Raw genomic sequence first — 112,017 nt, forward strand, 5'->3', positions numbered from 1 at the left:
AATGCAGCCATTTCCGAAGAGCGGTACACAGGGTCCGAAGAGACCACATTGGTCGACGGCGCCACACCTCCCCGTGGGTGAAAACCATAAGTTAGCTCAAATGGCGTATGCTGACTAGACGTGTGCACCGCATTGTTGTAAGCAAATTCCGCCACCGGTAACCACTTTACCCAAGCCGTGGGTTGATCTAAACAAAAACAACGCAGATACTGCTCTAAGAGCCCATTAACCCGTTCCGACTGTCCATCCGTTTGCGGATGGAAAGCTGAAGACACGTTTAACTTAGTCCCCAAACACTCATGGAAGTGTTTCCAAAAGCGTGACACAAATTGCGGAGCCCTATCTGAAATAATCACCTCGGGTGCTCCGTGCAAACGATAGATGTGCTTTGTAAATAGTAAGGCCAACGTAGGGGCCGCCGGAATGGTTGAACAAGGAATAAAATGAGCCAGTTTACTAAATAAATCCACCACCACCCAAATACAAGTATAACCCCCAGACTTAGGCAAATCTGAAATAAAATCCATGGAAATGATTTGCCATGGCCTCTCCGGAACAGGTAAAGACGATAACAACCCTCTAGGGCGCCCAACAGGCGTCTTACTCTGCTGACAAACGGCGCAGCTGTCACAAAAGCGCAGAATGTCTTGCCGCATCTTTGGCCACCAGTAGCTCCTGGTGATAAGCTGTACGGTCTTGAACCTGCCAAAGTGCCCAGCCATGGGTTCGTCATGGTGGGCTCTAATCACCTCCAACCTGAGGGTCCCTACTGGTACGTAAACCTGCCCCCTACGCACCAATACCCCGTCTTGATCCTGGAGATGCGGCAGTATGGTACGGTTACCTGCAGAGAGCAGCATCAGTTGCTCCTGAGTCCACACATCATCCTTCTGAGCCTCAAGGATCTGGTCATGTAACCCAAGCTCATTATCTACAACACACAGAGAGGCAGTAGGCAAGATGGTCTGACATACTACCTGCTCATTGGTCTTAAATTCCGGCTTGCGGGATAAAGCATCGGCCCGCAAGTTTGCCTTCCCCTCCACGAACTGCACCTTGAAGTTAAACCTGGAGAAAAACAAAGCCCAGCGGATTTGACGCTGGTTTAACTTCTTTGCTGTTTGCAAGTGCTCTAAGTTCTTGTGATCAGATCTGACCACGATCTGGTGCCGTGCCCCTTCAAGCCAGTGCCGCCACACCTCAAACGCCACCTTAATCGCCAACAACTCCTTCTCCCATATGGTATAGTTCTGCTCGAAGGGTGTTAGTTGCCGCGAGTAAAATCCACAGGGACGCAAGGTCCCTGAGGAATCCTTCTGAGACAATACAGCCCCCAACGCGTAGCTAGAAGCGTCCGCTTCTACCACGAACGGTCTGTCAACATCAGGATGGGTTAGTATGTTGTCCGATTGAAAACTAGACTTTAGTTGTAGAAACGCCTCGTGAGCTTCCCGCCCCCACACAAATGGCTGTTTCTTGCGCAGAAGCTGCGTCAAAGGTACCGTGAGCTTTGCAAAATTCGGAATAAACTCCCGGTAGTAATTAGCGAAACCCAAGAACCTTTGTACATCCTTCTTAGTCTTCAGCTCCTGCCATGAGTTGACGGCGTCAACCTTATGTGGGTCCATTTTAAGTTCCCTACCTGACACTACATGACCTAGGAACTCCACTTCAGGCACATGAAAGACGCACTTGGAAGCCTTGGCGAAAAGCCCATTAGCCCGCAGTCGGTGCAGAACCTGCTTGACATGTTGACGATGTTCTTTCTCGTCCTTAGAAAAAATCAAGATATCATCCAAATAAATCACTAAAAATTGGTCAATTAGGTCCCTGAACACATCGTTCATGAACCTCTGGAATACCGCAGGAGCATTACAAAGCCCAAAAGGCATGACTCGGAACTCGTGGCATCCGAAACACGTGTTAAATGCCGTCTTCCATTCATCCCCTTCCCGTATACGGATTAAGTTATAGGCCCCCCGCAGGTCAAGCTTGGTAAAGACCTTAGCCCCTTGCACCCTTGATAACAGTTCCGAGATTAAAGGGAGCGGGTACCTATCCCGAATGGTGTATTTGTTTAGGATCCGATAGTCACAGACCAGCCTAAGTTCCCCAGTCTTTTTGGCTACAAAGAATACTGGTGCCGCAGTTGGAGAACTAGATGGGCGAATAAACCCCTTGGCTAAATTTTCATCTAGAAACTCCCGCAAAGCTTGCCTTTCCGGTACAGTCAAGGCATACAGCCTCCCTGCTGGCAGTTTCGCACCTTCTGCCAACTTGATGGCGCAATCATATGGCCTGTGCGGTGGTAATTTGTCCGCTTCTCTTTTACAAAATACATCAGAGAACTCCCCATACTCAGCAGGCACTCCCTCCATATCAGAATGAGTAACATTTAGAGTGCAACAGTCCTGCCTCTTTAAGATCACTTTACGTGTTGCCCAATCTACTTGTGGGTTTACTACAGCTAGCCAATCCATCCCCAGGATCACATCATATCTAGGCAAGCTCGTAATATCCCACACAAACGTTCCCGTTACTCCCTGCACCTCCCACGTTACTGCTGAGGTTTCATGGTTAACCACCCCAGTCTCCAGCAGTCTCCCATCTGCTCCTTCCACCCACACGTCGCATGCCTTGCGCACTCTAGGAATGCCATGCTTCTTAGCAAACTCAATATCTACATAGGAGACCGTAGCCCCTGAGTCCAGCAGTGCCAAAGTAGAAACAAGTTCCCTTCCCCCAACAGATAATGTAATGGGTACGAAAACATGCTTCCTCCCCTCAGTTGACTGCTTGAGGAGCCCTAGTGCGTTGGACTCACGTCGCACTAGGGCTGGCCTTTTCCCGAAAGCTGGGAAGGTTTCACATTACAATTTTTGGCAAAATGCCCAGCCTTCCCACAGTACAAACACAAGCCCAGCTGCCTCCTACGGCTCTTTTCCTCTGTAGACAGCTTTTTAAAGACCCCAAGCTCCATGGGCTCTTCCCCCATCACCACAGGTGCCCTGGTTACATGCATGGGTGGCGCACACATTACTTTTGAGTGTTTACGAGCCTCGAACCTTGCGTCTAAACGCAGCACCTTAGCTACTAAGGCGTCCCAGCTTTCAGCCGGCTCCAAGCGTGCTAATTCATCCTGGAGCATATCACTTAACCCGGCAGTAAATAAAAGCATGAATGCATTTTCCCCCCAATCCAGCTGGTGGCGATACAGGTTAAACTTATTTAAGTAATCCAAAACAGTCCCCTTTCCCTGTTTCAACCGATACAGAGCCCACCCAGCGTTCTCCGTGCGGAGAGGATCCCCAAAAGTATCAGTTAACAACTTTTTGAAATTATTCAAATTGTCCTTGACTGGGTCATTTCCCAAAATTAAATTAGTGGCCCATTGTCCTGCGGGACCGGTCAACAAACTCAAAATAAAGGCCACCTTGCTAGTGTCTGTAGGAAAAGCATGAGCACTGAGCTGAGAAAAATAAAGCTCCACTTGTGCCAAAAAGGTTGGCAACTTGCACCTGGTTCCGTCAAAGCGTTCAGGAGTCAAAACATGTCCTTTCACAGCCTGAGCTGTTTGGCTAACGGTAAAAGCCGTTTGCAATTGGTCTACTTTGGCCCTTAACTCATCCATCGTCTTCCTGACGGGTTTATTGCTGCAATAAACTTTTTATGGGCGTTGGGCAATCTGTCAAGGACAGAACGCCACAAGATTCAAAGTAACAGAGTTTATTAGATTACAGAACTCAAAAATGCCCGTAAAACACAAGGGCCAGGCAGTTTTTGCCTTTAGGAGCAAAAAGGGGCAAAAGTAAATGTTCAAAAGATAAACCGGATTAAACCGGAGTTTAATCCGGGTAAAAACAAACTGCTTGCTTCAGCCTGGGTATAAACGAAACGAAAGCCAAGGAACAAAAGATACAAAGAATGCAACTAATTGGCAGCAGATTCCTCTCTGCTGCCAACACTGTGCTTAGAGTAACTTGCGTCGCTCCCCCACACACACAGCAGACAGGATCTCCAACACGAGTAAATCAGCCAAGGATTGTAGCAGTTGAGTAGACCAGTTCCGTTCCGTAGATCAAAGCCAGAAGCAGACGTTTGTAGTTTTTCCAAGTCCAAGAAGGGGGGAAGACAAGCCGTGGTCAGTTCAGTCCGAGTTCTCAAAGCAGGAGATGGCGTCCGTCAAGAAGACGACGGAAGGTCAAGCTAATAAGAGTAAGCACAGGTTTGCACAAACAAATGCCCACACAATCCCTCCCGCCGTCTGACCCTGGATTCCAATCAACTTACGTCACAGCACAGGAAAGCACACAAGTCTTCAGGGAAGCGTCCCACACACACACGGATCCCAAGCGTTTGCCCAGATTACCTTGCCCAACGCAATTTGCAATTGCTCCCAAGCCCCATTTTATGCCAGTTACAAATCTTCATCACTGTCAGCTGTCCTCCTTAACCCGGGCGTTTCCTCATCACTTTCCTCGTCAGAGCTGGAACACCTCTGACTACGCCCAACAGCATCTCCAGCTGTGGATCCCGTCCCATCCCTCCAGCTAAACCATGGGTCTAATCCTGAAGGTCCCCATTCATCTTCTGTCCCATCATGGCCAGTGGCACCCACTTCCTCCCTTACCCGAGTCCAATCCATCTCATCCTCCTCTGAGCTAACCAGCCCCTCCTCCATTCTCTCCGTAAACCCTTCGAAAGACTCCTCGTCAGATGGTGCTGCAAATATGTCTCGCAGTCTTTTTCTCTCTCGCTCCTCGAGAGTATCTGACTCTCGAGGAGTCTTACGCCCACGTCTGTCAGTAACAGAGCCATGAGGCTCAATCATAACACTATCCCCTCTCACAAAGGCCTCCTCCCCCGATGGCGGAGAAGTGGCAGTGATACCCTCCGCTATAGCACCACGACGACTAGAGGTATCAAGTTTCAACAGCGAACGATGAAAGACTGGATGGACCTTTAAACTAGACGGTAAACGCAAACGAAACGCAACAGAAGAAATCTTTTTAACGATAGGAAAGGGACCCAAATACCGAGGCGCAAACTTTCCCCCAGCCTGTTTAATATGTTTGGAAGATAACCACACCAAATCCCCTTCTTCCAACTCCTCCCCTGCCTGCCTGTGGCGGTCAGCCTGAGTCTTCTGCGTTGCCTTAGCTTCCAACAGTAAGCGACGGGCAACATCATGCAATGCAGCCATTTCCGAAGAGCGGTACACAGGGTCCGAAGAGACCACATTGGTCGACGGCGCCACACCTCCCCGTGGGTGAAAACCATAAGTTAGCTCAAATGGCGTATGCTGACTAGACGTGTGCACCGCATTGTTGTAAGCAAATTCCGCCACCGGTAACCACTTTACCCAAGCCGTGGGTTGATCTAAACAAAAACAACGCAGATACTGCTCTAAGAGCCCATTAACCCGTTCCGACTGTCCATCCGTTTGCGGATGGAAAGCTGAAGACACGTTTAACTTAGTCCCCAAACACTCATGGAAGTGTTTCCAAAAGCGTGACACAAATTGCGGAGCCCTATCTGAAATAATCACCTCGGGTGCTCCGTGCAAACGATAGATGTGCTTTGTAAATAGTAAGGCCAACGTAGGGGCCGCCGGAATGGTTGAACAAGGAATAAAATGAGCCAGTTTACTAAATAAATCCACCACCACCCAAATACAAGTATAACCCCCAGACTTAGGCAAATCTGAAATAAAATCCATGGAAATGATTTGCCATGGCCTCTCCGGAACAGGTAAAGACGATAACAACCCTCTAGGGCGCCCAACAGGCGTCTTACTCTGCTGACAAACGGCGCAGCTGTCACAAAAGCGCAGAATGTCTTGCCGCATCTTTGGCCACCAGTAGCTCCTGGTGATAAGCTGTACGGTCTTGAACCTGCCAAAGTGCCCAGCCATGGGTTCGTCATGGTGGGCTCTAATCACCTCCAACCTGAGGGTCCCTACTGGTACGTAAACCTGCCCCCTACGCACCAATACCCCGTCTTGATCCTGGAGATGCGGCAGTATGGTACGGTTACCTGCAGAGAGCAGCATCAGTTGCTCCTGAGTCCACACATCATCCTTCTGAGCCTCAAGGATCTGGTCATGTAACCCAAGCTCATTATCTACAACACACAGAGAGGCAGTAGGCAAGATGGTCTGACATACTACCTGCTCATTGGTCTTAAATTCCGGCTTGCGGGATAAAGCATCGGCCCGCAAGTTTGCCTTCCCCTCCACGAACTGCACCTTGAAGTTAAACCTGGAGAAAAACAAAGCCCAGCGGATTTGACGCTGGTTTAACTTCTTTGCTGTTTGCAAGTGCTCTAAGTTCTTGTGATCAGATCTGACCACGATCTGGTGCCGTGCCCCTTCAAGCCAGTGCCGCCACACCTCAAACGCCACCTTAATCGCCAACAACTCCTTCTCCCATATGGTATAGTTCTGCTCGAAGGGTGTTAGTTGCCGCGAGTAAAATCCACAGGGACGCAAGGTCCCTGAGGAATCCTTCTGAGACAATACAGCCCCCAACGCGTAGTTAGAAGCGTCCGCTTCTACCACGAACGGTCTGTCAACATCAGGATGGGTTAGTATGTTGTCCGATTGAAAACTAGACTTTAGTTGTAGAAACGCCTCGTGAGCTTCCCGCCCCCACACAAATGGCTGTTTCTTGCGCAGAAGCTGCGTCAAAGGTACCGTGAGCTTTGCAAAATTCGGAATAAACTCCCGGTAGTAATTAGCGAAACCCAAGAACCTTTGTACATCCTTCTTAGTCTTCAGCTCCTGCCATGAGTTGACGGCGTCAACCTTATGTGGGTCCATTTTAAGTTCCCTACCTGACACTACATGACCTAGGAACTCCACTTCAGGCACATGAAAGACGCACTTGGAAGCCTTGGCGAAAAGCCCATTAGCCCGCAGTCGGTGCAGAACCTGCTTGACATGTTGACGATGTTCTTTCTCGTCCTTAGAAAAAATCAAGATATCATCCAAATAAATCACTAAAAATTGGTCAATTAGGTCCCTGAACACATCGTTCATGAACCTCTGGAATACCGCAGGAGCATTACAAAGCCCAAAAGGCATGACTCGGAACTCGTGGCATCCGAAACACGTGTTAAATGCCGTCTTCCATTCATCCCCTTCCCGTATACGGATTAAGTTATAGGCCCCCCGCAGGTCAAGCTTGGTAAAGACCTTAGCCCCTTGCACCCTTGATAACAGTTCCGAGATTAAAGGCAGCGGGTACCTATCCCGAATGGTGTATTTGTTTAGGATCCGATAATCGCAGACCAACCTAAGTTCCCCAGTCTTTTTGGCTACAAAGAATACCGGTGCCGCAGTTGGAGAACTAGATGGGCGAATAAACCCCTTGGCTAAATTTTCATCTAGAAACTCCCGCAAAGCTTGCCTTTCCGGTACAGTCAAGGCATACAGCCTCCCTGCTGGCAGTTTCGCACCTTCTGCCAACTTGATGGCGCAATCATATGGCCTGTGCGGTGGTAATTTGTCCGCTTCTCTTTTACAAAATACATCAGAGAACTCCCCATACTCAGCAGGCACTCCCTCCATATCAGAATGAGTAACATTTAGAGTGCAACAATCCTGCCTCTTTAAGATCACTTTACGTGTTGCCCAATCTACATGTGGGTTTACTACAGCTAGCCAATCCATCCCCAGGATCACATCATATCTAGGCAAGCTCGTAATATCCCACACAAACGTTCCCGTTACTCCCTGCACCTCCCACGTTACTGCTGAGGTTTCATGGTTAACCACCCCAGTCTCCAGCAGTCTCCCATCTGCTCCTTCCACCCACACGTCGCATGCCTTGCGCACTCTAGGAATGCCATGCTTCTTAGCAAACTCAATATCTACATAGGAGACCGTAGCCCCTGAGTCCAGCAGTGCCAAAGTAGAAACAAGTTCCCTTCCCCCAACAGATAATGTAATGGGTACGAAAACATGCTTCCTCCCCTCAGTTGACTGCTTGAGGAGCCCTAGTGCGTTGGACTCACGTCGCACTAGGGCTGGCCTTTTCCCGAAAGCTGGGAAGGTTTCACATTACAATTTTTGGCAAAATGCCCAGCATTCCCACAGTACAAACACAAGCCCAGCTGCCTCCTACGGCTCTTTTCCTCTGTAGACAGCTTTTTAAAGACCCCAAGCTCCATGGGCTCTTCCCCCATCACCACAGGTGCCCTGGTTACATGCATGGGTGGCGCACACATTGCTTTTGAGTGTTTACGAGCCTCGAACCTTGCATCTAAACGCAGCACCTTAGCTACTAAGGCGTCCCAGCTTTCAGCCGGCTCCAAGCGTGCTAATTCATCCTGGAGCATATCACTTAACCCGGCAGTAAATAAAAGCATGAATGCATTTTCCCCCCAATCCAGCTGGTGGCGATACAGGTTAAACTTATTTAAGTAATCCAAAACAGTCCCCTTTCCCTGTTTCAACCGATACAGAGCCCACCCAGCGTTCTCCGTGCGGAGAGGATCCCCAAAAGTATCAGTTAACAACTTTTTGAAATTATTCAAATTGTCCTTGACTGGGTCATTTCCCAAAATTAAATTAGTGGCCCATTGTCCTGCGGGACCGGTCAACAAACTCAAAATAAAGGCCACCTTGCTAGTGTCTGTAGGAAAAGCATGAGCACTGAGCTGAGAAAAATAAAGCTCCACTTGTGCCAAAAAGGTTGGCAACTTGCACCTGGTTCCGTCAAAGCGTTCAGGAGTCAAAACATGTCCTTTCACAGCCTGAGCTGTTTGGATAACGGTAAAAGCCGTTTGCAATTGGTCTACTTTGGCCCTTAACTCATCCATCGTCTTCCTGACGGGTTTATTGCTGCAATAAACTTTTTATGGGCGTTGGGCAATCTGTCAAGGACAGAACGCCACAAGATTCAAAGTAACAGAGTTTATTAGATTACAGAACTCAAAAATGCCCGTAAAACACAAGGGCCAGGCAGTTTTTGCCTTTAGGAGCAAAAAGGGGCAAAAGTAAATGTTCAAAAGATAAACCGGATTAAACCGGAGTTTAATCCGGGTAAAAACAAACTGCTTGCTTCAGCCTGGGTATAAACGAAACGAAAGCCAAGGAACAAAAGATACAAAGAATGCAACTAATTGGCAGCAGATTCCTCTCTGCTGCCAACACTGTGCTTAGAGTAACTTGCGTCGCTCCCCCACACACACAGCAGACAGGATCTCCAACACGAGTAAATCAGCCAAGGATTGTAGCAGTTGAGTAGACCAGTTCCGTTCCGTAGATCAAAGCCAGAAGCAGACGTTTGTAGTTTTTCCAAGTCCAAGAAGGGGGGAAGACAAGCCGTGGTCAGTTCAGTCCGAGTTCTCAAAGCAGGAGATGGCGTCCGTCAAGAAGACGACGGAGGGTCAAGCTAATAAGAGTAAGCACAGGTTTGCACAAACAAATGCCCACACAATCCCTCCCGCCGTCTGACCCTGGATTCCAATCAACTTACGTCACAGCACAGGAAAGCACACAAGTCTTCAGGGAAGCGTCCCACACACACACGGATCCCAAGCGTTTGCCCAGATTACCTTGCCCAACGCAATTTGCAATTGTTCCCAAGCCCCATTTTATGCCAGTTACAAATCTTCATCACTGTCAGCTGTCCTCCTTAACCCGGGCGTTTCCTCATCACTTTCCTCGTCAGAGCTGGAACACCTCTGACTACGCCCAACAGCATCTCCAGCTGTGGATCCCGTCCCATCCCTCCAGCTAAACCATGGGTCTAATCCTGAAAGTCCCCATTCATCTTCTGTCCCATCATGGCCAGTGGCACCCACTTCCTCCCTTACCCGAGTCCAATCCATCTCATCCTCCTCTGAGCTAACCAGCCCCTCCTCCATTCTCTCCGTAAACCCTTCGAAAGACTCCTCGTCAGATGGTGCTGCAAATATGTCTCGCAGTCTTTTTCTCTCTCGCTCCTCGAGAGTATCTGACTCTCGAGGAGTCTTACGCCCACGTCTGTCAGTAACAGAGCCATGAGGCTCAATCATAACAAGTGAGACTACTGTATTATCAATATTATATGTATATACAATATATTATATATTTATAAATTATAGTAATATATAATATATATAGTGATATTATATTTAATATATAATTAATATTATATTGTATTATTAGCATAATATTGTATTCCATTATAAATTATATATATATATATATGTATGTATATGTGTGTGTGTATGTATGTATATATATATATATATATAAATATATATATATATAAATAAAATTAAGGAGCCTCCGGTGGCTCAGTGTGTTAAAGCACTGAGCTGCTGAACTTGCAGACCAAAAGGTCCTAGGTTCAAATCTACTTTTACAACCTCTCCATTTTAATCCATGTTTTTATTAGCTCTTGTCATTTGTTTTTACTGGCTAATGTTTAAATTTTTATAATTGTGCATGTTTTTTGTCTATTGTTGTGTTTTATATTGCTATTGTTTTTATTCGGGCTTGGCCCCATGTAAGCCGCCCTGAGTTCCCTTTGGGGAGATAGAGGCGGGGTATAAAAATAAAGTTGTTGTTATTATTATTATTATTATTAAATCCCGGGAGCGGAATGAGTGCCAGCTGTTAGCCCCAGCTCCTGCCAACCTAGCAGTTCGAAAACATGCTAATGTGAGTAGATCAATAGGTACCGCTCTGGCGGGAAGGTGACGGCGCTCCATGCAGTCATGCCAATAGCCACATGATCTTGGAGGTGACTATGGACAACGCCGTCTCTTCGGCTTAGAAATGGAGATGAGCACCAACCCCCAGAGTGTGAGTAGATCAATAGGTACCGCTCCGCCGGGAAGGTAATGTTGCTCCATGCAGTCATGCCTATGGCCACATGACCTTGGAGGTGACTATGGACAACGCCGGCTCTTCGGCTTAGAAATGGAGATGAGCACCAACCCCCAGCCAGCGTTGTCCATAGACACCTCCAAGGTCATGTGGCCGGCATGACTGCATGGAGCACTGTTACCTTCCCGCCGGAGCGGTACCTATTGATCTACTCACATTTGCATGTTTTCGAACGGCTAGGTTGGCATGAGCTGGGGCTAACAGCGGGCACTCATTCCGCTCCCGGGATTTAAACCTGGCACCTTTCGGTCCGCAAGTTCAGCTGCTCAGTGCTTTAACACTTCCAAGAATTTGCAGCACTTTATCAGTCACCTCGTGTTTACAATATTTATATGGTGCACCTTACCCAGTCTACTTTTACAATCTCTCCGTTTTAATCCATGTTTTTATTAGTTCTTGTTTTTTATTGGCTAATGTTTAATTTTTTTTAATTGTGCATGTTTTTGTCTATTGCTGTGTTTTATATTGCTATTGTTTTTATTCGGGCTTGGCCCCATGCAAGCCGCCCTGAGTCCCCTTTGGGGAGATAGAGGCAGGGTATAAAAATAAAGTTATTATTATTATTATTATTATTATTATTATTATTATTATTATTATTAACACACTGTGCCACCAGGGCTCCTCTGTCTCTAGGGCAGGAGAAAACAACAAGCATGATCCCTCCTCCCTATGACTTCCCCCCACATCTTGATCCATGGCCCTCATAATGTCTCCTCTCAGTCTTCTCTTCTACAGGCTAAACATGCCCAGCTCTTTGAGCCCCTCATCATAGGGCTGGTTCACCTGATCAATGTATTTGCCCCCAAGGAACTGGGAAGGCTTCTGTAATTTGCAATGCGGACTTAGAGAAGTTAACCCTCTTGATACGTCTGTTTGGTCTGTCCTGGCATAGGCTGTTATTAACTCTTCCCTTACTCCTCTGCTCAGCTGTCGCTGCCATGGTGAAGCTCTTCATCGGCAACCTTCCCCGGGAGGCCACCGAGCAGGAGATCCGCTCGCTCTTTGAGCAGTATGGGCGGGTCCTGGAATGCGACATCATCAAGAACTATGGCTTCGTGCACATCGAGGACAAGACGGCAGCGGAGGACGCCATCCGCAACCTGCACCACTACAAGCTGCACGGGGTCTGCATCAACGTGGAGGCCAGCAAGAACAAGAGCAAGGCCTCCACCAAGCTGCACGTGGGCAACATCAGCACCGGCTGCACCAACCTCGAGCTGCGGTTCAAGTTTGAGGAGTATGGGCCTGTCCTCGAGTGCGACATTGTGAAGGATTATGCCTTTGTGCACATGGAGCGAGCGGAGGATGCCGTCGAGGCCATTCGGGGCCTTGACAACACAGAATTCCAAGGTGGGGAAGGGAGATGATGGTTCTGAGTGAGAAACAAGAAAGCCTTGAGCTGCTTTCCTCTCTCTGAGAGGCATTTGCCTCCAGCAAGGAATCCAGATTTGGTCAGTTACAGTCAGCAGCTTAGTAGAGCTAGCGTCTGGCTAAACATGAATCTTGATATGAGAGACTGGCTTTAAACCCATGGATGTGAGTCAGTGGTTCAGCAAAGATAGTGTTGTTTTCAAGACCTCAGTTTATGTGAGTCATCTTTTAATATCCAAATCATTCTTATGACTGATTTTTAAAAGGTATTTTTTTGTGTCAGGAGCTTCTTGAGAAACTGCAAGTCGCTTCTGGTGTGAAAGAACTGGCCGTCTGCAAGGACGTTGCCCAGATGTTTGATGTGTTATCATACTGTGGGGGGCTTCTCTCATGTTTCCATATGGGAAGCTGGAGCTGCAGATGGGAGCTCACCCAGTTCCCCAGATTCGAACCACCGACCTTTCGGTCAGCAGTCGTGCCGGCACAAGGGTTTAACCCATTGTGCTATTGAGAGCTGCTTTTAAAAGGTAGGGCTCCTGAATTCATTTTTATCAAAGTTTGAGTGTGTAGTGGTTCCCTCTAAAAATATTATCAAGTCAAAATACTTTCGAATATGAGCCTGAATCACATAAGGTTAGTGTAAAGAGACTTTAAAGCTGTCTATTAAACATAGATTTCATCCAGGAACTGAAATGGATTAGAAAAGCACTTTCTTAAAAGTAGAAATACTGGTTTATAGTAATGTTTCGACCTGTCAAAAAGCCTTTGTTTCTCTCACAATTTGGTATGATGAGAAGAAAATAAAGGTATTCCTGTCCCCTAGTGAGCCCTAGATCTTTGGTTGTTTTAGCCTGACTAGTGAAATAACATTTGTATTTGCTGTTGGATTACTGAATAAATCTACAGTGTCATGGAGTGCTAGAATTAGAAATGGGCAACCAAAGATTAATTCAGAATGTAGTGTTGACTAACTAGTCAAATGTTTAGGTCTTGTTTAACTTAAAGCAGAATCTTGATCACAACTCTGGCTACTACTCACTTTGCCTTCTTGTTGTTCAGTCCTTTGTTAAGAGGAAGATATTACTTTGAAAACATATATAAACTTCTAACCTTTTATCCCTGCAATTCTACTAGTCAGCCTTCAAGTTTTGCCGACCTTTCTTGCCTTGTATTTCTTTAGACAACATGCTTCTGGTTCCCCTTGTCGTCATCTATTTCTATAAATTTTCCTAGTCTTGTGCAATTTTTTCCTGTCTCCTTCCCATTGCCATTAATGAAATAATCTTTTATTTTATATTTCTGAAGGCCCTGCATGATTTTTTAAAAATCAGTTAAACTGAGTTTCTTATTCTTATTTCAAGGTGTGATTTTTACCAACTCTTTTTGTAAATAATACTTTTGAGTGGTTGAAACATCATTGTAAATTTAAGATATCACAGCCATAGGAAGCAGTGAGTAGCAGATTTGCAGCTTTTAACTATTTTACATTCTAGTAAGCTTTTCCTTGTTTGGGTTGCTGTGAGTTTTCTGGACTGTATGGCCATGATTTTCTGGACTGTATGACCAGACAGTCCGAAAAACTCACAGCAGCCCAGTAATTCCAACCATGAAAGCTTCGACAACGTATTTTCCTTTTTTGTAGGTTTTGAATATTGGAAAGGCTGAGCACCTTGGTTGATGTGTGGGTGGAAATGAGTTAAGAAAGCAAAGAGTTGCCTGGGTTTTGTTTTTTTTGTGGGAAGGGGGTGAATCCCAAATATATCCCCTGATCAGTGTTTACTTTGCATCTTCCATGTGCAAAGTGCATTACAGTTCCTGTTTTCCGTGACAAATTAGTTGAATATAATTATGCCAAGTTTCTTTTTCTTCTTTTCCTTTTTAGCTTGTCTGGAAAGAGGTTTAGAATCTAGTTAAGTCATGATGGTAGGTAAGAACCGCTCTGTAAAAAATAATAATCAATTTTCTCTCGAGGGGGTCAAGAGATGCAATTCTGCATTGCTTGGAAGGTCAAGGAAATGAAATTATCAATGGTTTTGCGTGAAAGTCAATACATTTGGGTGGAGATGGATAGGGAAAGAGATGGTGGGTTTGTAATGGGTTGGCAGGGAACATATATAGATACATAAAGACTAGCTGTTCCCAGCCACGCGTTGCTGTGGCGTAAGCCTAAGTGGGGTTCTCCTGGTGGTACAGTGTTCCCTCACTACTTAGCGGTTCACTTTTTGAGGATTCGCTGTTTCGCGGTTTTTCAATAAACTCTAAAAGACTATTATAAATAATAAAAAATTACAATTTACAGCCTAAGGAAGGGAGGAAGGAGAAGCTGAAGGGAGAGAAAAGGAGCCCAAGTGGCAACGGGATTTATCAACACATGTTTGGTTGATAAAGACTTAAAATAGTGTATAACTGCTAAAATAATGTATAAATATTAAAATAAATATAGTGTCCCTACTTTGCGGATAAGTGAGGGAACACAGTATTCAAGGTGGCCTAGAAAGGATTCCCCTAGGTATGAGGCAGCCAGGCTTTGAAGCTGCAAGATCTTTCCTTGGAAAGTGATGAGTATTGTGGCCAAATTTGGTGTGATTTGGTCCAGTGGTTTTGTTGTTAACTCGGTCCTAATTATGCACATTACATTTATATATGAGATAACATTAGAAGCATTACAGTCCACTTCTGCATATCTCCCTCTCCTTCCCCCCCCCTTTCTCTACACACACACACACACACACACAAATATATATATATATATATATATATATATAGAGAGAGAGAGAGAGAGAGAGAGAGAGAGAGAGAAATGTACGCAGAAGTGGACCGTAATGCTTCTCATATATTAACCAACTGGATAAGTAAGGCATTTTTTCACCTTTCCAGTATGTTCAACATCTTAGACCAGGGGTCCTCATACTTTTTAATTGGAGGGCCGGTTCATGGTCCCTCAGGCTGTTGGGGGGCCGAACTATGATTAACTGGTCCAGGGAGGCCGGACTATGATGAACTGGTCCAAAATTAGGATTGTTGTTGTTGTGTGCCCTCAAGTTGTTTCAGACTTAGGTCAACCCTAAATCTAAAGTTTAGGACGGGCCAGGTAAATGATCTTGGAGGGCCATATCTGGCCCACGGGCCTTTGTTCGGGGACCCATGTCTGTAAGTTTATTTGAAAAACGTAGGGAGAGAAAAATAGAAACTTTTGGCTATATTAAGTGATATTTTGGGGTGGGAACATTCCTGTTGGTCCTCCTTCTGGGGTGTACACAGTCTACCCCATTGTTCAATATAGCACCTTGATATACAGACTATGATTCCATGCAAAAAATGCCATTACGGCTAGATCCACCTGAAGCCAGTGCACAGGTCAGTGTGTTTCTGTGCTGCGTGTTTGTGTCTGAAGGCAGGTTGCTGCCAGGGAGCATAAGTGGCTTTAGAGCTATGCTTAGAAATGTTGAAGACAGTGTGGCTGACTGGACTTCTGGAAGGCAGAAAGTTGAAAGGGAGCAGACGTCTTGGGGAAGAGCATCACCAGGGGGTTTTAAGCATTTGATGTAGGTCTACTGTGAGGATGACCCTTCTCTCTGCATAAACGGCAAGCAGTGTTCCAACGTGGTGGCGGCAATTTTTAAAAAAGGTTAAAATGTCAGGTGAGCAGCACCTGTCTTAATGGAGCCGGTGATGATGCTGTTAGTTCCTGAAAATGGCAAAGCAAGGCGCATGGCCAGTAGTAACTGGGAATGAATCTGACCTTGTGCTGTGTTGGACTGGCTATCAGCCAGAAGTTTAAAATTCATCTACAGGCTTCATGATGCGTGTCAATAGTGCTCCTTTTGTTGAGCTGCAGGCTATATGTTTCTGTAGGCCCAGAATATACCACCTTCCTGTGTTTGTTCAGGAAGGAATTCTGAGCTGACTGAGCCTGAGTCTTCATACCTCTCGGACCCAAAAAGGCCAATCCTGTGAGATCTCCTACATGGAGCCCATCTGACCTCTCATCAGGGGAAAACAACACATTCAAAACAGCAGCCCCTCTCCCAAGATTGATGAGCTGTGGGTGTCATGGTCACTATCAGAGACCATTTCCCCAAACCTCCAATAATTGTTCACATTGGTTTCCAAGCCTCTGTAAGCATTTCTTTAGCTTCTTTCAACACAGTTGTGGCAGCTGATTTAATTGGGGTGTTCCAGAGAGCACTTTGTCTATGCAGCTGCCAGCTTCCAAAGAGAATATTGTTGGGATCTAGGAGTATCATTCTATAGGCCTGCTGGTGTATTTCTAGTTCTTGCTGCCAATGCTGTACAATCAGGAAACATCTGCTGCCGCCAAGCATTTTGCTTCCCAAGCTGCTGGCTTGGCTGATTGGCATTAAGATAGAGGGTTGACCCCACCTTTTTTGTGGTGAAAAATAATATGGCACAAGGAAGCGTTTGTTCATCTCCTGCACTATGAGTTGTGGCGGACTGATCCAGCTGGTCGTTCCCTGGCTTGTTTCCATTCCCACTTAAAAAGTCTGACCTGCTGTGCTTTTGCTGTGAACTGTTCTTAACAAACCTTTATAGCTGCCCTTCTTGCGTCTGTTTCTTCAAGGCAAACGAATGCGCGTGCAGTTGTCCACCAGCCGGCTCAGGACCGCGCCCGGGATGGGAGACAAGAGTGGCTGCTACCGGTGTGGGAAGGAGGGTCACTGGTCTAAAGAGTGCCCGGTCGATCGCACGGGGCAAGTGCCCGAGTTGACCGAAACCTATAGCGAGCAATACGGAGTGGTGCGCACCCCCTACCCTACGGGCTATGGGGACCCCGTGTATTACGATGACCCTTACGGAATGGTGGATTACTATAAACGGTACCGCGCGAGGTCGGCCGCGGCGTACGGGGCTTCTGCATACGACGCTTATGCAGAGCAAACCATGGCCCAGTATTCCCAGTATGCCCAGTATTCGCAAGCCACGGCTATGGCCAGCCGCCTCACTACCGCCTTAGACCCCTACGAGAGGGCCTTGCTTCCAGCCTCGGGAACTGCGGTGGCGGTTGCTGCCGCCGCCGCTGCGGCCGCGACCTCTTCCTTTTACACCCGGGATAGAAGCCCTCTGCGTCGCTCGGCCGCCGTGGCTTCCACCACCGGAGACGTGTACGGATACGAGCGGGTTCAGCTATCTCCCGTCCCGCGATCCTCCCTCTACGATGTCCAGCGGTTCGGGCGGGATGCAGGCGCGGACAGGTTGCGGTACTCCGCGTTTTGAGTCTGGAGGTGAGCGCGTTTTTTCATGAATCGCTTGGAGGAGGAGGAGGGAGGGTGGCCCATTGGTGCAGCTGCCAATGAAACCTGGGAAGGTGGCTGGCCCTGTACGTCTCAGGCGGATATCAGCTGGTATCTGTGGAGTTCTGGATCCTGCTGCAGGTAGTAGCTGCATACTAGTGATTAGCAAAATTGGAGTAAGCTGTGCTGCTGGCATGCATGGTGTTGTCCAGACCTTGAGGGAAAGGGAGGACCTTGTTCATTTGCTATGGAATTGTACACCCAGGATTTGTTTCCTTGTGAAGAAAAGGCTCTCTTCTGTTAGCTCTAAGGACCTAACTAGCTCTTGTCAGTTTTTCCTATTTCTTCCAAGCCCCTCTGCTCCTTCCTTATGGGTCCACAGCCTTGCCTTCTGTTCACAGGGCTGCCAGCTCTCTGTCCCACTCTCCTTGCATGTGTACATTGATGCAGCGGTGTCCACAATGATATTTATTTTTATGTTCAACAGAATATTTTCATCCCTTTCCTAGCATTTTCCCTAGATTGATCCTTATCCCTACTGATTGCCACTCTTTTCCTCACCCAGGAGTGGGTGTAGATATTATTATTATTTATTTACCCTATTCATACACTGCCTTTCCCTACCCCGAAGGGGACTCAAGGCGGCTTGCATATGGCAGTTATTCAATGCCTTAATAGGAAAGCCATCATCGGAGCATGTCATTCCTATGGAACTTAGCATGTTGCTTGAAATTAGTAAGGCCTTTTAGGCCACACGGCGTACATTAGAGAGATGCCTAAGGCCCTGTTGGTGTCTCTTGTCTGCAACAAGATTGAAGCCGTTCCTTGAATGTCAGGTTTGCAGTATTCCCCCTACAGAGCAGGAGTGCCCATGACCCCTCCATATTTGCTAGAATAGGTTTTGCCTGGGAGTCAAAGCAGAGTGATCTGAAGGGGTCTGATTGTAGGGAAAGACCACACAGAAGGGCTCAGGGCTGATCTCTAGTTTTTTAAAACAACGGGAAAGATGCTCCATGGCCTGTGACTTTAAAGAGCCACTAGCAATCAGAGCAGAAGATAACGCAATTTAGTTTCCTTTCTTCCAGAGAAAATTGAGTAGTGGCACAGTCCCAGCTTCAATTCCCTACATCTCCAGTTTCAAAACAATCTTGGATGATGGGGCTGGGAAAGGGCATATGCCTGGTCATGTTGGTTAAGGGTTTCTGAGAAGTGTAAACAAAGCAGTAACTTCCAAACTGTGCAATCACTGGTCACAATTGGGTAAAGGCCAGCCAATGTGAGAAACATCCTTTGTAATTATTGCAGGAATGTGTTGGCAGTGCCCTTTCTGCCCTAGAACCATCTGCGAAGTAGTGGTTACAAATCTTTTTTTCCCTTCCTCTCACATCTCTTCCTTCCACAACTACATGCAGAGATGTAGTTGGGACATCATTCCTAGAAGCAAAGGCCGGCGTGTCGGACTCCTGCCCCGTCCATTGGTGGGTTTTCCTCTCGGCGCAGAGACCGTATCCCTGGGCCTTCAAATGAACTGTGTCTTTTATTTTTCAGGGAAGCTATTTGAGGGCTGGACGTCGGGTTCCTGTGGTACACGCCCGCGGCAAATACTGTGCCAGGCTTCACGATGTGTGTCGATTTGTGTTTAGCATGGCCTCACTTAGTGGACATTTTGTGCGTCTTTGAAACTTAGTGACAGCTAACTTCATTTTTTAAATAAAAATCTTTCCCGGGAATTGCTTTCGGGGGTCGGAAAGAGGGGCGAGGGCTGGCAAAGGAATTTGACCTCAGTGGGTCTCACACCCTCCCCTTTGGAGAAGCCCTGGTCGTTACTTTGTGGATTTCTATTGAGATCTAGGCACAAGCAGAGAGAGAGAGGCACACGGAGGCAAGGATCCTGTTTTGAGCCACTGCCTTTTCCCTCAACTCAGCCAGAGGTTTCCCCTTCCTCCTGAGCCAGCTGAATTTTGGAATTAAATACAAGTATTTCCTTTTTCTTTACCTACAAGAAGTCACCCATGTACAAACTTGAGTTTTGGCCCTTCCTGTGGCATCCTACCCTTCATATATTGATATTAACCTGTGATTCTTTTTGTTCACTGAACACTCTTCACCTTTCCCCCCACCCACCCCACCTTCAAGAAAATAAAACATTTGTAACAGCCTCCTGGAGATTTGGGTCTCTCTGTTGCTCAGACTTAGAAATAAATTGGTTAGAAATCCAATACAGCTGCGGAGTGGGGTCGCCTCTGCCCCATTTCCTACACATGTCAAACCTTATGACATGGAACACTTTCACTGTGAGGTTAGGGAAAACAGGAAGTGAAGAGAAGGAATCTGCCTTCTGAGAAACAAAACAACATTGAACAGCACTATTTGGAGACTAATAGGTAAAATCAGTATTTTTGGGTTTTGGAATGACCCATTCCCTCCTCATCAACATCGTTTCAGGGGTCTCTATGGCTGCTGCTAATAGAACCTTGGGATTCGGCACAACTATTTCTACAAACACATGAAATCTTGCCACCACCTCCTCCAATCCTTACAGGAACACTACAGCAGGTCAGATGCCCAAATAATGCCTATACACCCCATAGTTGGGACGTGATGGCCTTGGATGTGGGTGATGTAGGGCACAGCTGTGGCATTGAGAGTCCTGCATAATAGGGTTTGCTAGGTCAACAGGCCAGATGTGGGGAATAAATGGCATAGATACTGGGGTATAAAAGGTAAACAGAAAGGGCTGCAAAAGGCTACCAAGTCCAGTCCCCCATCATGCATGGCTACACAATTACAGCACTCCTGATAAAGGATAACACTTTTTAACCTGTTTAATTAAAATAGTGAGAAATGTCACATTCTGCTACAGACACCAACAAATTAAGAAGAAATATCTTGCTGATTTCCAAATAGTGGCCTGAACTAGATAACCTGCAAATCTTACTCCTTTGGTATATGTCCACATATTCTAGTCCCATTTCGTGGCTGCTACCTGAATCTCCTTGTCTTTTATACCGTTTGTGATCTTCGGACCTCAGTAAAATCCCTCCTTGGTTCCTTTGGACCTCAGTAAAATCCCTCTTCTTTATATGTTTGTCAGGGAATTCAGCTGGGGGAAGAAAACTGGTAGAGGAATCTGGCATTTGTGTTGAAAGGTTGCCTTCCCAACTGCCATCTTGGTGCATATTCAAAGAGCAATACATCTTAAGTAAGAGGGGGGAGTCTCCTCTGGCTCCCTGTTCTTGCGTACCTCTTCAGGGCTCCTCCACGGCGCTGTTGCTGCAACCAGTACAGCATCTCCACTTTGTCCCATTGCATCTTCTCCATGTAGGGCCGTCCCCGGAAAGTCACAGTGTCATTGAACTCCTTTTTGATCTCAGTCAGGACTTCATAGAGCTCAGAGTTAAACCAGGCCAGCTCCGTGTGCAGGCGGTCCCGTTTTCTGGATTCCTTCATCCGCACGGCAAAGGCCCGGGGCTCTTGGCTGAACAAGCGGTTTGGGTCCGACGCTGTCTGCTCAAAGCTTTCCAGTTCGGCCAGCAAGAGCTCCCGCTCCTGGATTAACTGGGCCGCCTCTTCCCACGCTTTGAGCATGTCGGGGAGGAAGAAGTAGTACTGGTTGGAGCTGTACTTGATGGCCATGTCAAGCCTCTCTGACTCTGAGAAATGAAGGACGGTCCAGAGCCTTTCCAGCCTTCTCTGCAGGGCCCGGAGATCCTCGGGCTTGTGGTCATAAGGAACAAGAACCCCCAATTCCATCTTTGCCGTGTTGTCAGCCTTCCACTGCCCCGTTTCAACTGATTCCTCCTTGAATTGGACCTTGGCAGCTTTCTTAATCGAGATTCTCCTCACTTTCTCTTCTTGCTTGACTTCAGCCTCATGGATCGCCTGCTGCTGCAGCTCCTCCTCCTTGTCTCCACCAATGCTGTACAGATGGAAAATCACCGGCAAAAAGTCAGACTCCTTGGTCGCGATGTAGTTCAGATAGTCATCAATGTTGAAGGTGTTCTTCCACCATTTCAGCCAAGTCGCATGCTGTTTTTTACTCATGGGTTTCTTGATAGGGAGATTTGGAGTTTTCAGCGTGTCCACCACTTCCTCTGGGGAGAAAGGCCCAGCGGGCAGGATTTTAGCCAGCTCTTCGTTCACGACCTGCTCGCTTTCTTTCTTCCTCAGTGTTGAAGAAGCAAAGCAAGCGGAGAAATCTAGTTTTGTGGCATGAGATTCTATCAAGGGCCCAAGGTCAAACTTTAGGTGGTCTTTTGGGACAGTATTCATCAGCTCCTTGTACATCCCCCGGACCTCTTCGCCAACAAAAAGGCTGGCGTCCAGAGACTGCAGAGTAGCATTGTTTATCTCCCCGAGGAGGTGATTGTAAATCAGGGAGCTCCTTTCCAGGACCACGGCCTCGGAGTAAACTCTTTCCGAGACTTGCAGGTCGGCCGCCTTCACCACCATTTGCTCATGGACTTTGAAGTTCACTGTTGTCGCTTGTGGGTGGGAGGCCGGCGCGGCGATAATGGTATTTCTCCGCTTCAACTCAGAGCTCTCTTCATACCGCAAGGAAGCCAGCGTCCTCTGGAGGTGCTCCAGCCGGGCCTCGTTGGCCTTGCGCCGCGTCAAGACCTTCAGGAGCGGAGGGAGGTCCAAGCCGTCTTCTTCCTCTTCTTTCCACTGCCCGCTCCTCAGGATGGACCCCTGCACCAGTCTCCGCAGATCGTCCGCCAAGCTGACCGCCTCCATGCGCTCCTCGTCATCCACGTAGTGGAAGGGCAAATCTGGAGTGAGGCGCCGAGGCGTGATGCAGATCCCTAACTCGTCCGCTAGCAGCCGCCCGGCTCGCATATTGGGCATGGAGTAGCTCCTGAAAAGGCGAGCCTTCTTCTCTGCCTCTGGTTTGCTTTTGTCCCTCGCCGGACATGGCATGGTGATGGCGGCGCATGACGTAGCCCTGATGTTGCCTTCCATCCCAGGGAGCTGCATCTGCTTGATTATGCTCAAATCCAATGGAGGGATCTCCTCCAGCTCCTTGATGTCCTGAGCTCTTTTTTGCCTCAGAGCCTGCGTGCGGGGCCGAGTGAGCCGGATGAAGTGCCCAATGGTGAATCCCAGGCGGCAGCCTATTGCGCGGGCCGGGTGCTCGCCAATGAGGGTCGTCTTGCGCAGGGACAGAGCCCGGTACCCACGCGGAGCCTTCATCTCCACCACGAGGTGATGCCGCACGACCTCGATGTCCAGGAAGCGGGTGCAGTCCAGGGCAAGTTGGGCGGAGAAGCGGGTGAGGTTGGCGCAGTCGGTGAAGACGTTGAGCGAGCGGTGCTGCTCCATGAGGCACAGGTAGTGGAGGAAGAGGTGCTGCGAGACCAGGCCGACGTAGGTCACCAAGTGCTGGTACAGCTCCCGGTTGGTGTGGGCCTCGAAGGCCGGGTTGTAGAGGCTGCGCTGGACCTCCACGTAGGCGTGCCGCACTTCGGTCAAGATGACTTCCCGGAAGGTGCGCTGATGCACCGCTGGGATGTGTTTGGCCCAGTGCGGGCCGAGCTCCATCTTGTTCCTGACCAGCTGCAGCAGCGCAGCTTGGGAGATGGGCACCGGGGTGCGCCTCGGGGATGACGGCGAGGCCAGTGCGGGGCCTAAGGGGGCGGCGAAGGAGACATCCGGCTCGGCCTCAGCTGGGAGTGAGGCCTGCACTCGAGAGTGAGTGGTCGGGAAGAGCGACAAGGGGTCCAACAAGCGGCGGTACTGGGCATGCAGGCGCTGGGCCACGGCCTCTGTGTCCTCCAAGGGGTACCGCAAGTGAGCGGCGGCATACACCCGCCTCGACATTTTTCCGAGCGGCCTGGTCACCACAGCGACGCGTAGTCCTGGTCACCACAGCGAGGCGTAGGCCTGGTCACCACAGCGAGGCGTAGGCCTGGTCACCACAGCGACACGTAGTTCTGGTCACCACAGCGAAGTTCAGGCCTGGTCGTCACAGCGACGCGTAGTCCTGGTCGCCACAGCGATGCGTAGTCCTGGCCACCACAGCAAAGTCCAGGCCTGGTCACCACAGCGACGCGTAGTCCTGGTCACAACAGTGACATGTAGTCCTGGTCACCACAGCGAGGCGTAGTCCTGGTCACCACAGCGAAGCCAAGGCCTGGTCACCACAACGATGCGCAGGCCTCGTCACCACAGCGAGGCGCAGGCCGGGTCACCACAACGAAGCCAAGGCCTGGTCACCACAGCGACGCGTAGTCCTGGTCACCAAAGCGAAGCCCAGGCCTCGTCACCACAGCGAAGCCCAGGCCTCGTCACCACAGCGAAGCCCAGGCCTCGTCACCACAGCCAAGCCCAGGCCTCGTCACCACAGCCAAGCCCAGGCCTCGTCACCACAGCCAAGCCCAGGCCTGGTCACCACAGCCAAGCCCAGGCCTGGTCACCACAGCCAAGCCCAGGCCTCGTCACCACAGCCAAGCCCAGGCCTGGTCACCACAGCCAAGCCCAGGCCTGGTCACCACAGCCAAGCCCAGGCCTCGTCACCACAGCCAAGCCCAGGCCTCGTCACCACAGCCAAGCCCAGGCCTCGTCACCACAGCGAGGCGCAGGCCTGGTCACCAAAGCGAAGCCCAGGCCTGGTCACCACAGCCAAGCCCAGGCCGTGTTGTCGCCTCATCCGTCGCCAAGGTTACCGCTCTCCGCAGAACGGGGAGGCCTTTAGGAACGGAACTGAAGCAACAGTAATAAGCCCCGCCCCCTCGCGTGTCGCCTTCAAAGGAGTCCGGCGGGGTACATTTACCTTCCTGAGGAGAAATACCGTCGAAGGCAGCGATGGCAGGAGCTCCAGGCGGAGAGGGAGGCGTCGCCTGCAAGGTGGAAGGGAATAGGGTCGTTGTTGTTGTTGTCGTGGCGGTTTTCTGGGCCTTAGAAGTCGAAGCCAGAACTCTCCATGTGGCGAGCCCAGGCCTGGGCTGACTTGGGCCTTCCAAGGGCCGGAGGCTGTGAGGAATGATGGGAGTTGAAGTCCAAACCCCTGAAGGGAAGGCCCAAGTAGGCCCAGGCCTGTACCAGTAAGTTGTTGTGAGTCCAGACTGTCTGGCCATGTTCTAGAAGCATTCTCTTCTGACCTTTCGCCCACATCTGTGGCAGGCATCCTCAGAGGTTGTGAGGTCTGTTGGAAGCTAAGTAAGTGAGATTTATATTATCAGTGGTGGGGAGAAGGAAGTCGTGTCTGCTTGAGGTACGTGTGAATGTTGCCATTTGCCACCTTGATTAGCTTTTTAAGGGCCCGTAGTTTCAAGGTCTGGCTGCTTCCTGCCTGGGGGGAATCCTTTATTGGGAGGTGTTAGCTGGCCCTGATTGATTCTTGTCTGGAACTCTCCTCCCCCCCTGCTTTTTGAGTCTTGCTCTTTATTTGCTGTCTTGATTTTTACCCAATCTACTTTTACAACCTCTCCATTTTAATCCATGTTTTTATTAGTTTTTGTCATTTATTTTTATTGGGTAATGTTTACGTTTTTATAATTGTGCATGTCTCTTGTCTATTGTTGTGTTTTATATTACTATTGTTTTTATTCGGCCTTGGCCCCCATGTAAGCCGCCCTGAGTCCCCTTTGGGGAGATAGAGGCGGGGTATAAAAATAAAGTTATTATTATTATTTATTATTGATTTTAGAGGGTTTTTTAATACAAGCAACCAGGTTGTGTTCATTTTCTTTCTGTTGAAATTGTCCATATGCTTGTGGATTTCAGTGGCGTCTCGGTGTCATCTGACGTGGTCGTTGTTGGAGTGTTGTTGTATGTTTTCCGGGCTGTATGGCCATGTTCCAGAAGCATTCTCTCTTGACGTTTCACCCACATCTATGGCAGGCATCCTCAGAGGTTGTGAGGAGTTGTTGGAGTGGTTCAGCGTTTCTGTGTTCTCAAATAATATGCTGTGTCCAGGGTTGGTTCATCAAGTGCTCTGCTGTGGCTGACTTCTCTGGTTGAATCAGTCTGCAGTTTTCTTTCTCTGTGTGTTTGTGTGTGTGTCAGGAGCGACTTGAGAAACTGCAAGTCACTTCTGGTGTGAGAGAATTGGCTGTCTGCAAGGACGTTGCCCAGGGGACATGGTCCGGATGTTTTACCATCCCTGTTGGAGGATTCTCTCATGTCCCCGCATTTATTTATTTGCTACATTTATATCCCGCCCTTCTCACCCCGAAGGGGACTCAGAGCGGCTTACAAATTAAATTTACATACAATATTATATTATTAGCATAGTACAATACTGGTAATAAATTACTATATTGTACTGTATCAATATATGGTAATATTATTAGTAATATTACATGTAAAATAGAATATATAATTAATATTATTATATTGTATTATTAGTATTATTTCGTATTACAATATAATATTATGAATATTATATGTATATATAATATACTAGCTGTGCCCGACCACGCGTTGCTGTGGCGAAATATGGTGGTATGGGAAATAAAAGTATTGAGGAATTGGTGGTAGTTAAGGTAAAGGGTAAAGGTTTTCCCCTGACATTAAGTCCAGTTGTGTCCGACTGTACACTGAAGTAGATTGTATGGCAGTGTGGAGTCAAGATAATCCAGTTCAAAGCAGATAATATAAAATTATAAATGGGTTATATAGCTGTGTGGAAGGGCCTTGAGTCTACACTGCCATATAATCCAGTTCAAATCAGATAATCTGTATTTTATAGTGGGGAAGAGGCCTAAGTGAGGCCTAACTCTGCCTGTCCCCTGGGCTGAGTGGGTTGCTAGGAGACCAAGTGGGCGAAGCTTAGCCTTTAACTGGCAACAATTGGATAAAAACAATTATCCCTCTCCCTCTAATTAGGACTTTATTTTCCTTTTCTTTTTGTTGTATGAACGTAGAGGCATGGATGAGGGGTTGTGCTGCCAAGTTTAGTGTTTCTGGGATGTGTAGTTTTGTTGTTTTGTCCTAGGCCGAAATTTCATTACCCTTTTATATATATAGATTATTAGTATTATATCGTATTATGCACCAGGCCGTTCTTTGTTCAGCTCATGACAAGAGGACATAAGCACGGCCAGAAAATCATTCACCATCCATTATTCAGGGCATCTGGGACATGAGAGAAGCCTCCCACAAGGATGTTAAAAACATCAAAAACATCCGGGCGTCCCCTGGGCAACGTCCTTGCAGACGGCCAATTCTCTCACTCCAGAAGCGACTCAAGTTGCTCCTGACACGGAAAAAAAAACAACAAGATAATATTATGAATATTATATGTATATATAATATATTATTGCTGGAGCTGTTAGAGGGACCTCATCCATGCTCCCCTGGGGTTGGATTCGCACTGGCAACCTTCAGGTCAGCAACCCTGCCAGCACAAGGGTTTAATCCACCTGCCAGCATGGGCTCCTTGAGTCTCCTGAAAGTCTGCAGTGCCTTTCATGTTCCTTGATTTGTGTCTGGGCAATTCTGCTGCGTTTGTAGACTTGTCCACAGCTGGTATACGGTAGACTCCTGCAGAGGTGGGAGGATCCCTCTTGTCCTTTGCTGATCGGAGCATTTGTTGGATTTTCTTCATGAGTCTGTAGATTGTTTGTATGTTGTGCGTCTTCTGTTTGTATGTTGTGCGTCTTCATCAGCTTCCCTATGCAGTCAGTGGTTCTCTTGATGTATGCATGATAAGAACACTTTTCTTCTGGGTGGGTCTTTGTCTTGACTCTCGTGGCTTGTTCTTGGCCTTGCAGCTCTTCTGATGTCTCCTCTCAGCCTTCTCTTCTGCAGGCTAAACATGCCCAGCTCTTTAAACTGCTCCTCATAGGGCTTGTTCTCCAGACCCTTGATCCTTTTAGTCACCGTCCTCTGGACACATTCCAGCTTAGAATCTATGCCTCCCTTCAATTGCGGTGCCCAGAATTGGACACAGTGCGATTCCAGTTGTGGCCTGACCAAGGCAGAACTGAGGAGTAGCATGACTTCCCTGGATCTAGGCACTAAATTCTCATTGACGCAGGCTTTGCTTTGCGTTGCTTTCTATGCCCCTGTTCAGAGGATTTCGCCTTACTTTCTGTCCCTGTGAGAATTGGATTTTGGAAAAATTGTCTTGTTGTGGAAACAAGGATTGGGCATAAAGCTTCAGTGGAGACCCCTTTTCATATTTATATCATTATTGTATTTTGATGTTTTGTATTTTGTTACTGTTTTGTACCTGATTTTGCTGTAAGCCACCCCGAATCCCCTTCGGGGGAGATGGAGGCAGGATATTATTATTATTATTATTATTATTTTCCCCATGATAATTTTTCCAGCAGTGGATTTCCATTCCTTTTGGGAGATAGATTTCTCTCACTTCCTGTTGTCTCAGTACTGTTCTTAACTATAAGTCATTTGTAACTCAGGGACACTGCCTGTATAGAAAGATAGATTGATTGGTTGATATGAAATGTTCTATAGTATGTGATTCCTTATCTTTCTGGCTGACATTTATGATCTGCTGCAGCACTCTCTCTCTCGTTCTCTTTTTGCAGTTGGAGTTTGCCGTCCAGATGACTTGCCAGAATTGTGTGGAGGCTGTTCAGAAGACTCTGAAAGGAGTGCCGGGTGAGATAAAGAGCAGGAGCAATTCCAGGAATATGTGGTGCACAACCTTTGGTCCTCTGGGGGTGTTTTGGACTTCAGCTCCCAGAATTTCTGCACTTTCGAGAAGCTAGCCAGGGCTTATGGGAGATGGAGTCCCAAATACTTGGGAGTACCACAGGTCTCTATCATAACCCCAATGATTAATACTACATTGTACATTTGGAGCCCCCAGTGGTGCAGTACTAAAGCGCTGAGCTGCTGAACTTGCAGACTGAAAGGTCGAGGTTCGAATCCGGGGAGCAAAGTGAGCACCCACTGTTAGCCCCAGCTTCTGCCAACCTAGCAGTTCGAAAACATGCAGATGTGAGTAGATCAATAGGTACCACTCCGGCGGGACATTAACAGCGCTCCATACAGTCATGTTGGCCACATGACCTTGGAGGTGTCTTTGGACAGCGCCAGCTCTTCGGCTTAGAAATGGAGTTGAGCGCCAACCCCCAGTGTCGGACACGACTGGACTTAATGTCAGGGGAAAAGCTTTACCTTTACTGTACATTTTGCTCCAGGCCTCCAGCTTTTGGATGTGCAGCTGGATTCCCAGACGGTGCTGGTGGAGACCAGCCTGGGCACCGAAGAGGTCCAGAACCTTTTGGAGAAGACCGGGCGCAAAGCCGTGCTGAAAGGGATGGGAAGCACCGTGCCAGGTAAGTCCCAGCCCAGGACCCATTTTCCTCCTGGTTCATACTTCCCGCTATTTACACAGCAAGCTTTAAACTAGCTTTTTAAAATATATATTATTAATTTAACAATAAACAGATCTATGAGTACACAGTAAACAACCCATACATTATCAATATAAATATATCATATGCGGTTGCGCAGTGTGTAAAATAAAGCGCTGAGCTGTTAAACTTGCAGACCAAAAGGTCGCAGGTTCGAATCCAGCCGCAGGTTCTACCAGCGTAGCAGTTCAAAAACATGCAAATGTGAGTAGATCAATAGGTACTGCTCCAGCAGGAAGGTAATGGCGCTCCATGCAGTCATGCCAGTGGTCACATGACCTTGGAGGTGTCTACAGACAACGCTGGCTCTTCAGCTTAGAAATCGACATGAGCACCAACCCCCAGAGTTGGACACGTCTAGACTTAATGTCAGGGGAAAGCCTTTACCTAACCCTAAAGTCCTCATTATCATTGTTATCATTAACAACAGTGTTGTGTGATTTCTGGGCTGTATAGCCGTGATCTATTTTATTTATTTATTTTATTTATTTATTTACATCACTTTTACCCCGCCTTTCTCTCCGAGGAGATTCAAAGCGGCTTACAGTAAATGGCAAAAATTCAATGCCTAAAAACAATGTAAAAACAACAATTCATATAAAACAATCTACAAAACAACAGTTCATATAAAACAGATACCATTACAAAATAAAATCACATTATATAAAATTTTAAGAATGTCCAAGATTAAAATCCATCTAGCAGCAGTTCAAATGAGGACCTTTCCAGGTCTCATCCTAAAAGGCTCTAAGCTTACTCCCACTCAGCTCTCCTCTTTTCTGCCAATTGGAATCAAAACAAATAGGCCATGAACCTCATTTCCTATGTACGGGAACCCCTGCATAAAAATATTTTAATAAGGAAAATAAAGAAGTGTCAAATCACAGGAGATTCAGATTCATGTACTATGCGTTTTCTTCTTAACACCATTAGGCAGTGCGGCTGTGGCCATGGTGTCCGGCCCTGGCTTGATCCAGGGGGTGGTGAGGTTCTTGCAAGTCTCCCCTGAGAAATGCCTGGTGGATGGGACCGTTGATGGGTTGGAGCCGGGGTTGCACGGCTTGCACGTCCACGAGTTTGGAGACATCAGTGGCGGCTGCAACAGGTAAAGAGATGCAAGCGGGGAATGTTCTGGAGTCCCTTCGGGTTTTGCGAATTACGCCCCATTCAGGGACTTGTCTTCTATGGGATGTCCAATTTCCGCTTTGTTTCCTCGCAGCTGTGGGGACCATTTCAACCCTGATGGGGAATGCCACGGAGGACCGCAGGATGAACACCGGGTCAGTTGTGCACATTAAATGCAGACCACACTTTGCCCACTTAGAGCCTTAAATTACTTGAATGACATTAATGAGATGTAACAGCAAGGCTCTCTCTTTGCAGCATACTGGGGATCTGGGCAATATTGTGGCTGCGGCGGATGGAAGAGCTTCCTTCCGGATTGAAGACGGCCGACTGAAGGTACAACGCTAGCCCAGTGGAAGCTTTTAAACAGAGGCTGGATGGCCATCTGTTGGGAGGGCTTTGATTGTGCTTTTCCTGCATGAAGGCAGAACGGGGTTGCACTGGATGGCCTTTGGGGATCCCAGCTCTCATTATTCTATGATTCTATGACATTTAGCAGGGCCCCCTGGTGGCACAGTGTGTTAAAGCGCTGAGCTGGTGAACTTGCGGACCAAAAGATGCCAGGTTCAAATCCCGGGAGCGGAATGAGCTCCCGCTGTTAGCCCCAGCTCCTGCCAACCTAGCAGTTCGAAAACATGCAGATGTGAGTAGATCAATAGGTACAGCTCCGGCGGGAAAGTAACAGCGCTCCATGCAGTCATGCCGGCCACATGACTTTGGAGGTGTCTACAGACAACGCCGGCTCTTCGGCTTAGAAATGGAGATGAGCACCAACCCCCAGAGTCAGTCACGACTGGACTTAACGTCAGAGGAAAACCTTTACCTTTTATGACATTTAGCAAAGTTGCCTTCTTTCTCAGGTCCAGGATATAATTGGACGCTCCCTGGTGATCGACGCAGGGGAAGATGACTTGGGCCGTGGATGCCATCCGCTCTCAAAAGTCACGGGAAATTCGGGAGACAGGTGAGATGATTGCAGCGGGTTTTCAAGAGAAAACCTTTGGCTGCTATCGCTGGATATTTCTTCTCCTTACTGGAATACTATGGTAACCTCCTTTGGGGTGAGAAGGGTGGAATATAAATATAGTGTTCCTCCACTACTTCGCGGTTCACTTTTAGCGGGTTCGCTGTTTCGCGGTTTTTCAATAAACTCTAAAAGATTATTATAAATCATAAAAAATTAAAATTTACAGCCTAAGGAAGGGAGGAAGGAGAAGTCAAAGGGAGAGAAAAAGAGCCCAAGTGGCAACGGGAGGAAAAGGATGTGATTTATCAACACATGATTGGTTGATAATAATAATAATAATAATAAAACTTTATTTATACCCCGCCACCATCTCCCCAACGGGGACTCGGGGCGGCTTACATGGGGCCATGCCCAAAACCATACAATATAACAGAATATAAAACAACACATCAAAACACAATTTAACAATGCAATAAATAATAACATACATTACAAACCAGAATTCAGAAAAAGCAATAAAATCCAGGGCGGGCCACATGAACACTAAGTTAAAACTCGGTGAGAAAGACATATGAATAAAACCACGGGGAGCAGGGACATAAAATAGTGAAGAAAGATATAACAGTTACTCTCCAAAGAGCCATGTTTTTAAGTCTTTCTTAAAGGCTAGCAAAGTGGGGGCCTGCCTAATCTCAATGGGCAGTGAATTCCACAGTCGGGGGGCCACAGCAGAAAAGGCCCTCTCCCTTGTTCCCACAAGACGGGCCTGAGATACAGGCAGTGGCGACAGGAGTCTTGATAAAGACTTGAAATAGTGTATAAGTATTAAAATAATGTGTAAATATTAAAATAAATATAGCGTCCCTACTTGGCGGATTTTCACTTATTTCGGGTGGTCTTGGAACCTAACCCCAGAGATAGGTGAGGGAACACTGTACTGTAAATAAATAAATACTTTCCACTTAGGCCTTATATAGGAAACAGGGTAAACTTTGAGGCCTTCTGCTACCCATTAGGTGTTTTACATTAGCTACATCTAGGGCAGCCCCACATGAAATGTGCTGCAGCAGTCAAGATCTGCACCTTTTCTGTTTCTCATTCTCACTTTGCTTTTGCAGAGTGGCCTGTGGGATCATTGCCCGTTCCTCAGGCCTCTTCCAAAACCCCAAGAAGATCTGCACCTGTGACGGAGTGACGCTTTGGGAGGAGCGAGAGCGACCCATGGCCCGTCTGGGGAAGAAGACTGGCAACCCACTGGCCCCACATCTCTAGGATGCCAAGCTCGGGTCTGGGTCTTATATGTTAGGATTTCCAGAAAGGGAGCGGTCACAACAGTAATTGAGAATGCAGGGGGTGATGGCTTCTGGTCCCCATAAAAGAACCTTCCCCAACCTGGCGCTTCCATTCCGCTCATTCTCTATTTTTGCTAGTAGGAGAGTGATGGGAATTGTAGTTCAACACTCTTCTAAGGCCTTAAGTTAGGGCAGACTGCACTAAGGTTGGGAGAAAGGCACATTCCATTTGGTTTTGTATTAGGAATGAGACGCGTATCTTAGTTCGACTCCTTTGAATCCCGTCCGTATTCACTTTCCATTTTTACTTCGTGTCGGACTGAAAAAGAGCTGTGCTTTTCCAAGGAACGTTTCCGCAATGAGCCGTGTTGAATCTTGTTTATTGATGAAATCATGTTTGTAAACATCTCCAGACAAAACGCATTTTGAATTGAGCACATGTACTTTGTATACAAACTGAAAATAATTTTAACATTTCTGCTATTTGGGGCTTCTCCTTGTGATGACGTGCCTTTTCGTTAAGTCTCAGAAAGGATGTATTTCATAAATGGTAAAGAAGTTACATGGATTAATGTCTCTTCCACCCCAATTTGGAGATAATTTGGTGCTCTTTTATACTCCAGATACTACCTTTATTAAAGTGTTATCAGGGATATAACTGCCATCACCATCAACTTGAAGCCTTCCTACAATTCTTTCCTTAAAACCATCTGCCGAATGGCATTTTATTTAGAAGCATCCTTTAATACAGATACGAATTTTAACCAATATTGGGTTGTTGTGTGTTTTCTGTGCTATCTGGCCATGATCCAGAAGCATTCTCTCCTGACGTTTCGCCCACATCTATGGCAGGTATCCTCAGAGGTTGTGAGCTCGCAAGTGGGGTTTATATCTCCGTGAAATGTCCAGGGTGGGAGAAAGAACTCGTCTGTTAGAGGCAAGTGTGAATGTTGCCATTGGCCACCTTGATTAGCACTGAATAGTCATGTAGCTTCAAAGCCTGGCTGCTTCCTGCCTGGTGGAATTCTTTGTTGGGAGGTTGATTCCGGCCATGAAAGCCTTCGACAACACATTTAACCATTATCTTTATTCATTATATCTGCGGTTTTCCTCCAGTTAAATATGTAAACTATTTGGCTTCTAGCAATCACATTGTATTGTCAATTTTTAAGAATTTATTCTGGCTGTATCTATGTTTCTGTAAATGGAGCCGCTGGTGGCGCAGCGGGTTAAACTGCTGAGCTTGCTGGTTGGCGGTTCAAATCCGGGGGCGGGATGAGCTCCCGCTGTTAGTTCCAGCTTCTGCCAACCTAGCAGTCCGAAAGCACGCAAATGTGAGTAGATCAATAGCTACTACTCCGGTGGGAAGGTAACGGCAGAGTCGGATAAGGCTAGACTTCATGTCAGGGGAAAACCTTTACCTTTTTATACCGTTTAAATAGCTATATGAAAACAAAACTCTGAAAATTAGAAAAATTGTAAGTGCAATGTTTCTTTCTTGCAGCTGCATAGAAAATTCACTTTGTTTCAAGGATTATTGTTCCATTGTTATTGCGGTTCAAGGAAACAGTATCTAGTCGAATTGACGTTGCCACTTTCGCTTTTGACTGTAGAACAACGCCCATTTGAGAACACTGGACCAGATATTAATTCTACGTAATTGTATTTTAATAATACGTCAAGAAAAACTCTTGTCTTGAAATGAGACTTTTAAGAAAGAGAAACGTATTTTGGAAATCGCAATGCTCGTTCAGCCATAAATCTTCGCTTATTTCATTTTGAACGAAAGAGTGAACAATCTGTAATGCAGGTGTCCTGAGGAAGGAGGTGTGTTTAGTTTTTCACACACACACACACTTTGGACTTCAAAATATAGTTTTTACGTGTTTTTTTTTTGTTTTGTTTTTTGCACAATGGGATTGAACATTACCTCCGAATCAGGAGGTTGGATTTTGCGGATATATTTTGGCTTCCTCGGGCTGTATTGATCACTGCTGTATGCAAATCACTCGTATTCATATACGTTGCCAAAGATGAGATCCATGTTCGACTCCCCCCAAATGGCACCCCCACAGATATTCTGGACAACTGGATCTTGTAAATCACCAAAACCACTTTTATTGATGAAAAATTAAGGATATCTAAATGTATTTCCAACTGGAAGCATACTTGTATACTGTACGATTCTACCGAAGGCTGCTCTTAAAAGTAACTTTCAAAACAAGGATAGTAAAATAGGGACTTCAGTGAACTAAAAGTTTTCTTTTCCTCACAGAAAAATAAACGAAAGAATCAGAAGCTATCGTTGGTAAACAAACCATCTTCTCAGCCCTTCCGATTTTGGTTTTAAAGGACCGAATAGGCAGCAATGCACAGAAAACTTAGAATTAAGACGGAAGGTAACTCAAAAGGCTCTGTTTCTCTTCGATAGCGACATATCACTAGTTTACATAGGCAATTACTCAGGAAAGGAGCTAGAAAGCCTAGATGCCATGACACTTGTGGCAAAAGGGGGTAAAGAAATGCAGTGGCTCAAAAGAACACGCTGAAAGCATCAAAGAGCGTTATGCAAAGCATGTCACAAAGATGACAGTCAAAAAATCAGAGAAAAAGACCAAGAATCTTCTGCAAAGACAAGTAACGAGAAAGCTGTTGCCTGTCAACCAAATGATTCAACACGGGCACTGGCGTATTGCATATATTTCGAGAGACCGTAATTTATCCACGTCAAATGGCAGAAGGATTGGAATAAATTCTGATGAAACAATGGAAACCTTGGAGACCAGATCAATGGGTCGCCTGAAGTCCGGATAGGACCTAGTTGAGAAAAGAGACACGAGATCATATTTTAAAAAAACATGGCAGAACTCAAACGTTTGTCACATTTTCGAACTCTGCCCTCCCCTCGTCGCCCAGAAACAGGCCTAGAACGGCAACCAAAGAGACACATCTTTTCTTCAACATCCCATTTACGAGAAGTGAGTTGAGCGTCAGAAGGCACAGGAAGTTTCCTGGCAGTTTTTTCTAATCCAGGGAAAACAATAGTATTTGCTGGCCTTTTAAGAAGAGTTTCAAGCCTTCCATCAGAAGCCGCAATAAAACGAGGTTCACGCCACAGTATATCCAACGTTCTATTACGTCCAATGACGACGGACACAGAGGCTTAATTCTGCCCAAAATTAAATGGTCAAATGAACTATTATTTCACCGGGTTGAAATACGTCACGGCTGTGCTCTACAGTTGGAGATGGCTGGATATACAAGGCATCAAGTGCAGGACTCGATTTCTAGAATTTAATTAGATCCAAGGAAGTTACATTTGTTCTTTAAGAACCACACCTTCATAGTTGGTTCAGTTGGTTATTAGCATTATTTGTAGTTCTAGTCAAGAAGGCTCAAAGGTCTAACTTCTCTGCTGTACCTGGAGATCTAGTCAACCCACGATGCCAAGGATTTTCCACTCTATAATATTCCTCAGAAACCAGTATGTCGTTATAGGTTTTAACTGACTTTCAAACCATATCTTATGTTTATTGTGTTTTAACTTTTGCTTCCGATATTTTAATATGGCTACGGTTTAATATATACTTTTATAGTTGCATTTAACCATTTTAAATACGTGCTTTTTATACATGTGTAATTATTATTTTATTATTATTGGGGAGCCCCCGGTGGCGCAGTGGGTTAAACCGCTGAACTGCTGAATTTGCTGACCAAAAGGTTAGCAGTTCGAATCCAGGGAGTGAACTCTCGCTGTTAGCTTGAGCTTCTGCCAACCTAGCAGTTTGAAAATATGCAAATGTGAGTAGATCAATAGGTACCGCTCCTGCAGGAAGGTAACAGTGCTCCATACAGTCATGCCAGCCACATGACCTTGGAGGTGTCTACGGACAACGCCAGCTCTTCGGCTTAGAAATGCGGATGAGCACCAACCCCCAAAATCGAATACGATTATAGACTTAATGTCAGGGGAAAACCTTTACCTTTACTTATTATTATTCAACACAGAAATGTGCAGATGAGAAAAAGTGGAAGATGGCAGTCTGTGTTTCCCTTTGTCCCCACAAAATGCTCAGAAAGCTTCCAAAGATCAACTATAATGTGAAAGTAATAGAAAAGCCAGCAAGAGAGCTTTCCTATCCCAAACAGCAAATACAGACTGTATTCTCACAAGTGCTTTCAAACCAATGCCACTTTAGAGCAAGAGGGGGCTACCTGATGCCTTTTAGAGGTTTTCGGCTACGACTTCCATCAATCCCAACCAACAGAATCAACGGTCAGGGGTTATGGCAGGAGAAATATCTGTTTCCTATCCCAAATTTCACAAGAAGCCAACGACTCCTCTAAGAGCTGCAAAGTGAAGACTCCTAGCTAATCCCTCTGGAAGATCTCTAAACAGATCAGCTGCGTACCTCTGACTGTTAACGGAAGCTCCTATGATTTTCACGACTCCTACGTGGCGGAGAAAGACGAATGCGTTCATATGGTCGATGGCGAGGAGAACCTTCCGATCTTGCTGTATACTTCCCACTTGGTCCGTTTCCTCTTCTGTTGAAATCATTGCGGCTGCTGTGTGGTGGGGAGAGGCAAACATGCTCGTACGGAGGGCTGTAACTGTCTTCCATGTGTTTCGTCATATGCCTTTTATTTACTTCAGGCTCATCTCTGTGGAGGTCTTCGTAGCTGCTGCTCGGCGGAGAGAGGCGGACGCGCTCATACAGCGAATACCGGGAAGTGGTTTCCAACCTCCACCCAGACAGAGCTGCCCGTTGAGGAGAACGAGGCATCCTGCTGCGTGGAGACTGAGCCCTGTAACCTGAACCAAACCGATCAGGAGCAGATTGGTATGCTACATCCGCGGATGCTCTGTTACGTGTTGACAGGGAATCGGAGAACTCCTTAGAGTAGGAATCAGCCTGATTACCATAAACAGAATTGTGGCTGTCATAGGACTTGCCTCCATAGGAATGGGAATGGGCAGAGTGGGTCCGGCCACGTGAGGCCTCTGGATAGTTGTAGGGCTCTGACTCGGCCCCATTTCGGTATGCTGCCCCTTGCCCAGTTGTCGACTGGGGTCGATAGTCCTGATCAAACGCTGCAGGTGGCTGGTCTTCGTAATATGGATCTGGAAATGTGTTCCCTTCAACTCTAGGATGTTGCTCAGAATTTTGCTTACGGTCATTAAGCATATGATCTTTCACAGAGCGTTGCACAGCAATGTAGCTCCCCTTGAGTTCCATCCCATTAAGGTGTTTAATGGCCGCTCTACCATCCTCCTCATTGTCCATGTGAACGAACGCATAGTCTGACAAAGCAGTAGACAGAAGGGTTATCAATAAGGAACACATGACATTTTATTTCAAAAACCCATTCCTACTTGGATGTGGCCTGGACATCAGCCAGCAGCACATCTGTTAGGCTGCTGGACAAGGCAGTTATGATCAGCTCAGGTTCTGCTGCAATTAATAATAATAATATTCTTTGATTATATTATTTATTTATTTACTACATTTATATCCCGCTCTTCTCACCCCGAAGGGGACTCAGAGGGGCTTACAAATCAAATGAACATACAATATATTATTAGCATAGCACAATATAAGCATTAAATTACTATATTGTTCCGAATCATTATATGGTATTATTATTAGTAATATTACATTTAATATATAATATATAATTAATATTATTATATTGTATTATTAGTAGTATAATACTGCATTACATTACAATATTATTATCAATATTATATGTATATACAAAATATTATATATTTATAAATTATTATAAATTATATATACAGTAGAGTCTCACTTATCCAACACTCGCTTATCCAACGTTCTGGATTATCCAACACATTTTTGTAGTCAATGTTTTCAGTAGATCGTGATATTTTGGTGCTAAATTAGTAAATACAGTAATTACTACATAGCATTACTGTGTATTGAACTACCTTTTCTGTAAAATTTGTTGTATAACATGATGTTTTGGTGCTTAATTTGTAAAATCTTAACCTAATTTGATGTTTAATAGACTTTTCCTTATTATCCAACATATTTGCTTATCCAACATTCTGCCGGCCCATTTATGTTGGATAAGTAAGACTCTACTGTATAGTGTTCCCTCACTTATTGTTGGGGTTAGGTTCCAGGACCAGCCGCAATAAGTGAAAATCCGCAAAGTAGGGACCCTATATTTATTTTAATATTTATACATTATTTTAGTAGTTATATACTATTTTAAGTCTTTATCAAGCAATTGTGTTGAAAAATCACCTCCTTCTTCTCCCATTGCCGCTTGGGCTCCTTTTCTCTCCCTTTGGCTTCTTCCTCCCTTCCTTAGACTGTTAATTGTAATTTTTATGATTTATAATAGTCTTTTAGAGTTTATTGAAAAACAGCGCAACATAGAATCTGTGAAAAGTGAACCGCAAAGTAGTATTAACAAAATTATATATATATATATATATATATATATATATATATATTCAAAAATAGATTGAAACACGCATATTAAGAGCATGGGAAGTTTATGTTTCAAATAATGCAGTTATTAATATGTATTTAATAAGATAATAATTTGATATATAATGTGTGAGAGGCTGAGGAAGCCATAACTTTATAATTTTATAATTCATGGTTTAATAGAGTCTAATTAGAGTTTTAACTGATGTGGTATTTTTTATTGTTTATTAATATGTCATTGTTTTATTGAATATATTTTGGGCAATGTAATTTGCTGACTGTTGTAAGCCACCCTGAGTCCCTCCGGGTGAGAAGGGCGGGGTAAAAATGATGTAAATAAATAGTGAGCTATATGTATATAAAATATTCCGCCCTATCTTCCCAGAGGGACTCAGGGCGGATTCTGATGGTGCTGTTTCTATGTTATTGCCTTGTTGAATTGTTTATTTATTTATTATTTATTTATTTAATACATTTATATCCCGCCCTTCTCACCCCGAAGGGGACTCAGGGCGGCTTACAAATTAAATTTACATACAATTGTTGTTGATTCTATTGAGATACGTTTTTTTACAGGGTAAAAGTATAGTAAATAAATAAATGTTTTGATCTAGGTTTGGTTTTAATCTTTGTTGGATCGGGCTTGTCACTATGTAAGCCGCCCCGAGCCCTTTCGGGGAGATAGAGGCGGGATATAAAAATAAAATTATTATTATAATTAAACTTCCTGACTGTGAGAGAGAGCTGTTCAGCAGTGGAACTCTCCCTCTGCCCTGGAATGTGGTGGAGGATCCTTCTATGGAAGTTTTGAAACAGAATGGGTGGCCATCTGTTTGGGGGGCTTTGAACGGGCCCTCCAGGTGTTTTGGACTCCAACTCCCAGCATTCCTCACAGCCTCAGGCCCCTTCCTTTTCCCCCTCAGCCGCTTAAGCGGCTGAGGGGGAAAAGGAAGGGGCCTGAGGCTGTGAGGAATGCTGGGAGTTGGAGTCCAAAACACCTGGAGGGAAGGCCCAAGTTTGCCCATGCCCGCCGTAAAGGGAGGGGGGATTTCACACCTTTCACGCCACTTTTCACGACGTCGCACGCGACGACGGGCCCGAAGTCCTCGAAGAGCGGGCGGATGTCTTCCGTGCCGCAGCCCTTGGGGAGGTTCCCCACGTAGATCTTGATGCCCCGGAAACGGTAAACGTAGAGCGGGAGGTGGCGGAAAAGCGTCCCGTGCAGCGCCCGCCGCGCCCGCTCGGCCGCCTCCTCGTTGCGCATGCGCACCGTGGCGGAGAATTCCCTCATGAAGACATTCAGCACGTCGTCGGGCTCCGCCGACACCCCCTCGAAGTGCCGCCGCAGCTCGGCCTGCGGGGTCATGCGGGGGATGTTCTTCACGAACAGCCGCACCGTGCGGCGTCCGTACGGCCGAGACATTTGTGCCCCGTTTTCCCTGAGGAAGGATGACGGCGAAGAGCTCTTCCCCACCGTCGTCTGCCTCTGCGCATGCGCTCTGGGCGCTCGCCTGGTTGCTGAGGGAAAGAAACGGTCACTTACCGCTGTGCGCATGCGCGTTGCTTCTACCCTCTGAGGCGGAAGGGAAGGAGACAGAATGCGCAGGCGCAGAAATCCTTGTCGCTTTGTAGAAAAGTATGCCGTTTCCTAATGGAAGAGGCCACGCATGCGCATTCCGTGAGGCAGCAGAATGAGAATGACTGCGCAGGCGCAAAAATCCCCGTTGCTTTAGAGAAAAGCATGGCGTCTTAGTGGAAAGGGACTACGCATGCGCAGAAATCCTTGTCGCTTTGTAGAAAAGCATGCCGTTTCCTAATGGAAGAAGCCACGCATGCGCATTCCGTGAGGCAGAGGAAGGAGAATGACTGCGCAGGCGCAGAAATCCCTGTCGCGTTAGAGAAAAGCATGGCGTCTTAGTGGAAAGGGACCACGCATGCGCAATCCGGGAAGTGGAGGAAAGAGATTGCGCGGGCGCATCAATCCCTGTTTCTTAAGGGAAAGAGACCGCGCATGCGTATTGCGTGAGGCAGAGGAAGGAGAATGAATGCGCAGGCGCAGAAATCCCTGTTGCTTTAGAGAAAAGCATGGCGTCTTAGTGGAAAGGGACCACGCATGCGCAATCCAGGAGGCGGAGGAAAGAGAGAGACTGCGCAGGCACAGCAATCCCTTTTTTTAAGGCAAAGAGACAGAGGAAGGAGGGAGAGGAAGGAGGGATCGCGCAGGCGCCGTGTCCATTGCTCCCCTCAGTTGATCAAGTCACGCGCATGCGCAGAGCCGTCAAGCGAGGAAGCGCTCTTTTTCTCCCCCCTCAGACGCCAGGCGAGCGGTCAGAGCGCATGCGCAGAGGCAGACGGCGGGCGGGAAGAGCTCATCTTCTTCACAGAGGTCTCTCTCGTCTTCTCGCGCTTCCTCCCTTTTCTCTCGCTGTCCGCCCCTCTCAACCGGCAAAACGGGGAGGATGTGGCCCTACCCAAGCCGCTCCGTGCGGCTGTTCGTGAGGGGCTTCCCCCGCGGGAGCACGCAGCGGGACATGCGGCGGCACTTCGAGAAGGCCGTGGGGCCCGGCGACGTGCTCGACGTCTCCGTGAGGGGCTTATGCGCCATTGTGCGCATGCGCGACGAGGCGGCGGGCGAGCGCGCGCGGCGGGAGCTGCACGGGCAGCCCTTCCTCGGCATCCCGATCTCCGTCCACCGCTTCCGGGGCATCAAGATCTACGTGGGCGGCCTCCCCGACTACTGCGCCCCGGAAGACCTCCGCCCGCTCTTCCAGGAATACGGGCCCGTCGCCGAGTGCGGCGTCGTGAAAGGTGTCGTGCCATCCCTCTCCCCCTCGAAGCTCTTTCTCTTCCTCCTCCTTCCCCTTGCTGTGCCTTTCTTAGCACTGAATGGCCTTGCAGCTTGTTAGCTGGCCCCGATTGTTTCCTGCCTGGGAATAGAATCCTAGAGTTTGAAGAGACCTTATTTATTTATATATTTGCAGCATTTATATCCCGGCCTTCTCAGAGCGGCATACAAGTTATATGTACATATATAAAAGGGTAATGAAATTTTGGCCTAGGACAAAACAACAAAACTACACATCCCAGAAACACTAAACTTGGCAGCACCACCCCTATCCATGCCTCTACGTTCATACAACAAAAAGAAAAGAAAAATAAAGCCCTAATTAGAGGGAGAGGAATAATTGTTTTTATCCAATTGCTGCCAGTTATAAGGCTAAGCTCTGCCCACTTGGTCTCCTAGCAACCCACTCAGCCCAGGGGACAGGTAGAGTTAGGCCTCACTTAGGCCTCTTCCCCACTGCCTATAAAATATAGATTATCAGATTTGAACTGGATTATATGGCAGTGTAGACTCAAGGCCCTTCCACACAGCTATATAACCCATTTATAATCTTATATTATCTGCTTTGAACTGGATTATCTTGACTCCACACTGCCATATAATCCACTTCAGCATACATTTTATCCAGCTGTATAGAAGGGGCCTCATACTTTGCCACAGCAACGCATGGCCGGGCACAGCTAGTACAATATATTATATTATTAGTATAGCACAATATAAGCTTTATAATAATTATAATAATAATAAAACTTTATTTATACCCCGCCACCATTTCCCCATGGGGATGCAGGGCGGTTTACATGGGGCAGAGGCCCAAACAACATAGGACAAAATATAGGCAACATAATGACAGAAAAAGTAGTTCAGTATGCAGTAATGTTATATTGTAATTACTGTATTTACGAGTTTAGCACCAAAATATCACAATATATTGAAAACATTGACTACAAAAATGCATTAGATAATCCAGAACCTTGGATAAACGAGTCTTGAATAAGTGAGACTCTACTGTATATTGTATATACATATAATATTGATAACAATACTATAATGTAATACAATATAATAATTATGCACTGTTATAATTGTATAGTCCTTGGGCCACCTCATGAGGTCAATATAACAATATCATAATATGTAATACTCATATTATGATATACTGTACTAATAATATAATACAGTAGAGTTTCACTTTATATTTATATTACATGTAATGTTACTAATAATATTACAATGTAGTGGTATAGTACAATGTAATTTATAATGATTATATTCTGCTATGTTAATAATATAATATATAGTATGTACATATAACTTGTAAGCTGCCCTAAGTTCCCTTCAGGGTGAGAAGGGCAGATATAAATGTTGCTTAATAATAATAATAAATAAATAAATGGGCCATCCAGTTCGACCCCCCGCCAAGAAGCAGGAAATCGCACTCAAAGCACCCCCGACAGATGGCCATCCAGCCTCTGCTTAAAAGCCTCCAAAGAAGGAGCCTCCACCGAACTCTGTGAGTCCTAATAACATGGGCAGTGATAAAGTGCTGAAGGCTATGATATAGGTGGGGGTGGGGGTGGAGACTCAATCAACTGTTCATCTTCATGCCTTTCATCATCGAGACCTTTAGAGTTGCAGAACCTCAGCTGATCATAGTTGCCATGTCCTGCGTCCAAACAGATGTGCCATTGGCTGATGTCCAGGCCACATCCAAGTATGAATGGGTTTCTGAAATAAAATGTCATGTGTCCCTTACTGATAACCTTCTGTCTACTGCTTTGTCAGACTATGCGTTCGTTCACATGGACAATGAGGAGGATGGTAAAGCGGCCATTGAACACCTTAATGGGACGGAACTCTACGGGAGCAGCATTACTGTACAACGCTCTGTGAAAGACCATAAGCATTATGTAAACCGTGAGCAGCATTCTGAACAGGAAACTCTAGATGAAAGGGACACATTTGCAGATCCACATTATGAAGAACCACCTGTGTCGTATGATCAGGACTATCGATTCCAGTCTGGGCAGGCAGCAGCATACCGAAATGGAGATGAGTTGGAAGACAACAGCTATGCAGAGGCCTACTCTGCCCAGTCTCATTCCTATGGAAGCAAGTCCTATGACAGCCACAATGCTGATTATGAGAATCGGGCTGCTTATGATGTGGGGGATGACGCGACTGCTTCCTACTCTACACAGTACTCTGATTCCCAATCCACACATGACAGAGCATCAGTGGATGTAGCATACCAATCCGTTTCTGATCGGTTAGCATTAGGTCACAGGGAAACCTCTTCCCGCCATTCACTGTATGAGCGCGTCCGTCTATCCCCACCGAGTAGCAGCTATGAGGACGAGCGTGCAGGCGGTAAAAGCTATACGAGACAAGCGGATGATAGTTACTGCCCGCCGTACAAGTACGTTCGTCGCTCCCCACCACACAGCAGCCGCGACGATTTCGACAGAAGGGGAAACAGATCAAGTAGCAGGTATACAGGAAGATCAGAAAGTGCTTCTCGCTATACATCAAGATCAGAAAGCGCTTCTCGCTATAGATCGGAAAGCTCGTCTCGCTATAGATCGGAAAGCTCTTCTCGATATAGATCGGAAAGCTCTTCTCGCTATACCGGAAAATCGGAAAGCTCTTCTCGCTATACAGGAAGATCGGAAAGCTCTTCTCGCTATACAGGAAGATCAGAGAGTGCTTCTCGCCATACAGGAAGATCGGAAAGTTCTTCTCACCGTCGACCGTATGAACGCAATTATCTTTCTCCGCCACATAGGAGTCGTGAAAACCATAGGAGCCACCGTTAACTGTCAGAGGTACGTCGCCGATCTCTTTCCAGTCACGCTTACTGTTTAGCGGTCTCCTTCCACTTCCAGAGGGGTGAAATATTAGCCTTTGCTTTAAAAGGTTGCTGGCTTCTTGTTTAGTTTGAGATAGGGATACGGGCGCATTACAGCTACAGCCCCTGACCACTGATTCTGCTGGTTGGGGTTGATGGGAGTCGTAGCCCCAAACATCTGGAAGGTGTCAGGTAGCCCACACCTGCTCTAAAGTGGCATTGGTTCGAAAGCAGTTGGTAGAATATTGATTTATTTATTTGCAGTATATATATTCCATCCTTCTCACCCCAAAGGGGACTCAGGGCGGATCACAATACCCGTATACATAGCAAACATTCAATGCTGTTAGACACATGACATATATAGGCAGACACAGAGGCAATTTAACGTTCCAGCTTCTGGCTTCTTGAGGGTATGTTCGATTCCGGCTACAGGGGGACCTACTGCTTCACTGTCCACTTATGACACTGAGTCCTTGATGGAGTACTTCCTCATTCATTCTTCCACATGCCGCTGGAGATTTTAGTTAAATTAGCCCTCCCACATAAGCGGTACCTACATTTCTACTTGACAGTTGCAACTGTCTCTTGGCTGCATAGGTCAACAGCAAGCTGGACTATTAATGGTCAGGAGCTTACCCTGGCCTGGGCTGGCTTTGAATTCATGACCTCTCTGTCAGTAGTGATTTATTGCAGCTGGCTACTAACCAGCTGCACCACAGCCTGGCCCTGAATACAGGCTGTATTTGCTGTTTGGGATAGGGAGGCAGGTTCTCTTGCTGGCCTTTCTACTGTTTTCACACCGTAGTTGATCTTTGGAAGCTTTTCTGAGCCTTTTGTGGTGCCAAAAGGAAACATAAGACTGCCTTGTTCCACTTTTCCCCATCTTCCCTGGATTAGAAAAACTGCAGAAAAACTTCCTGTGCCTTCTGAGACTCAACTCACTTCTCGTCGATGGGTTGATGACGAAAAGATGTGTCTCTTTGGTTGCCCTGCTAGGCCTGTGTCTGCTCCTGGGCAACAAGGGGAGGGCAGAGTTCAAACATGTGGCGAATGAGTTTAGGCGTGTTTATAAAATGCAATCTCGTGTCTCTTTTCTTAACCAGGTACTATCCTGACTTCAAGCGGTCCAAGGTTCCCATTCTTCATCAGAATTCCCTCCCATCCTTCTGCCCTTTGAAGTGGATAAATCACGTTATTTCAAAATGTATGCATAATGCCAGCTGCAGCGCTCTTTGACAAATTCAGAATGTTCTTTTGAGCACTGCATTTCTTTACCCCCTTTTTTGCCACGAGTGTCATGACATCTAGGCATTCTAACTTCTTTCCCGAGTAACTGCATACGGAAGTGAGTTATATGTTGCCATTGAAGAGAAGCAGAGCTCTTTCAGTTACCTTCTGTCTTAATTGTAGTTTAGCCTCTTATAAGCTATCTGTGAACTGCTGCCTATTCAGCCCTTTAAAACCAAAGTCGGAGGCTGAGAGGATTGTTTGTTTACCAACAATCGCTTCTGATTCCTTGGCTTATTTTTCTAAGAGAAAAAGAAATATCTTAGTTCATTGAAGTACCTGTTTAACTGAGTTACTTTTAAGAGCACCCTTCAGTAAATTCATATAGTATACAAGTCCCCCTTGATGGATTATCATCTTGTTGTGGTGAGGGGGCTTACGTGTTCAAATGAATCTGCCGGTGCAACCGTCAGAGTCATGCACTCCCAGGGGAGGCTCCAGACCGAGCTTCAAGTATGCTTCCAGTTAGAAATAAATTTAAATACACATAATGTTTTGTCAATAAAAGTGGGTTTGTTGGTGTTTTTATAAGATCCAGTTGTCCAGAATATCTGTGGGAGTGCCATTTTTTTTTGGGAGAGGGGCTGTTACAACAATCGAAAATGAATTTCATCCTTGGCAACAAACATTTATTTATTCACTTGCTTACTGCATTTATATACTGCTTTTCTCACCCCTGGGGGGACTCAAAGCGGTATACAACATAGTAATGGCAAAATTCAATGGCAAATATACATGTGAAAACATAACAAACAGATCATCAAGTCATAAACAATAAAATAAATATAAACAACTCAAAAAATAACATAATTAGAAATTTAAATATATAAATCAAACATTTAGGACATGTTTACTAATAAATAATGTTTACTATAAAGGGAAAACCGTTACCTTACCTATATATTTACACTAACCATTTTACCTAAATTAATATACAGTAGAGTCTCACTTATCCAAGACTCACTTATCCAAGGTTCTGGATTATCCAAGCCATTTTTGTAGTCAATGTTTTCAATATATCATGATATTTTGGTGCTAAATTCGTAAATATAGTAATTACAACAGGGGTCCTCAAACTTTTAAAGCAGAGGACCGGTCCATAATACTTCGGACTGTTGAGGGGCCGAATTATTATTTGAAAAGAAATACGAACAAATTCCTATGCACATTGCATATGTCTTGTAGTGCAATACAACAATAAAAATTAAAGAGCAATACAATATTTAAAAATGAAAACAATTTTAACCAACATAAACCTATTAGGATTTCAATGGAAAGTGTGGGCCTGCTACTGGCCAATGAGATAGTCAAGTTAATTATTGTTGTTGTTGTTGTTGTTGTGTGCCTTCAAGTCATTTCAGACTTTGGGTGAGCCTAAGTCTAAAATTATTTATTTATTTATTTACTACCTTTATTTACTACCTTTATATCTCACCCTTCTCACCCCGAAGGGGACTCAGAGCAGCTGTATGTACGTACAATATATTATATTATTAGCATAGCACAATATTAGCATTATATATTACTATATTGAACTATACCACTATACTGTAATATTCTATGTAATATATAATATATAATTAATATTATTATATGGTATTATTAGTATATTGTATAACATAATATTTTTATCAATATTATATGTATATACAATATATTATATTATTAAAACTGATATAAAAATATTATATTATAAAACTGAGGGCGGGGGCCAGGTAAATGACCTTGGAGGCTTTTCCTTAATCCCTCCTTATTATCCAAGATATTCGCTTATCCAAGGTTCTGCCGGCCCGTTTAGCTTGGATAAGTGAGACTCTACCATATGTGTAAATCTATCTATGCATATCTGTATCTTCTATGCATGTTCAAGGTAAAGGTTTCCCCGGACGTTAAGTCAGTCGTGTCTGACTCTGTGGGTTGTTGCACATCTCCAATTCTAAGCCGAAGAGCCGGCGTTGTCCGTAGACACCTCCAAGGTCATGTGGCCACTGGCATGACTACATGGAGCGCCGTTACCTTCCCGCCTGAGTGGTACCTATTGATCTACTCACATTTGCATGTTTTCGACCTGCTAGGTTGGCAGAAGCTGGAGCTAACAGCGGGAGCTCACTCTGCCCCTCGGATTCAAACCGCCAACCTTTCAGTCAACAAGTTCAGCACCTCAGTGGTTTAATCTGTGCAATCGGGGGGCTCTGGATAGAACTCGATTTCTGGGAGTTGTAGTTCACCAAGGTCCCAACGCCAATGATGATGAACCTGGATCAAAATGGCACACAGAACCACCATGACCAACTGGATATACTGGAGAGGTTTGAGGGGAACTGACTTTCCTTTCTGGGAGTTGTAGTTCACCCACAACCAGGGAAATTGTGACGTCCACCGATGATGGATCGGGACCAAAGTTGGCACGCAGAACCCCCAGGACTAGCTCAACCTACTGGAGGGGTTTGAGGGGAATGACTCGCCATAATGGAAGTTGTAGTTTACCACACAGCCAGAGAGCACACTCAACTCCACCCATGATGCATCTAGAGCAAACTTGGATAAACTTGAAGTATTGATGGAGCTTTCAGGAGGTTAACCTGACATGATGGGAGTTGTATTTTGTAAAATAACCAAAAGTGATTATTTCAGTATTCATTCATAATTATTGTGGGAATCCACAAAGAATATTTGAATTCTTCCTGGGCCTTCTCCCTCTTCCTCGGGTTTCCTGGTTGCTGTGGCAACGGGCGCCATTTTGGCTTCCTGCCTCGGCTCCAAAACCCTCCCGGCGTCCTTTGCGCTCTTGGTCCCGCCCTTTTTCAACCCAAGATGGCGGCGCCCAGGAAAAAGGAGTGAATGATTATCGGTGAGGAGATGTTAAAACAACTGGAATTGAGGGAGAAAGAGGGGTCAGTGCCTCCATCTCCCCTTTGATGGAGGGAGATGTTGACAAGCTGGAATGTGTCCGGGGATGGTGACTGAAAGGATCAAGGATCCGGAGAACAAGCCCTGTGAGGAGCGGCTTAAAGAGCTGGGCATGTTTAGCTTGCAGAAGAGAAGGTTGAGAGGAGATATGAGGAGGGCCATGGGAGAGGGGAAGTCATGGGGAGGAATTAGCAAGCTTGTTTTCTGCTGCCCTGAATGGCTTCAAACTACAGGAAAGGAAGGAGATTTCACCTGAACATGAGGAAGAACTTCCTCACTGTGAGAGAGAACTGTTCAGCAGTGGAACTCTCTGCCCCGGAGTCTGGTAGAGGCTCCGTCTTTGGAGTCTTTTAAACCGAGGCTGGGTGGCCATCTGTCAGGGGGGCTTTGAATGCGGTTTTCCTGCTTCTTGGCAGAATGGGGTTGAACTGGATGGCCCATAGGTCTCTTAATAATAATACTAATAATAATAATACAGTAGAGCAGGGGTCCCCAAACTAAGGCCCGGGGGCCGGATGTGGCCCATCGAAGCCATTTATCCGGCCCCATGGCACAAGGGTTATATTATTATTATTATTATTAACATTGAGGCTGGGTGGCCATCTGTCAGGGGGGCTTTGAATGCAGTTTTCCTGTTTCTTGGCAGAATGGGGTTGAACTAAATGGCCCATAGGTCTCTTAATAATAATAGTAATAATAATAATAATAATACAGTAGAGCAGGGGTCCCCAAACTAAGGCCCGGGGGCCAGATGTGGCCCATCGAAGCCATTTATCCGGGCCCCATGGCACAAAGGTTATTATATTATTATTATTATTATTATTATTATTATTATTAACATTGAGGCTGGGTGACCATCTGTCAGGGGGGCTTTGAATGCAGTTTTCCTGCTTCTTGGCAGAATTTGGTTGAACTGGATGGCCCATAGGTCTCTTAATAATAATAATAATAATAATAATAATAATACAGTAGAGCAGGGGTCCCCAAACTAAGGCCCAGGGGCCGGATGTGGCCCATCGAAGCCATTTATCCGGCCCCCACGGCACAAGGGTTATTATATTATTATTATTATTATTATTATTATTAACATTGAGGCTGGGTGGCCATCTGTCAGGGGGGCTTTGAATGCGGTTTTCCTGCTTCTTGGCAGAATGGGGTTGAACTGGATGGCCCATAGGTCTCTTAATAATAATACTAATAATAATAATACAGTAGAGCAGGGGTCCCCAAACTAAGGCCCGGGGGCCGGATGTGGCCCATCGAAGCCATTTATCCGCCCCCCATGGCATAAGGGTTATATTATTATTATTATTATTATTATTATTATTATTATTATTATTAACATTGAGGCTGGGTGGCCATCTGTCAGGGGTGCTGTGCTTGTGCTTTCGGTGCACAGAGGCAGAAGGGGGTTGGGCTAAATGACCCAAGGGGTCTCTTCTTCTCTTAAAGCCATTATTATTATTATTTGAAACACAACAAGATGAGTCCACAGCACACACTCTGCTGGTGGTTGTATTGGATCATACGTCGGACACTTCCCAAGTGTCTAGGGCTGTGTGATGTATCGGCGAATAATGCGTGCAGATCCCAGTAAGGTGGCCTTCTGCAGCTGGCAGGTGGGGATTTTGTCAGCGCCGATTGTGTTTAAGTGCAGGCCAAGGTCTTTAGACACTGCACCCAGTGTGCCGATTACCCCTGGGACCACCTTGGCTGGCTTGTGCCAGAGTCTTTGTAATTCAATCTTTAAATCCTCATATTGTGTCAGCTTTTCCAGTTGTTTCTCCTCAATCCGTCTGTCACCTGGGATTGCAACTTCGACAATCCATACTTTGTTTTTAACACAATTCTGAGGTCAGGAGTATTGTGTTCCAAAACCCTGTATTATTATTATTATTATTATTATTATTAACATCTGTCAGGGGTGGCCATCTGTCAGGGGTGCTGTGCTTGTGCTTTCGGTGCATAAAGGCAGAAGGGGGTTGGACTAAATGGCCCAAGGGGTCTCTTCCAACCCTCTTTATTATTATTATTATTAACATTGAGGCTGGGTGGCCATCTGTCAGGGGTGCTGTGCTTGTGCTTTCAGTGCACAAAGGCAGAAGGGGGTTGGACTAAATGGCCCAAGGGGTCTCTTCCAACCCTCTTTATTATTTTTGTTATTGTTGTTGTTATTAATTATTATTATTGCTCGGTGGCCAACTATAGTCCGGCTCTCCAAGGGTCCGAAGGATCGTGAACTGGCCCCCTGTTTAAAAGGTTTGGGGACCCCTGCAGTAGAGTCTCACTTATCCAAGCTAAATGGACCGGCAGAACCTTGGATAAGCGAATATCTTGGATAATAAGGAGGGATTAAGGAAAAGCCTATTAAACATCAAATTAGGTTATGATTTTACAAATTAAGCACCAAAACATCATGTTATACAACAAATTTGACAGAAAAACCTTTCCCAAGATTGCAACTTTCTAGGATCCATTCTTCCCAAAAATCTTTTATTCTTCTTGCTAATCCAGGTAAGGTACCCCTGCAGCTTGAATCGAAGTCATGTCGAAGATCTCTCGTGCCGCCAAAACCGTACAAAAGGTGGACCCAGGAAATGTCATCCGGACCATCATCCGGGCAGGACAAGCCGTTCCGGGACCACCTTTGGGGCCTGTCCTTGGCCAGGTACGTGTGGGAGACGGCTAATAATTAAATATTTATATTATTATTATTGTTGTTGTTAGCAAATTGCTAGAAGAGAGACTGTAGAATACGCATGGGCCCTCCAGATGTTTTGGACTTCAACTCCCACCATTCCTAACAGTCTCGGGACCCTTCCTTTCCCCCTCAGCCACTTAAGCTTTGTGTGGGAAGTTTGGACCATTTTTATCATTGGTGGGGTTCAAGAGGTTCTTTGATTTTAGGTGAACTATAAATCCCAGCAACTACAACTCCCAAATGTCAAGGTCTATTATCCCCAAACTCCACCAGTGTTCACATTTGGGCAAATTTAGTATTGGTGCCAAGTTTGGTCCAGATCCACCATTGTTTGAGGTGAACTACAACTCCTAAACTCAAGGTCAATGCTACCAAACCCTTCCAGTATTTACTGTTGGTCTTGGGAGTTCTGTGTGCTACGTTTGGTTCCATCGTTGGTGGAGTTCAGAATGATCTTTGATTGTAGGGGAACTATAAATCCCAGCAACTATGACAAAATCAATCCCCCTCAACTACACCAGTATTCAAATTTGGTGTTTCAAGTATTGGTGCCAAATTTGGTCCACTGAATGAAAATACATCCTGCATAAGAGATATTTACATTATGATTCATAACAGTAGCACAATAACAGTTATGAAGTAGCAACAAATATAATTTTATGGTTGGGGATCAACACAACATGAGGAACGGTATTAAGGGTTCTCTCCTGGTCCTAAATTATACGATTAAAATAATGTATGGGGTTTGGAGTGGAAGCAGTGAGAGCTGTGTTCCTTTGTAGTCATCAAAGCAAGTTACTTGGCATGATATTTACTGTATATACTTGAGTATAAGTCTAGTTTTTCACCCCTTTTTTAGGGCTGAAAAAGCTCCCCTCGGCTTATACTCGAGTGAGGGTCCTGGCCGGCTTCTATTCAGGTTGGCTTATACTTGAGTATATAGGTATTCAGAGTTGGACAGTCTTATCTTATTGAAGTCTTATTATTATCTTAAATTACAGTTTTATATAAATACTAGCTGTGCCCAGCCACGCGTTGCTGTGGCATTGTCTGGTGGTGTTGGTGAGAAATTGTGGTGGTACTGAATGTCTGTTGTATGGTTGTCTTTATGTTTAGTATGCATTTGGTTGTTTGTGTCCTGTGAAAGTGGTGAGGGTAGAGGACGTCTATGTCTCTGTGTAGTATTGTATAGTATTTATACGTTGTCCATGTGTTGTGAATGCTTGGATTGTGTCCTGCTGCATAGTAGAAAGGGTTGGACTGGATGGCCCTTAGGGGTCTCTCCAAACTCTTGTGCCTGTCCCCTGGGCTGAGTCGGTTGCTAGGAGACCAAGTGGGTGGAACTTAGCCTTCTAACTGGCAGCAATTGGATAAAAACAATTATTCCTCTCTCTCTCTAATTAGGACTTTATTTTTCTTTTCTTTTTGTTGTATCAACCTAGAGCCGTGGATGATGGGTTGTGTTGTCAAATTTCGAGGTTGGGGGGGCCTGTAGTTTTGTTGTTTTGTCCGCTGCCCTGATACCATCACTCTTTTATATATATAGATAAATGGGTTATATAGCTGTGTGGAAGGGCCTTGAGTCTACACTGCCATATAATCCAGTGCAAATTAGATAATCTGTGGAAGAAGCCTAAGTGAGGCCTAAATCAGCCTGCCCCCTAACTGAAGCCTGGCTGTCCCTTGGCTGGTTGCTAGGCAACCAAGTGGGCAGAGATTAGCCCTCTAAACTGGCAGCCATTGGATAAAAAAAATTATTGCTCTCCCTCTAATTAGGACTTTATTTTTCTTTTCTTTTTGTTGTATCAACCTTGAGGCATGGATGATGGGTTGTGTTGTCAAGTTTTGAGGTTGGGGGGCCTGTACTTTTGTTGTTTTGTGAATTGCCGTGATGCCATCACTCTTTTATATATATAGATTCAAAAACATTTAACCTACTGATTGCTGTGTTTTGATATTTGATTGTTTTATCGGGCAAGGCCCCATGTAAGCCGCCCTGAGTCCCTTCGGGGAGATGGGGCGGGGTATAAAAATATAGTTATTATATTATTATTATTATTATTATTATTATTATTATTATTATTATTATTATTACTGATGCCTCAAATAATGCAATTTTATTAATATCTATTTTTATTTTTGAATTTGACCCGTAGCTGCTGCATTTCCCACCCTCGTCATATACTTGAGCCAATAAGTTTTCCCAGTTTTTGTGGTAAAATTTTCTGCCTCGGCTTATATTTGGGTCGGCTTATACTCGAGTATATACAGTATTCAAAATGTGTGTGTTTGGTAAATATCAGGGCTCTGTTGATAACCTTTTGGGGGTATATTAATACATGAAATCAGCATCTAAGTGTTGAGATATTAAAAAAGAGTGGACTCTTGAGTACTATTTTCTAGTTTCACTGATAGTGGCAGTTGAATCATAACAAAGAAAGACACCCTTGACATGTTCAGAGGCACTCTCTTTATTGCTTCACATATTCTGGGGCTGTAACCTTCCCGCTGATTCAAATACGGGTCCAACCTAATCTCAGTCACGTTGCTGAGCTCCTCGGGTGATATTTGTTAAGAAACAGGCGCTTTTCACAGCAGTTTTGGAAAGAGAAAAGGTTTGCTGCAGGACAGGAAAACAATTTCCGTTTCCGAGGCACCAGCCCTGATGTTTGGGACTTTCTCTGCAGTGCAAAGTAGCGTATACATTACCAGGTTGCTGTTTAGCTGTGCGCAAAACACAAATTCTGACAAATTCTGTAAATTGGAGGAGGGGAAAAAACCTCCTGAAAAGGAATTTACAAAAAGCAAAGTGTCACAAATGGATTAGCATGATAAAATCCAACATTACGCTGCCCGAGATGGAGACCTGACTTGCTCTTTCAGCCAGTGTGACTTAAGTTTTTAAAAATGTATCTCTATCTACTTGATCATTGTTGGCTAACTTTGAAATATGTGTTGTCGAAGGCTGTCATGGCCGGAATCACAGGGTTGCTGTGAGTTTTCTGGGTTATCTCGCCATGTTCCAGAAGCATTCTCTCCTGACGTTTACCCACATCTATGGCAGGCATCCTCAGAGGTTGTGAGGTCTGTTGGAAACTAGTCAAATTAGGTTTATATATCTGTGGAATAATGTCCAAAGTGGGAGAAAGAACTCTTGTCTGTGGGAGGCCAGTATGAATGTTGCAGTTGGCCATCTTGATTAGAATTGAATGACCTTGCAGCTTCAAAGCCTGGCTGTTTGCCTCAAACAGATAAAGGTTATTTTTCCTACCCTGGACATCATTCCACAGGTGTATATATATGTGTGCATTTATATATACACATACACAAATATACATACCGTATATACTTGGGTATAAGCCGACCTGAATATAAGCCGAGGCACCTAATTTTATCACAAAACTGGGAAAACCTATTGACTCGAGTATAAGATGAGGGTGGGAAATGCAGCAGCTACTGGCAAATTCCAAAAATAAAAATAAATATAGATACTAATAAAATTACATTATTTGAGGCATCAGTAGGTTAAATGTTTTTGAATGTTTACATAAAATTGTAATTTATATTGATAATAATAATAAAACTTTAATAAGATAAGATTGTCTAAGTCTGATTACCTATATACTTGAATATAAGCCAACCCGAACATAAGCCAGCCAGGATCCTCATTCGAGTATAAGCCAAGGGGAGCTTTTTCAGCCCTAAAAAGGGCTGAAAAACTAGGCTTATACTTGAGTATATACAATATATTTGTTTTATCATTTTATTTTGTTATTATTGTGTTCTATTGTATGACTGTGTTTTAATCTGTTTTATTTTATTTGATCTGTTTTGTTGATAGTGTTTATTTATGTTTTAACTCTGTTCATATTTTGTTTTTGGGCCTGGCCGCATGTTAGCCGCCCTGAATCCCTTCGGGGAGATGGAGGCAGGATAGAAAAATACAGATATTATTATTACTATTACTATTATTATTATTTAATTCTAATCAAGGTGGACAACTGCAACATTCACACTTGCCTCAAACAGACATATATATAGATATATATATAGATACAGTAGAGTCTCACTTATCCAAGACTCGCTTATCCAAGGTTCTGAATTATCCAAGGCATTTTTGTAGTCAATGTTTTCAATATATCATGATATTTCGGTGCTAAATTCATAAATACATTAATTACAACATAACATTACTGTGTATTGAACTACTTTTTCTGTCAAATATGCTGTATAACATGATATTTTGGTGCTTAATTTGTAAAATCATAACCTAATTTGATGTTTAATAGGCTTTTCCTTAATCCTTCTTTATTATCCAAGATATTCGCTTATCCAAGGTTTAGCTTGGATAAGTGAGACTCTATTATTATTATTATTATTATTATTATTATTATTATTATTATTATTTAATTCTAATCGTGGACAACATTCACACTTGCCTCAAACAGACATATATATATATATAGATATATAAGTAAAGGTAAAGGTTTTCCCCTGACGTTAAGTCCAGTCGTGACCAACTCTGGGGGTTGGTGCTCATCTCCATTTCTACGCCGAAGAGCCGGCGTTGTCCGTAGACACCTCCAAGGTCATGTGGCTGGCATGACTGCATGGAGGGCCTTTACCTTCCCGCCGGAGCGGTACCTATTGATCTACTCACATTTGCATGTTTTCAAACTGCTAGGTTGGCAGGAGCTGGTCCTAACAGTGGGCGCTCATTCTGCTCCCGGGATTTGAACCTGGGACCTTTTGGTCCGCAAGTTCAGCAACTCAGCGCTTTAACGCACTGTGCCACCAGGGGCCCATAGATATATATACACATATACATATAAATACATACATATATCCCACTTGTCTAGTTTCCACCAGACCTCACAACCTCTGAGGATGCCTGTCATAGATGTGGGCCAAACGTCAGGAGGGAACATGGCCAGACAGGCCGGAAAACACACAGCAACCCTCTAACTTTGAAAGAGCCAGAGTTTGAAAGAGTTTGCTTTAGTGTGTCTGGTGCCATTTCCTGCTTCAAGAGCAATCGTCTTGGTCATACACATCGCGAATACAGCGTATTCCGAACCAGCTGAGCTCAGGTGTCACTGACTCTGATTTCTCCGCTTTCCTTTTAACGCCCTTCTCTTGGATGCCAAGAGTGCCAGGGAGAGATTCTGAAGCAGAACGGTGCTTCATGGCGCACTCCATAGAGACTTGAGTTGGATATGCTGGGCCGTGCGCAATGCTCTGGAGGAACCAGGGGCCGAATCGTGAGGGGAGGATTGCGGTGCCGCATGTCCATGATGCCGGGCGCTTTGGGCTCTGACTGGGCAGTGGCTGTGGAGCTGGTGGCATACGGGTTGCACGTGGTAGTGCGCCTCTGCCTCTCGGAGATGCCTGGGTGGGGATCTGACCTGTGGTTGGTCGTCTGCAATGTGTCCGGCACATCCCTGAGGCCTGTCGGGTGCCACGTGCCTGGGACATGCTTCTCCTGTTGTTCCAATGTGTCTGTGGAGCTGTGGGCTCTGTCTGTGAGCCGGCTTGCCTTTCTTGTGCCGCTGATGGTGCTGGAGCGCGGCGCAGCATTTCAAGGCAATCGCGAGGACGTTTTTCCCCATGAAGATGGAGGAGATGCGCTGGTCGCGGCAGAGGAGCAGCAGCCCGCCGCGGATGAAGATGGTGGCCACGTTGACGCTGGCCAGGCTCAGCAGCGGGTACAGCGTGTCCGGCTGCGGGCCGCACACGCCCAGCTCGTTCAGCGACACGCAAGGCAGGACGAGCAGCAGCCCGTAGCAATAGAAGAAGGTCAAGCCCTCGGCCCACAAGGGCAGCACCCGCCCTTGCGGCTCCCACAAGCTGGCCTGGATCTCCAGCACGTCCAGCAGGTCCAGCACCACCCAAAACAGCCGCCCGCGGAGCTCGTCTTTCTTCCGGAAGCTGGCGGCGGCCTGGGCCACCAACTCAGCGGCTCCTAACACCGTGTAGAGCGCCGGGATGCAGACAGAGAGCAAAAGGGTGAGGGTGCGCCGGGCCAGCGGGTCGGGCACCCGCACCTCCGTGGCGTAATGCTGGTAGATGAAGTAGAGCTTGATCTCCAAGGCGAAGGCGAAGAGGAACCACAGGACCATGGCGTAGCCCCGCTGGGCCTGCCGGGCCTCACCGCCCACCCACGCCGTGGCGTAGCGCAGCGCCAGCAGGAAGAAGAGGTCCCCGGCCAGCGCCAGCGCCCCGACCCCCAGCCGCCGGGCCCCGGCGCTCTGCTCCACCAGGTAGACATCCATGGCTCCCATGGTGCAGACGATGACCACGGCCACCACACAGGTGTGCGGAGGGTGAGGCTCCATGGCTCCCTTTGGAGAGAAAGGAGAGCATAAACAGTCGGAATGACACTTGCAATCAAAGTCAAGCAACAACAGGACTGCCACCTCACCCACTGCACAGGAAATCTGCTACAAAACATGAGCTTTTTTGTTGAATTCCAGGGCCATTATTATTATTATTATTATTATTATTATTATTATTATTATTATTATGTGTTAGCGTGGGCATTCCTGCAGCGATTCAGTGTGGCCTGTATTCTTCTTCTTCTTCTTTTTCTACTTCTTCTTCTTCTTCTTCTTCTTCTTCTTCTTCTTATTATTATTATTATTATTATTATGAAGTGTTAGCATGGGCATTCCTGCAGCGATTCAGTGTGGCCTGTATTATTATTATTATTATTATTATTATTATTATTATTATTATTATTATTATGAAGTGTTAGCGTGGGCATTCCTGCAGCGATTCAGTGTGGCCTTTTGCAGTTGGCAGATCGTAATTTTGTCAATGTCTTGTTTACAAATTATTATTATTATGTATTATTATTATTACTATTATTATGTGTTAGCGTGGGCATTCCTGCAGCGATTCAGTGTGGCCTGTATTCTTCTTCTTCTTCTTTTTCTACTTCTTCTTCTTCTTCTTCTTATTCTTATTATTATTATTATGAAGTGTTAGCATGGGCATTCCTGCAGCGATTCAGTGTGGCCTGTATTATTATTATTATTATTATTATTATTATTATTATGAAGTGTTAGCGTGGGCATTCCTGCAGCGATTCAGTGTGGCCTTTTGCAGTTGGCAGATCGTAATTTTGTCAATGTCTTGTTTCCAAATTATTATTATTATGTATTATTATTATTACTATTATTGTGTGTTAGCGTGGGCATTCCTGTTTTGTTTCCAAATTATTATTATTATGTATTATTATTATTACTATTATTATGTGTTAGCGTGGGCATTCCTGCAGCGATTCGGTGTGGTCTGTATTTTTTTATTATTATTATTATTATTATTATTATTATTATTATTATTATTATTATTATGTGTTAGCGTTCAGCGATTCATTGTGGCCTTTTGCAGTTGGCAGATCGTAATTTTGTCAATGTCTTGTTTCCAAATTATTATTATTATTATTATTATTATTATTATTATTATTATTATGTGTTAGCGTGGGCATTCCTGCAGCGATTTGGTGTGGCCTGTTTTTATTATTATTATTATTATTATTATTATTATTATTATTATTATTTTATTATGACACAGCAAACAAGATAGATATGCTGGATTTCATATCACAAAATCACAAGTCGAACACTTCCCAAGTGTCTAGGACTGTGTGATGTATTTTCGGATGATGCGCGCAGATCCCAGTAGGGTGGCCTTTTGCAGCTGGCAGATCGTAATTTTGTCAATGTCTATTGTTTCTAAATGCCGGCTGAGATCTTTTGGCACGGCACCCAAGGTGCCCATCACCACCGGGACCACCTGCACTGGTTTCTGCCAGAGTCTTTGAAGTTATTATTATTAAGTGTTAGCATGGGCATTCCTGCAGTGATTCAGTGTGGCTTGTGTTGTTGTTGTTGTTGTTGTTGTTGTTGTTGTTGTTACTATGTGTTAGCGTGGGCATTCCTGCAGTGATTCGGTGTGGCTTGTTTGTTGTTGTTGTTGTTATTGTTGTTGTTATTATTATTATTATTATTATTATTATTATTATTATTATTATTATTATGAAGTGTTAGCGTGGGTATTCCTTCAGTGATTCAGTGTAGCCTGTATTATTATTATTATTATGAAGTGTTAGCGTGGGCATTCCTTCAGTGATTCAGTGTAGCCTGTATTATTATTATTATTATTATTATTATGAAGTGTTAGCGTGGGCATTCCTTCAGTGATTCAGTGTAGCCTGTATTATTATTATTATTATTATTATTATTATTATTATTATTATTATTATTATGAAGTGTTAGCGTGGGCATTCCTTCAGTGATTCAGTGTAGCCTGTATTATTATTATTATTATGAAGTGTTAGCGTGGGCATTCCTTCAGTGATTCAGTGTAGCCTGTATTATTATTATTATTATTATTATTATTATTATTATTATTATTAAGTGTTAGCGTGGGCATTCCTGCAGCGATTCAGCATGGCCTGTTTTGATGTGAGTGACAGGCAACAGGAGGTTAATGCTCCTCTCATGTCACTGGAGGGAGAAGCGCATCTATTTATTCCCATGCATCCTTCTCCTTTTTCGAAAGGGGGGCACCGGGGTCCCGTCCGCTTCCCGTTCAAGCATCCTTTCCCCCCCTTCTTTGCAGCCGTTCGTCCCCAAACAAAACTAAGCCCACCCCAGTCCTTGCAATGCAGTATATGGTCCGGTACCTGCAGGGATCATCGGAGGGGGACTTTGCTTGCTTGCTTGCGATGGTGGCTGTTGTGTCTGTCTCTCCAGACAGCTCAAGACGGAGATGGGGCCGGAGGAAGAGGAAGGAAGGAAGGAAGGAAGGAGGAAGGGGCCCTGATGATGCTCCCTTTCGGAGGAGGATCCCTCTGAGTCATCATCCTCAACCCCCCCCCCCTTGTTTTTCCCTTTCCGAAGCCGGCGGGAAGGAGGAGGATGGGAAGCTGCACACTTGTCTGATCTCTCTTTTAGTTTCTGTTTCTTCTCCCTCTGCCCAAATGGGGAAATTTAAAAAATATATATTTACTACATTTATATCCCACTCTTCTCACCCCAATGGGGACTCAGAGCGGCTTACAAATCAATATATTATGAGCATAGCACAATATAAGCATTACATTACGATATTGTACTATATTGTTGCAGGTTGAGCCTCTCAAGTGGCCGGAAAGGCAATTGGTGGGTGGGATTTCTAAGCATCTGCTCCTATTTTATTTTGTGATATAAAAATGGGAAATGAGTAACATCTAGCAAAGAAGGCTGGAAATCATGGCAGGGAATTGATGGGAAGGCAACACTGTAGGTGTATGGACAAGGCGTATATGTTATGAGATGGAGAAACATAAGAAACTAAAGCCATTAGGTATTAGGGAAAAGAGAGGAAACTGGAAATAAAAAGGAAATTAAAAAAGCAATAATTGAATGTGCACAAGCGGTAATAGTATTAGGGTGGAAAGACAAATCAAAATGGACAGTAAATAAATAGTACCAATATCTGATGGAGAAAATGGAATTTGAAATTATGAATGTGAAATTAAATGTTTTAGAAACTAATGAAAATAGAACGAGAGAAATGGAAGAAAGATGGACAAGGGTAAAGAACTATATCATGAATCAATCTGGAGATCAAGCCATAAGAAATAAGATATAAATGTTATATAGCATATAGAATGGAAATGGATAAAGATAAAGGTATAAAGATTGTCTCAAAAAGAAATGAATATGTAAATGAAAACAATCTTCGTGTTGGTGGTGGGAATTGTAAATGTTTCATATGTGAACGGTATGTATTTTTTGTGTTTTAAAAAATAAAAATTTGTTTAAAAAAAGATACTAAAGCCATATAGTATCTATGTGTGTATATGTGTGTGTTTAGTATATAAAGTATATATATAGTGTATAAAGTCATATATATGTCTATAAACACAAAACATATGACTTTAGTATATAAAGTATATACCATATATATAAAATTTGGTATATATATATGTGTGTGTGTGTGTGTGCATAGATAAAGTATATACTATATATATAAAATTTGTTATATATGTTATATATATGCATAGAAAAAGTATATACTATATATAAAGTTTAGTATAAAAAGTCATATATATATATAAAGTAGAGTCTCACTTATCCAACATAAACGGGCCGGCAGAACATTGGATAAGCGAAAATCTTGGCATAATAAGGAGGGATTAAGGAAAAGCCTATTAAACATCAAATTATGATTTTACAAATTAAGCACCAAAACATCAGGCTTTACAACAAATGGATAGAAAAAGCAGTTCAGTACACGATAACATTATGTAATAATTACTGTATTTATGAATTTAGCACCAAAATTTTGCAATTTATTGAAAAATTGACTACAAAAACATTGACTTCTAAAAGGCAAACTGCGTTGGATATTAAAGAACCTTGGATAATGAGACTCTACTGTATCTGTAAACACAAACATATGACTTTAGTATATAAAATAAAAACTAGAAAGATTAGTACATAAAATTGCATAGATATAAAGTATATACTATATATATATAAGGTTTAGTATATAAAGTATACAGTATACTATATATATAAAGTTTGGTATACAGAGTCATACACGTGCACACGACTTTAGTATATAAAGTATATACGATATCTATAAATATCGTATATACTTTATATACTAATTATATATACGTTGCTGCCTAGAGAAACAGCTGTGGATCCGGACGGGAGGCAGACAGCGTTGGATAATACAGAACGTTGGATAAGCGAAACTCTATAGTATCTGCATTCTGGCTTGGTTTGGTTGATTGGCATCCTCAAAGATGTTTGTTTGTTTCCCTTCCAGAGAGGCATCGCCATTGGACAGTTCTGCAAGGATTTCAATGAAAGGACCAAGGATATCAAGGAAGGGATCCCGCTGCCCACACGCGTCACGGTTCGGGTAAGAAAAAACCTTTCACTACTTATTAGCCCCAGCTTCTGCCAACCTAGCAGTTTGAAAACATGCCAATGTGAGTAGATCAATAGGTACCGCTCCGGCGGGAAGGTAACAGCGCTCCATGCAGTCATGCCAGCGGCCATATGACCTTGGAGGTGTCTATGGACAACGCCGGCTCTTCAGCTTAGAAATGGAGATGAGGAGGGGAATACCTTAACTTTTACCTACTTATGTAGAAATAAAGCTATCTCTCTTTCCTTTGGCAGCCTGACCGATCCTACGACATCCAAATAAACAAGCCAACGTCCAGCTATTTCCTGCTATCAGCGGCTGGAATAGAAAAAGGAGCTACAAACCCTGGTAAGAGAGGAAAAATCAGTTTATAAATACAGGCAGTCCCCAAGTTACAAACAATATGGAAGAGGTACATTTTTTAAGTATAATTCCAGCCAAGAATAGATAAGTAGATAGAGGTATAGATATAAATATGTGTGTGTGTGTGTGTGTGCATATATATGTGTGCGTGTATATTTATATATATATATATATACACGTGTGTGTGCGTGTGTGTGTGTGTGTATATATATATATATACACACTCACACACTATATATGTGTGTGCATGTGTATATATATGTGTGTGTGTGTGTATATATATATGCGTATATACAGTAGAGTCTCACTTATCCAACATAAACAGGCCAGCAGAACGTTGGATAAGCGAATATGTTGGATAATAAGGACAGGTTAAGGAGAAGCCTATTAAACATCAAATTAGGTTATGATTTTACAAATTAAGCACCAAAACATCATGTTATATAACAAATCTGGGAGAACAAGTAGTTAAATACGCAGTAATGCTACGTAGTAATTACTGTATTTATGAATTTAGCACCAAAATATCATGATGTATTGAAAACATTGACTACAAAAATGCGTTGGATAATCCAGAACGTTGGATAAGCGAGTGTTGGATAAGTGAGACTCTACTGTATATATATATACATGTGTGTGTGTGTATATATACACTCACAGTATATATATATATACACACACATACACACACTGTATGTGTATATGTGTGTGTGTGTGTGTGTATGCATATATATATACACACACATACACACACATGTATATATGTGTGTATATATATTACGCATATGTATGTGTGTGTGTGTGTATGAATAAGCTTAGTTTCCCAGCATGGCCAGGGTTATTTCATTGTATGCATTATACAGAATACATAAGGTTGTGAGTGAACTACAATTCACATCATGCTAGGTTAACCCCCAGAAACTCACATCAGTCCTTAAAGTTTGTTATGTTGGGCAAGTTTGTTCTGGATGCATCATGGGTGGGGTTGAGTGTGCTCTCTGGCTGTAGGATAAACTACAACTCCCACTCTGGTAAGTCAGTCCCCTGAAATCCCTTCCTTAGGTTGGGTTAGTCATGGGGCTTCTGTGTGCCAAGTTTGGTCCAGATCCACCATCAGTTGAGGTCCCAGTTTCTCTGACTGTGGGTGAACTACAACTCCCAGAAAGGAAGATCCGTTCCCAAACCCAAACCCCTCCAGTCATCAAATTTCGGCATATCAGGTCTGCATGCCAAGTTTGATCCAGATCCATCGGTGTTTGGGTTCACAGTTCTCTCTGGATATAGGTGATCTACAACTCCCCCAAATCAAGATGCATTTTCCCCAAAGACCTCCAGTATTTTTTGCTGGTCATGGGGGCTCCGTGTGATGATTGGATTTTGGAAAATGTGGAAGGGTCTCCAGGGGCTAGATCAGCTTCAGCCTTGCAGGGATGGGTTTGCCCTTCAGGATCTCTGTTTTTCCCTGCAGGGCACGAAGTGGCCGGGATGGTGACCCTGAAGCACCTCTACGAAATCGCCCTGGTGAAGTCTCAGGACCAGGCTTTCGTCCTGCGCGACATGCCTCTCGAGAAGGTCGTCAAGATGCTCATCGGGACCGCCAGGTCCATGGGCATCAAAGTGGTGAAGGAGTAAGTGAAACGATGATCATAGTGAGATTAGTGCCTTAAGGACCCCAAAATATCAACCTTCTGCAGGAATAATTGTAATAATAATAGTGGTATTAGTGCCTTAAGGATCCCAAAATATCAGCCACCTGCATCATGTTGATGACTATGATTAATAATAATAATAATAATAATAATAATAATAATAATAATAATAATAGTGCCTTAAGGACCCCAAAATACCAACCTTCTGCAGGAATAATTGTAATAATAATAGTGGTGTTAGTGCCTTTAGGATCCCAAAATATCAACTTTATGCATGATGATGATGATGAATAATAATAGTAATAGTAATAGTGCCTTAAGGACCCCCAAATATCAACCTTCTGCAGGAATAATTGTAATATTAATAGTGGTATTAGTGCCTTAAGGATCCCAAAATATCAACTTTATGCATGATGATGAGGATGAATAATAATAATAGTGCCTTAAGGATCCAAAATATCAACATTCTGCATTAATAATAATAATAATAATAATAATAATAATAATAATAATAATAATGGTATTAGTGCCTTAAGGACCCCAAAATATCAACTTTATGCATTAATAATTGTAATAATAATAGTGGTATTAGTTCCATAAGGATCCAAAATATCAACTTTATGCATGATGATGATGATGAAGAATAATAATAATAGTGCCTTAAGGATCCAAAATATCAACTTTATGCATGATGATGATGATGATGAGGATTAATAATAATAATAATAATAATAGTGCCGTAAGCATCCCAAAATATCAACTTTATGCATGAGGATGAGGATGAGGATGAGGAATAATAATAATAATAATAATAATAATAATAATAATAGTGCCTTAAGGATCCAAAATATCAACATTCTGCATGAATAATAATAATAATTGTGGTATTAATGCCTTAAGGATCCAAAATATTAACTTTCTGCATTAATAATAATAATAATAATAATAGCGGTATTAGTGCCTTAAGGATCCAAAATATCAACATTCTGCATGAATAATAAAAATAATAATTGCTATATTAGTGCCTTAAAGATCCAAAATATCAACCTTCTGCATGAATAATAATAATAATAATAATTGTGGTATTAGTGCCTTAAGGATCCAAAATATCAACATTCTGCATGAATAATAATAATAATAATAATAATAATAATAATAATAATAATAATAATAATAATAATGTTATTATTTAATCCATGTTTTTACTGAGTTTTTGTCATTTACTTTATTGGTTAATGTTCACATTTTTAATTGTGCATGTCTCTTGTCTATTGTTGTGTTTTATATTGTTATTGTTTCTTATTCGGTCTTGGCCCCATGTAAGCTGCCCTGAGTCCCCTTTGGGGGAGATAGAGGCAGGGTATAAAAATAAAATTATTATTATTATTATTATTATTATTATTATTATTATTATTATTATTGTGGTATTTGTTGCTTAAGGATCCCAATATATCAACTTTCTGCATGAATAATAATAATAATAATAATAGTAAAAAGCAGCTGCATTTCTCATGTATTATCTTCCAACCTCCGAAGTCTTGACGCAGAGGAATACGGTGTTTTCCTGAAGCAGCGCGAGGAAGTCTTGGCAGCCGAGGCCGAAGCGAGAGCGGCTGAGCTGGCGGCCGCTGGGAAGAAGAAATGAGTCCCTCGGCTTCACGTTCTACAATCTGGACCCTTGGAAAGCGCATCAGGAAATGCAGTCTCCTTGCTTTGCTTTGCTGCAGAAGAAGGAAGGAGTTGCACAAAGGGAGAATGTCTGAAATGCTAGCTCTCACGTGAGGTTATGGCTCGTCCGCCCCTTTTAATTAAAACCACCTTGTTGTAATTATCTCTGCATATGTGTTAAGTTTGTCTTTCTAATCTGACCAAGGCTTGGGCTGTTTGCATCTCTCCAAACTTTCTGTTCAATGTGATGATATTGTGTGTCATACCTGAGAATGACCAGCAGGTGTCAGCCATGAGCTGTTTATTTTTCTATTATTCACCTGTTGGAAGGGAAATATAATAATAATAATAATAATAATAATAATAATAATAATAATAATAATAATAGCATGCAATGATACCGTGGGACTTCTGAATCCAGACTGACAAAGTTCTGGAACACAACACACCAGACATCACAGTTGTGGAAAAGAACAAGGTTTGGATCATTGATGTTGCCATCCCAGGTGACAGTCGCATTGACGAAAAACAACAGGAAAAACTCAGCCACTATCAGGACCTCAAGATTGAACTGCAAAGACTCTGGCAGAAACCAGTGCAGGTGGTCCCGGTGGTGATGGGCACATTGGGTGCCGTGCCAAAAGATCTCAGCCGGCATTTGCAAACAATAGACATTGACAAAATCACGATCTGCCAGCTGCAAAAGGCCACCCGACTAGGATCTGCGCGCATCATCCGAAAATACATCACACAGTCCTAGACACTTGGGAAGTGTTCGACTTGTGATTTTGTGATATGAAATCCAGCATATCTATCTTGTTTGCTGTGTCATAAAATAATAATAATAATAATAATAATAATAATAATAATAATAATAATAATAACAACAATAATAATAACAATAATAAACTTTATTTATATACCGCCCTATCTCCCGGATGGGTACAGTCATAAAAGCAAACACAAACATTACATAACAACATAATACACATTATTAAACAAAGTAAAATAATACAATTATAACAATAAATCACACTTACATGACCAGATCAAGGGGACGGGAACCATAAAACCAATATATTAAAATGTATCATTTCAATCTCTCAGCATCCATTCACCCTGCTCTCTTTTATACAATCAGCCCAAATAAAACCCCATCTGTACTGCCCTAAAATGCATTTATATGGTCCATGTAGATGCAGCGTAGTTTAATTGCATTATAGGAGTTTAGCCCATCCATATAATGCAGTTTTAATTGCATTGAGCTGCATTATATGAGTCCACATTGGCCATATAATGCAGTTTAAACGCATTAAACTGCATGGTATAAGTCCATACTGGCCATATAATTCAGTTAAAGTGCATTGAACTGCATTATATGAGTCCATGCCAGCTATATAATGCAGTGAAAGCGCATTGGACTGCATTGTATAAGCCTATACTGTCCATATAATTCAATTAAAGTACATTGAACTTCATTATATGATTCTGTGCCAGCTATATAATGAACTTAAAGTGCATTGAACTGCATTATATGAGTCTACACTGGCCATATAATGCAGTTTAGGTGCATTGAACTGCATTATATTTGTCTGCACTGGCCATATAATGCAGTTTAAGTGCATTGAACTGCATTGTATGAGTCTACACAGGCCATATAATGCAGTTTTAAGTGCATTGAACTGTATTATATTATTCTAAATCTGCTAAATAATGCATTATATGAGTCCACACTGACTATATAATGCAGTTTAAGTGCATTGAGCTGTATTATATGAGTCTGCACTGGCCATATAATGCAGTTTAAGTGCATTGAACTGCATTATATGAGTCTACACTGGCCATATAATGCAGTTTAAGTGCATTGAACTGTGTATTTGTCTGCACTGGCCATATATATGAGTTCAGACCAGTCAAAATGCAGTTAAAGTGCATTGAACTGTATTATATGAGTCCACATTGGCCATATAATGCAGTCCACATATGAGTCCACATTGGCCATAAAATGCAGTTTAAGTGCATTGAACTGCATTATATGATTCTACACTGGCCATATAATGCAGTTTAAGTGCATTGGGCTGCATTATATGAGTCTACACTGGCCATATAATGCAATTAAGTGCATTGAACTGCATTATATGAGTCCACACTGGCCATATAATGCAGTTTAAGTGCATTGGGCTGAATTACATGAGTCCACACTGGCCATATAATGCAATTAAGTGCATTGAACTGCATTATATGAGTCCACACTGGCCATATAATGCAGTTTAAGTGCATTGAACTGCATTATATGAGTCTACACCGGCCATATAATGCAATAAAGTGCATTGAACTGCATTATATGAGTCTACACCGGCCATATAATGCAGTTTTAAGTGCATTGAACTGTATTATATGATTCTAAATCTGCTAAATAATGCAGTTAAGTGCATTGAACTATATTATATGAGTCTACACTGGCCATATAATGCAGTTTTAAATGCATTGAACTGTATTATATGATTCTAAATCTGCTAAATAATGCAGTTAAAGTGCATTGAACTGCATTATATGAGTCTACCCAGGCCATATAATGTAGTTTAAGTGCATTGAACTGCATTATATGAGTCTACCCAGGCCATATAATGTAGTTTAAGTGCACTGAACTGCATTATATGAGTCTACACTGGCAATATAAGTGCATTGAACTGCATTATATGATTCAAAATCTGCTAAATAGTGCAGTTAAAGTGCATTGAACTGCATTATATGAGTCTACACTGGCCATATAGTGCACAATAAAAGCTCATAGAAAGTGTGGCGGGTACCAAAAAAAAAAAAAGTAACTTTTCCCCCAAATAGTTTGGGGGCTGAATGGGATCGGGATGTCTTTCAGCCCTCGAACCCGCCTCCTCCTTTGGGTTGTAACTCTTTTTCTCAAAAGGAACCTTGATGCTCAGGATGCTGGTTGTAATGCGGTTGCCGTGGCAACGGGATGCAGGGGAGGGCGAGGATGGGCCCTGACGCCAGCCTTCCCGTTGCCTAGCAACCAGCATCTTTCCCTTTTCAGGTTTTTTTTCCCAGGCTTTTCCCCTATTTTGGCAGCAAAAGCCGGAATGCAGCTGCTTTCGTCAGCCTTCGCAGCCCCCCCCCCCCAACACCCACCATTTTTTCTTAAAGGCACAGGACGTTAAAAAATATTTTTCCCGCACGGCCATATGTTGAATGAGCCAGTCACCCCAGAGTGATGAATGAAAGGATGAGAAATAATGGGGGCGATGGAGGCTTTTAATAGATGCCATAAATAGAGAATTAGTCCACAAGGAAAGAGGGGGAAGTTGCCAATATTGGGGGACAAAACGTACTTCAATGTTGCAGTAAGAACGAGGATGATGATGCCTTGTATATGTATATATAGAGAGAGAGGGGCATCATCATTTTTACTTATAGTGGTATGGTAATATAATAATAATAATAATAATAATAATAATAATAATATCCTCAGCTGCTGTAAGAAAATCGCACAGACAGACTACAAACAGAGGCACAGCTATGTGGCCCAAATGATTCATTGGAACTTATGCCTCAAGTACCACCTCCCAGCAGCAAAGAACTGGTGGGATCACAAACCTGCAAAAGTCTTGGAAAATGAGCACGCAAAGATACTGTGGGACTTCCGAATCCAGACTGACAAAGTTCTGGAACACAACACACCAGACATCACAGTTGTGGAAAAGAAAAAGGTTTGGATCGTTGATGTCGCCATCCCAGGGGACAGTCGCATTGACGAAAAACAACAGGAAAAACTCAGGTGTTATCAGGACCTCAAGATTGAACTGCAAAGACTGTGGCAGAAACCAGTGCAGGTGGTCCCGGTGGTGATCGGCACATTGGGTGCCGTGCCAAAAGATCTCAGCCAGCATTTGGAAACATTTGGAAACAAATAGACATTGACAAAATCACGATCTGCCAAGTGCAAAAGGCCACCCTACTGGGATCTGCGTGCATCATCCGAAAATACATCACACAGTCCTAGACACTTGGGAAGTGTTCGACTTGAGATTTTGTGATACGAAATCCAGCATGTCTATCTTGTTTGCTGTGTCATAATAAAATAATAATAATAATAATAATAATAATAATAATAATAATAATAATAATAATAATAATAATAATAATAGATGAAGTCACCTGTGGAGGTTTCTAAGAAGGCCATCTGTCAGGACCCCTTTGACGGTGCCTTCCTATATGTCAAAGTAGGCTTGGACCGACTCTAGGATTCTATGATGATGATGATGATGACAACGATGATGATGATGATGATGATATTGGAGGTTTTAACACAGGGTCTGGATGGCCATCTGTCGGGAGGGCTTTGATGGTGCCTTCCTATATGTCAGAGTAAGGTTGGACCAACTCTAGGATTCGATGATGATGATGATGATGATGATGATGATGATGATGATGATGGAGGTTTTAACACAGGGTCCGGATGGCCATCTGTCGGGAGGGCTTTGATGGTGCCTTCCTATATGTCAGAGTAGGGTTGGACCGACCCTAGGATTCTATGATGATGATGATGATGATGATGATGGTGAAGGTTTTAACATGGGCCGAATGGCCATCTGTCGGGAGGGCTTTGATGGTGCCTTAATATGTCAGAGTAGGGTTGGACCGACTCTAGGATTCTATGATGATGATGATGATGATGATGATGATGATGATGATGATGATGGTGAAGGTTTTAACATGGGCCGGATGGCCATCTGTCGGGAGGGCTTTGATGGTGCCTTCCTATATGTCAGAGTAGGGTTGGACCGACTCTAGGATTCGATGATGATGATGATAATGATAATTGATAATGATGGAGTCTTCTCTGGACTGTTAACATCGGGGTTGAATGGCCATCTGTTGGGAGAGTTTGATTGTGCCTTCCTATATGGCAGAATAGGGTTTGACCGGATGACCTTTAGGGTCTCTTCCAACTCATGGAGCCTATGGCAGGTGGCAGTTCAACAGGTGCCATACCTGTGAGGTATTATTATCATTATTATTATTATTATTATTATTATTATTATTATTATTATTATTAAAATAACCTTGGGGACCCACCGCTGCCTTGCCTCCCACCCCGAATGACAAATGCGCAACATCTTGGGTTCTATAAAAAGCCTTTATTCCCCCCCAAATCCCTTTCTTTCTTTCTTTCTTTCTTTCTTTCTATTTTTTCCTCCTCCTCCTCCTCCTCCCCTGGACCTTTTTGGGCGACTGAGAAGACGAAGACGAAGCCGTGGGTGGGTCGCCATGGCAACGGCTGAGATATTCCTTTTTGACGGATGGTTACGTTCCTCTTTTCAGCATCCCTCCCTCCCTCCCTCCCACCTTTCGCAATATGGAAATAGATCAGAAATCGGTTTTGTAACCAAAGTTTGGGGAGGTCACTCAGGAGTGAAGGAGAAGGAGATGGGCATTTATTTCGAGATATATCTATCTATATATATCTATATCTATATATATTGATATATATCTATATCTATATCTATATCTATCTATCTATATATATATATATATATATATATATATATATATTGATATATATCTATATCTATATCTATCTATCTATCTATCTATCTATCTATATATATATTTAGTTTTGAATTTTTATAGTGTAGTCCAATGGGTCCAAGACAGGCCTGCTGTAGTATCAATAATAACAACAACAACAATAATAATAATAATAATAATAATAATAATAATTGATGATGATATATTTAGTTTTGAATTTTTATAGTGTTCGTCCAATGGGTCCAAGGCAGGCCTGCTCTAGTATCAATAATAATAATAATAATAATAATAATAATAATAATAATAATAATAATAATAGATGATGATGATGATGATGAAGTCATCTTCTGTGGAGTTTTCTGTGGCCATCTGTCAGGAGAGCTTTGATGGTGTCTTCCTGCCTGGGTTGGATGACCCTTAGGGTTCCCTTCTAACTCTAGTGTCAATAATAATAATAAATGATGATGATATCTCCTCTTCAGGTTTCTAAGCAGAGGCTGCATGGCCATCTGTCGGGAGGGCTTTGATGGTGTCGTCCTGCCTCTAATATCAATAATAATAATAATAATAATAATAATAATAATAATAATAATAATAATAATAATAGATTATGAAGATGATGATAAAGTCTCAATCTCTGGAGGTTTCTAAGCCGAGGCTGGATGGCCATCTGTCAGGAGGGCTTTGATGGTATCCTCCTGCCTCTAATATCAATAATAATAATAATAATAATAATTGATGATGATGATGACGATGCCAATGCTGATCATGATGATGATGTCTCCGTCTCTGGACGTTTCTAAGCCGAGGCTGGATGGCCATCTGTCGAGAGGGCTTTGATGGCATCCTCCTGCCTTTAATATCAATAATATTAATAATAATAATAATAATGACCATGATGATGCTGATGCCGATGCCGATTGTGATTATGATGTCTCTGTCTCTGGACATTTATAAGCAGAGGCTGCATGGCCATCTGTCGGGAGGGCTTTGATAGTATCCTCCTGCCTCTAACATCAATAATAATAATAATAATAATAGATGATGATGATGATGATGATGATGATGAAGTCTCCTTCTCTGGAGATTTCTAAGCCGAGGCTGGATGGCCATCTGTCGGGAGGGCTTTGATGGTGTCTTCCTGCCTCTAATATCAATAATAATAATAATAGATGATGATGATGATGATGATGATGATGATGATGATGATGATGGCGATGACGATCATGATGATGATGATGTCTCCGTCTCTGGAGGTTTCTTAGCCGAGGCTGGATGGCCATCTGTCGGGAGGGCTTTGATGGTGCCGTCCTGCCTCTAATATCAATAATAATAATAATAGATGATGATGATGATGATGATGGCGATGACGATCATGGTGATGATGATGTCTCCGTCTCTGGAGGTTTCTTAGCCGAGGCTGGATGGCCATCTGTCGGGAGGGCTTTGATGGTGCCGTCCTGCCTCTAATATCAATAATAATAATAATAGATGATGATGATGATGATGATGATGGCGATGACGATCATGATGATGATGATGTCTCCGTCTCTGGAGGTTTCTTAGCCGAGGCTGGATGGCCATCTGTCAGGAGGGCTTTGATGGTGCCGTCCTGCCTCTAATATCAATAATAATAATAATAGATGATGATGATGATGATGATGATGATGATGATGATGGCGATGACGATCATGATGATGATGATGTCTCCGTCTCTGGAGGTTTCTTAGCCGAGGCTGGATGGCCATCTGTCAGGAGGGCTTTGATGGTGCCGTCCTGCCTCTAATATCAATAATAATAATAATAGATGATGATGATGATGATGATGATGATGATGATGGCAATGACGATCATGATGATGATGATGTCTCCGTCTCTGGAGGTTTCTTAGCCGAGGCTGGATGGCCATCTGTCAGGAGGGCTTTGATGGTGCCGTCCTGCCTCTAATATCAATAATAATAATAATAGATGATGATGATGATGATGATGATGATGATGGCAATGACGATCATGATGATGATGATGTCTCCGTCTCTGGAGGTTTCTTAGCCGAGGCTGGATGGCCATCTGTCAGGAGGGCTTTGATGGTGCCGTCCTGCCTCTAATATCAATAATAATAATAATAGATGATGATGATGATGATGATGATGATGATGATGATGGCGATGACGATCATGATGATGATGATGTCTCCGTCTCTGGAGGTTTCTTAGCCGAGGCTGGATGGCCATCTGTCGGGAGGGCTTTGATGGTGCCGTCCTGCCTCTAATATCAATAATAATAATAATAGATGATGATGATGATGATGATGGCGATGACGATCATGGTGATGATGATGTCTCCGTCTCTGGAGGTTTCTTAGCCGAGGCTGGATGGCCATCTGTCGGGAGGGCTTTGATGGTGCCGTCCTGCCTCTAATATCAATAATAATAATAGATGATGATGATGATGATGATGATGATGATGATGATGATGATGATGATGGCGATGACGATCATGATGATGATGATGATGATGTCTCCGTCTCTGGAGGTTTCTTAGCCGAGGCTGGATGGCCATCTGTCGGGAGGGCTTTGATGGTGCCGTCCTGCCTCTAATATCAATAATAATAATAGATGATGATGATGATGATGATGATGATGATGATGATGATGATGGCGATGACGATCATGATGATGATGATGGCAATGACGATCATGATGATGATGATGTCTCCGTCTCTGGAGGTTTCTTAGCCGAGGCTGGATGGCCATCTGTCGGGAGGGCTTTGATGGTGCCGTCCTGCCTCTAATATCAATAATAATAATAATAGATGATGATGATGATGATGATGGCGATGACGATCATGGTGATGATGATGTCTCCGTCTCTGGAGGTTTCTTAGCCGAGGCTGGATGGCCATCTGTCGGGAGGGCTTTGATGGTGCCGTCCTGCCTCTAATATCAATAATAATAATAATAGATGATGATGATGATGATGATGATGGCGATGACGATCATGATGATGATGATGTCTCCGTCTCTGGAGGTTTCTTAGCCGAGGCTGGATGGCCATCTGTCAGGAGGGCTTTGATGGTGCCGTCCTGCCTCTAATATCAATAATAATAATAATAGATGATGATGATGAGGATGATGATGATGATGATGATGGCGATGACGATCATGATGATGATGATGTCTCCGTCTCTGGAGGTTTCTTAGCCGAGGCTGGATGGCCATCTGTCAGGAGGGCTTTGATGGTGCCGTCCTGCCTCTAATATCAATAATAATAATAATAGATGATGATGATGATGATGATGATGATGATGATGGCAATGACGATCATGATGATGATGATGTCTCCGTCTCTGGAGGTTTCTTAGCCGAGGCTGGATGGCCATCTGTCGGGAGGGCTTTGATGGTGCCGTCCTGCCTCTAATATCAATAATAATAATAATAGATGATGATGATGATGATGATGGCGATGACGATCATGGTGATGATGATGTCTCCGTCTCTGGAGGTTTCTTAGCCGAGGCTGGATGGCCATCTGTCGGGAGGGCTTTGATGGTGCCGTCCTGCCTCTAATATCAATAATAATAATAATAGATGATGATGATGATGATGATGATGATGGCAATGACGATCATGATGATGATGATGTCTCCGTCTCTGGAGGTTTCTTAGCCGAGGCTGGATGGCCATCTGTCAGGAGGGCTTTGATGGTGCCGTCCTGCCTCTAATATCAATAATAATAATAATAGATGATGATGATGATGATGATGATGATGATGATGATGATGATGATGGCAATGACGATCATGATGATGATGATGTCTCCGTCTCTGGAGGTTTCTTAGCCGAGGCTGGATGGCCATCTGTCAGGAGGGCTTTGATGGTGCCGTCCTGCCTCTAATATCAATAATAATAATAATAGATGATGATGATGATGATGATGATGATGATGATGGCAATGACGATCATGATGATGATGATGTCTCCGTCTCTGGAGGTTTCTTAGCCGAGGCTGGATGGCCATCTGTCAGGAGGGCTTTGATGGTGCCGTCCTGCCTCTAATATCAATAATAATAATAATAGATGATGATGATGATGATGATGATGATGATGATGATGATGATGATGATGGCGATGACGATCATGATGATGATGATGTCTCCGTCTCTGGAGGTTTCTTAGCCGAGGCTGGATGGCCATCTGTCGGGAGGGCTTTGATGGTGCCGTCCTGCCTCTAATATCAATAATAATAATAATAGATGATGATGATGATGATGATGGCGATGACGATCATGGTGATGATGATGTCTCCGTCTCTGGAGGTTTCTTAGCCGAGGCTGGATGGCCATCTGTCGGGAGGGCTTTGATGGTGCCGTCCTGCCTCTAATATCAATAATAATAATAGATGATGATGATGATGATGATGATGATGATGATGATGATGATGATGGCGATGACGATCATGATGATGATGATGATGATGTCTCCGTCTCTGGAGGTTTCTTAGCCGAGGCTGGATGGCCATCTGTCGGGAGGGCTTTGATGGTGCCGTCCTGCCTCTAATATCAATAATAATAATAGATGATGATGATGATGATGATGATGATGATGATGATGGCGATGACGATCATGATGATGATGATGGCAATGACGATCATGATGATGATGATGTCTCCGTCTCTGGAGGTTTCTTAGCCGAGGCTGGATGGCCATCTGTCGGGAGGGCTTTGATGGTGCCGTCCTGCCTCTAATATCAATAATAATAATAATAGATGATGATGATGATGATGATGGCGATGACGATCATGGTGATGATGATGTCTCCGTCTCTGGAGGTTTCTTAGCCGAGGCTGGATGGCCATCTGTCGGGAGGGCTTTGATGGTGCCGTCCTGCCTCTAATATCAATAATAATAATAATAGATGATGATGATGATGATGATGATGGCGATGACGATCATGATGATGATGATGTCTCCGTCTCTGGAGGTTTCTTAGCCGAGGCTGGATGGCCATCTGTCAGGAGGGCTTTGATGGTGCCGTCCTGCCTCTAATATCAATAATAATAATAATAGATGATGATGATGAGGATGATGATGATGATGATGATGGCGATGACGATCATGATGATGATGATGTCTCCGTCTCTGGAGGTTTCTTAGCCGAGGCTGGATGGCCATCTGTCAGGAGGGCTTTGATGGTGCCGTCCTGCCTCTAATATCAATAATAATAATAATAGATGATGATGATGATGATGATGATGATGATGATGGCAATGACGATCATGATGATGATGATGTCTCCGTCTCCGGAGGTTTCTTAGCCGAGGCTGGATGGCCATCTGTCGGGAGGGCTTTGATGGTGCCGTCCTGCCTCTAATATCAATAATAATAATAATAGATGATGATGATGATGATGATGGCGATGACGATCATGGTGATGATGATGTCTCCGTCTCTGGAGGTTTCTTAGCCGAGGCTGGATGGCCATCTGTCGGGAGGGCTTTGATGGTGCCGTCCTGCCTCTAATATCAATAATAATAATAATAGATGATGATGATGATGATGATGATGATGGCAATGACGATCATGATGATGATGATGTCTCCGTCTCTGGAGGTTTCTTAGCCGAGGCTGGATGGCCATCTGTCAGGAGGGCTTTGATGGTGCCGTCCTGCCTCTAATATCAATAATAATAATAATAGATGATGATGATGATGATGATGATGATGATGATGATGATGGCAATGACGATCATGATGATGATGATGTCTCCGTCTCTGGAGGTTTCTTAGCCGAGGCTGGATGGCCATCTGTCAGGAGGGCTTTGATGGTGCCGTCCTGCCTCTAATATCAATAATAATAATAATAGATGATGATGATGATGATGATGATGATGATGATGATGGCGATGACGATCATGATGATGATGATGTCTCCGTCTCTGGAGGTTTCTTAGCCGAGGCTGGATGGCCATCTGTCGGGAGGGCTTTGATGGTGCCGTCCTGCCTCTAATATCAATAATAATAATAATAGATGATGATGATGATGATGATGGCGATGACGATCATGGTGATGATGATGTCTCCGTCTCTGGAGGTTTCTTAGCCGAGGCTGGATGGCCATCTGTCGGGAGGGCTTTGATGGTGCCGTCCTGCCTCTAATATCAATAATAATAATAGATGATGATGATGATGATGATGATGATGATGATGATGATGGCGATGACGATCATGATGATGATGATGATGATGTCTCCGTCTCTGGAGGTTTCTTAGCCGAGGCTGGATGGCCATCTGTCGGGAGGGCTTTGATGGTGCCGTCCTGCCTCTAATATCAATAATAATAATAGATGATGATGATGATGATGATGATGATGATGATGATGATGATGATGGCGATGACGATCATGATGATGATGATGGCAATGACGATCATGATGATGATGATGTCTCCGTCTCTGGAGGTTTCTTAGCCGAGGCTGGATGGCCATCTGTCGGGAGGGCTTTGATGGTGCCGTCCTGCCTCTAATATCAATAATAATAATAATAGATGATGATGATGATGATGATGATGATGATGATGGCGATGACGATCATGATGATGATGATGTCTCCGTCTCTGGAGGTTTCTAAGCCGAGGCTGGATGGCCATCTGTCGGGAAGGCTTTGATGATGATGATGATAATGATGATGATGATGATGAAGTCTCCATCTCTGGAGATTTCTAAGCCGAGGCTGGATGGCCATCTGTCAGGAGGGTTTTGATGGTATCCTGCCTCTAATATCAATAATAATAGATGATGATGATGATGATGACGATCATGATGATGAAGTCTCCTTCTCTGGAGATTTCTAAGCTGAGGCTGGATGGCCATCTGTTAGGAGGGCTTTGATGGTATCCTGCCTCTAATATCAATAATAATAGATGATGATGATGATGACGATCATGATGATGAAGTCTCCTTCTCTGGAGATTTCTAAGCTGAGGCTGGATGGCCATCTGTTAGGAGGGCTTTGATGGTATCCTGCCTCTAATATCAATAATAATAGATGATGATGATGATGACGATCATGATGATGAAGTCTCCTTCTCTGGAGATTTCTAAGCTGAGGCTGGATGGCCATCTGTCGGGAGGGCTTTGACTGTATCTTTCTTCCATGCAAGACGGGGGCTGGACTGGATGGCCCTTGGGGGTCCCTTTCCTCTGAGCCACAGATATTTATAGCCTCCCTGGCTGGGCCCAAAGCGCTTGCCGTCAGTCTCCCTGGCAATGGTGATGATGAGCATCGACGAGGCTCGCCCCCTCGCTCTGCAGCAAAGGGACCGAGCATCATCACACCGGCAGGAGCCAAGCGGCGCATGTGTGCGCACACCAGGCCGGCTATATTTAGCCCATTGGGTTGCTGTTTTTAGCTCCTTTTTCGATCCAGAACCCCAAATTAGCAACAGGAAAAGTTGCCCAAGGAGGCTATTTATTCATCCCTTGGACCCGAGCAAAGAGTGGGAGGAAGGATCAGAGACGTGGAAGGACAGGGAGGGAGGGAGGGAGGGAGGGAGGGGTTCGTGGGGTGCCGTCCCCCAAAACACACAAAAAGGAGACTCACAAGAGTGTGTGCCACAAGGGCAGTGAGTCACTGTCACAAGGCAGTGTGATTCACCCAGATGGAGGTGAAGCTTGGAGCAAAGGGTCCCATAGGATCCTAGGCTTTCAGGGAGAGGCACCATCAAAACCCTCCCGACAGATGGCCAGCTACTCCCTCTTCAAAGAAGTATCAGACTTCATTAGAGTTGAGAGATACCCCAAGGAGCCCCATTCTGCAATGTAGTAGTAGTAGTTGTTGTTATAAGGGACCCCAAAGACCATCTAGTCCAGCCCTGCTGTTGTTGTTGTTGTTGTTGTTGTTGATGTTGTTATAGAATCCTAGAGTTGTAAGGGACCCCAAAGGCCAGCTAGTCCAGCCCTGATGTTGTTGTTGTTGTTGTTTTTATAGAATCCTAGAGTTGTAAGGGATCCCAAAAGCCATTTAGTCCAGCCCTGTTGTTGTTGTTGTTGTTGTTGTTGTTGTTGTTGATGTTGTTATAGAATCCTAGAGTTGTAAGGGACCCCAAAGGCCAGCTAGTCCAGCCCTGATGTTGTTGTTGTTCTGGTTGTTGTTGTTATAGAATCCTAGAGTTGTAAGGGATCCCAAAAGCCATTTAGTCCAGCCCTGTTGTTGTTGTTGTTGTTGTTGTTTTTGTTATAGAATCCTAGAGTTGTAAGGGATCCCAAAGGCTATCTAGTCCAGCCCTGTTGTTGTTGTTGTTGTTGTTATAGAATCCTAGAGTTGTAAGGGACTCCAAAGGCCATCTAGTCCAGCCGTGTTGTTGTTATTGTTGTTGTTGTTGTTGTTATAGAATCCTAGAGTTGTAAGGGACTCCAAAGGCCATCTAAGACAGCCCTATTGTTGTTGTTGTTGTTGTTGTTGTTGTTGTTGTTGTTGTTGTTATTATTATTAGTATTAGTATTATTATTATTGATCCTAGAGGATGAAGAGACCCCAAGGCCATCCTATTCCTTCCGCCAAGCAGGACGATACAATCAAAACACTCCCAATAGATGGCCATCCTACCTCTGCATGCAGACCTCTATAAACATGTTGTTGTTGTTGTTGTTGTTGTTCTTGTTCTTGTTCTTGTTGTTCTTGTTGTTGTTATAGAATCCTAGAGTTGTAAGGGACCCCAAAGGCTATCTAGTCCAGTCCTGTTGTCGTTGTTGTTGTTGTTGTTGTTATTGATCCTATAGGATGAAGAGACCCCAAGGCCATCCTATTCCTTCGGCCAAGCAGGACGACACCATCAAAACACTCCCAATAGATGGCCATCCTGCCTCTGCATGCAGACCTCTATAAACTTCTTGTTGTTGTTGTTGTTGTTATAGAATCCTAGAGTTATAAGGGACCCCAAAGGCCATCTAATCCAGCCCTGTTGTTGTTGTTAATCTTGTTGTTGTTGTTGTTATAGAATCCTAGAGTTCTAAGGGACCCCAAAGGCCATCTAATCCAGCCCTGTTGTTGTTGTTAATCTTGTTGTTGTTGTTGTTATAGAATCCTAGAGTTCTAAGGGACCCCAAAGGCCATCTAGTCCAGCCCTGTTGTTGTTGTTGTTCTTGTTGTTGTTATAGAATCCTAGAGTTGTAAGGGACCCCAAAGGCCATCTAGTCCAGCCCTGTTGTTGTTGTTGTTTTTGTTGTTGTTGTTGTTGTTGTTATTATAGAATCCTAGAATTGTAAGGGATCCCAAAGGCCAACTAGTCCAGCCCTGTTGTTGTTATTGTTGTTGTTGCTGTTATAGAATTCTAGAGTTGTAAAGGACCCCAAAGGCCAACTAGTCCAGCCCTGTTGTTGTTGTTGTTGTTGTTGTTGTTGTTGTTGTTGTTATAGAATCCTAGAGTTGTAAAGGACCCCAAAGGCCAACTAGTCCAGCCCTGTTGTTGTTATTGTTGTTGTTGTTGTTGTTGTTATAGAATCCTAGAGTTGTAAAGGACCCCAAAGGCCATCTAGTCCAGACCTGTCGTTGTTATTGTTGTTGTTGTTGTTGTTGTTATAGAATCCTAGAGTTGTAATGGACCCCAAAGGCCATCTAGTCCAGCCCTGTTGTTGTTATTGTTATTGTTCTTGTTGTTGTTATAGAATCCTAGAGTTGTAAGGGACCCCAAAGGCCATCTAGTCCAGCCCTGTTGTTGTTATTGTTATTGTTCTTGTTGTTGTTATAGAATCCTAGAGTTGTAAGGGACCCCAAAGGCCATCTAGTCCAGCCCTATTCTGCCATTGCAGGGTGACACCATCAAAGCCCTCCCGACAGATGAACCTGATGCCAGATTTGGGAAGGGTTGCGCCAAGATAAATGTCTTATTTATGTATTCTGTAGTAATTTCCAAGGTCTTCCAATGCAACGGTGTTATGACCACAGCATTCACGGTTTGAGGGATTTGATTGAAAAGGAAAGGAGGGAAACTGAGAGGAGCCCAAACCACGGCGCATTTCCATCTCCTTTTTTTAGTAACAGGAGGGATATAAATAAGCACCGGGATCTCCCTGATTTGGGGGTTTTCCCTGCCAGTCGGGCCGGGAATAGCAAAGGGAATCCATGGAAGAGGCAAAAGGGCAGCAAAGCAAGCCCAAAACACATAATAATAATAGTAATATTAGATCAGAATAAGAATAGATAAGAATAATGAAAGAATCCCCTTCTCTTCCTCATCTATCATCTGATCATCTATCAGGAGTGTTTTGATGGTGTCATCCTGCTTGGCCGAAGGGACCGCATGGCCTTGGGGTCTCTTCATCCTCTATGATCAATAATAATAATAATAATAATAATAATAATAATAATAATAATAATAATCTATAAGCATAATAGGTTTATAGAGCTTTGCATGCAGAGGCAGGATGGCCATCTATCGGGAGTGTTTTGATGGTATTGTCCTGCTTGGCCGAAGGGACTGGATGGCCTTGGGGTCTCTTCATCCTCTAAGATCGATAATAATACTAATAACACTACTATTCATAATATAATAATAATAATAATAATAAAACTTTATTTATACCCCGCCACCATCTCCCCAACGGGGACTCGGGGCGGCTTACATGGGGCCATGCCCAGACACCATACAATATAACAAAATAAAACAACATATCATAACACAATATAACAGTGCAAAAATAATCATATACATTACAGCACAAATCAGAGAAAACAGTAAAAAACAGGGCGGGCCACATGAACACTTAATTAAAAACTCGGGAGAGAGAGACATAGGAATAGGGGGAAACAGGGAAATAAAATGGTGGAGCAGTCTAAAGGATAAAAACCAAGGGGAATGGCCAGAGCAATATATTACATTTACTCCCCAAAGGCACATCGGAAAAGCCATGTTTTTAGATCTTTCTTAAAGGCTAACAAGGTGGGGGCTTGCCTAATCTCAGTGGGCAATGAATTCCACAGTCGGGGGGCCACAGCAGAAAAAGCCCTCTCCCTCGTTCCCACAAGACGGGCCTGGGACAGAGGCAGTGGCGAAAGGAAGGCCTCCCCGGATGAACGAAGGGAACGAGCAGGTTTATGGTAGGAGATACGGTCCCTAAGGTAGGTGGGTCCCAAACCGTTTAGGGCTTTATAGATGATGGTCTGCACCTTGAATTGGGACCGGAAAGTGAACGGCAGCCAGTGGAGCTCTTTAAACAGGGGAGTAGATCGTTCCCTGTAGCTCGCCCCTGTTATTAATCTGGCTGCCGAGCGCTGGACCAATTGTAATTTCCGGGCCGTCTTCAAGGGAAGCCCCACGTAGAGCGCATTACAGTAGTCCAGTCTAGAGGTAACTAAGGCATGCACCACCGTGGTCAAGTCAGACTTCACGAGGTATGGTCGCAGTTGGCGCACAAGTTTGAGTTGTGCGAAAGCCCTCCCGGCCACCGCCGACACCTGAGCCTCAAGCGTCAACGCTGAATCCAGGAGGACCCCCAAACTGCGGACCTGTGATTTCAGGGGGAGTGCAACCCCGTCCAGCACAGGTTGCCACCCAATACCCCGATCAGATGGGCGACTGACCAGGAGGGCCTCTGTCTTGTCAGGATTGATCCTCAGCTTGTTCCTCCTCATCCAGTCCGCCACAGCGGCCAGGCACTGGTTCAGAATCCGAGGGGCTTCCTTGGAGTTAGATGGAAATGAGTAGTGGATTTGCGTGTCATCTGCGTAGAGATGGCAACACCCTCCAAAACTCCGGATGACCTCTCCCAACGGTTTCATGTAGATGTTAAATAGCATGGGGGATAAAATAGACCCTTGCGGGACCCCACAGGTCAATGGCCAGGGGTCCGAGCAGGTGTCCCCCAGCTTCACCATCTGGGAACGACCCTCCAGGAAGGACCGGAGCCACTGCAGAACCGTGCCACCGAGCCCCATCCCGGCGAGCCTCCCCAGAAGGATACCATGGTCGATGGTATCGAAAGCCGCTGAGATGTCCAAGAGAACCAGCAGGGTCACACTCCCCCTGTCCAGCTCCCTGCGGAGGTCATCCACCAAGGCGACCAAAGCCGTCTCGGAACTGTACCCAGGCCTGAAGCCAGACTGCGAGCGGTCCAGAAAATCAGTGTCATCGAGAAATTCCTGGAGCTGCGTGGCAACCACCCGCTCCAGAACCTTGCCCAAAAACGGGAGGTTGGAGATTGGTCTGTAGTTGTTACAAATAGATGGGTCAAGCGAAGGCTTTTTTAGTAGTGGTTTTACTACCGCCTGCTTAAAGTAGGATGGCACCGACCCCTGAACCAAAGAAGCATTTATTATGGTCACAAACCAATCCAACAACCCATCTTTGGCCAGCTTGACCAGCCAAGAGGGACAAGGATCCAGAGCGCAGGTGGTCGCCCTCACAGACCCAAGAATCCCCTCCACGTCATCAGGAAGAACAAGCCGGAAAGAATCCCATAAGATCGAACAGACAGGTACCTCGGTTACCTCCGCTGAGACCACAATTGAGCTGGAGTCTAGTTCAAGGCGTATCTGAGCAACTTTGCCTGCAAAGTGGTGCGCGAAATCGCTGCACCCAGTTGCCAAGTCATCGGGAAGCCCCTGGACCTCAGGAGGCCGCAGGAGCTCCCCCACAACTCGGAACAACTCCGATGGCCTGTTGGCTGCAGACGCTATGCGGGCAGTCGTGAAAACTTTCCTGGCTGCTCGCAGAGCCACGGAGTACGCCTTAATAGCGGCTTTAGCCCGTGCTTGGTCGGACACGTCCCGAGATTTCCTCCAGATGCACTCTAGTCCCCTCCTCCTACGCTTCATCACAGCCAACTCCTCGGTAAACCAAGGAGTCGACGCGACTCTACGCAGTGAGAGGGGACGTTTGGGAGCGATCGTGTCCAATGCCCTTGATAGCTCACTATTATAGCGATCAACCAGGACATCGACAGGATCGCCAGTCTCCAGGACAGGAAGATCCCCAAGAGACCTCAGAAGTCCATCCGGATCCATCAGTCTCCTGGGGCGGACCATCTTAATGGGTCCACCACCCCTGCGGAGGTTAGAAGGCACGGCGATACTTAAACAGATCAGATGATGGTCAGACCATGACAATGGAAGAATGTTTTGCTCTTCCACTCTGACTGTCCCACCGTCCACAACAAAAACAAGGTCCAAGGTGTGTCCTGCCTGATGTGTGGGCCCTGATATAACTTGAGACAGCCCCATGGTTGTCATGGCAACCATGAAATCCTGAGCTGCACCTGTCAATGTGGACTCGGCATGAATGTTAAAGTCTCCCAAAACTATCAGTTGTTGGGAGACAAGGGCCGCATTGGAGACCACTTCTGCTAGCTCGGACAGAGAGACTGCTGGGTCGCGGGGTGGACGGTACACCAACAGAATCCCCAAGCTGTCTCGGGCTCCCACCTTCAGGAAGATACACTCGAACCTCGGGGATTGTGGAACGGCGCATCTGATCAGGGCGATGGACTGCCGAAAGATCACCGCAACTCCTCCTCCCCGCCCCCCAACTCTGGCCTGTTGATGCACCCCGAAACCAGGAGGACACAGCTGGGTAAGATTCACACCTCCCAGCTCATCCAGCCATGTCTCGGTGATGCATGCCAGATCTGCCCTCTCATCCAGGATCAAATCCTGGATGACAGCTGTTTTACCATTGACAGATCTGGCGTTCAAAAGCAGGACCTTAAGGTTGGGGGGTCTGTCCTGAAGACTACCACACCTAATCCTCTCCAGGGTCGCAAAAACTCTGTTGCGCTTCTCCCTGGGTTGGTGGTGACCGTGCTTTCTCCTCCCCCATATCACCTCAATGGGGCCACCTCCAGTCAAGCCCTCCTCCCCCTGATGGAAAAACTGGGCGGAATTGCCAGTTGCCGGGACTAGTCAACTGTCCTGGAAAGGAAAGCCTCCAAAAGTGCTTGTTTGTTTACAAAAGGAGCTTCTCTCCATTATTGGGAGAGAGGCATCGATTGATTTGGCCTCATCATGAATAGTAAGCCAACTAGACAAGAGTGGAGACTTGTTGTGGGACTGGGGGGTAGAACAAGCATGACTTCGCAATGGGGAATCTTGAACATCCATACTCGGCCCGATGTCCAAGGGGCGAATTAGTGGGTCTACTAGCACCCTCCTAAGAGTGATGCCCCACTGTTGCAGTTTAGGCCCACACAAATACAATTTATCCCTTAATATTTTATCTTCCAAGCCGATGATAAGACACAGGGAGCGGTTCCAGGATTGGTACTCCCTACAAAGCCAGTCGATAGTCTTAATCTTCACTTCCGACCGGCTTATGGATAAAATTTGAGAGAGAGATATCTGGACCGCTCGCTTAGAAGTCCACCTGCCTCTATTCAATAATGAGTCTGAAACTTCCACTGCAACCTTATTTGTTCGTAAAAGATGTTGAGAATTGCAGGAAGTATCCAAAGGTTGTTCAACCAATTTAGAGGACAGCTCATTATTCGGCTTCTGCAGGGCATTGTTGGTATCCTTCCTATCCATCCTCCCCATGCTCATTCCCCCAGATAAGGCCCCACCCCCCTTTCTAGTTACTCCAAGGCCTGATCCGACGACTACCTTCTCCTCCTTAGGCTTAATTCCCCCACAGCCTTCCAGAGAGCTTAATTCCTTATTCATGTTAATGGGCCTGGTTGATATAGTTGTTATAATGTCCGTAGGAATATATAAACATAATAGGTTTATAGAGGTTTGCATGCAGAGGCAGGATGGCCATCTATCGGGAGTGGTTTGATGGTGTCATCCTGCTTGGCTGAAGGGACTGGATGGCCTTGGGGTCTCTTCATCCTCTAAGTTCAATAATAATAATACTAATACTAATACTAATAATTTATAATAATGATGATGATGGGCCCTAACTGGAAGTTCACACACAGAGGCAAGATGGCCATCTACAGGGAGTAGTTTGATGGTGTCATCCTGCTTGGCCGAAGGAACATGATGGCCTTGGGGGTCTCTTCATCCTCTAAGATCAATAATAATAATAATTTATAATAATGATGACGATGGGGTCTCCACTGGAAGTTCATACACAGAGACAAGATGGCCATCTACAGGGAGAGGTTTGATGGTGTCATCCTGCTTGGCCGAAGGGACCGGATGGCCTTGGGGTCTCTTCATCCTCTAAGATCAATAATAATAATAATAATAATAATAATAATAATAATAATATATAATATATAATAATGATGATGATGGTGTCACCTCCAGAGGTTCATACACCGAGGCAAGATGTCCATCTACAGGGAGTGGTTTGATGGTGTCATCCTGCTTGACCGAAGGGACCGGATGGCTTTGGGGTCTGTCTCTTCATCCTCTAAGATCAATAATAATTATATTAATAATAATGATGATGATGATGATGATGATGATGGGGTCTCCTCTGGAAGTTCACACACAGAGGCAAGATGGCCATCTACAGCGAGTGTTTTGATGGTGTCATCCTGCTTGGCCGAAGTAACAGGATGGCCTTGGGGTCTCTTCATCCTCTAAGATCAATAATAATAATAATAATAATAATAATAATAATAATTGATGATGATGATGATGGGGTCTCCTCTGGACGTTCATACACAGAGGCAAGATGGCCATCTACAGGGAGTGGTTTGATGGTGTCCTCCTGCTTGGCCGAAGGAACAGGATGGCCTTGGGGTCTCTTCATCCTCTAAGATCAATAATAATAATATTAATAATTGATAATGATGATGACGATGGGGTCTCCTCTGGAAGTTCACACACAGAGGCAAGATGGCCATCTACAGGGAGTGTTTTGATGGTGTCGTCCTGCTTGACCGAAGTAACAGGATGGCCTTGGGGTCTCTTCATCCTCTATTATCAATAATAATAATAATAATAATAATAATAATAATAATAATAATAATAATAACAACAACACTACTATTAATAATCTATAAACACAATAGGTTTATAGAGGTTTGCATGCAGGGGCAAGATGGCCATCTACAGTGAGTGGTTTGATGGTGTCATCCTGCTTGGCCGAAGGAACAGGATGGCCTTGGGGGTCTCTTCATCCTCTAAGATCAATAATAATACTAATAACACTACTAATAATAATCTATAAACATAATAGGTTTATCGAGGTTTGCATGCAGAGGCAGGATGGCCATCTATTGGGAGTGGTTTGATGGTGTCATCCTGCTTGGCCGAAGGAACAGGATGGCCTTGAGGGTCTGTCTCTTCATCCTCTAAGATCAATAATAATAATAATAATAATAATAACAACAACCTTTATAAACCTATTATTATTATTATTATTATTTATAATAATGATGACGATGGGGTCTCATACACAGAGGCAAGATGGCCATCTGTAAGGAGTGGTTTGATGGTGTCATCCTGGATAACAGCGGGGTTGGACTAGATGACCTTTGGGGTTGATACCAGGCATGGGCAAACTTCGGACCTCCGGGTGTTTTGGACTTCAACTCCCACAATTCCTAACAGCCGGCAGGCTGTTAGGAATTGTGGGAGTTGAAGTCCAAAACACCCGGAGGGCCGAAGTTTGCCCATGCCTGGTATAGATAGACAATGGCCATCATAGGATCCTGGTTTGCATGGTTTGCCCATGCCTGCTCTATACGTTGCACTGAGAGCTTGCTTTCTCGAGACGGTCAGATTGCATAAACAGTCTGTCTGCATTGCAGGGAAAAAACGCTCCTGTTGCATAACAGTCTCAAGTCCTGCTGCTTGGAAGCAGTGCTCGTCTGCATCTCTCTCCCAGCTTCGTCCCCAACACCCATCTCCTTTTCCCCCCTTAAATACTAAATAGATGCAAGGCCTAGCAAACACTGTCCCAGGGCCCATGCTTTGCAAAACCCATGCTTTGCAAAAAAAAAAAAAACCCCATGCTTTGCAAAACCTCGCACGTCTCTTTGCCTCCCACTCTCTTTGCCGACTTCCCTTATATGGCATCAGAGATGATGCCGAAAAAAGAGGAAAAAACCGAGACGTCTCTATTTTTGGCCTCCTTCAAGAAGGATGCTATTTATTCCCCTACCTATTATCTACCTATTTATGCAACTGGGGAACTTTATTTTTTTCCCAACCTTTTACCTGGAGAGGGAAATCCTATATAAAGGGCCGGATTTCTCTACTAAACAAAAGAGAAGAGATAGAAAAAACATGGAGAGACCCTGCTCAGAATATAAATAATATGTCTTCATTATTGTTAAGCCGGCTTTGGAATGTTGCTCCCAATAAAGAGCTGCTGAGATTCCCCCCCGGAGAGGAAGCAGCCAGGCTTTGAAGCTGCAAGGCCATTCAATGCTAATCAAGGTGGCTCATTGCGACATCCACACTTGGCCTCAAGCAGACAAGAGTTCTTTCTCTCGCCCTGGATAGATAAATCCCACTTTCCTAATTTCCAACAGAATGCTTCTGGAACATGGCCACACAGCCCGGAAAACTCAGCAACCCAATGTTCAGAAACATATAATAATAATAATAATAATAATAATAATAATAATAACTATTATTATTATTATTATTATTATTATTATTATTATTTCAGTCGGTTTCCTTGCAGACTGTGCAAGGAAACCGACGAAACCATTGATCATATCCCTGGGCTGCTGTAAGAAAATTGCACAGACAGACTACAAACAGAGGCACAACTATGTGGCCCAAATGATTCATTGGAACTTATGCCTCAAGTACCACCTCCCAGCAGCAAAGAACTGGTGGGATCACAAACCTGCAAAAGTCTTGGAAAATGAACATGCAAAGATACCGTGGGACTTCCGAATCCAGACTGACAAAGTTCTGGAACACAACACACCAGAGATCACAGTTGTGGAAAAGAACAAGGTTTGGATCCTTGATGTTGCCATCCCAGGTGACAGTCGCATAGATGAAAAACAACAGGAAAAACTCAGCCGCTATCAGGACCTCAAGATTGAACTTCAAAGACTCTGGCAGAAACCAGTGCAGGTGGTCCCGGTGGTGATGGGCACACTGGGTGCTGTGCCAAAAGATCTCAGCCGGCATTTGGAAACAATAGACATAGACAAAATCACCATCTGCCAACTGCAAAAGGCCACCCTACTGGGATCTGCACGCATCATCAGAAAATACATCATACAGTCCTAGACACTTGGGAAGTGTTCGACTTGTGGTTTTGCGAAACGAAATCCAGCATATCTATCTTGTTTGCTGTGCCATACAACGTCATTGTGTTGATGATAATAATAATAATAATAATAATAATAATAATAATAATAATAATAATAGTAACTTTATTTTTATATCCCGCCTCCATCTCCCTGAAGGGACTCGGGACGGCTTACACCACTTGCCTAGTTTCCAACAGACCTCCCAACCTCTGAGGATTCCTGCCATAGATGTGGGCGAAACGTCAGGAGAGAATGCTTCTGGAACGTGGCCACAGAGCCCGGAAGCTCACAGCAACCAAATCATGAGAAGTGTTTATCTGAATTATACCTGTGCTCATTTGTAGTCTCTAATCTAATAATAATCATCATCATCATCGCAGTGATGTTGACCGGCTATATCTGCCTAGAAGATCAGGGGGCAGAGGACTCTTACAAGTAAAACAAGCAGTGAAAGAAGAAGAACATGCCCTGGCAGAATATGGAAAGCAAAGTGAAGAACCTGCTTGGATTGAAGTCAAAAATCAGAAACTCCTCAAAGCACAGCAGACAAAAAACCAGTACAAGAAAACCGCACTACAAACGAGAGCTGACAGCTGGCACAACAAAGCATTGCATGGAAAGTTCCTTGACAAAATTGAAGGAAAAACTGATAAAGAGAAGACCTGGCTGTGGCTCACGAATGGGACCCTGAAGAAGGAGACAGAAGGCCTGATCCTTGCAGCCCAGGAGCAAGACGTCAGGACAAAGGCAATTCAGGCCAAGATCGAAAAATCAGCTGATGACCCAAAATGCAGACTGTGCAAGGAAACCGACGAAACCATTGATCATACCCCTGGACTGCTGTAAGAAAATCGCACAGACAGACTACAAACAGAGGCACAACTACGTGGCCCAAATGATTCATTGGAACTTATGCTTCAAGTACCACCTCCCAGCAGCAAAGAACTGGTGGGATCACAAACCTGCAAAAGTCTTGGAAAATGAGCACACAAAGATACTGTGGGACTTCCAAATCCAGACTGACAAAGTTCTGGAACACAACACACCAGACATCACAGTTGTGGAAAAGAAAAAGGTTTGGATCATTGATGTCGCCATCCCAGGTGACAGTCGCATTGACGAAAAACAACAGGAAAAACTCAGCCGCTCTCAGGACCTCAAGATTGAACTTCAAAGACTCTGGCAGAAACCAGTGCAGGTGGTCCCGGTGGTGATGGGCACACTGGGTGCCGTGCCAAAAGATCTCAGCCGGCATTTGGAAACAATAGACATTGACAAAATCATGATCTGCCAACTGCAAAAGGCCACCCTACTGGGATCTGCGCGCATCCTCAGAAAATACATCACTCAGTCCTAGACACTTGGGAAGTGTTTGACTTGTGGTTTTGTGATACGAAATCCAGCATGTCTATCTTGTTTGCTGTGTCCTAATAAAATAATAATAATAATAATAATAATAATAATAATAATAATAATAATAATAATAATAATAATATCGGATGTTTCCAAAACTGAAGCTGAAAGGGGGGAACCGGTGCCATTTTTTGGAATCAATGGGTCCAACAGACCCAGGAATAATAATAATAATAATAATAATAATAATAATAATAATAATAAATATATTCTATATTTCCAAAACTGAAGCCGAAAGGGGGGAACCCTTTCAGTGATTTTTCTCTTCTTCAATGCTACAATGAACATTTTTCCAAGCCAAACTCCATGCTGATATCAGTGCTAAAAATTCGGACTGTGTTAGTCAGAGACTGGATTTCAGTTTCTGTTTTCCCATACAGCTTCAGGTCATCCATGTACATCAGGTGCGAAATTTTGTGAGATTTCTTAGATGTTTGATAGCTGAGATTTGTTTTTTGTAAGATTGTTGACAGAGGGATCAGACTATGTTGTTTTGTCAAGAAGAAGAAGAAGAAGAAGAAGAAGAAGAAGAAGAAGAAGAAGAAGAAGAAGAAGAAGAAGAAGAAGAAGAAGAAGAAGAAGAAGTCCTAGACACTTGGGAAGTGTTCGACTTGTGATTTTGTGATACGAAATCCAGCATGTCTATCTTGTTTGCTGTGTCAAAGAATATAATAATAATGATATATATATATTTAATGTTTCAAAAACTGGATTTGAATTTGGATTTAGATTCGGCTGGTCCCACAAACCCAGGAATAATAATAATAATAATGCGGCACTGAAATGTATGTTGGCCAGCTTGATTAGCATTGAATAGCCTTGCAGCTTCGAAGGGGGGGGGGGGAAATGTGAGGAAGGAAAGAGCCGAGAGTTAAAATAGACGGAGACCTGGGAGATAGATGACAAGAAGGCTGCGGGAGCGAGGGGATCCCGGTGCGAGAAGAGAGTATTTCTGATTCTGGGCAGGAGGGAGGAGAGACGAGGATGCCTCCAATCCGATAGGCCGCCTTCGGCTTCATCATCTCCTAATTCGGTGCAGCTGCCTTTCTTGGGCAGCCTCCTCCTCCTCCTCCTTGAGCCCCCCTTTCTCCTCCACCACGTCATTCGGGATCCAGTGACGTTGGGTTCCCCCAAGCCCCAAAAAAGGGAGGGGAGCGCCGTTGTGCGCTCCGCATCCCTCTCCCTCCATTGATCCGAAGCGCATCTTCCCGCCCCGCTTTCCTTAACATGCCAGTGCCCACTCTTTCGGCAGCCTATAAAAGATGCCAGGCGAGCGTGGCTGCACAACAGAGCCGACAGGCATCCGAGAGAGAGAGACGGAGACGGAGAGACGGGAGCCGAGATGTACCGCTCCACGAAAGGCGCCTCCAAGGCTCGGCGGGACCAGATCAACGCCGAGATCCGGAACCTCAAGGACCTGTTGCCCATCGCCGAGGGGGACAAGCTCCGGCTGTCGTACCTGCACATCATGTCCTTGGCGTGCATCTACACCCGCAAGTCCATCTTCTTCTCCAAAGGTGAGTTCGGGGAGACAGGGATGGGAGAGAAAGCGCCGGGAAACTTGGGCAAAGATGCTCTCCATCCTTTGGGACCCTCTTCTTGGGATGAAGGCACTCAACAGGTCTCTCTAGTCTCCATCCATGGACCGGAGACAGCTCTCCATGGTCCTGAAACAGTCACTGATCCATGGACTGGAGACAGCTCTCCATGGTCCTGAATCAGCCTCCATCCATGGACCAGAGACAGCTCTCCATGGTCCTGAAACATTTCCCGATCCATGGACCGGAGACAGCTCTCCATGGTCCTGAAACAGCCCACACTCCATGGGCCAGAGACAGCTCTCCATGGTCCTGAAGGGCAGCTATTGTTGCTCTCCATGGTCCTGAAACAGTCTCTTATCCATGGACCGCAGACAGCTCTCCATGGTCCTGAAACATTTCCCGATCCATGGACCGGAGACAGCTCTCCATGGTCCTGAAGGGCAGCTATTGCTGCTTTTCCATGGTCCTGTATCAGCCTCTATCCATGGACCGGAGACAGCTCTCCGTGGTCCTGAAACATTTCCTGATCCATGGACCGGAGAGAGCTCTCCATGGTCCTGAAACAGCCCACACTCCATGGGCCAGAGACAGCTCTCCATGGTCCTGAAGGGCAGCTATTGTTGCTCTCCATGGTCCTGAAACAGTCTCTTATCCATGGACCGCAGACAGCTCTCCATGGTCCTGAAACATTTCCCGATCCATGGACCGGAGACAGCTCTCCATGGTCCTGAAACAGTCCCTTATCCACGGAACGCAGACAGCTCTCCATGGTCCTGAAACATTTCCCGATCCATGGACCGGAGACAGCTCTCCATGGTCCTGAAACAGTCTCCATCAATGGACCAGAGAGAGCTCTCCATGGTCCTGAAACAGTCTCAGATCCATGTCCCGGAGACAGCTCTCCGTGGTCCAGAAACACTCTCCGATTCATGGACTGGAGACAGCTCTCCATGGTCCCGAAATAGTCTCCGATCCATGGTCCGGAAACAGTCTCCATCCATGGACCGGAGATAGCTCTCCATGGTCCTGAAACAGTCTCTGATCCATAGTCTGGAAACAGTCTCCATCTATGGACCGGGACCACTCTCCGTGGTCCTGAAACAGTCTCCGATCCATGGACCAGAGATAGCTCTCCATGATCCTGAAACAGTCTTCGATCCATGGACTGGAGATAGCTCTCCGTGGTCCCGAAACAGTCTCTTATCCATGGACCGGAGACAGCTCTCCATGCTCTCCATGGTCCTGAAACAGTCTCTGATCCGTAGTCCGGAGACAGCTCTCCATGGTCCCGAAACAGTCTCTTATCCATGGACCGGCGACAGCTCTCTGTGATCCCGAAACAGCCTCTTATCCATGGACCGGAGACAGCTCTCCATGGTCCTGAAGGGCAGCAATCGCTGCTCTCCATGGTCCTGAAACAGCTCTGTAAACTCTTTTGCTCCAACATGAATGCCTTGTTCCGATCCTGACCTCTTTCCTTCCCCATTTCCCTTCCAGATCCCACTTCGGAGAGCCTGGAGAGCCTCCTCTCTCCCCAGGATCTGGAGGACTTCATGCAGACCCTGCCGGGCTTCCTTCTGGCTTTCACCGGAGAAGGGAAACTCATCTACGTCTCCGAGAATGTCTCCGAACACCTTGGGCACTCCATGGTAAGGCTCTCCCGAGCATCTATATTTTTAAACAGCTATACATTTTACTTGGAGGATCTTTCCATTGTTTTGAAGCCTGGCAATAATTTAATCGGCCCTGGGTTCAATGTATTATTATTATTATTTACCTACCTATGGTGGTTGCATGTTGGGGTATTCAGGATAATACTTCTGATAGTTTGGATGTTTGGTGCCAGGGTCTTTTGGATGCTAGTACTTCTGATAGTTTGGTTGCAAAGTATAAAAATCCATGGTAATAGTATAGTAAAGTGGCTGTTTCTCTGAGTAATGTTGACGAATGGGAGTTTGTTGTTCTTGGCTGACCGTCCATTCGCTCTCCGTCCACAGGTAGATTTGGTGGCCCAAGGAGACAGCGTCTACGATATTATCGACCCGGCAGACCACTTCGTGATGAGGAACCAGCTAGCATTGCCGTCCCCTGTTGATACCGGTAGGTTGTCTTTTGTAAACGGGAGATTTTGGGGAAAGAAAGAGAAGGAAATCAGGGAAATACTTGCTGAAGAGTCCAATGTATTGGAAGGGAATGATGTATATGTAGAGCTCAGTCCAGATTATTATTACTAGTATTATTGTTGATATGATTATCAATAATAATAATATTTATTAAAACTTTTGTTGTACATCATTTGTTATACAGCAGACCCATAAAATTCAATATTCAATATTCAATACAATACTACAATACATTTTTGTATCCACTGTTATTTTCACCGGTATATATATATATATATATATATATATATATATATATATATATATATATATCCCATACCAGTCCAATCCAGATTATTATTGCTAGTATTAGTATTGATATTGTTATTACTACTATTACTATTACTAATAATATTTATTAAAATATTCAATATTCAATACAATACAATACAATATAATTTGATAATACATTTTTGCATCCACTGTTATTTTCACACACACACACACACACACACACACACACATATATATATATTCCATACCAGTCTGGTCCAGATTATTATTACTAGGATTATTATTGATATTATTATTTTATTATGACACAGCAAACAAGACAGACATGCTGGACCTATTATTATTATTATTATTATTATTATTATTATTATTATTATTATTATTATTTATTAAAACGTTTGTTGTACATTGTTTGTTATACAGCAGACCCATAAAATTCAATATTCAATATTCAATACAATACTACAATACATTTTTGTATCCACTGTTATTTTCACCCATTCATATATATATATATATATATATATATATACACAGTAGAATCTCACTTATCCAACACTCGCTTATCCAACGTTCTGGATTATCCAACACATTTTTGTAGTCGATGTTTTAATACATCATGATATTTTGGTGCTAAATTCGTAAATACAGTAATTACTACGTAGCATTACTGCATATTGAACTACTTTTTCTGTCAAATTTATTGTGTAACATGATGTTTTGGTGCTTAATTTGTAAAATCATAACCTAATTTGATGTTTAATAGGCTTTTCCATAATGCCTCCTTATTATCCAACATATTCGCTTATCCAACATTCTGCCGGCCCGTTTATGTTGGATAAGTGAGACTCTACTGTATATATATATATCCCATACCAGTCCAGTCCAGATTATTATTGTTAGCATTAGTATTGATATTGTTATTATTACTATTACTAGGTACTAGGACAGGGGTCCTCAAACTTTTTAAGCCGAGGGCCGGTCCACAATCCTTCAGACTGTTGAGGGGCCGGATTATCATTTGAAAAAAATACAAACAAATTCTGATGCACACTGCACATGTCTTATTTGTAGTACAACAACAACAACAATGAAAGAACAATACAATATTTAGAAATAAAAACAATTTTAACCAACATACATTTATCAGGATTTCAATGGGAAGTGTGGTCCTGCTTCTGGCCAATAAGATAGTTAAGTTAATTAGGGTTGTTGTTGTTGTTGTTGTTGTGTGCCTTCAAGTCATTTCAGACTTTGGGTGAGCCTAAGTCTAAAATTTATTTATTTATTTATTATTTACTGCATTTGTATCACACCCTTCTCACCCCAAAGGGGACTCAGTGTAGCTTACAAATTATATGTACATACAATATATTATATTATTAGCATATTAGCATTATATATTACTATATTGAACTATACCACTATACTGTAATATTATTAGTAATATTATATGTAATGTAGAATATATAATTAATATTATTATATGGTATTATTATTAGTGTTATATTGTATTACATTATAATATTATTATCAATATTATATGTATATACAATATATTATATTATAAAACTGAGGGCGGGGGCCAGGTAAATGACCTCGGAGGGCCGCATCCGGCCCCCGGGCCTTAGTTTGGGGACCCCTGTACTAGGAGATGGTAGCGGGGTAGAAAAATAAAGTAACTTACTAATAATAATATTTATCGAAATGTTTGTTATGCCTCATTTGTTATACAGCAGACCCATTAAATTCAAAATTCAATACAATACTACAATACATTTTTGCATCCACTATTATTTTCACCCATATATATGTATGTGTGTGTGTATATATATATATATATATATATATATATATATATATATATATATCCCATAGCAGTCCAGTCCAGATTATTATTGCTAGTATTAGTATTGATATTGTTATTATTAGTATTACTAGGTACTAGGAGATGGTGGCGGGGTAGAAAAATAAAGTTACTTACTAATAATAATATTTATCGAAATGTTTGTTATGCATCATTTGTTATACAGCAGACCCATAATATTCAATACAATACAATTCGACAACCCTTCTCTCTTTGTGTCTACAGAACGGCTCTTCCGCTGCCACTTCAACACTTCCAAAACCATCCGGCGGCAAAGTGCCGGCAACAAGCTGGTCCTGATCTGCGGGAGGTTCCACCAGCCGCCACTGGGCTCTTACTGGTCCACCAACCCGGTCTTCACCGCCTTCTGCACCCCCTTGGACCCCAAGCCCCGGGTGGGCCAGAACTCCTTCTTCTTGTCTGCGTTCGAGAGCCGGCACACCAAAGACCTGGCCGTGGTGGATATCTCCGAAAGGTGAGGACGGACGTCTGGGGAGAACGTGGGAGAGTCGGAAATTATTCTCTGTCCCGCCGGCCTTTTTCTGTGGTTCACTGTCCTGACAGCGCCTTTTTCCTGCCCTTTCTCCAGTGTGGTTTTCCATTTGGGTTTCGAGAAAAGCGAGCTCTTCTGCAAGTCCTGGTACAGCCTGATCCACCCCGAAGACCTCGGCCACGCGTCTGCCCAGCATTACCGCCTGCGTGAGTATCCTATATCGATATTACGACGTTTACGATATTACGACATTATTGACACTAGATTTCGCCTCGGGATCAACGCAGTGGTCTAATGTCCGGCGCTTTCCCTTCCGCAGTGGGCGACACGAGCGAAACGCAGGCCGAAATGGTGATCCGGCTCCAAACCAAAGACGGCGTGAACTGGATCTGGATCTATTCGCTGCTCCGGCTGGAGAACGCCGACATCCCCATCACTTGCCACAACTACGTCATCAGGTAAATAACCGGATCCTGTTTACCGTATATACTCGAGTATAAGCCGACCCGAATATAAGCCAACCAGGAGCCTCACCCAAGTATAAGCCGAGGGGGGCTTTTTCAGTCCTAAAAAAAGGGCTGAAAAACCCAGCTTATACTCAAGTACCGTATATACCCGAATATAAGCCGACCCGAATATAAGCCAACCAGGACCCACACCCAAGTATAAGCCGAGGGGGGCATTTTCAGTCCTAAAAAAAGGGCTGAAAAACCCGGCTTATACTCAAGTACCGTATATACCCAAATATAAGCTGACCTGAATATAAGCCAACCAGAACCCTCACCCAAGTATAAGCCGAGGGGGGCTTTTTCAGTCCTAAAAGAAGGGCTGAAAAACCCGGCTTATACTCAAGTACCGTATATACCCAAATATAAGCTGACCTGAATATAAGCCAACCAGAACCCTCACCCAAGTATAAGCCGAGGGGGGCTTTTTGAGTCCTAAAAAGAAGGGCTGAAAAACCCAGCTTATATTCAAGTACCATATATTCTTTAATATAAGCCGAACTGAACCCTCACCCGAGTATAAGACGAGGGGGGCTTTTTCAGTCCTAAAAAGAAGGGCTGAAAAACCCGGCTTATACTCAAGTACCGTATATACTCAAATATAAGCCGACCCGAATATAAGCCAACCAGGATCCTCACCCGAGTATAAGCCAAGGGGGGCTTTTTCAGTCTTAAAAAAAAGGCTGAAAAACTTATACTCGAGTATATACGGTAAATATCGAACGGGCAAGGCTTGTCTGTCAGGACTGCTTGTATATTTTTAAGGAAGGATAAGCATAGGAAGTTGTTGAAATGTCGAAACCGGCACCGTTCTCACAATCTCCGCTTGGTTCTTTCTTTGCAGTGACGCCGAAGCTTGGTGCCTGAAGCAGCAACTCGCGTCCGAAGAGACCCAGGCGGCCTTTGCCCTCGGAAGCGCACCTGCCTTCTTGGAAGGCCTCCTTTCCCCGCTCTCCAGCCCCGACCAAGTTTTCACCCCGGTTGCCGGCACCCCGACCGGTGCTGTGTCTTTTGAGTTCGGCGGTCCCGAATGCCCTCCAACGTTCGCTGCCGAGACCTCGTCCGCCCTGCCTCCCGAAACGACGGAACCGGGGAATATCTCCTCCATGGAGGAGGCCGCTCCCGGCTCCACGCTGAGCCTCTTCGGCAAAGGCCCGGCCTTCAGCTACGTCCTGTATGACCAGGCGGCGAGGCGGGACCCCCGCAGGTCCAAGGACATTGCCTGCACCCCTCCGTACACGCCGCACCAAGGCTCGGCCTTCTTATTCGGCCCGGCTCCCGTCGTCACCGCACCCGCAGTTGCTGCCACCACTACGTCGGAACTGTTCTTCCCCCAAGAACAATGCAGTGCTCTCTATGAGAAGTTACCGCCGACGCCGGACAGCCCCGGTAATGGGGACTGTACCGTGATGACTTTGCCCGAGATCCGGGGTCCCCTGTATATCGACGTGCCCATGGTACCCGAGGGGATCCTGACCCCCGAGGCCTCGCCCGTCAAGCAGACCTTCTTCAGATATTCTGAACAGGAGAAGAGCGAGATCGAGCGCCTGGCGCGGCACATCGGGAGCCTGGCCGAGGCCTTCAGCTCCGCCAAGGAAAGTCCCGCCGCCCCGTCCGGACTGGGCCTCAAGGACTGGAGGAGCGTGGACTTCTCCTCCTTGCTGGTCCTCCACAACCTCAACCACGACCACGACGACCTCCTCCTGGAAGAAGAGGACGTCGACAACGCCGCCGCCACCCTCGAGAGCCTCCTCCAAGACCTGTCCGCCTCTCTGTTCGAGAAAGGCGAGGCGGGACTGCGGTGCCCGAGCTTCCACCCGTTCTGCAGCGGCGGGAAGTTCGGCCCGGGCACCGAAGAGGGCCACCCTTCGCCCAGCCCAGGGGACCGGCCCCCTCCGGAAGAGCCGTGCTTTCTGGAAGAGCTGGCCTCCTTCGAAACAGCCTTTGAGACACGTGCCTCAAACTCTCCCTGTGACGGGTTCGATGAGTTGTATCAACTCCAGAGCCACATGCCAGACGGCTTCCATGAAGGTGAGTCCGGGTCCCACGCTCCCAAGACAGGGCTTAGGTGTCCCAGGTTCTTGTTAGCCCAGTGGACCACCAGTGGACCACCGTGGCCATCTGTCGGGAGGGCTTTGATGGTGTCATCCTTCAACTGGATGGCCTTGGGGGGGTCCCTTCCAAGTCCAGGATTCAATAAAATAATAATAATCGATAAATTATGATGATGATGGAGTGGCCATCTGTCGGGAGGGTTTGGATGGTGTCATCCTTCAACTGGATGGCCTTGGGGGGGTTCCTTCCAAGTCCGGGATTCAATATAATAATAATCGATAAATAATAATGATGATTTGATCACACTATGATGATGATGGAGTGGCCATCTGTCGGGAGGGCTTTGATGGTGTCATCCTTCAACTGGATGGCCTTGGGGGGTCCCTTCCAAGTCCAGGATTCAATAAAATAATAATAATCGATAAATTATGATGATGATGATGGAGTGGCCATCTGTCGGGAGGGTTTTGATGGTGTCATCCTTCAACTGGATGGCCTTGGGGGGTCCCTTCCAAGTCCAGGATTCAATAAAATAATAATAATCGATAAATTATGATGATGATGATGGAGTGGCCATCTGTCGGGAGGGTTTTGATGGTGTCATCCTTCAAGGCAGAATGGGGCTGGAATGGCTGGCCTTGGGGGCCTCTTCCAACCCTAGGATTCAATAATAATAATAATAATAATAATAATAATAATAGCAATATAATTATCATCATCATCATCATCATCATCCTTTGGGGTGTCTTCCAATTCTGGGATTAAATAATAATAATAATAATAATAATAATAGCAATCTAATAATAATAATAATAATAATCCTTTGTGGTGTCTTCCAACTCTAAGATTCTATTATTATTATTATTATTATTATTATTATTATTATTATTATTATAGCAATCTAATAATAATTATAATAATCCTTTGTGGTGTCTTCCAACTCTGGGATTTAATAATAATAACAATAATAATAATAATAAAAGCAATCTAATAATAATAATAATAATAATCCTTTGTGGTGTCTTCCAACTCTGGGATTTAATAATAATAATAATAAAAGCAATCTAATAATAATAAAAATAATAATAATTCTTTAGGGTGTCTTCCAACTTTGGGATTTAATAATAATAATAATAATATAGCAATCTAATAATAATAAAAATAATAATAATCCTTTAGGGTGTCTTCCAACTAGGATTTAATAATAATAATAATAATAATAATAATAATAATAATAATAATAATAATAATAATGGCAATCTAATAATAATAATCCTTTAGGGTGTCTTCCAACTCTGGGATTTGATGATGATGATAATGATGATGATAATAATAATAATAATAATAATAATAATAATATTCCTTGCCACTAACCTTCCTTTTCCTTTTCCTTTTGTTTGTCTCCTTCTGCAGATGGAAGCGAAAGTGACCCTTCGTTCTGAAATAAGTCCGTGACTTACTTCTCTAAGTATGGCATATTGTCATATCCAGTGGACTTTATTATTATTATTATTATTATTTTTGTGCCGGAAATCACATCTAGAAGAAAAGATGATGCATTTTCCCACAGCTTTTTAATATATATATAAGGGGAAAAAATAACCAAAAAATTAATATATATGTATATCTTGATTCGGAGACATCGTGGCTCGCTGCATCCGAAGGACCATTGTGAAGTGGACTTTTTTTTTTTACACCTCTCTACCGTATTCACTCGTAGTGAATCCTCTTGTAATATGTAATTTATTAAGAAATATATAACGATTCCGGGGGAAATTAAAAAAAATGTGCCGAGAGGCTTCCGGCGGCTAATTCAACGCAGAGTTGGAGCGAAGCAAGTGCGGAGCCTGGTTTGCACACATTTTTCCTCCCGCAAAAAAGAGACCAAGAAAGTGTAGGTGGTAAATAGAACCTACTATAGTAAGGGCCCATGGCTGGTGATTGTGATACTTACTTCCTTTTAATATATAGATATATGTATATGTATGTATGTATTTTCTTTTGCCAATTGCTTTCCTAAAGTCAAAGCCCCAATCTCTTATCGATCCCTTTTTTGGAAAGGGTTTGGCCTTCCTGCTATTATTATTGGCAGGAATTCTACTACTACTACTACTACTACTACTACTACTATTTTATATTATTATGATTATTTTATTTATTTTATATTATTATATTTATTTTATTTTATTTTATTATTATATTTATTATTATTATTATTTTATATTATATTTATTTTATTTTATTATATTTATTATATTTACAGTAGAGTCTCACTTATCCAACATAAACAGGCCGGCAGAACGTTGGATAAGCGAATATGTTGGATAGCAAGGAGAGATTAAGGAAAAGCCTATTAAACATCAAATTAGGTTATGATTTTACAAATTAAGCACCAAAACATCATGTTATACAACAAATTTGACAGAAAAGGTAGTTCTATAGGCAGTAATGTTACGTAGTAATTACTGTATTTATGAATTTAGCACCAAAATATCATGATGTATTGAAAACATTGACTACAAAAATGTGTTGGATAATCCAGAACGTTGGATAAGCGAATGTTGGATAAGTGAGACTCTACTGTATTTTATATTATTATTTTATGTTATGTTATGTTATGTTATTATTATATTTTTTATATTATTTTATATTATATTTATTTTATATTATTTTATATTATATTTATTTTATATTTATGTTATTATTATATTCATTATTATAATTTTATATTATTATTATTTTATTTTATGTTATTATTATATTTATTTTATATTATCATATTATTATATTTATTATTATTTTATATTATTATTTTATTTATTTTATATGATTATATTTATTTTATATTACAGTAGAGTCTCACTTATCCAAGCTAAACGGGCCGGCAGAACGTTGGATAAGCGAATATGTTGGATAATAAGGAGGGATTAAGGAAAAGCTTATTAAACATTATGTTATACAACAAAATTGACAGAAAATGTAGTTCAAAACTATGTTGTAATTACTGTATTTACGAACTTAGCACCAAAATATCACAATGTATTGAAAACATTGACTACAAAAACATTAACTACTAAAGGGCCGACTGCTCTGGATAATCCAGAACGCTGGATAAGCGAATGTTGGATAAGTGAGACTCTACTGTATTATAATTATTATAATACAGACTCTACTGTATTATTATGTTATGTTATTGGCAGGAATTCTACTACTACTACTACTACTACTACTATTTTATATTATTATTATAATTATTTTATATTATTTTATTTTTATTATTTTATTTATTTTATATTATTTTATGATTAAATTTATTATTATTTTATATTTATTTTTATTATTTTATTATTATTATTATGTTATATTATTATATTTATTTTATATTATTATTATTAATTTATTAGGAGGACTTGCATCTTTGTATTGAGAACTGGAACTGGGAATGCATTCAGTACATTGATAATGTATTCGTCATTCTGCTACTATTATTGGCTGGAATCCTATTATTATTATTATCATCATCAGGACTTTACATCTTCAGCATTGGAGTTGGGAAGTTTTATTTATTTTATTACTGATTTACAGTATGTGTGGCAAACATTCAATACCGTTTATATACAGACAAGACAGACAATTGTATATAGGCTTTTCCCATCTTTGGCATCTTGGAAGCAGTACCTATTTATCTACTCACATTTTGCTGGGCTAAAGACCCGGACTTTGAACTGTCAACCTTTGGATCTGACAAGATTTACTTCAGCTGGTGGTTTAACCCGCTGTGCAAAAGCCCAGCCCTAAGTTTTGTATTCAGTACAATATTGGCCAGAATCCTATTATTATTATTATTATTATTATTATTATTATTATTATTATCAATAATAATAATATTGTGATTATTACGTCTACATTATTGGAATTGGGAAGCTTTGTAACATATCCAGGAACAGCGCCGATATTCTCTTCCAACTCTAGGATTGTATAATAATAACCTTGGATGGTCAGGATGATGATGGCCATCTGTTAGGAAGGATCGGATTGTGGTCTGGATGGTCCTTCCAACTCTAGGATTCCATAATAATGCTCTTTGATGATAATAATATGATGGATGATGATAATAATATGATAGTGATGGTCTCCGTCCTTCCCGGGCAGAGTCCTGATGGCCATCTGTCGGGAGTGCTTTGATTGTGTAGAGGATTCCTGCCAATGTGAATATGATTCTTTTCCCCAAATCGACCTGAAATTCAGGGCGAGCCGGAAAAATAATAATAATAAGTGTATTAATGAAACTTCCATTGTGGGATTTTTACCTGCAATAATATAATATTTTCTCTTATTTTTGCACGAACAATATGACAATATTGTACTTCGCCCCATTGAACTGAATGGGGTTTTTCACCCAAATTGACACGCATACGATTGTATTCTTAAATGGTCCGTGTAGACCCCTATAATAATGCATTTCGGTGCATTATAGGGTCAGTATATATCGGCCATGAGTCCAAAACACTTGGAAGGTGGCCTAGACCCACATCTTGCACTTTGGTGTGTTTCCGACGTTGTAAACAATATTGAACAACGATGACACAAATGTACATTTTGTAAACAAAACATATATATATATTTCGTGTGTGTATATTATACATAAGAGTGGGTTTGCGTCCTGCATTCCCAAACACAACGGATGTATTTTCAGCATTCACGGTGTGTCATGTGAATCCCCGCCGGACCGATTTGTGAACCGTTTCGGAATAATTAAAAAAAAATAAACATTTTGGAAATATTACAACCAAAGTGAAATGTCTTTCTTGAAAATAAATTTTAAAAAAATGATTGCAAGCATAACACTTCAGTGTAGATCCTTGTGGACAACGTTGAACATGAGGCGGCAGCTCGAAAAGCCGATGGGATTTTGTCCAGCATAAAAAGGAGTCTTGTGCCTGAATTGCTCAGTCCTATTCTGTCTTGGTTAAACCACTTGACTTGGAATCACACTGTGTCCCACTCTGGGCACCGCAATGGAAGGGAGGTGTTGACTCGATGCTGGAATGTGTCCAGAAGAGGACGACTCAGAAAATTGTCTGGAGAACAATCCCTATGAGGAGTGGCTTGAAGAACTGGGCAAAGTTTGGCCTGCAGAAGAGAAGCCTTAGAGGAGACATGAGGAGGGCCATGGATCAAGATGGGAGGGGAAATCATGGAGACTAGTATGCTGCCATGAAAGCATTCAACAACACAATAATAATAATAATCATCATCATCATCATCATCATCTCGGCTCTGCACACATTATTCACTGATAGATCACATAGTCATAAACACTTGGGAAGTGTCCGAGGTGTGATCCAATACAACAGCCAGCAGAGTGATCTTGTCTACTGTGTACTCATCTTGCTGTGTATCTAATAATAATAATAATAATAATAATAATAATAATAATAATAATAATAATAATAATAATAATGGGAACTTATGCTTCAAGTACCACCTCCCAGCAGTAAAAAACTGGTGGGATCACAAACCTGCAAAAGTCTTGGAAAATGAGCACGCAAAGATACTGTGGGACTTCCGAATCCAGACTGACAAAGTTCTGGAGCACAACACACCAGACCTCACAGTTGTGGAAAAGAAAAAGGTTTGGATCATTGATGTCGCCATCCCAGGTGACAGTCGCATTGACGAAAAACAACAGGAAAAACTCAGCCGCTCTCAGGACCTCAAGATTGAACTGCAAAGACTCTGGCAGAAACCAGTGCAGGTGGTCCCGGTGGTGATGGGCACACTGGGTGCCGTGCCAAAAGATCTCAGCCAGCATTTGGAAACAATAGACAGTGACAAAATTACGATCTGCCAGCTGCAAAAGGCCACCCTGCTGGGATCTGCACGCATCATCCGAAAATACATCACACAGTCCTAGACGCTTGGGAAGTGTTCGACTTGTGATTTTGTGATACGAAATCCAGCACATCTATCTTGTTTGCTGTGTCATACAATAATAATAATAATAATAATAATAATAATAATAATAATAATAATAATAATAATAATAATAATGATGGGAAGTGTTCGACTTGTGATTTTGTGATACGAAATCCAGCATATCTATCTTGTTTGCTGTGTCATACAATAAATAATAATAATAATAATAATAATAATAATAATAATAATAATAATAATATATAAACTTTATTTATATGTCTTCTTTCAGTGCACTATAGGGTCAGCTATATAATGCTGTCTCAGGTACCTGGGTGCCCTCTGCTGGGTTAGAAAAATAAGAAAAATAAAATGAAAAATGCCATTTTGGCGGGGAATTGACAAAAGCGGAAGAAGAACAAGGACAAGGACAAGGGGATTTCCTTTTTCTTCTCTGCTCCATAATGTCAGCCTGCTAAGGGCCGTTGCTAAGGTAAGGACTGGCAATTAATTCATTATTGGGGTTTACTTTTAGGGGGTCTCGTTAGGAGAGAAAAAGAGGAATGATGATGATAATAATAATAATTATTATTATTATTTGAAGTTGAAATAATATTGGGGTTTACTTTCAGAGGGTCCCTTTAAGAAAGAATTAATAATAATAATAATAATAATAATAATTTAATAATAATAATAATAATAATAATAATAATAATTTGAAGTGGAAATAATATTGGGGTTTGCTTTCAGAGGGTCCCTTTAAGAAATAATAATAATAATAATAATAATAATAATAATAATAATAATAATAATAACAACAACAATACATTAATAATAATAATAATAATTTGAAGTGGAAATAATATTGGGCTTTGCTTTCGGAGGGTCCCTTTAAGAAATAATAATAATAATTATAATAATACATTAATAATAATAATAATAATTTGAAGTGGAAATAATATTGGGCTTTGCTTTCAGAGGGTCCCTTTAAGAAATAATAATAATAATTATAATAATACATTAATAATAATTATAATAATTTGAAGTGGAAATAATATTGGGGTTTGCTTTCGGAGGGTCCCTTTAAGAAAGAAATAATAATAATAATAATAATAATAATAATTTGAAGTGGAAATAATATTGGGGTTTGCTTTCGGAGGGTCCCTTTAAGAAAGAAATAATAATAATAATAATAATAATGCAGTAGAGTCTCACTTATCCAACACTCGCTTATCCAACGTTCTGGATTATCCAATGCATTTTTGTAGTCTGTTTTCAATGCCTTGTGATACTTTGTATAACATGATGTTTTGGTGCTTAATTTGTAAAATCATAACCTAATTTGATGTTTAATAGGCTTTTCCTTAATCCCTCCTTATTATCCAAGATATTCGCTTATCCAACATTCTGCTGGCCCGTTTATGTTGGATAAGTGAGACTCTACAGCAGGGGTCCTCAAACTTTTTAAGCCGAGGGCCGGTCCACAATCCTTCAGACTGTTGAGGGGCCGGATTATCATTTGAAAAAAAAAATACCAACAAATTCCGATGCACACTGCATATGTCTTATTTGTAGTGCAAAAACAACAACAACAACAACAACGAAAGAACAATACAATATTTAAAAATAAAAACAATTTTAACCAACATACATTTATCAGGATTTCAATGGGAAGTGTGGTCCTGCTTCTGGGCAATGAAATAGTCAAGTTAATTAGGGTTGTTGTTGTTGTTGTTGTTGTTGTGTGCCTTCAAGTCATTTCAGACTTTGGGCGAGCCTAAGTCTAAAATTTATTATTTATTTACTGCATTTATTTACTACATTTGTATCACACCCTTCTCACCCCAAAGGGGACTCAGAGTGGCTTACAAATTATATGTACATGCAATATATTATATTATTAGCATAGCACAATATTAGCATTATATATTACTATATTGAACTATACCACTATACTGTAATATTATTAGTAATATTATATGTAATATAGAATATAATATTATTATATGGTATTATTATTAGTGTTATATTGTATTACATTATAATATTGTTATCAATATTATATGTATATACAATATATTATATTATAAAACTGAAGGTGGGGGCCAGGTAAATGACCTCGGAGGGCCGCAGTATTTGCACTGAGTTTAAAAATGATTTTAAAAAATGCACAGAGTTTCACAGTGCAGGCGCTCCCTCTAGTGGTGAGTGGCAGCATTGCAGCCTCAGATAGGGAACTACATCCCCCAGAATGCTACAAAGCGGTTGCCATGGCAATTAACCCGGGATGGGAGTCCACGCGAGAGCAGGGCCAGGTGGATGGAGAGTGGAGTGAAGAGGATGAGCCCTTCGCAGGCACCAAGGTATCTATCTCTATCTGCCCTTCCCAGCCATTGGAGCTCATAGAGGTCCAGCAATGGGATTTGTAGTTTGCTGGGGGCCCCAAGGGGAAGGCTAAGGTCATGGGGGGGGGGGGGGACTACAACTGCATTAATGGACCAATACATAGATATAACCAAAGCAGAATATTTTGCAAAGTCTTGCTTCTAAGTCTGCAAAAATAAAGAAAAACCATCATAGTCAATGGCTGCTTAGGGATTTCAGATCCAATGGTTGCAAACTCAATTGATACAAAATGTCCATAAATAATAATAATAATAATAACATCAACAATTAGCAATATTATATGTAACGTATAATATACAATTGTCATATTATTATATGTTATTATATTGTACTCTATTATTATACCGCAAAATATATAATGCACTACCAGTACCGTATTCTATTTGTATTATATAATATTTTGGGCCATATCATAATGGACCAATAGATAAATATAACTAAAGTAGAATATTTTGCAAAGTCTTGCTTCTATGTCTGCAAAAATAAAGAAAAAACATCATAGTGAATGGCTGCTTAGGGATTTCAGATGCAATGGTTGCAAACTCAATTGATACAAAATGTCCATAAATAATAATAATAATAATAACATCAACAACTAGCAATATTATATGTAACGTATAATATACAATTGTCATATTATTATATGTTATTATATTGTACTCTGTTATTATACCGCAAAATATATAATGCACTACTAGTACCGTATTCTATTTGTATTATATAATATTTTGGGCCATATCATAATGGACCAATAGATAGCTATAACTAAAGCAGAATATTTTGCAAAGTCTTGCATCTATGTGTGCAAAAAAAAGAAAAGAAAAACCATCATAGTCAATGGCTGCTTAGGGATTTCAGATGCAATGGTTGCAAACTCAATTGATACAAAATGTCCATAAATAATAATAATAATAATAATAATAATAATAATAATAATAATAATAATAATAACATCAACAATTAGCAATATTATATGTAACGTATAATATACAATTGTCATATTATTATATGTTATTATATTGTACTCTATTATTATACCGCAAAATATATAATGCACTACTAGTACCGTATTCTATTTGTATTATATAATATTTTGGGCCATATCATAATGGACCAATAGATAGATATACTGTATATACTCGAGTATAAGCCTAGTTTTTTAACCCTTTTTTTAGGACTGAAAAAGCCCCCCTCGGCTTATACTCAGGTCAGGGTCCTGGTTGGCTTATAATCGGGTCGACTTATACTCGAGTAGATACGGTAATTAAAGCAGAGATAGAATATTTTGCAAAGTCTTGCTTCTAAGTCTGCAAAAATAAAGAAAAACCATCATAGTCAATGGCTGCTTAGGGATTTCAGATGCAATGGTTGCAAACTCAATTGATACAAAATGTCCATAAATAATAATAATAATAACAACATCAACAACTAGCAATATTATATGTAATGTATAATATACAATTGTCATATTATTATATGTTATTATATTGTATTCTGTTATCATACCGCAAAATATATAATGCACTACTAGTACCGTATTCTATTTGTATTATATAATATTTTGGGCCTTATCATAATGGAGTATATCATAATATACTGTATATACTCGAGTATAAGCCTAGTTTTTCAGCCCTTTTTTAAGACTGAAAGAGCCCTCCTACTCGGGTGAGGGTCCTGGTTGGCTTATATTTGGGTCAGCTTATACTCGAGAATATATGGTACATATATTATTTTTCTCTATTATCATTGGTATTATTACATTTATTATTTTTCTCTATTATTGTTGCTACTATTACAATTTCCACAATGAATGGCAACTCAACTTTTAGAGTGAGCTGGAACTGAGTTTTTCTCACCTTTGCCCTTGCTTTAGGTCTTATCGGTGTTGTATTTACTCTGTTTTTAAGCCTGCCTTTTTTTTTGCAAAAACCCAGTTTTTCCTCTTGGGTAATAATAACCCTTTGCTGCCTGCTTACAGGGAAAATTAAGCTGTTTGAATCCCTAATCGAAATATAAAATAATCATAGATTAATTTTAATAGATTAATATTACTATATAAATATAATGCCTAGCATATATATATATATATATATATATAGCGCCTCAGGTGGTACAGCATGTTGAATTAATCTATTAATTTTAATAGATTAATATTAATATATAAGTATAATACCTAGGATATATATATATATATAGAGAGAGAGAGAGAGAGAGCGCCCCAGGTGGTACAGCATGTTGAATTAATCTATTAATTTTAATAGATTAATATTAATATATAAGTATAATATATAGCATATATATATATATATATATATATATATATATATAGTGCCTCAGGAGGCACAGCATGTTGAATTGATCTATTAATTGAATTAATCTATTAATATTAATAGATCAATATTAATATATAAGTATAATGCCCAGCATATATGTGTGTGTGTGTGTGTGTGTGTGTGTGTGTGTGTGTGTGTGTATATATATATATATATATATATATATATGGTGACGCAGTGGGTTAACTGCTAAGCTGCAAGGTGAGCTCCTGCTGTTAGCCCCAGCTTCTGCCAACCTAGCAGTTCAAAAATATGCAAATGTGAGTAGATTAATAGGTACTGCTCCGGCAGGAAGATAATAATGCTCACAGCGTGTTGAAGCTCAGAGTTTCTGAACTTGCTGACTGAAAGGTCGGTGGTTCAAATCTGGGGAGCGGGGTGAGCTCCCGCTGTTAGCCCCAGCTTCTGCCACCTAGCAGTTCGAAAACATGCAAATATGAGTAGATCAATAGGTACTGCTCCGGCAGGAAGGTAATAATGCTCACAGCATGTTAAAGTGCAGAGCTGCTGAACTTGCTGACTCAAAAGTCGGCAGTTCAAATATGGGGGGCGAGGTGAGCTCCCGCTGTTAGCCCCAGCTTCTGCCAACCTAGCAGTTTGAAAACATGCAAATGTGAGTAGATTAATAGGTACTGCTCCAGCAGGAAGGTAATAATGCTCACAGCGTATTGAAGCGCAGAGCTTCTGAACTTGCTGACTGAAAGGTCGGCGGTTCAAATTTGGGGAGTGGGATGAGCTCCTGCTGTTAGCCCCAGCTTCTGCCAACCTAGCAGTTTGAAAACATGCAAATGTGAGTAGATTAATAGGTACTGCTCCGGCAGGAAGGTAATAATGCTCACAGCATGTTAAAGTGCAGAGCTGCTGAACTTGCTGACTCAAAAGTCGGCAGTTCAAATATGGGGGGTGAGGTGAGCTCCCGCTGTTAGCCCCAGCTTCTGCCAACCTAGCAGTTTGAAAACATGCAAATGTGAGTAGATTAATAGGTACTGCTCCGGCAGGAAGGTAATAATGCTCACAGCGTATTGAAGCGCAGTGCTTCTGAACTTGCTGACTGAAAGGTCGGCGGTTCAAATTTGGGGAGTGGGATGAGCTCCTGCTGTTAGCCCCAGCTTCTGCCAACCTAGCAGTTTGAAAACATGCAAATGTGAGTAGATTAATAGGTACTGCTCCGGCAGGAAGGTAATAATGCTCACAGCATGTTAAAGTGCAGAGCTGCTGAACTTGCTGACTCAAAAGTCGGCAGTTCAAATATGGGGGGTGAGGTGAGCTCCCGCTGTTAGCCCCAGCTTCTGCCAACCTAGCAGTTTGAAAACATGCAAATGTGAGTAGATTAATAGGTACTGCTCCGGCAGGAAGGTAATAATGCTCACAGCGTATTGAAGCGCAGAGCTTCTGAACTTGCTGACTGAAAGGTCGGCGGTTCAAATTTGGGGAGTGGGATGAGCTCCTGCTGTTAGCCCCAGCTTCTGCCAACCTAGCAGTTCGGAAACATGCAA

General features: G+C 43.3%; 8 protein-coding genes across 12 annotated transcripts in view; 6 read left to right on the forward strand and 2 right to left on the reverse strand.

Moving 5' to 3' along the window:
• The first annotated feature begins 11,780 nt into the window (after positions 1 to 11,780).
• LOC134294409 (RNA-binding protein 4B-like) lies at positions 11,781 to 19,664 on the forward strand. 2 transcript variants are annotated; one of them, XM_062965356.1, is made up of 3 exons: positions 11,781 to 12,232; positions 16,836 to 17,496; positions 19,054 to 19,664. In XM_062965356.1, exons 1-2 carry the CDS (start codon positions 11,821 to 11,823, stop codon positions 17,486 to 17,488), a joined length of 1,065 nt encoding a protein of 354 aa, XP_062821426.1. In that variant the 5' UTR covers positions 11,781 to 11,820; the 3' UTR covers positions 17,489 to 17,496; positions 19,054 to 19,664. The 2 variants fall into 2 exon arrangements, with proteins under 2 accessions (XP_062821426.1, XP_062821427.1); XM_062965357.1 differs by lacking the exon at positions 16,836 to 17,496 and having other exon boundaries at positions 11,782 to 12,232.
• Positions 19,665 to 20,312: 648 nt separating this feature from the next.
• LOC103281645 (coiled-coil domain-containing protein 87) lies at positions 20,313 to 24,157 on the reverse strand. Its single transcript, XM_008123642.3, has one exon. It carries the CDS (start codon positions 23,323 to 23,325, stop codon positions 20,704 to 20,706), a length of 2,622 nt encoding a protein of 873 aa, XP_008121849.2. The 5' UTR covers positions 23,326 to 24,157; the 3' UTR covers positions 20,313 to 20,703.
• Positions 24,158 to 24,197: 40 nt separating this feature from the next.
• LOC100563835 (copper chaperone for superoxide dismutase) lies at positions 24,198 to 32,987 on the forward strand. 3 transcript variants are annotated; one of them, XM_008123644.3, is made up of 8 exons: positions 24,198 to 24,351; positions 28,002 to 28,074; positions 28,620 to 28,757; positions 29,769 to 29,940; positions 30,055 to 30,115; positions 30,219 to 30,296; positions 30,821 to 30,924; positions 32,046 to 32,987. In XM_008123644.3, the coding sequence occupies exons 1-8, from the start codon at positions 24,310 to 24,312 to the stop codon at positions 32,197 to 32,199; spliced, it is 822 nt and encodes a 273-aa protein (XP_008121851.1). In that variant the 5' UTR covers positions 24,198 to 24,309; the 3' UTR covers positions 32,200 to 32,987. The 3 variants fall into 3 exon arrangements, with proteins under 3 accessions (XP_008121851.1, XP_008121852.1, XP_062821428.1); XM_008123645.3 differs by lacking the exon at positions 24,198 to 24,351 and adding an exon at positions 24,372 to 24,548; XM_062965358.1 differs by lacking the exon at positions 24,198 to 24,351 and adding an exon at positions 24,592 to 24,663.
• A 7,841-nt stretch (positions 32,988 to 40,828) lies between these two features.
• On the forward strand, positions 40,829 to 46,199 carry LOC103281644 (RNA-binding protein 4). The gene is made up of 3 exons (XM_008123640.3): positions 40,829 to 41,491; positions 43,314 to 44,353; positions 45,483 to 46,199. Exons 1-2 carry the CDS (start codon positions 41,143 to 41,145, stop codon positions 44,342 to 44,344), a joined length of 1,380 nt encoding a protein of 459 aa, XP_008121847.2. The 5' UTR covers positions 40,829 to 41,142; the 3' UTR covers positions 44,345 to 44,353; positions 45,483 to 46,199.
• A 2,206-nt stretch (positions 46,200 to 48,405) lies between these two features.
• mrpl11 (mitochondrial ribosomal protein L11) lies at positions 48,406 to 66,052 on the forward strand. Its single transcript, XM_062965363.1, has 6 exons — positions 48,406 to 48,517; positions 51,091 to 51,244; positions 62,105 to 62,200; positions 62,464 to 62,557; positions 64,041 to 64,200; positions 65,758 to 66,052. The coding sequence occupies exons 2-6, from the start codon at positions 51,122 to 51,124 to the stop codon at positions 65,864 to 65,866; spliced, it is 582 nt and encodes a 193-aa protein (XP_062821433.1). The 5' UTR covers positions 48,406 to 48,517; positions 51,091 to 51,121; the 3' UTR covers positions 65,867 to 66,052.
• LOC100563441 (transmembrane protein 121) lies at positions 55,675 to 60,314 on the reverse strand. The gene is made up of 2 exons (XM_062965362.1): positions 59,967 to 60,314; positions 55,675 to 57,618 (listed from the first exon to the last, which is right to left on the reverse strand). Exon 2 carries the CDS (start codon positions 57,610 to 57,612, stop codon positions 56,461 to 56,463), a length of 1,152 nt encoding a protein of 383 aa, XP_062821432.1. The 5' UTR covers positions 57,613 to 57,618; positions 59,967 to 60,314; the 3' UTR covers positions 55,675 to 56,460.
• Positions 66,053 to 91,903: 25,851 nt separating the features above from the next.
• npas4 (neuronal PAS domain protein 4) lies at positions 91,904 to 104,655 on the forward strand. The gene is made up of 8 exons (XM_062965126.1): positions 91,904 to 92,525; positions 94,047 to 94,198; positions 94,547 to 94,649; positions 97,038 to 97,287; positions 97,402 to 97,511; positions 97,625 to 97,763; positions 98,656 to 99,842; positions 101,280 to 104,655. Exons 1-8 carry the CDS (start codon positions 92,351 to 92,353, stop codon positions 101,306 to 101,308), a joined length of 2,145 nt encoding a protein of 714 aa, XP_062821196.1. The 5' UTR covers positions 91,904 to 92,350; the 3' UTR covers positions 101,309 to 104,655.
• Positions 104,656 to 106,148: 1,493 nt separating this feature from the next.
• Positions 106,149 to 112,017, forward strand: part of slc29a2 (solute carrier family 29 member 2) — a 28,448-nt gene continuing 22,579 nt past the window's right edge. Inside the window, exon 1 of one of the 2 annotated variants that reach the window (XM_062964758.1) lies at positions 106,149 to 106,275. The gene's annotated coding sequence lies outside the window, so the exon portion shown is untranslated. Of the gene's footprint in view, positions 106,276 to 108,057; positions 108,146 to 112,017 lie in introns of those variants that run through there. The other variant, XM_062964757.1, reaches the window with a different exon arrangement.

This window comes from Anolis carolinensis, unplaced genomic scaffold, assembly GCF_035594765.1.
Source record: "Anolis carolinensis isolate JA03-04 unplaced genomic scaffold, rAnoCar3.1.pri scaffold_14, whole genome shotgun sequence".
Classification (NCBI taxonomy): Eukaryota; Metazoa; Chordata; class Lepidosauria; order Squamata; family Dactyloidae; genus Anolis; species Anolis carolinensis.

Excerpts from the sequence above, each read along its gene's own strand:
- LOC134294409 (XM_062965356.1), top strand. The coding sequence starts at position 11,821 with ATGGTGAAGCTCTTCATCGGCAACCTTCCCCGGGAGGCCACCGAGCAG. Across the intron at positions 12,233-16,835 it reads TGACAACACAGAATTCCAAG|GCAAACGAATGCGCGTGCAG; the intron begins GTGGGGAAGGGA and ends TGTTTCTTCAAG.
- LOC103281645 (XM_008123642.3), bottom strand. The coding sequence starts at position 23,325 with ATGTCGAGGCGGGTGTATGCCGCCGCTCACTTGCGGTACCCCTTGGAG.
- LOC100563835 (XM_008123644.3), top strand. The coding sequence starts at position 24,310 with ATGGCAGGAGCTCCAGGCGGAGAGGGAGGCGTCGCCTGCAAG. Across the intron at positions 29,941-30,054 it reads ATCAGTGGCGGCTGCAACAG|CTGTGGGGACCATTTCAACC; the intron begins GTAAAGAGATGC and ends GTTTCCTCGCAG. Across the intron at positions 30,116-30,218 it reads GACCGCAGGATGAACACCGG|CATACTGGGGATCTGGGCAA; the intron begins GTCAGTTGTGCA and ends CTCTCTTTGCAG.
- LOC103281644 (XM_008123640.3), top strand. The coding sequence starts at position 41,143 with ATGTGGCCCTACCCAAGCCGCTCCGTGCGGCTGTTCGTGAGGGGCTTC. Across the intron at positions 41,492-43,313 it reads CGAGTGCGGCGTCGTGAAAG|ACTATGCGTTCGTTCACATG; the intron begins GTGTCGTGCCAT and ends CTGCTTTGTCAG.
- mrpl11 (XM_062965363.1), top strand. The coding sequence starts at position 51,122 with ATGTCGAAGATCTCTCGTGCCGCCAAAACCGTACAAAAGGTGGACCCA. Across the intron at positions 62,201-62,463 it reads CCACACGCGTCACGGTTCGG|CCTGACCGATCCTACGACAT; the intron begins GTAAGAAAAAAC and ends TTCCTTTGGCAG. Across the intron at positions 62,558-64,040 it reads AAAAGGAGCTACAAACCCTG|GGCACGAAGTGGCCGGGATG; the intron begins GTAAGAGAGGAA and ends TTTTCCCTGCAG.
- LOC100563441 (XM_062965362.1), bottom strand. The coding sequence starts at position 57,612 with ATGGAGCCTCACCCTCCGCACACCTGTGTGGTGGCCGTGGTCATCGTC.
- npas4 (XM_062965126.1), top strand. The coding sequence starts at position 92,351 with ATGTACCGCTCCACGAAAGGCGCCTCCAAGGCTCGGCGGGACCAGATC. Across the intron at positions 94,650-97,037 it reads GCCGTCCCCTGTTGATACCG|AACGGCTCTTCCGCTGCCAC; the intron begins GTAGGTTGTCTT and ends TTGTGTCTACAG. Across the intron at positions 97,288-97,401 it reads GTGGTGGATATCTCCGAAAG|TGTGGTTTTCCATTTGGGTT; the intron begins GTGAGGACGGAC and ends CCCTTTCTCCAG.